The following is a 127,460-nucleotide window of genomic DNA, read 5'->3' on the forward strand; positions in this document are numbered from 1 at the left end:
ATTTATATACACATCAGCCCTATGATAGCAAAACCAAAACATTTTGAATGGTTTTGTAAATATTCTGTGGTTTTAAAGGTTTTAACCTGGATAAATGCCTAAGTTACAATGTTAAATGGAAAAAAAAGTAGGATATAAAAATGAATTAAAAAGTAATAATCATTTTGCTGTATTTCCATCTAATCATTTTGGCTTGCACATATAATCTTAAAAACATAAAAAGAAAACTGTCATTAGTTTAAAAAATACTTTTACATGTTCATAGTAATAACAAATCAGTGTAAATACAATAGTTGTGCTGTATGTACAGCATGTTACCCAGACGAAAAGCACAGCTGACAGGTGGGACAAACCATTCATATTGCTTCCACCAGTTCCTGGAACTCTTTCTTCTGCTGCCAATTCTCCAACACCACCACCATCAAAATCAGCCCTTCCATTTCTCTCATTGCCTTTCTCTCTTTCTTCCCAAAGTCATCTCAGGCCCTCCTCTCGGCACCTCTCGGAGTCACACACCAGAGGAGCAGAAAAGTAGAACAAACACTTTCCCATTTCACCTTTTCACTAAGACTCTCCTCCATGTGTCTGTGGAAAGACCCAGGGCACTGTCACTAGAGAAAAACTTGTTGCCCAGGAGTGCACAGTTCCCTCAGAAGATCACAGTCCCACCACGGCCGTTTCAGACAGGAGAGATCTGAATTTTGTGTAGTGATTGCCTACATCTGGCAAATGGACAAATAAATATATTTACTTTTAAAAACTATAATGTAAGGTGCTCTCAGACCTTTGGCATATATCCTGAAAGAATTTCTTATATCTCTGTCTGGTGTTGGTTTTCAGGATAGGACAAGGGACGCTGAGAATCCACCTGATATAACACTTGTCCCTCCAGACAGCTGGGTATTTCCATGGATGGACCATGGCATTTACTTGGAGGAGATACTTTAATATGTAGCAAGACAGCAGGTGGTTAAAACACAGTTCAGCCCTGACAGACAAAGAGACATTTCCAGTCACTCCATTTGTACTCAGAATGTAATCATGTCAGAGGACCACACCTACATAGCAACAGAAAAAAAGAGGATCAGGATAAGCCAATAACAAAGCCAGTCCATTGTGGCTTGGTATTTGAGAAGGAAATGTACAGAGGAGAGGTACAAGTTTCGATTAATTCCTTGATCAGTTTTCCATTGTTATATATTGCCACACTTGATTAATTGATTATTCTGTGTGTCTTTACGGGGAGGAAAGCTAAGAACAAAGGGCTAAAGAAAGGCTTAATAATTTCTCTCGCATATGATAACAATTTTCAAACATTAAAAGAACTGTCATATTCTGAGTCTTTAATGAAATCATTTAATAAACATTCATGCGAAAATGAAAAAAACCGCTCCATCTTCCAAAAATGATAAATTGCAAAAAGAACGTAGTTTTTGGTATCTTCTTGCTCCCCAACTTACCCTATGCATTTCTTAATGCCCCTATGCCTTTTTCCCCCCAAAAGTATGCCTACTAGCTGGCCTGTGTTAGGATAGAAGAAATATTCACATTTTGCCTTTTTCACATTGAATCCAGTATTCAATGTCACATGGTTGGTAGGTGGTGAGTTTGTAAAGTCAGATGCTCATGGTGATTACCAAAGATATCCCCTTAGTTCTAATGGATGGTATTAGCATGTAAAACTGAGAACCTGGTCATATGAATAGCATCCAAGACACTTCAGAAACAACTGCTTGGCCAGTTGTGTTAAGTAGAAACCTAATCTGGAGAGTTAAAAGAAGTAGCATATTCTCATGCTCTCTGTCTCTCTAGCAAATCATTCCTCCTTCCCCTGAGGGGTGGGGAGGGGAAGGAAGATGTTTCATGGATCATTGGTGTGAATGTCTGAATCTAACTTCTTGACACAGGGTAGAGACAAATCACACATTCAAACATAAAGTCTCCCCCCCACAGCAGGTTAGTATAGAATGTAAACTTCCAAATTTATCTGATTTTTTTGGTAGGTATAGTTCAAAAACTATTAAGGGCTTAAGCAAAAAGTTGGGCAGGAATCTTTGCGGTGAAGCTTAGAATAAGACTCAAACAGAAAGAGGGGGTTCCCATTTTACTCCCATAGAGTATTTTATAGATGTGGAAATACTAAATATGAAGATTAAAGTTTCCACAGAAATAACTATTTCAAAGCAGGTTTCTTCATAATATTTCCTATCCATATGTTTAGTATCTCATTTCTAAACATCATCTGTGGTTTACTAAATTTAGACAAATCATCTTAGCTACATAGCTGCAAATTACTGAAGAAAGCCAAGCTTATAGGCAGAAACATATATGTTGTTTTGGGGTTTTCTTATTTTCTCAGTTAACAGGTAAGTTTTGAACAAAGTAGTGAGAATAAGGAAAGCAGATAAAATCTTATATAAAAGCTTGCTATTTTTAGTAATTCCACACCTCTCATAAGAGGATATCTATGATGACTTCTTTCTAAAAATTATGTAGGTAACTCTACCAGAAAATAATGCTAGGATTTTACAAGATTTGTCTGACAGTCAGCTGTTACTACTAATGACATACAAGTTTTTCTGAAGCAAGGCCTGTGTCGTATTGTCTCTATGAACCTGCCCACAGCACCGAGTCCATACATAAGAACACGAAAGGGATATACTTCTTGTGCTGCTCATTTGCCTACTTGCCCTCAGATTCATCGCCATCCTTTTTTAGTTCTGCCTGTGTCTCAGGGTTTACATTTCCCAGGGGCCCTTGACAAGTAGCACTGGGGAGTTTCGGCAAACAGGCAGTGTGGCTGGATTACTTAGAAGAGGAGAAGAGAAGCAGCCAGGGTATTTTGCCTCGTCGCTGCTTTGGAGGCATTGCTGGCCATGGCTGTGTTTCCCCCACAGCGCCAATTCCCGTGGGAGAGCCATTCCCATGTATTTTGAACCTCACGAGATCGCCGCTCAGAGGCTCCAGCTCCTACTAGATGGCTTACCTCCTGAGCGCTGGCAACACTGTCCTCCCTCCACTTCATCCACCCAAATGGGGGTAGCAGGTTCCTGCTGCTTTTCCTAATTTCAGGATTGCCTCATTATCTTCTTAATTGACTTCCCAGTTCTTCCATTACCTTTATAACCAATCCCTTGCACTAAATTTTTCTGTTTGCAATACCCGAAGTGGTTTTTATTTTTCCAAATAGCAGGAATGGTCATAGAAAACTGCTATTCAACCTGGAACTCTGGGATTGGGCTGTAATCTGTTTGACCATGAATGCAGTGGAGGCTTCCTTACAAGACAGAAATGAGCACATTAGTAAGTGGCATGCAGTGGAATCATAATTACTTAAACTATAAGCTATGGTTTCTTGAGACATAAGGCGAAGACAAGGCTGTGATCAAGTAACTGATGCACCGGACCATTATGATAACAATTAGGGTTAACAAGAATTATTCCATGGTACGGGTGCTCCTAACTGTCCTGGAGACTGTACACAAAGACAAAGATAAACCTAAGGACTTGAAGTTCTGACCCAAAACCTTAAGCTACGTAGCCATATTCTACAGCCTTGTAGACATAGAGTAGACATGGCTAAGAATCAGGCCAAAGGCTTAATAAAATAAGCTGCAAAGTTGTAACATTATTTAAAAGTGTGGTCCAATCAGGTATTTTATGCTAATATAAGGACCTGGATGGAAAGGAGCATTTCACTGAGACATTGGATGGTGATATTTGGGCAGACAGAGATGAGGCTGTGAGCTCTGAACTTGACAACTCCCTGAACCTTCCTAGCTCGCAGGAGTGGTTTTCCGCCTGTCAATTTAACATCCCAAATGAGGCAACCAACCTTTACTTGCAGAAAAACCTTTACATATGACTTCATTTGTGGCAGTTGCCTGAGAAGAGGATGATTATTCCCTGCAGAATTCATTCAAACCACCCATTATTGTCTCTAATCTTGCAACAAGGGTTATATCTCAACATAGCCCTGATGGAAAAGTGCAGGGCTTGCTCCAATAAAAGGAAATACACCAAAGGAGCTGCATAATTCTGTCAGATATGTATTTTCTTAACTATCATTTCCAGTGCTCAGTGAGGATAGTTGTTAACATCCTGGGTAACACAGCATAGGCAAAGAAGTCTGGAGAATTTTAGAGATGGGATTTTTGACTGGATTCACAATGCACAAACTGCTCAGCCACTCCCATCCATACCAGAAGTAGCCCAAGAAAGCAAATGCTCAACATGGAGTTCCCAACCTGGGTCACTCTCTTGTCTTCCTATTGCTAGTTGATGACCCCAGTGTGCCTTAATGGTGGTGGATTGGAAGTACAGGGGGAAGGGAAGCTTTGGCATATGTGAGAAGAAGTAGCACTTAAACAGTATGGTGTAGTGGTAATAATAAGGATTTTGGGTTGTCTGGTTCTCAATACTGACTTTATACAACTTGTACAAAGAAAATGGCAGTCTCAGATCAGTCAACTACAATTCAGAACATGATGTGAAAGCCAGAAACATCCAGAGTAGTGTGTGATGACCGTTATTTCAGCAGCCATGCGACCAGTGCTACAGGTCAGGCCCAGGATTTGCAGAATAGTGGCAGAGCCACAACCATACAGGCATAGCCTTTAAGGTTGTGAACTCAAAGTGAGACTCTAAAACCTGGGGTGGGGCATTTGGTAGAAAAGCCAGAGAAGTTTGACCCCTCAGAGCCCTCTCCCTTGATAAAAGAAAAAAACCTTCCTTTGTTAAGATAACTTGCAAAGTTTTTGCCTATAGCAGGTGCCTCAAAAGACAATGCTTTTGCCCATTTCTTAATTGGGTTGTTTGTCTTCCTGGTGTGAGTTGTATTAATCTTTGTATGTTTTGGAGATTAAACCCTTATCAGATGTCTCTTTGGTGAAATGTTCTCCCATACAATAGGTTCCCTATTTGTCTTGCTTATGGTTCTTTTGGCTGTGCAGAAGTTTTTCAATTTGATGTAGTCCCATTTGTTTATTTTTCTCCTGTTTCCAGTGCCCTGGGGGATGTATTGGCAAAAATATTGCTATGTGCCTATCTGACATTTTACTATTTTTCTTCTAGGATTTCTATGATTTTGTGACTTATCTTTAAGTCTTTTATCCATTTTGAGTTTATTTTTGTGAATGGTGTAAGTTGGTGGTCTAGTTTCTTTCTTTCTTTTTTTCTTTTTCTTTCTGCACAAACTAGTTTTTCCCAACACCCTTTATTGAAGAGGCTGTCTTTGCTCCATTATATACTCTTCACGCCTTTGTCAAGTATCAATTGATCGTGAAGCTGTGGGTTTATTCCTGGGCTGTCTGATCTGTTTCACTGATCGATGCCTGTTCTTATGCCAGTACCAGGTTGCGTTTATTACAGTATTAGTAATAGTTTGATATCAGGAGTTGTGATACCTAACCTCAACAAGATATCACCTTATACCTGTCAGAATGGCTACCATCAATAAATCAAGAAACAATATGTGCTGGCAAGGGTGTGGAGGAAAGGGAACCCTAGTGCACTATTAGTGGGAATGCAGACTGGTGCAGCCACTGTGGAAAACAATATGCAGTATCCTCAAAAAATTAAAAATGGAACTGTCTTTTGACCCAGTGATTCCAGTCCCTGGAATATAGCCTGAGGATTACAAAACACCAATACAAAAAAATATATGCATCCCTATGTTTATAGCAGCATTATTCACAATAGCCAAGATTTGGAACCAGCCTAAGTTCCCCATCAATATATGAGTAAATAGAAAAGCTGTGGTACATTTACACAATGGAATACTATGCAGCAGTAAAAAAGATAAACTCTTACATTTTGCAACAACATGGATGGACCTGTAGAATATTATGCTAAGTGAACTAAGCCAGTAAGTAAAAGACAAATACCACATGGTATTTCTTATATGTGTGATCTAATGAACAAAATATTAGCAGAAGTTTAGACAGATGAAACAGACCACAGCTGCCAGAGGGGAGGGTGGAGAATAGAATGAAAGATGGTGATGGGATTAACCAAGGAACATTGATGCACAACCCATAGACATGGACAAGAAGATGGGGATTGACTTAGTAAAGGGAGAGGGTGCAGCTGGGTGGAGATGGGCAAAGGAAGAAAAAGCAGAAGCTGTAATAGTACGAACATTTAAAAAAAAAAAAAAGACAATGCTTATCCTCCTAAAGAGGAACCCATACCTCCTTTGAACTCAGGACTCAGTAACTACGGCAACAGCACAGCACAGCATGGGCAGAGGAACAGAGCTCCTACACCAGAAGAAAACAGCTTTCACAGCCAAAGGATTCTAAGACCTGGGCTAACATTATGACCAGGAACTAAAGAAACATGTGGCAGTGGATATTGAAAGTACTGGACCAGCAAGACTTGAATAAGCCTGTATAAAGAACAATTTATTGACACAGTAGCACTCTCTAGTGATTCAAGAATTAGAGTATTAGCAAGGAGTCCTGGAGGCAGTCCTTGAAACTTGCTGTAGCAAGTTGCGTTCCTTCGGAAGCACATTCTAAATGGAGATTAACATGCAGGAAATGTACTAGCGAGTGCTCTCAGAATTAAACACTGTAAAAGGAATCAGAAGTGAACTAACTGTGAACCAAGGACGTAGGTGGGTCAAAATGTGGTCTCAACAAGGGTACCCTGAGGAACTCTGAAGATGGGCTGGCCCTTCAGAGTTGCTGAGGTGGACCAAGACCAATCCCTTATACCCACACATTGCATAGGCATTGCATGTAGGCTGCCTCACTGGAAGGGGTCCATTGGGGCTCACAATGCTGGTGTACATGCAAAGATTCATCACATTGGTGTGAGAAGGTATGGTTGCAGCTACACAGTAGAAGGCAGGAAGCAGCATATCTGGAATCCAAGGGATTCAGTGGGCATCTCTTTGTTCTTTCATGCCGAGGAATGAGTGGGCAATTTCAGTAACCATAGCCTAAGAAACATAAAAATTCTGTTGGGTGAAGGTCTGAGTCATCCTTCCTTAGGGAAGCAACATAGGCCCACTGATGTGTTGGTGCAAAGCAGAGTAAAATTTGGAATGCATAATGGAAGAGGGAAGATGACACACAATAGCCGTAGCCTCAGAACCAGCCACAACAGTGGACTGTACCTCGTTCCAGTATTCCTGTATATTTTGTTGATATTATAGCCTCTCCCGACCTAGGAAGCTGTAATGAAATGGACTTAACAGTGGATCCGAACAGATCTCAGTGGCACAGGGGGGCACACTGCCCTGCCTCACGTGAATTCTCAACTCTCTCTCTCATACTGCCTTGGCAACCAGCTGCACACTAGTCTAACTTGTTAAATGGCACTTTGCCTCAGCCACACCAAATGTTTGTTTTCAGCACCCTGCCACACCATTTCTCCACTATTATTGTATGGGATGCCTGCAGGAACACACTTAGTGAATTTGACTGATGCACAAACATGGACAGGGAAAGGAATGAACACACCTAGAGTAACTCTTTCCTCATGGGAGCTGGAGCCTGTAAATAAATGCTTTCCTCTCCCATCCTTCATGAAAACATTCTGCTCTGCTTCTCAGGAGGTCTGTGGCAACTTTATGACCCACTTGCCCACAGAGGTGACCAGCTCAGTAATGCACCCTTGACTTGACTTTCTCTCCTCAATTTTTAGTTCTCTACACTGCTTTCATGGGATCACTTCTCCAAATAAACTACCTGCATTCAAACCCTTGTCTTGGTGTCTGTTTTTTGAGAGAACCATTTCATGAGATTTAGTTCCTTATATCCATTTTACCAATGAGGATGCATTTTGTCCATGGTCACATGATGAAATGCAAGGACACTTTGTGAATGTCATGCTGGCCCTATCTTAGGAGTCTCCTCTTTATAAGGCAGTATGCTAAAACTTGGTTCCTTCAAGATCCACTTCAGTGGTGAGTCATTCTACTTTTGGAGAACTTCCTAAGCGCTGGACAACATCAAGGCCTCTGTAAAGAGAAGGTCCTCGGCGTCAATGACAGACTCACATTGAATCCTGGGTTAAAAAAAACCCCCAAATCTGTAAGCATGGAGCTTTCAGCCTATAGATTTGTCGATGTTAGCAATCTCTTCCAAAATAAGCTGCCAATATCTTCTTTAAGCACTTAGTAAGCTGGACAGCAATTTTTTTTGCTGTTCCACTCCAAGAATAATCTGGCCTCTATCACACCCTATCTTAAAATCCCATTTCAACTGGATATCCCTACACACAGTTTTCAGGATTCTTAATTATTTTACTATACCTTTCCCTTCCTCCCTTCCAAGATTCTAAGATTTAACATACTTTTACTCTAAAACACTGCAGTATCTTCTCCTGTGTCAGAAGTGGGTTTGGAATATGAACTCTTGGAAGACAGGAAGCCAGTCCATCTATATTCCCCCAAACACCTTGTTCATAGTAGGTATTTGTTTGTTGAATGAACTTACTCTAGGTCTTGCCAGGTCCACCTGTCAATATTGGCAACTTAGCATTCTGTCTGAGGATGTCTAGCACTCAGGATGGGCTAGATTATGCCTTAGTAACAAACCTTTGTTGTATTAAGACACTATAATTTTAGCAGTTGTTTCTCATACATTATGCTTCCTCTGTGGGTCAGTATGGGAGCTCTGCTCACCAAAGTCACTCAAGGGTCTGGGATGAGAGGTTTGATCTCAACACATATCTATGGTCATCAAAGCAAGGAAAGGAAATATGGCAAATTGCACAGTGGTTTTCAAAACCCCACTCAGAACTGACAAACTTTCTTCTACTCAGATTTTGTCAGCCAAAGTAAGTTGTCATAACATGACTAACTTCTGAATTGATTCTAAACAAAGTATTGTTTGAGTAGTAATGTAGTTTTTACCAGAATAAAAAAATGTAGCATAAATTTGTAATTTTTTTGCCTGAATTACCTTGGTTCTCCTTACTTCACTTTGTAAGAGATATACTGGCCTAAACACAGACACTTACACTGCACATACAAAGAGTAAAAAACCAACACAAAGGTATGCAGTTGCAAAATGGCCATTTATTGCCTACAGGGGAAGAAAAGGGAGGGAGAGAAGGGGAAGTACACAGGTGCAAGGAAACAAGCATATATTTAGCCCTATACATCATGTGTGAGCAGTACCCAATCTCCAAAATGGAAAAAAAGTATTTTGTCATCTGACATAGTAGTTAAGGTTCTTAAGCACCTCCCTTCTGAGCTGCCACAGATTTAAAAGGCAGGACTGCTTTGTTTAGTCAATGTTCACATTAATGAAAAAATACTACCACCCAACTGTGTCCTTTTGCACGCACATTTTGTACAGTGTCTACTGTGAAAAACATCTCAGCTGAGCAGCATGGTCAAGATTCAGACCTCATCAACTGTTTCACCATAATAAATAGAAAAATAAATCAGCTGGTGATTTTGTCAGAGAGAATGTGTTCAAGAAGAGTAGAATCACTTTCTCCAGGGATGACAGACTGTTAAATGATTAGAATACTACAGAACCAATCTATTAAACATTAAACACTAGTAAGCTACAATTACATGGCACTTCATTAAATCTTTTAATTAAAAAAAAATCTTAGATTTTGAACTGATTATCAGAGCATAGTAACAAACTAATTTAGTGCTAGACTTTTTCTTAGGACAAAAGCAAAGTAAATACACAATGTAAAACAGATTTGTCTTGGAATAGTATCAATAGAAACTACCATGTATTCAGGGAAAAAATTACCAAAACAGCTTGCTCAGTTTTAAACTCATGTGCTTTGCTTTCCAACCATTAAATTAGCTACAAAAAACACTTTATAGGCCACAAAATGACTCAAATGTATGCAAAACAATGAATTTAATGCCAAGTACTGAAAATAAATGAACCCTTCCCAATTCAAATTGTAAAATGAGTAGAAGAGTAGGTCATCTCATGGACAATGAGTTGGCACTTGTTTTATATTTGAAATCACGATAGAAGATACAAATTAATTCATGGTGAATTTGACCAACACCCTGGCTCTTTTATAGAGAAAAGGTACATACACATTCTTTCTCTTAAAAAAAAAAAAAAAGAAGAAGAAAAAGAAAAGAAAAAAAACCCTCTGTTCATCCCACCCTACTGGAGATAACAAAAAGTTGTAATGTTCATCCTACTCAGGATATTCCAAGTACTCCAATAAATTCTATTCCTCAGTTTCTCCTAGATAAAAGAATTACTTGCATTTGGACAACTGTACGAATGCCCATAGTGCACTTCTCAGTGCTGCTGGTGTTTAAGAAATTTGCCACTCACAACACTGAACAATTCCCAATCCAGTGTGCGATAACACAGCCATCCAAACCCCTCCCTTCCCCCAAAGTTGGCAAAGCACCGCTCAGGAATTTCACAGGTAAGGGAATATATTTTTAGCAAGTTAAGCACAGAGAAAGGACAGTACAGTTTCTGCATACACACCCGGCTACTGTATCGCTTACTGCATTAAGAATGAAACAAGTAGCAGGAAACTAAGCCTGTTCAGTAAAGAGCAAAAGCCATTACTTGACACATCAACACGGAGCCAATTGTGTGAGTTAAGATAACTAATTAAACCAATGTGGTACATATAACCACTGAGAGCTTGAAAGAAAACACAGTAATATATCAGTAATTAGAAATTAACACAAAACTGAAATGAGCAAGGACCACTTCCAAGGGGGTCACCATGATTCTTATGCTTCAGAGTTAAAAGTAACAAACATACAAACAGGAAAGTTATCTAAATTCAGGGAGATTGTTATAACAAAAATTACTAATAGGCACCAAAGTATGCCTTCTGAAAGTTTCTGAAAGTTGAATGTACCAATGCCAAGAGTCATATCACTTGGCATTTGCATACCCTTTTCATATGTGATTAATTTCTGATGACACAACTTCTAATTTTAATACAATGCTGAGTTTATACTATGTGCCATAAAAAATTAACATTTCATAGGCAGAAATGACCTTATTTCATATGCTTTGAAAGTAAAAACCATTTTACTTAAAAACTCCCATTGCTTCAATGGCATCATGATTTGTTGAATAAAACCTCAACATGTTCGTTTTCCTTTGGTTCCAAGATTAACCTAAGTCTAACCAAATTTATGCCAAAAGAAATTACCAACAAGGTTAATAAAGCTTGCATTTCCTGGTATCTCCCTAGTTCTTCCTGTAGGACTTGTGATTTAACAGAAGGTATTTGGTTAAAACAAGAAACATGAATGCTCTCCCTTATTACCTTCTTAAAAAGAAATGTTTGGGTTTTTTCCCCCTTTCTTTCTGTGGATCTTGTCCAGAACATCCTGCAGTATACGTATAAAGTTTTCTTTCTTTTTTATTTTTACCTTTAAGCTTTAAAATGGCAGTTCTACAATAAAGATTTACATGTCATTCTGTAAAATGAAAGATGCTCCTGGCATCCTGTTCTTAAACAGAGTACAACTTTTGGTAAATAAGCCAAGTTATAGATGAACTAATTTATTTGTTTTAATTCAAATTAGATGATCAGTAAGCTATTGCAAAATTTCAAGCAACCACAGTATAAAATTTCTCATCTGTGTACAATTTCAAAACCTCAGTTGAAGTTCCTGGCTTAGAAAAATCTGATTTCCCTATCAGAGTTCTACAAACATGATCCAATTGAGAAGGAAAAGGTGAAGCATACCTTCTACACACGTTCAGAAGGGTGACTTTTTTAAAAGGGAAGAGTAGGTGGGAGAGAAAGAGATTACCCTACAAATGTGAAAATTCACATTCTGTCAAAATATAAGCATGGATGAGTGTGCTATTTTGAAAATGTGCCATAAAATCTTTGCTTCCTATAAACCATTATTCTTATGGTCTGCCAAAGGTATCAGAAACTGATGATGTTTTCTGGGACCGAAGCTACTGACCACCCAATGTGTTTTACAAAGCTATTAAATTTCCTCAGAAGCTCAGAATGTAAGACCTTATAGATAAGTAAGTATTGGGGCACAGTCAATTCTTATTGCTAGAAAATCTAGCTGTGGATTAGAAATGATGAACCATATGTCCTTGGTTCCATCAAAGAAGACATTTAACCTATTTTTTTCTTGTGCTTTCTCTATGCCTTGGCATTTGATTTGAAAGTATAGATGGCATTAGTGATCTTTAGAAACTCTTGGAAATTCAGATACAAACTTTTCACCCATTTAACTATACTTAGGAGAAACAATTTTAAAATGGAGCACAATATGTTTACCCATGTTCCAGTTTTAATGCACCACATCTTCAATTCTAATATCCCACCACAGAAAAAGTGATATGAGCCTTAGATATCTTTCCACTTTCTCCCTTGCTTCTCTGTGATTTAATATATGACTTTAAGACACCAAAGAAAAGGGACAAATTAGAAATGAAGCTTTATATTTCTGCAAACTACAACACTAAAACACAGTGGCTTCTTTAATACATTCACACAGGATGCTTATTAGTAAAATTAAATATTTGCCTATGAATATCAGAAAAGTAATTTGAAAACAAAGAACTTGGAACAAGGCAAATGGGAGGGGAAAGCTGGTCTCAGAACCCATTGTGCCATACCTGACTTTAACATGTGATATTCAAACAATCGTTCACACGCCTTACATCAAAGAAATGAAACAAAAATATTCAGCTACGTTGTACAAAAATTTTTTTTACATAAAACATCATAAATCTTGAACAGATTTACTATATCTGAATTCTAAAAAGTTGCCTATAGAATGGTGCTGGGATTCTGTTCTCTGCTTGCTTTTAGGCAGTGCTGTTGCTTAAAAGTTGACACCAGGCACAATATTTTAAAACAAAGTCAACAAGCAAGGAGCAGTAAGTGGATCTGAGCCTTTCCCAGATGTCAGTCCTGAGGATGCTGCGATATTCCCCATCACAAGGTGTAAAGCTATGAGGCGGAAACTGATGCCTGAGAGAGTGGGTGACGACATGCACTTGCATGACTGCTGTAATGGCAAACAGTGCAGTTTTCCCTTCCTCAAACAACACTGTTTTAGTAAATTTAAAGAACACTCCAGTTCTTAGATAAATATCAGAAATCATATTTAACAGTTAAAAAAACACATCACCACAATCTAAAAATGCCCAAATTTTATCTTCAGATAAAATATGTAGCAGCCCCATGGCATAAAGCTTATTAACTTATTCTGAGAACTAGAAAGTATATGAGCATAAATATTTTATTCTCACTGAATATATACCTTATGTCATTCACCTCTTCCTTTTGGCTTCTCACTGCCGAAGTTCCAAATGGCATGGTTTTTAACAAGACAATACTGAGGAGAGCAGCATTTCTGATCATCTGAATTGGCAGCTCAAAACAGATACCACTCCTTTTACAAAGGGAACAAAGGGTGAAGGGTGTGTGAAATTTGGGCAGTGGGCTAAAGGGAAACCGTGCACATGAAATTTGGGTCACCATGCCCCAAGTATGTGTGCCACCCAAAACATAACACAATTACCTACTTCAACAGAGCTACTGCCAACACTTACTAAAACCACATTAAAAATACACAGGATAATGAATGGTCTGAAAGAGTGCATTTGGAAGCAGAGAGAACCCAATTACACACCTTCCTGCAACAGAGTGCCTCGATCATACACAAAATAAACTTAAGCTGTTTACAATGTTTCCCAATTTTTTTTATTTTTCCCTCTACATTTAACTATTAAAAAAGTTTTTATTAATAAATGGGCTCCTCTGTGGTTCATATACAATCATAAGTGAACTTTAAATTCCATTTTATACAAACATCTCAAAAAATATTGGGAGTGAAGTATGGTAGGAAATATTGCTCACATTGCTAATTAACATGCGTATATGAAAGGAGGAAAATGTTTTGTTAGTGCATATACCTCCAGAGCAGAAAACCCACCCAAAACAAAAGATTTAAAATAAAACATACAGTAGCTGATTACAAAAAAAGGTAATGTCCACAAAATTAAGTTTTTCATGCTATTCTACTTTCCAGTACTATGCTTCAGGTAATCAATTTGCATGGCTAGATGTTGAATGCTTGAGGTATATAAGAAGGGATACCTGCACATTGAGGAAAATCTGTCATCTTAAGGGTTGTCTCTTTGTGTGTTTGCTTATTCTGGTACTTTAACTTTTTTAAAATAATATTTTATTTACATCAAACTTCACTCAACTACAATGACATTCCAATTATAATAGATGACAAACAATGCCTCATCACTAGGCACTTTTAAAAGGGAGTTTAGGCTTTACAGAAACCTTCTGATGCAATCCCATATAAGATACTACATCATCCCACCACCCTCATCCCAGTAAAATTACCCTCAGGGAAATATTATATTATATAGCCTGATTAATTTACTGTGGAAGAAATTAGTATAAAATGACCAAAGGAAAAGCATCATTTAAGACTACTAAAACAGCCTAAGATGTCAGGTTTGAAAGAGGAGACAAATTGTATATATTTAAAACTAATTAAATAATTTAAATTTGACTTGTACTTATATATTAGTGAGACACAAATATAGGCTATTTTCTTTTAAAATTTCATTCACATAATGGAAAATTTCTTGTTTATTAAAAATATCACATTTTGAGACTAGAAACAGTAAAGTGCATGAAAAGTTTAAAATATAAATTTCAGAAAACTCTTATAGCAGCAAAAAAGCAGAATAAAGAAAAACTTAAAAACACAGACACAACCTTTTCCTGTTACTGTGCCATAATTAACATCAAGTAGCCAACCAATTTTCCCCCCAGAAAAAGATATTACCATCACTGCCTCTTGAGTCACAGATTTTTCAACTGGCCCCTGGGGGCAAAAAAAAAAAAAAAAAAAAAAAAAAGATTCCAACATATCTAAAGAGCATCAACAGTTGGGAATAAACCAGTAGCTTCTTAATTCAACCCTGACAGACAATGAAAACAAAGATTTAAAGCATATAATGGCCATTTGGCAACTAGAGTCAGGAAAAATGATCCAAGGTTTTCAACTACTCCTTGTTCTTCTCTTCCCCAAATCCTTTCTATTGTCACCTCAAATAGCCAAAGCCAACAGTCACTTGACCTACTTTGGGAAACACATGGAATATTTGAATAGCTTTCCCTTCTAAAACTTTCATCAGGGCCTCTTCTTTCAGTAGTTGCTTTTTCTTTTTAACATTTGGCTGTAACAGCAAAAATGACATAGATCATATAGTGTGTTTTTCCAGCACAACCAGGCAGAAACAGGTAGTTGGGAATAATGAAAAATACTGGACTCTAATTTTGTGGGCCTCCTAAATATACCAAATTCTATTTGCAAGGTGTGTGACAGTAAAAATTACCTGCTGTTTCCCTATAAATAAACTGGAGAGAGAGGCTTAGAATATTTCCAATAAGGCGATAACAAACAGGAGAACAAAATTCAGAGTGATTCCTCAAAAAACACAACAAAACAAAAAACTAACAAGTGTTTGCCCAACAAAGTATCATGTGCTGTTAACTGCCTGATTCTAAAAGCATATTGTGCAACCATCTTTAATTTTTCAATTTTTCTTATATATGGCTAGAGGCTACATCATAGTTTGTGTACAGATTGAGTAAATTTAAGTGCTTCATTAATGTGCAAATAACTTTGGGAGCCCAAGATCAGTTTGTTATAATGGAAAACAGAAATTCAAGAAAGTTTTCCCTGTAAGGCATACCATCAAGTTTAAAATCTTACATAGTTTTTAAAAATTGCCTTTTACAAAAATGGTTGGCTCACTTGAAACCATTTAGAGGAAAATATTTGTTTTGGAAAAACAAAAACACTATAGTTGGGTCTAGAATTGGTGATTTATCAATTATGAATGCTGATTCCTAATATAATATGAAGAAAGACCAATTTAAAAACATGTTATAAATTAAAAATTTGGAAAGAGAGTAATACTTTGGTTCCAACCCTAGTGCCAAATGATACCAATATGCACAAAAATGTACAAAATCTTATAGCAAACATATAATGAAAGGAACCTGAAGAAGCAGCCATACTTCACTCCTACATACTTTGATTTACAACTGTACAGGTCCATAGCAACAGATCCCCGTCTTTGCGGGGCAGTACTCCACTACCTCCGATTAGGTAAGTGAACACCATTGACAAGAGGCAGGAGTGGAGGGTGGAGTTCAAGTTGTGTTAACAGTGAGAAGTGGTCTGAAGGGATGTGTGGGTGTGGACACCCAGTGATGTTGTTTTCAACCAGCCATTGAGGATCTAAAGGCCCCAGGACACCAAGCACGTTCATATGAGTCTTGGAATAGAAAATGTAGTCAATCACGCCCTGAAAAGAGATTGGGGGTTGGGGGGAAAAAAAAAAGAAAAATATATGCTTAGGAAAGAGAAAAACTCAAAATATATAAAGAACAATCCATAATTTACAAAAGCCAAATACCTGAGTGACCTGTACTTATTGTCTTGACAATGGGCAAAATAAGGTTCAAGTCTTCAATGGGTGTTACATGAAATAAAGGTGGCTCAATAGGAAAACACAGTGCCCTACTGGAATCATGAAGACTTGCACTTATATGTATGGTAAGCAAACTGAGAAGCTAAGCGTGTCAAATTACATCTAGGCATCTTTAGAATTTGCTTCCTTGGGTGGTGAAATCTAATATATCAGTGTAAGTATTACAGAAATTGCACTGACTTTAACAGTTACAATAAGTAGAAAATAAGAATATTTTTATAAATACATAAATAATAATAATAAGACTCAAATTAATTTCTTTAATAATTGGAAACATTTTTAATTGTTTGCACATCAAAATATCCAAACACATCTGAAAGAAGCCATGGTAAACATGTTTTCAGACTTGTTAATCCTAGTTCAGACTTCCTGTATTTTTTACATACATACAAAATGCTGCATACAGTTCATTGCTCTAATCCATTCTATAGTTTAGAAGATTCATTTTCACAAATCCTGGTATACTCTAAATTCTGGATTCCTTGCTGCATAACTTTACCTAAGTAAAAAATATTCAGCAGGAACCATATATATTATCAGCTGTGTGTCTCTCAAGAGTTTGATCAGTAAGTTTTAAAACTATTGTGCTTTTCTACCCCAGACTGTGTATGCAAGAATGAAGTCAAATTTTTTCCTTCCCACATGAATGAAGTCTGAGCCCAAGTATGGAGAATATATCTGGATCTGGAGGCACCTATTTACAAATATACATAATGAGTTCCAGCTAATATTTTATATGGTATTGCATATATGAAATGGGATACTTTATAAAAAAATAAAGAAAAATAAACTTTAATTTAAAAAATTATACTGTAAAATTCTGGAAACAATTACCTTAGTTTGCTGACTTTGACATTAACAAGACCAAAATAACAAAACAGTTCCTTAACCTAACTTAACCACAAATGAAACCTAAAGTGAAATAAGCCAGGCGGTGAAAGACAAATACCATATGATCTCACCTATAAGTGGGACCTAATCAGCAAAGCAAGCAGCCAAGGAAAATATGACCAGCAACATTGAAAGAAAGAAGAAACTGAGATGGATGGGAGTTAGGGAGGGAGGAAAGGTAGTGGGGAGGGGAAGGGGAAGGGGTCAGATCAAGGAACAGCTGTGAAGGACACATGGACACGGCCACGGTGGGGAAGGATTGAGGAGGGGAGGTAGGGGTGGGTGGGGCAGGGGAAAGTGGTGGCAGGTAAATGGAGACAAATGTATTTGAAAAATTAAAAAAAAAAAAAGGAAAGAAAGAAAAGAAAGAAACCAACTTGAATCCAGGGGCAAGCTTTCTGCAACTAATACTCCAAGTCCAAATAGTCAAGAAATATTAGTACAGGTATTATCCCTTCATTTGGTTACTGCCTACTTTTGCAGTGACATTTTAGGAAAATGGTTAACAAGGGTCAGGGTGGTCTTACTTTCCTTTATGAGACTATCCTTTTCTTTAGCTATAAAGTAAACAAAATAAAAGTGAAATATTCTCAATTACTTAAGTTGACTAAAACCTCCCATATCCTATCACTTTATTAGACTGTTATGTATATCAGTTGGAATCCTTTGCAAACACAGGCCCCGATGTTAGGCCTCCAGAAAGTAATGTTTTTAATTGGAAGCATCACTTGCAACTATTTTCTTGGTTTGAAATATCAGAGTAAAAGCTCTTATCAAAACACTTAGCAAGGTCATGTCTGTGAACCTGCCCAAATATTTGTATGTAACACATGTGCATTTGTCCACTGTATCATATTTGCAAAGGAGGTTATAGACTAAATGATCCTTAACCTTTTTTGAGTCAAACTATCTCTTTTTTAAAAAAGACTATATACTATGGGAAAGCAGTCTTTAAATAAGTAAAGACTATATTAAATCTATAGAATTATATTTAAGAAAAAAGTAAAAACAATGAAATAGTTTATTAGCTAACATCATGTTTTGTTTTGTAAAAAAAAAAAAGGGGGGGAGAATATTATGTACCATAAATTTTATAATTCAACAGAGAAAGATTTACTACTTGACATAATAGGAAAACTGTCCTTCCTCTTTCCATTAAATGCTTCAGGTACACCCTGAAATTTAGTCAGATTGGAGCAAGGAGAGCAGCAGCAAAAATTCTGTATTACGCTGTTTATTCAACTTATGGACTCAATGGCAGTGTATCCCCAAAATTCATTATGTTGAAAACCTAACTCCCAATGTGATAATTTTAGGAGGTAGGGCTTTGAGAGGTGATCAGGTCATGACAGGGGAGCCCTCATGAATAGGATCAGTGCTCTATAAAAGAGGTTTGAAAACACTCTCGCCCTCTCTACCATGTGAGGCTACAACAAGACACAGCTGTCTGCAACCCAAAAAGAGGGCCTTTATCACAACCTGACCATCCTGGTACCCTGATCTTGTATTTCCAGGCTCCAAAACTGTGAGCAATAAATTTCTGTTGTATAAGCCATACAGTCTATTGTATTCTGTTATAGCAGACCAAACTAAGGCATCTGGTCTGCAAGTAATTCTGCTAACTGCTTACCCTTTGGTTCCTTCCAAATCAGTTCTAGATTAGATAAATCTGAGTTCTAAATGCTCTTCTATATTTCTAACTTATTCAAAGTCCAAGAAAATAAACAAATGCCAAGCCAAGTGAATAAAACTTAACAATACTACACTGATGCAATAGCAAGATACTGCATGGGGATCTGTATTTAATGCTAATCGCAGGACATTTTTATATTTGATGTTACCTATCCTTTTTTACTGATTGCTTTCAATATTGGTATAGCACTGATTATTTCCTATACATGCCTCTTTCCCAAAGATTTTTATAGCTCTCTCCTTTTTCATCCTTTCCCATGTGTCCAAACAGCAAACACTCTCTGAGTCATGTATTTTTGGTTTTTTAACTACTTATTTGGGGATGTAAATGGTTCAATATGATTTTTGATTCAATTATTAACACATGTAAGGTCTTTTGTTGGAAAAATATCAACAAAGGATTTTAAAAGAATTCAGATGACTGAGGAAGATGACTTAAGGTAATATTCCAAATTTTGTTTCTCTAATTTTGACTTTGAGTAAGGCAAAAGTAACCTTTATAAAAGCCTTTATAACCTTTATATAGATGAGGTAGAAATGATATGGTCTTTTTACCTACATGTGCACATACCGAAACGATAATAAAAGTTGTAGAATTGTTGAACACATATTTTGGGGAACTTTATTTTAGGTTTACTGGGATTATGCCAGCAGAGATATATGACAAAAATGTATTATTTGCCACTGTGTTTGTTTAGTATATATCACTATAGTCACAAAAATAGAAATTAATCTATAGTAAACTATATATGATTAAACCTAGAGGTTTTCCTCTAAGTTTATCCACGAGTAATGGTGTGCTAGAGTTGGCTAGTATCTGCTTTCTCAGCACTTCATCCCACCTCTGTGTTCAATGGTATTATTTTGGGAGCTTGAAATCTACTACAGTGTGAGTACTTATACCACAGAAATTAGTAAAACTACAGATTAGGGATTCCTTTTCCCCAAAAGCTAGCTATTAAATATTTTCTAGCACATCATTGCGTATGAGTGATTTGAACAAAACCATTTATCTCTAGATAGTATTATCTAACAGCAAAAATATTTAAAAATCAGATTCAACTACTGAACAATTTTTTTTTCATTTCAGGATTACAAAAGCAGACTAATAATATCAGTATATGAATTTCCTTTCTTTTTCCTCTTAATTTGTTTTTTGGAAAGGGGCAAACAAGCACTGAAAATGGGAAAAGGTTATTGGAGATGTGTAAGAGCCCATTTCATAAATTTCCTTTGGTATTTTATTAAATTCCCTGTAGGCTTCTTACACCAAACTACTTTTTAACATCTGCATTTTTTTTTTTCCAGGACAATATAAGACTTTAGGATAGATGTCTGCAATGGTGGAAAATCAAGCAAAGGTACAACAGAAGAGCTGTAGGCAGGCAGAATGATCAGAAAATTAGCAACGGGAAAAGGGTTAATTATGGAAAACCATTACAGTCAATCTTTCTAAAGAACAACTGGTCTTGCACAATGGGCCCTCTAAAGAACTACCTTTTCTTTTATCAGGCTGGAATGTTCCACTGCCTGGGATTTTTGTATGACTACATGGAAGTAAAACAGATCCTAAGTACAACCGTCTCTAACCCCATCTCCCAAAGGAACCTGGAAAGGAATGGAAAATCCTAAGAGAATTTTGAGAGAATACTATATAAAGTCATTCGAGGTGAATTTAGCTATATCAGGTTGCTTATTATTTGGATCCTTACTGAAGTTAGACATGGTATGGACAATGAAATTTAATTATATTAAAAAATATAAGTGCTTCCAATGCCTGGCACATACTAAATATTTTGAGAGTTTTTGCTATTATCAATGTAATTTGAAATTTGAACAAATAACGGTTTAAGAAGAATCTGGAAGTTAACAATAAAAATCAGAAAACCTCCTTACATTTAGGTGTATACTTAGCCAAGACATTCTGAGAATCTAAAAATTCCTGAAGATTATGCAATTAAGCATAAATAATATAAACTTTTCTTATCACATTCATATTTAACGTAATTTCTACAGCAGCCCAGAGCAACCACTCACTTTGAAATCAAAGGTGTAATTGGTGTAAGGCATCAAGTTATTTTCATAAGCGCTCTTCAGTTGGAAGCCATGTGTGATTCTCCCTTCTGAGCTTCCATTCTTTCCATTGCAGCTGAAGTTCATAAGACACTCATTGTACCTTAGTTCCTTGAAGTCTTTATGGTTGTCAGCTACTCCTCCATTGCTTAAATATTCCACAACACCTAGCAGAATGAAGAAGAAAGAAATACCATTACAACTTAGACCCTATACAAAATTTTACGGCCAAAATCCATTGCCAGGTGAATATACCTGGTTCAAAGTGCTTTTTATTAGTTTTTTATTAGGTTAAACAATACGAAAGTGCCTTTTTGTTATTATTGTTGTTGTTGTTTAAAAAAATCCAGTTTCATCAATTCCATATGGTTGATTTGAACTGAAAGGTATTTGCCTATTTCAGAGCACAGGATCAGGATCACCCAGAAATATCCTGTTTTCTTAATGGTTCTTCAGGCTAAAGACGATTCCCAGGGCTTAGGATGGCATTCACGGGAAAGGTCTTGACCCTAGAGGATTCTGGGTGTTTTTTTTTTTTAAAGATTTTATTTATTTATTTTTAGAGAGAGGGGAAAGGAGGAAGGAAGAGAGGGAGAGAAACACTGATGTGAAAGAGAAAGATCAATCGGTTGCCTTTCCTATGCACCCTGACTGGGGACCTAACCCACAACTCAGGCATGTGCCCTGACTGGGAATTGAACTTGTAACCTTTTGCTTTGTGAGTTGACACCCAATTAACTGAGAACTGAGCCACACTGGTGGTCAGGACTTGACCCTAAATGCTTTTAGAATGTTACTCCAAATCACCATTTTGTTAGTATTTCACCCTCCTACGCAGTCAGTCAACAACTTTGGAATATATAAAATATGGCATAAATAATAATTAAAAAAAATAATTTATAACAGAAATAGATTTTGCATTTTCAACATCTGAACATCTAGTTTCGGCTATGCAACATTATTCTTTATTTTGCGCTACAGTGATTTTTTTCAGTCTGACATTATAAAGGACAAAAATAATAGGTGTGCCTAAAAAGCCAAAGAGAGTAGAAGCATTAAAAAAAGTACACTGCTGCTGCCCTGGCCAGGTGGCTTAGTTGGTTGGAGCATCATCCTATATGTCAAAAGGTTGCAGGTTCAGTTCCCAATCAGGGTACATCTTAGGTTGTGGGTTCAACTGTTGGTCAGGGCACGTACAAAGGGCAACTAATCAATGTTTCTCTCTCACATCAATGTTTCAATGTTTCTCTCTCTCCTCCTTTCTTACTCTCAAAATCAATAAACATATCCTTGGGTAAGCTTTAAAAGAAACAAAAAAAAGTGCACTGCTTCCACTGAATAAGTAAACATGAAGAAATTATCACAACCCTTCTTCTCATGATGATGATTAGTGAACAATGTTAGCTCTCTCTTTATTTGTGATCAGAAATGAGAGCAACATTTAAGTGTTGAGCATATTATCCACATTGTGAATAACTGAAAGGAGCTACCATTTATCTACTATTTACTACATGCCAGGCACTGGTCTAAGAGCTTTCACATTTAAACCTCACAAACAACTCATGAGGTAGATAAAATAATTACCCCCTTTTTATTAGATGAGGAACTTGGTCTTTGACTGCATAGCTCGTAAGTGGTAGAAACAGGATACAATCCTGACAGTCTGGCTTGAGAGTCAGCTCACTATGCCATGTTGCCAAATAACAGCTCATTGGCTTGAACAAATCAAATAAAGTGGGGAAAATACATACTTGAGAGCGAATGTAATTTTAAAAAATTAGGAAAGGAAGGCATGGTTAAGGTGCCAATGTGGCTGGGGTGTAAAGACAAACATCTGTGAAAGGATGAGCTCAGCATTTATTTGCTAAGTAGAAAAGTAAAGATGTTTTTCTGAATTGGTGACTTCTGTAAATAGTCCAAGCACAAGCACTTGGATTGTGTTATATTTATTGTAGAGTGATATGCTAAAAGAATTCTGATCATGCTTCTGTATATATTAAACAGTATTCAAATATCATTTAATGAATTCACTTAAAAGTTGCCAGCATTATTAAGCTAGACAGCTAACTGTGTTGCTACTTTCTGGCTGAGTCTTCAGATCATCTGTCTCCACTACACTGTGTCCCAACTGCATCAACTGTAAACCCCACCCACTCCCACAGCTTCTAGTTAGATCTGGTCAATGGAAGGCAGTGGTAGGAGAGCAGAGGACAGGATCACAGTAAGGTAGGGATACACAGTCCACTGGCTCCCTTTCTGTTGGTTTGCTGGGAACTGACCACATCACTTAGCTCAAATCCACTGCCCCTGTAACCTGGCCCTCCCCTTATGACTACTTTTTCCAAGTTCTGATAACAGCTCCTACCACTTTCCCCTCAGGCAGAGGGATGGTAAAGGGTCCCTAACGCCATTAGTGTTAGAGTACGGCATCATTCATTGTTTTGTTCCCCTTAATCCTACACACACCTTTGGAAATAGTTTCTTTGCTCAACTCTCTTCAATTACCCCATGTACCATCCCTAGGATTCTTACTGGTACACTCCCTAATTTAGAAGAGAAATTCTCTACTCAAAAGTTAAGAGCCAGCTGGCCTTTCAACCTGAAGTAAAAGCAAAACCGAAAGCAGTAAGAAAATGATGTTACAATACCTGAATCTGGCAATGAGTTAAGATCTGCACATAGCACCAGCGGGATGGAATTAGGATCTGCAGTTGGGCTGCCAGGCCTACTAGAGGCTTTCTCCAGAATGTTTTTAACCTCTGAGACAAACATCATGGTCTGGATGAGTTTCACATCAGAATACTCTGGGTCCCAATGCATGTGGGCATTTGCCACTATAAGCAGCTGTTTGTCTGCAGCATGAATAGGCTTCATACCTAAATTCAAACATCAGAAAAGAGGATAAAGTTATACTTTATGTATTAAAAACCATTTTCCCCCCAAACCCATAGCTACTGTTTACTCTTTTCCATTAATTTATACCTTCCACTTTATCTCATAAAGTAGTTCTTAGAAGCTGAAGTGCTGAGATTCTGGTAATCTGACATAGGAATTCTCTAGATTTGGGTTGACAAACCTCAGCCCATGGGTTAAATCTGGCCCACCGTTTTTGTGCAGCCTGTATGAGCAAAGGCTGGTTTTACATTTTTAAAGAGTTCTACCAAAAAAGTTTAAAAGGCTGCACTAAAGACTCTATGTTGCCCCGAGGGCCTAAAATACTACTGGGGCCTTTATAGAAAGTTTGCTGACTCCCGCTCTATATGCCTGAGTTAGGAATTATACCATGATGTAATCAATATTTGATTATAATACTTTGATTTGCTGCCTTCTTAGTATAAACAAACATTTTAAATATCTCTATCATTTAAATAACAATATAACCTAGTGAGGCAGGTTCTCAGTTATTTGAGTTACCTAAACCTTAATTTAAATTCTTCCTGCTGTCCAATACTCATTCACCTCCCATTTCCTGGGCACATCAGTGATAGGTTCCTAGTAAAAACAAATTCATACCATACATCCAAATAAGGTAATTTAAAAAATGAAAATAAGGGAATAGTGTGCTCTCAAACTCTAGACACTTGGATTTTATACCTGGCTTTGTTACTTAGTATTTTGTGTGGTCTTGAGCCAGTTATTTTTTGGTGCTTAGGTTCATTTGGACAATAAGATATTCAACTAGGAATCTCCAATGTTCTTTTTTCCTTAAAATTCTGTTATTTAATTTTGTTATATTAGATATTAACATAGTATTTTCAAAATGGCAGACAGGATAATTACATTAAAAATTGTGAAAATTAAGCTTAGTTAATATGTAAGGCATAAATCTCAATATGTATGTTATGATGCCATTTAAACAAAACTATACACACACACACGCACATATACTATATGTTAGTAATATGTAAAGAAATGAACAAGTACTCCTACAGAATATGAGTAAGAGGTCCTCTCACTTTTTATTTATATACTTCTGTTCAGTTGCAAAATTAGGGAACATACAAAATTAACTTTTCCTTTAAAATTTCTATAGAAATGTCTCAAAACTTTTATATTGAAAAAATAAATGCTGCAAAAAAGACCTAATTTTCTAACTCTACTATTTTTATAAAATTCCCATCTATCTTACCAAGCTATAATTATCTTTGATGTTGTGTAAACAAGTAACTGATGTATCTGTCATATGTGATGGAAACAGTCATTTTAAAAGCAATTTGATCACAGGGTAAAAACCTGCAGCTGAAATCCTCTAAGCTCTCTTCTTTTCCTAGAAGTTTTATAATGTCACTTTTGGCTGTAGATTAAATAAATATTCACTGCATTAAATATTAAAAACTTGCCCCTTCAAAGGAGTTGTAAAGAACCTTCTATAATATTAAACTCTTCTTCTAGGAGTACTAGAGTGACATAGTTTAGTACGTGAAAATGTCCGCTGTATGTATAATTTATAGTTACTCTTCTGCAAATTAAAAGAAAAGTAAAACTCCAAAAGAAATTCAATTTTCACATCGCCCTCTCCAAAATGTGCCAAACTTTTGAGAAGAATGAGACTGGAAAGGACATAAAAGTAGGTAAAAATGGAGAGGCTAAAAGAAGAAAATTTAAAATACCAAAGACTGACTGATTGTCTTTGATGATGGATAAACTGAATTAACAGTGAAAAAAGGAGGTCTGACAGATATGCATGGTCTAAATAAGTCAAATAAATATTCAAGGCAAAAGTATTTTCTTCGACAGCTAGCAAGTACAAAAATAATATAAATAAAAGCCCTGATGTGTTCTTATACCTTCTTCTTACTCTTGCCTAAAGTATAGTTAAATAAACAACAAAATGCTCAGAGGCAGGCAGTAGAAAGGTGGAAAAAAGATCTGGATATGCAAAGTACATAATGAGTTTCTGACTTTGATGGAAGCTATAAAAAAATCCAAAATACAAAAGAAAAGTAGCAGGTAGATAAAAGATCCAGCTCTTACCCTGACAATTACTGAGATATAACAAAGAAATTACAGAAAATGTGCCAAGTGTTTAAACTTAAAGGCAAAAGCTTTCACTCTCAAGAAGCTAAAAATATGGCTAAGAAGAGAAGCAACTCATCATAATTTCCAAATTCAGCCTGACTAAAACATTTCCTATTTCAAATGACCTTTTGGAATTAATGGCATATTAAAGACTTTCCTTCTTACAGGTTAACTGGTAATATCCCAAGAAATATATGATGCTTTACACAATTAGTGCTATTTTCTTGCCTATCGCCCTCAACTTTCCTCAAAAGTCAAGAAAATAACTGTGCAATAAATAACAGCAAGATTCTCTGAGCTTGTTGAGATGGGAAAACTTGGGATGGTGTTTATTTTTAGAAAGAATATTTTAAACTGCACTCACCTGCTCCAAATAGTTCTTTGTGGACCTCTAATACCACAGCAACACCAATATTATCCTTTGTCATCACTCTGTTCAGCATAGCTTCGGATCCATCTGAATTAGCCATTGCCACTTGGTTAAATTCCACTGTATGCTTCTGCACCAATGTAAATCTACAAGGTACAATGCATTATTGTTATGATATTAGGTACTTGGGACTATGGTAAAAGACATTAAATCAAGGGAGTACAAGATACAGACACTATTCACTGTCTCTCTAAACATTTTCTAGCCATGGGGGGCCATGTGATACAGTTCTGGACAATGAGATGTAAGAAGTCTGTCTGCCATAAAAACTCTCTTGGAAGCACCATCCAGTAATGACGGCATGTAAATCCTTCTGCCCTTTTACATCTTTGTGCATGTGGTGAGAAGCAGTAGGGCAAAAGCCAAACCACTATGGATGGGGGAAGCAGCTGAACCAGTTTTGAAACTGTCATTTGTGGACTTTTGTGAGAAAATTACCCTTCTCCCATTTCTTTAAGCTACTGTTAGGATTTCTGGTATTTACAGGTGAACAGAACCTTGACTGAGTCAGCAAGTTAATGAGAAAGAAGAGAATGAAATCTACCTACCCTGTTTGCAGTTTTATTCTCACAACTTCAAGAGATTTGTCAAGAAAATGCAGGGACACATCCTTATCCCAGCTAAGGAGAAGCCAATTTTTCCCTCTGTCTTTTACTAAAAAGCTGAAATTAGATATGTTTAAGCATTCAGAGAAACAGATTGTTTAAGATGAAGAATGGCTCTCCCTGTTATTTTAGCTTCTGCACTAACAATATTTTCTTTCCTCAGTGCCAAATTAAGTACTGTAGTGTTGCAGGGCTTAACAGAACTCAGTCTAGTACTGACATTTAACAGCCATATGACCTTGGTCAAGCTACTGAACCTCATTTAGCCTACTTTTATTAAGTTTGTGAAATATTTATAAATGACTAAAACCTACTAAATATACTGTTTACTTTTCACTAGGTGTCAAATGTAGAGAAGACCTTTTTGTTCTTATAAGAGGCTGCCACCATATCTTCCTCGTAGCTTTGAAATAGAAACATGTGTGTATCCCTTCGAAAATGTTGACTGAAATCTTACTCAACCACAAGACACAGTACTAGATGAAACGGTACTCCTTCTCCCTGCTTCAATTCTGAATGTCTCAGGTGGCTCTCAGAAGAATAGAAGGTTGGGTCATGTGCCTAATTCTACCCTAGAGTGATTAAAGGGAGTATAGTTTCTACCTTCTAAGGAGGTAACCTTTAAAAAGAAACATAAAGGATGAGGAACCACCTGGGTGAAAAATGGGATTAAAAGCACTCCAGGGAGAAGGCGGCCCTGGGCCAGCAAGACCTTTGTATGTTTACAAGTTGGAAAAAGATGAGAAGAAGAGGAACAAGGTTCTAAGCAAGGACATCATATTGGATTTATATTTAAGATCACTCCAGCTGCTTTGTGGATTACAGGAGTCCAGAGTGAAAACTGTGAGATCAATTAGAAAGTTTCTGCGGTTGTTTGGATGACAGTTGATGATGGCTTCAACTATGGCAACAGAAATAAAGAGAAAGGGGCAGATTCATAGGTTCCATAGGTAAAATTGACCATACTCTATATTGGACTTTTTCAAATGTCTTTAAGCAGTGGAATACCTTTTTCAAACGATTTCTGGTAAGATTCCCATATATAATAGATCACAGCATTATGTTTAAATAAGTCAATCACGAAAAACAATGAACCTGTTCTGAATATAAAAATATGAAATCAGGGCATATGATGGTAACTACAGTCTTAGTCTCAGTATCCAATTTATTTATGTATTTTGTTTTGATTACACGGTGTTAATAAAAATTCTGATTCACACAGACACACAGATACAGGTAGCAAATAACTGGCCTTGAACCCAAAAAACAAGCAAGCAGGCAAAAACTCAATTTGGAGGTCTGCAGCAAACAAGACAGCTAAGCAGTACAACAGAAATGTGTTATTGATTTCCAAAGTGTTAAAATTTGGATTTAAAATATGTGAGTAATCTTGTTATTTTTTAAATTAGTTCAATTATTTGTTTTTGATTTTTAAAATATCTTATATTTACAAAAATCTTCAGGCTTATTTATAGGAACCCAGGGTTCTGTGGGAAAGTTTGCAAATCCTTCTTAATGGTAATATTTTTAGCACTAAAATAGTTCACTTCTACTAAAATCTAGCCATTATTAGGCAAGGGGGGGTGTTATCTAATTATGAAAAATATCTCTCTTAACCAAAATTTGTTTTCCTGTATCTTTCTTCCATTATACCTAGATCTAGATCTTTTCTTTAAAGGAATATAAAATAAATCTAATTTCTCTGCCACCTGACATTATAATTGACCCTTGAAAAACATGAAGGTTAGAGGCATCAATCCCCAGCACAGGTGAAAATCCATGTATAACTTTTGACTCCCCAAATCTTTAGTTGTTCCTCAGTATCTGCAGGGAATTGGTTCCAGAATCCCCATTAGTAGCCAAATCCATGGATTCTCAAGTCCGTTATAAAAAAGCGTGTAGTTTCTCTGCATCTGCAGATTCAAACCTAAGTGGTATTATAGCCTACTGATTCTAGGCTACCAGCCTGTACAGCATGACACTGCATAAAAGGACATAAGATTAAATCAAGAAGAAGAGAAAATGATGTGATCAAGAGACATGGTAAACATGAGAAATGTGTAAAGCTGCTGCATATTGTTTTACGGCAAACTTTTTTATAAGTACAGAAAGTACACTCTAAAATAATGATAAAAAGTATAGTAACTACATAAACCAGTAGCAGTCATTTATTATCTAGTATTACATACTGTATGTAATTGTATGTGCTGTACTTTTAAACAACCAGCAGTGCAGTAGGCTTACTTACACCAGCATATACTTTATGACAGCTACAATGGCACTAGGTGATAGAGATTACTCAGCTCCCTTGTAATCTGTGGGACAGCTGTTGCATATGCAGCCCATTGTTTACAGAGAGCATCATTATGCAGTGCATGACTGTAATTGAACAACCAAAGAGATACTTGAGAACTAAGGAACCAAAGAATGTTCCTTCTTTCCAGTGAGAATTAAATGAGAACATAGCCATACTTCTTGAACCTGAAGAGGTTTTAAAGTACTCTGCTTATAGAAGATGAGACTTCTAACACTTGGACACATAGCTGTAATCTCTTACAACTTAACTGGTTTCTGAGTTTAATACTATATTTATCATAATACATTTATAATATAGCAAAAATATCCATATTCTATCTATACTACCTTAACAATTATTCCTACTTTCACCTTGAATACACAACCAAATGCAGGCCATTCTATTTCTACTTTCTAACAGATTCCTATACAGGTGATACTTTGACATATAGAGGTCTTCCTCCATTCTTTATGTTAGATGTTTCTTTTAAATAAGACATACTAGTTTATAGTTACTTTCTACTCATCAAGCCTTGGTAATATGTAAAATCTTAAACTTATCTATTTCAATTCATTTCATTTTTCCTACTCTGTAGCAAGTACACAGACACTGTAAGTATTATTCCTGATGCTATTTTTTATTTTAGTATAAGAATTCTTCTGTACCTTCATTTTTTAAAGATTGTATTTCACAGATGATTAAATGGATATGAGAGATCATTATAATGAAGATTGATATGACCAAAAAACAAAGAAAAAAGAAACCACCCTCCTTTTATGATTTGAGAAAGATTTTTAGGTTCAATGTTTCAAATACAGGAAAAACCTGTCCAAAACAGCCCTTTAAATAGAATGAAGAAATAGCTCAATTTCTTACTGTCTTGTGATGTGGAAGTAATTTTAGTGCTGTGATGTGATTAAATTAATTCCAGAGACAGGACAGTGAACACCAGCTACGAGCAAGCAAAATAATACTATATGATTTCTCTTATGTTGTGTGGAATCCAAACAAACTCATATATGAGGAGGGTACCCCCCCAAAAACCAGAATTATCTACTGGAGGGCAGTCCCCTTGTAGTAAAGGCTTCCCCAGCTAGGTGAATGATCTAGGAACCCGTCTGCATCAGTATACCAGCTGGTGATGTTGTGAGAGGCTGTGAGAGGCTGTGTTCGGCTTCAGTGAATTTTTTTTGAAGACTTTTTCAGTGTGTTTGTCCATTTCATGATGGGTGATTATTTACGAGTGCACCTGCCCAAACTGTGCTTAGTGTTCAGCAGTTTTTAATCAAAACCAAAGAGACAGAGTGGAGGGAGGGAGGGAGGGAGGGAGAGAGCGGGGCAAGGGAAAGTGGTGGGGGGTAGGGAGAGGCAAATGTATTTGAAAAAATAAATAAATTTAAAAAAATTAAAAAATAAAGAAATAGTAAATGCATGGATGTATATACAAACAAATAAAAATTATAAAAAGAAAAAAAAAAGGCATGATCCTCATGCTCCACCCTCCCTATTCGCCAGATCTCCCTGAGTGACTATTTTTTTGTTTCCCCCATGGAAAAATGTCCTCAAAGGGAAATGTTTCGCCAGTGTAGTAGAGGTGAAACAAAAAATGGCAGAAGCACTAAAAGGCATCCAAATCAACAAGTTCAAAAACTGTTTTGAGCAGTGGGAAAAAAGTCTCGATAGGCGTATTGCATGAAATGGTGAGTACTTTGAAGACAACTGAAGTTTAAACATGTATGCATAAATACACAATTCTTTATAAATAAATTCTGGGGTTTTTTTGGTCCCCCCTCATATGCAGAACAAACTGATGGTTGCCAGAAGGGTGGGGGTAGGGCGGGGACTGGGTAGGAAAAGGGAAGGGAAATGAGAAGTACAAACTTCTAGTTATAGGTCTCAGGAACATAATGCATAGCACAGGCAATACAGCCAATAATATTGTAATAACTATGTATGGTGACAAGCAGTTATTAGACTTATTTTGGTGATCATTTCATAAGGAATATAAATGTTGAATCATTATGTTATATACTTGAAACTAATATGATATGTTAACTATAATTAAGAAGAAAAGTCAAGTAACATTACTTCCCTGAATTCATTTATGAGCTAAAAGGAACAAGGTAGTGCATAAACAAGAAGAGCATAACCACACAAAAGTTAACTATGACCCATTCTGGATCATAACCCAGTATTCTTAAACCTAAACCAAACAGAAGTTTTTATTGTATATTCAGTATTATAAGATGGTAGAAAATGTGTTCTTGGGTCCCTTTAAATAATCATGGGAGTGCAAGAAAATAATTTACTAGGAAAGATAAGCTTAGATACCAGATAAATAGGAAAGAAAAGTGGCTATATACCACACTACCTATATTTGTACAACTCTTTTAACTACCGAAAGCACTTTCACTTTCTTGTTCATTTTAGCCCAATAAGAAACCTCTGAAGTTAGCTGGAACTGTTACTACTCTCCCTAATGGAAAGGTAAGGAAACTGTGCTACAAAGCAACAATTTTATGTTCAAGATGAAATTAATGGTAAAGTTAACATTAGAAACCAGATATCACAATCTATTTTTTAAAAAATCACGTTGACAAATTCTGTATGAAACTACGACATAAAATAGCGGAAATTAATAACAGAACTAGTGAGACAGGATTATCACAACAGGTCATTTTGGTATGGTACTATAACCTCTGTATGCCATTTTCTCAAGCACAAAACTACCTGTATTAATGTAGGAAGGAAAAGCAAAGACCTGGCCTTAGCTGGTACCTCTAAGACTGGAAGCAAGTTAGAAAGCAGAGGCAACACAGCAAGGACTAAGCACCATCACTGACTAGTTCCCAATCCTGTTGGAATACCCTGCCATTTCAAAGTGTCCTAAAACTGCTGTTCTCAACTGTCCCTCTCTTATTGATTTGAAACAGCAGGATCAGATCGGAACTGCTAACCTCAGGAACAAGTAGGTCTAGTTTAGGCCTGGTGTCATCTCCATTTAGGATTTCTGCAAATTGTATATCTGGATGTAAGACTGCACCACTACTAACTGTTATGTTTACTCTATAGGACAAAACATGCAAAAAGAAATTTAAATTTCTGAGTGCAGGAAAACACATCTATAATATCAGTCTCTACACACACACACACACACACACACACACACACACACACACACACACGTGTGCATGTATTTTATAAAATGCTTTACACTAAAGATAATACTTGTTTAGGTAAAGAACAAAGCAAAAGCATTTTTATCAATCCAAACTTATTTGCTGTATCTCTATGCATCTACCAAAAAAATAATGTTTATAATGACCAAAAGGTACTGCCAAACCTTGAAGTGCCCCCTAAATCCCCAAAGATTAAACTAGAATGAGTCAAAAAATATTTTATTGTATTCTAATTCCCCAAATATTGTTAATTTATGTCCTAGCCTTTACTAGCCCATATTCTACCCTTTCATCATAATAGATGAGATTTTTCTTATAGCACTTTGCCATAATAGTAATTATTATAGTTTCCATTTTGTTACCTCCTCTGTATCACTGTTTTCAATGAAGGGACACAACTGGCATCAGCAAAGATTAGGAATTATCAGGTTCTCTGGTTTGAGAAGAACAAGACTTCGAGAATGAGTATGGACAGTAAATCCCTTCTACAGTTAATGTCTGACTTTGTTAGTTTTGTTCATTATTTGTTAACTATATAAAGAATTACCTTACAAGGTAATATACAAATATGTACAAATGAAGAAATAAGCCCTGAAAGAGTAAGGGAATCATTCAAGGTCACACATCTGACTTCAAGTGAACAATGTGACTTCAAAACCATCTTTCTTTGCACAGTATTCTCTCTTCAGTCTGACAAAATAATAGAATAAAGGTAAAGTAGTACACTTTGTGTTGAATTCCAAATAGTATGGCATGGCTTAGCTAATATGGATGACATCAATAAGTATTTGGTACTGTTCAAAAGAGGCAGAATGTAATAATGTATCACACCCAAAATCTTTATCTGTTGCTGGATCTATGTTACTAAAAAGATTTGAGGAAGCAAAGAAATCCAAATGACGCATCTTAGCGTTACCTATGTATTCATCTCTTAATTAATAGTATTTTTAAAAATTCAAGCATCAATTTTCAAATAATCAGTTGTTTAAAGTTTCCTAGATAACAGATTTGTTAGTTCAAAATCTTAACTACCTGGTAAAATCAAAACATTTTAGATTTTTCTCTCAAAACCATGAAGGGAATGATAAAAATTTTCTGTATTATCTTCCTCCAGAAACAAACAATGGCAAATGGTAAAAGAGCCTGACACAGACATTTCAATGCTATCACTACTTTTTTATTATGGTGTTTCAAGAAAATTTGTATATGAATATAGGTAACAAATATAAAAGTCAAGGCAGTTTTCCAAATGAGGTAACCTTGTAAGAGGTACAAGTAATACCAGAAGCTCAAATAAGAAGCCTAAAGATTCAATTTTTAGTACATTGGTTAAAAGCACTGACAATGAAGCCAGTGCTTTCAGTACCTTGTTTTTCTCATCTATAAAAATAGGAAATACTGGTACTTCCATTCCCACCTCTGAGGGTTGATTTAAAAATTAAAGATAATCCATATAAATAAAGGCCTGACAAGTAAACACTATGACATATCTACTTTAGGATATCTACTGTTTTTCTAAAATACATAAAAACTCCCCTAGAAGAATTTAGTATATTCTGACCTCAGGTATTATAGGGCTGTGTACTAATTATTAACTAAAATGGGAATGTCTCTATTTCACAGAAAAAACAGGAAAGTAGGTTCAAATTAATGAAAAGTAGGCCAAATATCTTTCAAATTCACTTAATTTGTTTACTTAAAATAACATGCTGGTAATGTGCCTATATCAATAAAAACATTTAACTGGCTTTGTAATAATAGGTATTAAACAGGAAAATAGTCATAAGCATGTATGTGCTTATCCTATAAGTAGATGATTCTCTAACTAATGAATCAAATCCAAATTATTATTCATGAGATTCAACCTCTATCAAACTTCACATATTTCAGTCTTTTACTGAAGGTCCCCCTTCAAATTTTCCAGTCTAAAATTGGCAGCCTTCATGAGGCAAAAATACTCTTCTCTCTCTCCTCATAGTGATAACCAAAAGAATCTGCCTCTAACCATTTAGTCACTCACCCAACACTCAAAGGATACCTTCTGAGTGTGTGACAGCTCTGTACTCCTAAGTAGGAAACACAGTTCTAAATCTAGTGCACACAACATAATAAACCCAATAAGAGAGAAATAATAAAACTACAAAGGACTACAGAAACAGGAAAAATATGGTAACAAAAACATGTCCAGGACACTCAACAGTTTACACAGTACCTACCCCCTCATTACCTCATTTAATTCTTGTAACCACCTCTGAAGTAAGCAGGCTGAATACTGTTTTCCATTTTAAACTGAAGACTATTAAAAGCACAGAGGCCTCTACAAGATCATTTATGTATTTTAATATGCAGACTCATAATATTCTCATTTTGACTGTATGGTAATCAACTATATTAACAGTCCCCCCAAAAAAGCCACAGGTCAATGCTTTTTTAATATCTGATAATGAATGCTTTCCACTATGTCTCAATCAGTCTTTTAACTTCCCACCTCCATAAGCTCTGTGCCTCTCTTCTGCCTTATCTATCTTAATACCTTTTTCTATCTTATAAGCCATATTATCTTGTGATTTTTTTTATATGCCTACCTCTTCCTACTAGATTAGACCTATAAGTGGGATTAGTAACTGTCTTGTCTATCTTTGACTAGTACAATACTTGTCGCAAAGCAAATGCTTAGGAATCATTTAGTGAATAAATGATTAAGTAAATGTATGAAATGGTTAATTGAAAAAGATGAAAAGGTTGATAAAATGAATAATTCTGAAAAAGGACAAATATAAAAAAAAATCACAGAAAAAAATCTCAAAACTTATTTCTAACATTACATAGTACTATTTTCTTTTTTCACACCAAAACTAATATTTTACTTCATGAAGATTTATTAGGACATGATTATGATACCATTGTCAAGTGTATGAATTTACTTAAAATGCGATTTTTATACCACTTGTTTTCTAGCTTTTTGTTTATTTTAAAGGGTCAAACCAAAGGCAATTTCAAACATGTAGGAATTAAAGGAATAAGTTTACACTATTTTGCTTTGTTTCCTTAACTCACTTTTCTGTTTTGAAGAATATTGCACAACCATCCACATGCTTTCTCTCCTGCTCAGACATGATTTTGGCACGTGACTTTGGAGAAAAAAATCCATCATATCCACGCTCCTTCAATGCTGGCAGAAAGAGAGTGAAGTATTGCTCTGTTTCCACTTCCTGCGATGAAAGAAAAGTTATCAACAACATGACAGAGGAAAATGCTAATAAAGATATAAAAATGTTAAGCATTATGAGTAAGATGTAACTAAGTTCAAATAATTCACATAACAGATATTATCTATCTTACCTTACTGTTAACAGCTGCCACTTCACAATGGCAGCTTTTTAAACCTGGAAGAACCAGGTATTACATGATTTTTTCATGCTCAAACAGCTGGTGGGACTCAAGCCTCTTGACTCCCAATATAGGGTTCATTCCACTATACTTCACTTCCTCACAACTGGTAATTAATCAAAGAAAATTGGTCATATTACAGATTAATTTTATATATAAAAAGGTAATTTAAATTTTTTTCTTTCTCAACTGTGATAAAAAGGAATGATATCCAAGAATGAGAAGCTTAAGATCAATCAACAAAAAATTCTACTTTAAAGAATTTTTAGGTGCCTGAATCCAATGGTCTCTGTTATTTTAGTAATTATTAGGTTAGACTATTTTATTTTTGACTCACAAAATGTTTTTAACAAATCCTTCCAAATGAAAAAATCGGGTGTGAAGATAATGATTTATATATGGTAATGCTCCTAACAACATGATTTTATAACATACCTAAATGTCCAACAATAGGGAAAATGATAAATCACTTAATATATATTCATATAATTAATTTTGAAAAATTTTAGTAATACATTAAGTGTAATAAACAAGAAAGAAAATATGTCAATAATGTGATGTTGACTTTATTTTTAAAATGTATCTGCAAATAAATAAGTGTATAAAAATGTACACGGCACACTCCAGAAGTTTTAACACAGCAACTATCTTTGGGATATGAGATTAGGTATTTTCTTCCATCATTCTTTGTATTTTTTCAAAATGTTCAACTTGTCTAGAATTAACACTTCATAAAGTAGTATTACTTTTATAATAGGAAGCATTTTTGGTATATAATTGTAGATGACCTACATTTGAAAAATTAATTCTTATTAACACATTCAGCCAAGTATACTCCTCAGAGTAGATTTTAGAATAATTTTAATTTTTTAAGTTGCACTTCTGATAATATAACATTTTTTGCTTTAAAAAATTTTTTTAAATCAAATTTACTGGGGTGACATTGGCAAGAAAATTTTTTATTATGGTGTTTTTATCCTTCAAATTATACTTTTACTTAGAAGAGTATGAGGCTGTTCTTACTACAAATACTAAATCAAAACAGAGACAATTAAGTAATAATAATAAGCCTAATTTTGTTTGTTTCCTCCTCTCCCCAGTTCTGTGTCAGTCCTCAGTGTTGAGAAGAAAATTTAATTTTTGAAGGTTTTTATTTTTTATTATCTCCCAGGAAGTCATATAAACCATGGACAACATAAAAATAAATTATCAAGCTGTACTACAAAAAATATTTTAAAAGTAGTAATTTCTTCTCAGGCTATGATGAAAAGATTTTATATGCTTTGAAAATTGCTAAGAAAAAAGTTACTAAAAATTACTTTAACACTTTCTTGGCTATTCATTAGCTGAGTGTTGAACAGAAACATGTATTTCAATGGAAAGGTGCTTCTTCAGTTAAATTTATTATAACAAAGAGTTATAAAACAGAAGAACCTGGCAGAGGAGGTCAAAGGAGAAAAACTGAGACAACTGTAAAAAAACATGGTTTTAAAAAAATAAAAAAAATAAAAATAAAACCTGCAGTGAAATAAACAAAACAAAACAGAAGAACCTAATTTTCAAGGTGGGTTTCAAAATAAGGCAAAATTGCATGATTTATATTGCAATATTTTTAAATGTTTAAAATGTTTATAATTAAGGAACAACAGTGGGAAAAATATTTTTTTTTACAAATTAAAAGTTAAATTCATATGTGTGAGAAAAACAATCTTCTGCAGTTTTTTTGTTTTGGCAATACCAGTAATTTGTGGATGAGATGAACTGTTAACAGGAATAAAGCGTAAGATAATTTTCACTTAAGAAAATAGTAAATAAGTATAAATGGATGGCTGTACTTAGCAAAACAGTTTCACTGTGGAAACTTCTTATGTGCTTCTTAAAATTATCCATTTTTTAAAAACTTGTGGTATGGCTAAATTATAAATTGTATGTTAATATTTCTTTTTCGGGAGTTAAACTCATTAATTTGATATATCAATGGACTTGTAAAAGTCTGTTAAATTTGACAGATGATAAACAACTGTAAAATCTTTCAATAAAACATATTTCCAAAAATGAAATAAAATAAAATTGTCCATTTTTTAAGAGGAGAGAAATCAATTCCGTTTGAATTTCGTTTTCAGCCCAGGATCATTCCCAGATGATCTTTTATTCTTAAGTTCACCTTTAACTTAAAGACAATTCAATTTCTATTGTGTTACCTGAAGACTAATGATATCTGCGTCACAGTTAACAATTTCTTCCATAATTCCCTTTTTCCTGTATTCCCAGTTTAATGCCCAGGATGGGCAATAGCCATATAGCTGCCGGGTAGCGTATTTATCACATAACACATTGTAACACATAACCGTGAATGATGCTAAGAAGTGGGAGAAAGAAACAACAGACAAAAGGGAGAAAATTAATTAACTTTTTCTAAAACCATGATCATGTGCACAAGCACACAGTGCACACAAATATACTCAAAATATCATCATTGTGAAATGCCTCAGGCAAGAATGTATTAAATGATATCCCAAGAAAGCTACTGGAGTCCATCACACCAAAGTAATTTTACTAGAATTAAACTAACAGTTTACATTTGAGGTTTTTAGGAAATTTATTTTAATAAAAATGCAAATTTTAAATAAAAACATTAATTCTGCACATAATTTTTTGAGCAAAGCTTATCAATATAACTGAAACAAAAGTAAATTTTAGTTTTTGTTCTCATTAAAAGATTCTAATTTCATTAATTCTTATTAATAAAATGTCCACACAATACTTTCTTGGACGTCTTATTGCTCTCACTGTTCTGAGCCAGAAGAATATGGACTAACCAAGATAAGTTATAAGAGAATCCTTCCTGCCAAATCAAATTGTTCATTTCTGAAATTAAATTCTCATTTTAAAATGCCCTTGACCTATAAAAAGACTGTGAGCAAACTAATAGTTGGGAAAACCTAGTCTGTTCTCTCAACACAAAAGTGTGCTCTAAGGACCAGACATCAGTTATCTTACAAATGAAGAATTTTTGGTCCCACAAAAACCTATTGAATCAGAACCTGCAATTTAACAAAATTATCAGGTGATTCACATAACATGCATATTAGTGTGAAAAGTCATGATCTTAACTAGTAATTCTTTGTCATAGCTGCCTATTAGAATCAGTTCATAGAGCTTTAAAAACAAACCAAAAAAGCTGATACCCAGGGTCCTACTCCAGACAAATTAAGTCCATATATTGGGATATGGGTATTTATATTTATAAAATAAAGTATCTCAGATGATTAAAATGAGCAGACACAGTTAAGAATCACACAGTTAAATAAAAGGTTAGAAATCCAAGTAATAAAGTAATACAATTAAAGTTGGTTCAGATTCAGATGATGATAAAAGAATTAAGAGAAACTAGGTTCAGTGGTCCCTTGGGGATCTGACTGGTGGCAATTTTGTATACTGGAAACTTTTTCACGATTTGGTACTTATTCTTACATAGTTTTATAATTATAATTTGGTGGCTATAGATCACCCTTAACCATCATTAGTTATTATCCACATCTCCCTATGCACCAAAAGTAAAAGGCATTTTTAGTATCTTTTTGTAGCACTCAGATTCTTCTCAGGGAAGAACCATACATCTCAAGAAAAATCCACACTCATTTTTTAATAAGAAAAATCCACGAACACATTACTCTGAGAATTCAACAACTAATGAACAATTGTTTCTATTGTTTCTTTTCCTAATGGAAATGTAGGTATGCAATATTAGGAAAGATTTTTTCAAAAGTATGTTCATTAGTTTTCAAAAAGGGATTGTTCTGAATAACTAGAAAATGGTGTTTTTAATACCAGAAAGGAACTAATTAATTACACATTAGGGAAGGCTAAACATAAAAATAAATCCACCCAACTTAAGGCTTTGTAGAAAACCTTAGGTATTGTTTTTTGACCATCACTGTATATCCTGATAACAGAAATGTTATTTGTGATAGCAATGACACAGTGTCTCTGAATACAGGCTGACACTGTGGATCTAGAGTTTAGTGGTTTTAAAATTACTACTTCTGGAAGACAGAAATGTATTGTGAATGATAATATTTCTCAGTATTATTAAAATACAAAGAGAGCCATGAAGATGTTATTTCCCAATACTAAAGCAAATAATTTTTTTATGAATCCTCTCACTTCATAACATAAAAAAAATCTCACAAACAGAACAGCTTAAAAAGTATACAATAAACTCTGTGATTTACCCATTAGAATTTATTAAAGTATCAGTATTCAGTGATTGGTTTAATCTTCATATTAGAACAGTAAAATTTTTATTTCTGAATTTTATAATGAAATTGGATACCAAGAAAACTATTACTTCTGTGATTAAAAATAATGTAACTGGAGAAATATCAACTTATAACAATTTTTTTGTAGAATTCCCAATCATAAAATGTCTAATAAGCAGTAAAAAGCCCTATAAATGATACCAAATCATTATTGGTCTCCACAAAGTAATAAAGGTTTATATTTTCTGTATTATTGCAGTTCTAGAAGTGCAAAATAATATCCTTAAATTGCTCAAATGCTCACCCTGTACCATTTCTACACCACTGGCCTGGTATAATATTTTGTTTCCAATATAGCAAATACAGATTCAGTCTAAATCATTCTTTCATAAGTGTTATAAGTCTACCTGCTCAAGAAAAATTGTCTAAGTAGTTTAAAATTTTTCAGAGGATTCATTATTACTTTTTTTTCTATCTCCCAATACCCTGTGTGAAGATGTTAACTGGAATCATTTTAAAACCAAGAGTCCCATCACTGTGAAAGACAGGAGATTCTTGTACATAAGTCATCACTAAAATGAAGGCCTTTTATTGTATCACAATGCCCAAATGGCATTTCAAGCATTTCTTTAAAAAGTCAAGGAAAAATAAAAACTATTTACCTGATGGCAGAATTTGGTCTCGTTCTTTTAATGTAATCCATGGCCTCGGAGGAAGCTGCTCTGGATGAACTAAAAAAATAAAAATTTAAGTTAATTTCATGGTTTTAAAATCAGTATTATTTACTTTATAGGGTCAAATCAACTTGTTTTCTCTTCAGCTGTAATGACCCACAAACTGATTTAAAAATATAATGAAATATAATGAAAATTTATAAGCCAAAGGAAGAAGTTAAGAAGAGCTATGCAGAAAACATAAAAAATATACAAAAAAAAAAAATTAGGAAACTCAGTGGCACTCCACTTACATAGTATTTATGAAAAGTTACCTATTTAAAACCTTAATCAGGTTCTTACGTCTTAATTACACATTGACTTAGCCTTGTTCCCTGCTGGGAAATCAAAGCTATGTTAAGTTCCAATGTATTAATGGACTAAAATACTCAAATATCTTTTTTTCAAAAAAATCCTCACCCAAGGATGTGTGTTTATTGGTTTTGGTAGGGGGGAAGAGAAAGAGAAACTTCATGTTAGAGAGAAACAATGATCAGCTGCCACAACCTTTTGGTGTACTGGTGTACAGGGATGACATTCCAACTAACTCTGGTAAGGTCAAATAACTCAAATTTCTTTAAAAGAGAAAACAACACATATGAATACATAGTAAAAATTAATGTATTTTCTAATGGGGCTTTGATTTCCTAATTTAAATCTTTCTCTCTTTCATAACGTCCATGCAAAAAAAGAGATTAGAACTAGATTGTACAGAAAATGGCACTGGGTAAACATTAACTGCTCAGATATGGTTATCAATATCATGGAACTAAATACTACCCAACTATCAGATGAAAAAAAATTCACTAGGTTAAGATTTAACCACCCCCTTTCCTTCTTTCTCGGAAAAACATTTTCAGTTACAGAACATTCTGAAGGAAATTCACAGATTTCCCTGGGGTATTGGTGGCTGAGAAATGTATTTCTTTAAAACAAAAACAGGCCATCTTCATCCAACCCTGGAAATTTTCACAAAAGTATCTACAATTTTAAAGTATCACTTGAGTAACCATTCTTGTGTCAAAAGTCTAATTAAAGGATGCCTGTTTTAGCACCTATACTTTTCATAATGCCTGCACCAACATATAGTCCCATCACAATGCCTAAGGGTTCCCTTTTCTGCATACCCTCACAGCACCTGTTTGTCTTTTTTATAAAACCATTCTAACAGGTGTGAGGTGATATTCATTATGGTTTTGATTTGCATTTCCCTGATAATTAATGGTGTTGAGCATCTTTTTATGTACAGCCACATAACTATCTTCTTTGGAAAAATGTCCATTTAGATCTTCTGCCATTTTTTAATTGATTGTTTGGTTTTTTGCTAGTGAGGAGTTTTTTGTATATTTTTTGGATATTAGTCTTTTATCAGATATATGATTTGCAAATATTTTCTCCCATTCAGTAGTTACCTTTTCATTTTCTTGATGATTTCCTTTGCTGTGCAGAAGCTTTTCGGTATGACGTAGTATTCATTAAAAAAGTCATTAGCAAAACCTATGTCAAGGAGCTCACCATCTATGTGTCCTTCTAATTGTATGGTTTCAGGTCTTATGTTCAAGTCTTTAATCCATTTAGAGTTCATTTGTGTGTATGCTTTAAAACAATGGTTGAGTTTCACTCTTTTACATGCAGCTGCAGTCTTCCCAACCCCATTTATTAAAGAGCCTGTCCTTTCCCATTGTATTGACTATATTTTTGTCTCTTGTTGTAAATAAATTGACCACATATGTGTGAATTGATTTCTGTGCTTTTTATCCTGTTCCATTGATCCATGTGTCTGTTTTTATGCCAGTACCATACTGTTTTAATTACTATGGCTTTGTAATATAAGTTTAAAATCAAAGGGCATGATACTTGCAGCTTTGTTCTTTTTCAAGCCTGCTTTAGCTCTTTGGGGGGGTGTGTGTGTGTGTGTGTGTGTGTGTGTGTGTGTGTTTTCCCATACAAGTAATATGATTATTTGTTCTAGTTCTTTGAAAAATACCATTTGTAATTTTGATAGGGTTTGCACTGAATCTATAGATGGCTTTGGGTAGTATGGAAATTTTAACAATATTGATTCTTTCAATCCATGAACACAAAATATATTTCCACTTACTTTTGTCTTCTTCAATTTCTTTAATTCATATCTTATTTTCGATATACATGTCTTTCACCCTGGGTTCAATTTATTCCTAGGCATTTTATTCTTTCTGATACAACTGTAAATGGGATGGTTTTATTTTTCTTTCTGATACTTCATTATTGGTGTATAGAAATGCAACATTTTTGTGTATTGATTTTGTATCCTTCAGCTTTATTGAATTCATTTATTCTAACAGTTTTGCTTTTGTTTTTTCTTAGGAAGTCTTTACGGCTTTCTAATATAATATTATTTCATCTGCAAATAGTGACAGTTTTTCTTCTTCCTTTATAATTTGGATGTGTTTTATTTCTTTTCCTTTCTTAAATGTTCTGGCTCAGACTTCCAATATTATGTTGCATAGAAGTGGAGAGATTGGGTATCCTTGTGATGTTGCTGCTTAGAGGAAATGCTTTTAGATTTTCACCACTGAGTATGATGTTAGCTGTGGCTTGTCATTTATGGCCTTTATTTTGAGGTACATTACCTCAATAACCAATTTGTTGAGAGTTTTTATCGTAAAATACACGTTGAACTTGTCAAATGCTTTCCTGCATCTATTGAATGATCATTTGACTTTTATCCTTCATTTTGTTTTTTTTTTTTTTGGAAAATTTAAAACTTTATTTTTTTTTTAATTTTAATTAATTTATTTACTTTTTAAATACATTTGTCTCTGCCTTCCCCCCACCTCTTTCCCTTGCCCCCTCCCACCTTCCCTCCCTCAGCTCTTCCCCTTTGGTTTTGTCCATGAGTCCTTGCTATATGTTCCTTGACTTTCCCCTTCCCTTCCCTTTCCCTGCCCCCCCCCCCTTCCCTCTTGTCTCTGTTGATTTCTTTTCCTTTCAATGTTGCTGGTCATATTTTCCTTGCTTCTTTGCATTGTTGGTTAGGTTCCGCTTATAGGTGAGATCATATGGTATTTGTCTTTCGCCCCCTGGCTTATTTCGCTTAGCATGATGCTCTCCAGTTCCATCCATGCTGTCGCAAAGTTTAGTACTTCTTTTTTTCTTTCTGCTGCGTAGTATTCCATTGTGTACATGTACCATAATTTTTTGATCTAGTCATCTACTGATGGGCATTTAGGTTGCTTCCAACACTTGGCTATTGTAAATTGTGCTGCTATGAACATTGGGGTGCATAGGTTCTTTTGTATTGGTGTTTTGGTGTTCTCAGGGTATAGTCCCAGCAGGGGAATCGCTGGATCAAAAGGCAGTTCCATTTTCAGCTTTCTGAGGAAATTCCACACTGCTTTCCATAGTGGCTGCACCAGTCTGCATTCCCACCAACAGTGGACTAGGGTTCCCTTTTCTCCACAGCCTCGCCAGCACCTGTTGTTTGTGGATCTGTTTATGATGGCCATTCTGACCGGTGTGAGGTGGTACCTCATGGTGGTTTTGATCTGCATTTCTCTGATGGCTAGTGATGCAGAGCATCCTTTCAAATGCCTCTGGGCCCTCTGTATCTCCTCCTTGGAAAAGCGTCTGCCCAGGTCCTTTGCCCATTTTTTGATTGGATCGTTTGTCTTCTTGGAGTAAAGTCGAGTGAGTTCTTTGTATATCTTGGAGATCAAACCTCTATCTGATGTATCATTAGCAAATATATTTTCCCAAATGGCTGGCTCCCTTTTCATTTTGCTGATGTTTTCTTTAGCCGTGCAGAAGCTTCTTATTTTGATGAGGTCCCACTTGTTTATTCTTTCCTTTATGTCCCTTGCTTTAGGAGACATTATCAGTGAAAAAATTGCTGTGTGGGATATCTGAGAGTTTCCTGCCAATGTTCTCCTCTAGGACTTTGATGGTGTTGCGACTTATATTTAAGTCTTTTATCCATCTTGAGTTTATTTTTGTGTATGGTGTCAGCTGATGATCCAATTTCAATTTTTTGCATGTAGCCATCCAGCTCTCCCAACACCATTTGTTGAAGAGGCTGTTATTGCTCCATTTTATGCTTCTGCCCCCTTTGTCGAATATTAGATGTCCATAGAGACCTGGGCTTATTTCTGGGCTTTCTATTCTGTTCCACTGGTCTATGGGTCTGTTCTTGTGCCAGTACCAGACTGTTTTGAGTATAGTGGCTTTGTAGTAGAGTTTGATGTCCGGTATTGTGATCCCTCCTACTTTGTGTTTCTTTCTCAAAATTGCTGCGGCTATTCGAGGTCGTTTATGGTTCCATATAAATTTTTGAAATGTCTGTTCTATTTCTGTGAAATACGTCATTGGTATCTTAATAGGGATTGCGTTGAATCTATAAATTGCTTTTGGTAGTATGGACATTTTAAGGATATTAATTCTTCCAATCCATGTGCACGGTATATGCTTCCATTTATTTGTGTCTTCCTTAATTTCTTTTTTCAATGTTGCATAGTTTTCTGCATACAGGTCTTTTGTGTCTTTGGTTAAATTTATCCCTAGGTACTTTATCTTTTTTCGTGTTATATCGAATGGTATATTTTTCCTGATTTCTTCTTCTTCTATTGCATTGCTGGTGTACAAAAACGCCTTTGATTTCTGAATGTTGACTTTGTATCCTGCTGTTTTGCCAAATTCACTTATTAGGTTGAGGAGTTTTTTGGTAGAGTCTACAGGGTTCTCTATGTACACTATCATGTCATCTGCAAACAATGATAGTTTTACTTCCTCCTTTCCTATTTGGATGCCTTTTATCTCTTTCTCTTGTCTGACCGCTGTGGCTAGGACTTCCAATACGATGTTGAAAAGAAGCGATGAGAGTGGACATCCTTGTCGTGTTCCCGATCTTAGTGGGAAAGCTTTCAGTTTTTGCCCGTTGAGTATGATATTGGCTGTAGGTTTTTCATATATGGCCTTTATCACGTTGAGGAATATCCTTCATTTTGTTAATGTAGATGGTGAACTATCTTTACATACCTGGGATAAATCCCACTTGATCGTGCTGTATTAAATGTAGTGTTGAATTCCATTTAGGTGAGGATTTTTTGCATTTCTGTTCATTGAGGATATTGGCCTATAATTCTGTCTTCTTGGGGCATTCTTGTCTGGTTTTGGTATTAGGGTAATGCTGACATAATAAAATAAATTTGGAAGAGTTCTCTCTTCTTCTATTATTTGGGAGAGTTTGAGAAAGATTGGTATTGGCCTCTTTTGAATATTTGGCAGAATTCAACAGTGACACCATCTTGTCCTAGACTTTTGTTTTTTGGGAGGTTTTTGATTACTAGGTATCAGTCTGTTCAGATTTTCTATCTCATCAAAATTCAATCTTGATAGGTTTTATGTTTCTGGAAATTCATCTGTTTCTTTTAGGTTATCCAATTTGTTGGCATATAATTGTTTGTAGTAGTTTCTTATGATCCTTTAATGTAATTATTGTTAGGCATGTACTTATTGCAATTTTGTTAATTGTTTACCAGCTGTTCTTGTAGTTCCTCTCTGTTCCTTTCTTTTTTGACAATGTGGGTATTCAATATTGCTGATGGCAGCCACTCTAGCAGAGCCCAAGAGAGCTAACTCATCCCACACCTCACAGTGGTCAGCAGCACTGGGCATGGTTTGCCCACAGTAAGGGTATCACATGAGACTGAAAAGGCTGACAAACCCTATATGGTAAAATTAAACAGGGCAACTGCCTGCTAACACTGAGATTTAAAAAGCAACAAGGGTCTCCTAATATAATATTCCAAATATCCATGGTACAACTGAAAATTTGGTCACACCAAAGATCAGGAAAATCAACACTTACATAAGACTCCAACAAACACAAAGATAATCTAGATGTTGAAATTACCTGACAGAGATTTTAGAGCAGCCATGGCAAAGCTGCTTCTGGAAATAATTATAAATTCTCTTGAAACAAATAAAAATAAAGAAAGCCCTAGCAAAGAAGTGTAAGTTACATGTTTTTAAAAGGACCAAACTGAGCACTCAGAAACCATGTGATGACAAGGGCAGAGATCGAGGCAATGCAGCCACAAACCAATGAAAGCCAAGAAAAAAGACAATGAAAGCCAATGTCCCCAAAAAGGTCAGAGGGAAGCCCACAACAGATTCTTCCCTGAGACTCTGAGAATGAACCAACCCTGTTCTGTCTGGCAACCCTGCCAACACCTTGATCCCAATATGAGGTCCCCAGAACCGTGAGAATTTTAAGTGTTATTTATATAAAAGAAACGGTGCTTTGGCCTTAAGCCTGGACGTCTGGGACATTGGTTTCCCTCACTAAAACCAGAGTGTTTTCAGCTGACTGCATCTTGAGCAGCCAGAGCAGCCACCTGAATGGGGAGAGGTGTTCTCTCTGTGGCCAAGGATGGAGGCCACATCTGTGCCCAGTACGAGAAACGATGTACCCCATATGCTATGCCCCCGATTCACAACCCTTCCAAGATCCTAGGTATCTTAATGTCTTTCTTTACTCCTATTCACCTGAAAATTAAAAGGTCTTTCAAAGTGAAAAATAAATATATAAAAAATAAAAAGGACCAAAATGAAATTACTGAATTAAAAATAAAATAAAAAACTCAGAGAAGAGAAACAAAATAAAGATTTAAAAAGATAAAATGACTGAATTTAAGAACCAATAGAATTTATTTAATATGAATAAAAGAAAATAAACTAAAAAAAAAGTAAATGAAGTTTAGGGTCTGGGGGACTTTAACAAAACCTCTAAAATTCACCTAATCGGAGACCAGAAGAAGGGGAGAAAGGAGGTAGATTTAAACACTATTCTTAAGAGACTATAACTAAAATTCCCAAATTTAGTAAATGGCATATACCTACAAATTTAAGAAGGTAAACAAACTTCAAATAGAATAAACCCAAACGAATCCACACCAAGACACATTATAATTAAATTGAAAATTAAACACAAGGACCCTCAAGAACATCCGAGAGAAATGACACATTACCTTACCTATAAGGGAACAACAGGTTTTTTTCCTGAAAAGATGGTGGCCAGAGAATTTGGTACACCGTTTTTTAAGTGCTGAAAGAAAAGTATCAACCACAAATTCTGTATTCAATAAAATTATCCTTCAGAAATCAAAGGGAAATAAAGATGTTATCAAAAGAAAACTAAGAGACTTTGTTGCTAGCAGATCTGCCCTTGAGAAATGAATGGCTAAAGGAACCTCTGTTAGAAGAAAGAATAACAGAAGAATTGGAAGATCAAACAGAAAAAAAACATGGAACAAGTGAAAAATAAGGGGTTAATAGATTATCCTTCTCCACATGAGCTTCTTAAATCATATCTGATGGCTGAAGCAAAAATCACATCTGTGTGGCCCTCAGAACATGGAGTGAAAACACTAAAGACAACTGGGTGATCCCCAAAATACCAGAATTATCTCCTGGAAGGTGGGTCCCTTTTAGTACAGGCTTTTCCCTGCAAGGTGAGTGTTCAAGGAACCCATTTGTACCATGTACCAGCTAGCGTTGCTGTGAGAGGATGAATTTGGCTTCAGTTAATTTTTTTTGAAGGCTTTTTCAATGCATTTGCCCGTTTCACGATGGGTGATTTATGAGGGCACCTCCCCACACTGCACTGAGTGTTCAGCAGCTTTTGACCAAAAAATAGCATGAACCCCATGCCCCACCCTCCCTGTTCACTAGATCTCGCCCCAAGCAATTTTTTTTGTTTGTTTCCCCCAATGAAAAAGTCCACAAAGGGAAATGTTTTGTCAATGCGATGAAACAAAAAAAAGTCAGAAGCACTAAAAGGCAGCCAAATCAACAGGTTCAAATTAAGAAGTACAAATTGGTAGTTACAGAATTGCCATGCGGATGTATTGTAAAGTACAATATAGGAAATGAAGTAACCAAAGAATTCATACACATGACCAGTGGACATCAACAAAGGTGTGGGCTGCCTGAGGGAGTGGCAGGTGCTAAGCAGAAGGGGGCATAGAAGGAAAAATTGGGACAACGGTAATAACATAATCAATAAAACATAACTTAAAAAATTGTTTTTGAGCAGTGGAAAAAAACATCTCAATAGGTGTAATGCATCAGATGGAGAATACTTTGAAGGTGAATGACGTTTAAATATGTAAGAATAAAGACACAATTTTTTATAAATAAATTCCATTTTGGGGGGGGTCCCCCTTGTATATTTAAAAGTGGGAAGGTTGAAGTAACATAAATGGAAATAAGGCATCAATAATTCATTTAAGTGATAAAAGAGAATTATCAGTAGACTGTGTTAAGTATGGATGTTGTAATATTTAAAGCAAACACCAAGAAAACGATAAAGATAATGTACTCAAAAACAGCAAAAATAAAACAAGATGGAATCCTAAAATATGTTTAAGTAATCCACAGGAAAAGAAGAAGAGATAAACAAGAAGCAAAAAGAGAAGAAACAATCAGAAAACAAGTACTAAAATGGCAGACTTAAATTCTGCATATTTACAATTAATCTATATGTAAATAGTTTCAATACATAAATTATAAGAGTTGAGTCTTGATGGAATAGATAAAAAAACATGACATATGACTCAACCATATGCTGTATACAAGTATAAGGATGGAAAAAGACTATCCTCACTCTAAACAGAGTCAGGTTATATTATTATCAGATACAGTATACTTAAGAGCAAAGTAAATATTAGAAACAAAGGTCATTATATAATGATAGAAAGATCAAGCCACCAAGAAAATGTAGCAATCCTAATATGTATCTACCAAACACAGCTTCAAAATACAAGCCTCAGCAAATTAGGATCAAACAATCATTAAAAAAACCCAGAAAATTAAACAACACATTTGTAAATAATCCATGAAAAGTCTCAAAGAAAATTTTTTAAAAATACATTAAACAGAATGGAAATAAAAAATACAACATATCAAAATTTGTGGAATGCAACTAAAATAGTTGCAAAATAAATGCAAGGTAAATGTATAATAATGCTACATGCTTGCATTAATAAAAAAGGAAAGATCTCAAAGCAACAATCTAAGTTTTTACACTGAGTAAGAAAGAGAACAAAATAAACTTAAAACAAGAAAACGGAAGGAAACACTAACATATAGGGAAGCAGAAAGGTTAAACACGAAAGAACAGAAAAAAATAAAGTGTAAATTCTAACCAAAAGAGGAGTGATATCCTGGGTTCACAGCTGTCATTAACTAGCTGGGTTTAGTTGGGTAAATTGCTTTACTCTCTAAATCTCAGAATTTGCCTGTACAATACCAGTAAAAATTCCTACCTCCTGGGTTCTTAGAAAGATTAAAGGAGATAATGTAACTAAAACTCCTTACATATTGCTTGGTTAATAAAAAAAAGCACTCAGTGTAAGAAAAGAAGAATGCTCCACTACTCCAGGAAATACTAATGGCAGGAATTCCATACCTATAGGCACTTATAAAAATGGTTATATGCTCCTAAGTAAAATGTGACATATTAATTAATAGTAACATCTGTAGAATTTATTGCTTTGTTATTAATAGTTACCTGCAAGATTGTCAAGCATAAAGTTCAGTAGCTTTCGGGTTCCATCTGGGTCCTGGTATAAATTGAGAATATCCTGTGATAAAGGATTGCCTAAAGCAGAAGACAAAAATGCAACATGTAAGACTTACAATAGTAAGACCAGACAAAATATAATAATTTATCTTGTGACTTTTATTATATTTAATTTAAACATAAATTTAAAGAAATTATGTGAATTTAAAGAAATTCTTCGTTAAGATATTCATAAAGAAAAACTTCAAGGGTTATTTTTTCCCACATGTCACTATTTGTATTATATACTTATAATTTATGCTTATGAAAATCACATGTACACATACACATAAGCATATAAATATTAATCTTGGTCTATTCTGAAGTAATATCACAACCTGGCATTTGAAATAACCATTATAGGTTCTACCTTTATCTGTGAGGACAATATTTTAACTGAAAAACAAAAAGCCCTGTATGAGAAAGAATAAATGATATAAAACTGAGGGAGAGTTGTCCTAGCTGGAATATTTATACTACATATGAGAAAAGGAAGATATTTCAAGTGAAAAAGAAAACCTGTTACCAAAATGAGTTAGTAAAATGTGAAATGAAAGAATTTTTAATGAAACTGATTAAGGATATCTGAGTACTCAGAGTACAGATTTATCTTACTCTTATCAAAAGACAAGATATTGTTAACAGTCTATATACTCCCTTAAGAAATAAAGGTGGTATTTGTTAAGACAAGCACACAACAATCTGGCAAAGAGATTTGAAAAAACAAAAACCATGGAAATTCCAGAAATGAAGGTTCTAACTAGTAAACAAACAAAATCTTCAAAGCAACACTCAGCCACCCAAATGGGTAAAATTAAAAAGTATTAACCACCAAAGTGTTAGAAAGAAAAGTATAGTACTTGAAACTCTCAGAAATTGCTGGTAGGAGTGTAAAATTGTACAGTTATGGTGAAAATCTAGCTAGCAGTTTCCAACAACCTTGAAAGTAAGAAAAGGAACTATTCTAGGGTGACAAAATGTTCTGTATCTTAAGTAAGGCAGTGGTTATATGTGTGTATACTCTTATTAAAATTGGTTAAGCTACATATTTAAGTATACTCAATAAAGTACGGGGAAAACATATGATGAATGAGTTAGACAGCAGATTATATACAGCTGAAAACAATATTAGTAAAAAGAAAAAACAGCAAAGAAGCTACCCAAAAGGCATCATTAAGAATCAAAAAGATGTAAAACGAGATAGTAAAAGAGGAGAATTAGAATAAAAAATCTTAATATGTATTAGTTGGAGCTTTAGACATAAAGAACAGAAATTTGGTTTATGGTCCAGCATCTAAAGAGCCTGGAAGCTGTCGCTCCCATCCTAACAATTGAGGTCATAAGGCAAAAACTGCCACCCTGAACACAAACAGCAGATACAGAGATCACACCCTAGTGGGAACAGAAGCCCAAATGCAGAAGCACAGAACTGGAATTAGTATTAATTTGAATACTCTATCTAATAATTGACAAATTGCTGAAGTCTCAGAAAAAACTAGCTTGAGAGTTAAAAACTCAAGGGGACCCAGTCTGAGGGGACTCATACTTTCTTGACTCCTACCTCCAGGAGCCCCACTGGGTTCTCACTATAAAGATTGGGGAAAAGTTGCCTCTTCTTGCAGGGAGAGATGGAATGTAATGTTCTCTTAACAAGCATTACTCACAAAGAAAATATTTTACCTGCATTTGATAATTTAGGGTTTTACCAAAGCCTAACCAACCTGTGGTAAAAGAAATACCCGCCCCCACACTAGGCCCCTATAGCCTAATGTGGGTAAGGGTGAAACCAGCTCAGGCTCACTAAAGGACTGAGATATAATCACACAGGACTACAGGACTCTATCTCTCCTTCTAAACCTTACTAAGGTATCAACAGAGCTCCTGTATAAGAGGATTACAGTTAAAAGAATTGCAAGCTTTGGACCCTATTTAAAGGTCCCTGGGAAAAACCAAGACCACAGGGGAATAAAAACAAAGACACCAGAGAAAATTTTAGATTCTAACACAATAGCTACTACAGTAAATAGCAAACACAGCCTATCTCCTTGAAAGAAAGAAAGATTAGAGAGAGTTGAATTGAAAAGAGGCAATATTTGGGTGGGGAAGAGGCTGCAAAGTTTCAAAAGCTCATTTAAAAAAAAAGAATAAACTCATACATGAAGCACCATGTATACGAAGTTTATGAAAAGATTTCATTTTATATCATACTGCAACTAGAGAAGGCCAAGAGCAAGCAGAAGTCCTGAACACCACAGAGGGAAAAAGGACAAATTACTTCAAAGAAAGGACATGAGAATGATAACAAATTCATTAGTACAATGGAAGCTAGAATATAGAGAGTAATATCTCCAAAGATTGCAAGATGGTATTTGAGACTTTAACATTCCTCTATGGCTGGGTTGTCGACAGAAAAAGTAAACCCAAAAATCAGTAAAGATGAAGACCAGAATGATACTGTCAACCAAATTGATCTGACAGTTACATAATACTCTCCTCAAAAACAGAATACACATTCAAGTACACAAGAACATTCACCAAGGGAGATCAAATTCTGGGCCATAAAACAATCTGTCATATGTTTAAAAGAAATATGCCCTAACTGGTGGGTTGAGTGCCAGCCTGGGAACCAAAAGGTCACTGGTTCAATTCCCAGCCAGGGCACATGCCTGGGTTGTGGGCCAGGTCCCTGGTTAGGTGCATGCGAGAGGCACGTTTCTTTCGCACATCGATGTTTCTCTCCCTCTTTCACTCTCCCTTCCCCTCTCTCTAAAAATAAATAAATAAAATCTTTAAAAAGAAGTAAGTTTAAAAAAATAAAATAATACAAAGCATACTATCTGAACATACCAAAATAAAACTAAAAATCAATGACAGACATTTGGAAAATCTCTAAGTATTATGAAATTAAGTATTGCACTTTGAAATTATCCATGAGTCAAAGAAGTCACACAGGAACTTAAAATGTTTTAACTGAATTAAAATAAAAACACATTATCAAAATTTGTACGATGCAGCTAAATTGGCATTTAGCATGAAATTTATAGTAGTAATGGTTATAAAAAAAGATCTAAAATCAATTATCTAATTTCCATACTAAGAATCTAAAACAATAAGAGCAAATGAACCCAAAAGAAACCAAAAGGAACTAATAAAGAGAAAAAAAATCAATAAAATTTAAAACAGAAAAACAAGACATTACTACTGAACCCAAAACATGTTACTCTTAAAAAGAGGCAATAAATTGATAAACCTACCTTTGACCAGGAAAAAAAGATACAACCTATCAATATTAAGAATCAAAGAGGGAACTGCTCATTAGAAATTAGAAGAATAAGGAATATTAAAAAATATGCCCATAAATTCAACCTAGAAGAAATTTATAAATTCTTTGAAAGAAAGAAATTACCATAGCTCCCTCAAAAAGAAATGGATAAAAAACTTAGAAAAAATGTCAAAGAAAGAACCTCCAAAAATTTGTCCCTCCATAAAAGCAGTAACAACAACTAGCAAAAATTGTCAGAATCAACTACTTCAGAACTCTGAAAATTAATCAAATGATTGAAGCAGTCCACAGAGTATTTACTCAGGAAAGAAGACCACTATGGGTAAAAATAGTTATCTGTGGAGTTTTAACTTTCCCTGGTCCCTTCAATGCCAAGGCCGCCTGGTAACCACTAGAGCAACCAAAACTGAGCTGGAGACTTTCAAAGCTTCATTTTCAAAGACTGGCCATTATCTGACCTGGGTCCTGGTTCCTTGACTCTCGCCTAATGCCTGAAGACTTCTATCTACAAGAGAGGGAACGGTTTTGGGAGCATGTTTGAGGAAACCATTACTGGAAAATGTTTTAACTTTGTGGCTACCTGAGATCCTGGAAACAACTGAAACAAACGACAGACTACCCAAAAAACTTTAAAAGCTTGGAAATAAGATGCCAATAGGGGTTCTGAAAAGCTCTTACATATTGTGGGGAACTGAGAAGGCCATATGTATATGGAGCACTATGCACCTACTTAGGAAAAAAACTAAAAACAGACAAGCTTTCACCCCTGTATGACCTTCAGGCTATGACCTAAGCCTGTATGACCTGTATGACCTAAGGCAGACTTACAAACTTCCTGGCTGAGTGCTGAAGGTGTACTCGGGCGTCCCAAAAACACATACAGAGCCAGTTGGCCAATAGTGGAAGATTTATTGGTTCCAGGCATTTAAGGAAATCTCTGCCCACCAAATTAAATAAAGGGCTTGCCCTGACTGGTATGGCTCAGTTGGTTGGGTGTTGTCCCATAAAACAAAAGGTCACTCGTTTGATTTCTAGCGAGGGCACAAGCCTGGGTTGCGGGTTCAGTTCTCGGATGGGGGGAGAGGCAATCAAGTGATGTTTCTCTCTCATATCAGTGTTTATCTTCCTCGCTTCCCATCTCTCTAAAAATTAATAAAATCTTTTAAAATAAATAAATAAAGGGCTCAATGGCTATACATTATAAAGAATACAAACTTCAAAGAATCAGTTATAAGGTCAATAAAGCAACAAACTACAAAGTAGAAACAACAAACAACAATGGGCAAGAGAAAGATTCTGCTATTAGAGTTGCCACATTACTTAAAATGTCTAGTTCTTAATTAAAAAAATAATGAAGCATGCAAAGGAACAAGAGAGTATATCTCATACACAGAGGGGGAAAATGCAATCAATATACATTGTCCCCATGGACAATAAAAACCACAGCAAGGGCTTAAGGGCTCGAGAGCAGCACTACACAGGAACGAGAAAGGATCTGTGAACTTTAAGACTGAGGTTATACAGTCTGAGGAAGAGAAAGAAAAAAGAGTGTAGAAAAAGCAAACAGAGCTCAGAGATCTATCAGACAACACATCAAATGTACCAACATAAGCAATGTGGAAGTTCCAGAAAAGGAAGCAAGAAAAATACAGAAAAAAATTTTTTGTGTAAATAGTGGCAAAAAGCATTCTAAATTTGATGAACAAATACACAGCCAAAAAACTGAACAAACTCCAAGTAAATTAAAATGAAAGAGATCCACACCTAGACAAACTACAGTAAGACTGTGGGAAGTCAAAGACAAAGAGAATTTTGAAAATTATGCAAAAGGAGTGACTCATCATGTACAGATCCTCAATAAGATTAATAGCTTATTTCTCATCAAAAACCAGAGGCCAAAAGACAGTAGGATGACATATTCGAAGTGTTGAAAGAAAAAAAGAACTGCCCAGCAAGAATTCTGTATCTAGCAAAAATAGCCTTCAAAAATAAAGAAGAAATTAAGACATTCTCAGATAAACAAAAATTGAGTGAATATATCACTAGCAGACTAGTCCTACAAGAAATACTAAAGGGATTCCTTCCAACTGAAATAAAAGTACATTGACAGTAACTTGAATCCATACATAAAAATATAAAGAGTACTAGTAAGGGTCACTACATAGGTACATATAAAAGACAATTTAAATGTAATTTTGGTTTTTACTCTTTTTAAACATATAAGAGACAGCTGCATATAACAATAATTACAAATCTGTATTGATGGGCACACAATGTATAGACAATGATATTTGTGAAATAACATAAATGAAAGTGAATGAAATTTTAGGTGCAAATATATATATTTTAATCTCCACCTGAGGATATGTTTATTGATTAATAGAGGAAATGAGAGAGAGAGAGAGAGAGAGAGAGAGAGAGAGAGAGAGAGAGACGTTAACATGAGAAACACTGGTTGTTTGCCTCCTGTACATGCCCCAACTGGGGATTGAACCTGCAGCCTAGGTATGTGCCCTGATGGGGATCAAACCCTCAACCTTTTGATGTACAGGACAAAGCTCCAATAAGCTCAGGTACCCAGCCAGGGCCTTTTTTTTTATATTATTGATGTTAAGTTGATATTAATCCAAATTAGATTTCCATAAATTAAGATGTAATTATAATCTTCAGGGTAACCACTGAAAAAATAACTTAATATACCAACAGGAACAAGGGAATTAAATTGGTTCATTGAAAAGTATCCATTTAGGAATACTACGCAGCAGAAAGAAAAAAAGAAGTACTAAACTTTGCGACAGCATGGATGGAACTGGAGAGCATCATGCTAAGCGAAATAAGCCAGAGGGCGAAAGACAAATACCATATGATCTCACCTATAAGCGGAACCTAACCAACAATGCAAAGAAGCAAGGAAAATATGACCAGCAACACTGAAAGGAAAAGAAATCAACAGAGACAAGAGGGAAGGGGGGGGCAGGGGAAGGGAAGGGAAGGGAAGGGGAAAGTCAAGGAACATATAGCAAGGACTCATGGACAAAACCAAAGGGGAAGAGCTGAGGGAGGGAAGGTGGGAGGGGGCAAGGGAAAGAGGTGGGGGGAAGGCAGAGACAAATGTATTTAAAAAGTAAATAAATTAATTAAAAAAAAAAGACTCAAAAAAAAAAAGAAAAGTATCCATTTAATAAACAGAAGTCATTAATTGAGGAACAAAGAAAAAGGACATTAAGACATAAAAAAAAATAGCAAAATTTCAGACATAAATCCTACCTTATCAGCAAATACATTAAAAGTAGATTAAACTCTGATTAAAAAGCAGAGGTTAGCAGAATAAATAATAAAACAATTCATTATATGCTGTCCACAAGAGACACACTATAGATTCAAAAGCACAAAGAGGATGAAAGTAAAGGTATGCCATGCAAACAATAACCAAAAGCAAGCTGGAGTGACTGTATTAAGAAAGGGATAACCTCAATGTCTTGTATCAGTGAAAAAAGTTGAATTAGTAGTTAAAAACATTTCAACAAAAATAATTCCAGACTTGTATGGTTTTAGTGGAAAATTCAACTGAACATTTAAAAATACTGTAATACAAATGCATGAAAACTCTTCCAGAAAATAGAAGTGTTAATGACACTTTCCAACTCATTTTAAGAAGTCAGCAGTATCCTGAAATCAAACCAAAGACATTGTAAGAAAAACATCAGAAAACAATATGTATTATGATCATAAATCAAATCCAACAAGATATTAAAGAGAGAATATGCAATCACCAAGTAGTATTTAAAGTGGAAACAGGGATTAACTGAGGAACATTAATGCACAACCCATGGACACGAACAATATGGGGACTGGCTTGGGGAAGGAAGAAGGTAGGGTTGGGAGAAGGTAGAGAAAGGGAGAAAAATCGGGGACAACTGTAACAGCATAAACAACAGTAAAATTAAAAATAAAGTGGGAATAAGGGTAATAAAAAAATATAACAAAAAAGGAAAAAATAAAATGGGAATAGAAGGTTGGTTTAATTTGAAAATCCATCAATGTAATTCAGCATATAAACTGACTAAAGGAGAAAAGTCATCACAACATCTCATCCCAACTGCATATGTGTGTCAACATTCACCAAATGGGTGAATTGCACCAAATATAAATTATAGCTCAGCAAAAAATGTTGCTAAAATTTTTTACTTTCAAAAATATATTCACGGTAAAGTTTCAAAATTCATCACTTAAGAGTTTAGAAATAAAATGTACAAATTCCAAACCAACAGAAGAAAGTATATAGATTTAGAAAAAAACAAGTGGAAAAAAACCCCTATTTTTAGGAAGGCAAAAAAGGAGAAAAAACAACACAAGGAGTAGAATCAAAAGGTAAGATAGTAACAACACAAAAATATCAATAATTACAATATAGGTAAGGCAACTTGACTGAAGCCACATGTTAAAAACAAAATAAAGTCAGACTGGATTAAAAACAAAGTCCAGTTATATAGTAGTATTTGTAAGAGATATACCTAAGCATAAGTACACAGAAAGCTGAAACTAAACAGATGAGTAAAAGATATATTAGCTAAACATTTACCAAAAGAAAACTTACATAGCTGTACTATTCATATAGACTATAAGATGAAAAGCCTAACAAGAGAAAAAGAGGCTCACTACCTAATATCAGGTTTAATTCACCAGAAGGTAAAGCAATATACAGCAAGATATAGGTATAGTTGGTACACTTAATAAAAAATAAAATAATCTCAAAGGATACAAAGCAAAAGCTGACTGAATTACATAGGGAAATGAATAAATCCACTATTTTAATAGAAACTTTGGCATAAACATCTTAATTATTACAACAACGAGTCACTGAAAAAAAACATCTGACAAATCCCTGAGGAGATAAATCAGAAAAAAAAATGCACATAAATAATTTTAAAAATGAAGAGGGGGTGATAGAGTTATAATTAGAACAGAACTGAAAGGTATATTTTAAAAAATCATCAACATTTGTATGCAAATAAGTTTGAAAACTTAAAAGTCTGACAAAACCCAGGAGTACAGATATGGTCCAATAAAATGGACACAGTAACTATTAGAAATAGTTCTTACAACTACAAATCCTATTAAATGAGAATAATAGAATCATCTCAGTAGATGGATTAAAGCATTTAATAAAATTCAGCACTTGAAAAAGAATTAGGAAAGCAGGGATAAAACTTCTAGAAACTAAAAAAATATCAATAATACAGAGCAAATATCATTCTTAATAGAAAAACATCAAAAGTATTTCCTTTAAAATTGAGCATAGAAGAATGCTGAGTAGTAAGGTTTCTATTTAATACTGTACTAAACACCCTACTAAATACATCAAAATCAGAAAAGAATTTAAATAGGTACGAATTTGAAAGGAAAAAAACAAAACTGTCACTATTAGCAGATGAAATTATTATCTGCATACAAAACCCAAAAGAACTTGCAGACAAATTTTTAGAAAGAATGAGAATATAGCCAAGAAGGCTTATTATAAAGTCAATTTAAAAAAAAATTGTACAATGTTTTTATACCACAAGAGCAAATAAGCAGAAACGGCAGCTTTTAAATAAAAAAAGTTATGGTTTATAGTTGGAAAATATAACTTATAAAGTGCCTAAAAACAAATCCAACAAAAGATGTACCTGACCAGTGTACAGGAAGTTACAAAATTTTATTCAAAGACATTAATAAGATGTAAATAAGTAGAGAAAGTGCACAAATTCAAGGATAGGGAGACTCAATAAAATTAAGATGTAAATTCTTCCTAAATTGATCCAGACATTCAATGCAATGCAATTCCAAAGTCTCAACAGCTTTTATGAAAGGTAACAAGCTGTTCTTATGTATGAGGAAGATCCAAGACACCCAAACAGTCAGGTCAATGCAGAAGGATAAATAAGGAGAATTCCCAAACCAGACATTAAGTCTTAATATAAAGCCATAATAATAATTATGATAATGTAGTAATTAGTAAAGTTAGACAAATTGATTATTAGATATATGGAAGATCTTAGAAACAGACCTAGACATAGCTGATATGAGAGCTTACTTTGCTGATTAGTGAGAAAAGGGAAAACTCTTCACTAAATGGTGCTTAGACAATTGGTTATACAGATTGAAACACATTAGATCCTTTCCAAAATTAGATCCCTCATATCATATTAAAAACCAATTCAAATGAATGGAAAAATTAACTATGAAGAGCAAAACTTTACAGAACTTTTAGGGAGTAATATAGGAAAATATATTTCTGACCCAGGGAATAGCAGGATTTGTTTAATAAGACATTCTGTGTACTAACTAAGAAAGGTTTTAAAATTCAACTACAATAAAAATATCAAATATACCCATTAAAAGACACTAGTAAAGAAAAGAAAAATAAAAGCTACAGAGTGGGAGAAGACATTCACAATACAAAAGAGTACAAAAGTGCCCTGGCTGTGTTGCTCAGTGGATTGAGTGCCGGTCTGCGAACCAAAGGGTGGCCAGTTTGATTCCCAGTCAGGGCTCATGCCTGGTTTGCAGGCCAGGTCCCCAGCAGGCAACCACACAATGATGTTTCTCTCCCTCCCCTCCCCTAAAAATAAATGATTAAAATCTTTAAAAGACAAAATAGACAAAAGTTAAGAACTCCTGTAAATCAGTAAGAAATATTCCAAATGAAAATAAGCAAAAGACATCAACAGTAATTTCACAGAATATAGTCAATAAATATGAAAAGATGCTCAATCTTATTAGCAACTAGGAAAATGTAAATTAAAAGGACAACTAGAAACTATTTCATACTCAATAATGGGCATAATTTTATAAGTCTGACAATATTAAGTGTTGAAAAAAGAAAAATGAAAACTGTATTACTTTTGGGAGTGTATTTTAGTATAACTACTTTGTAAAACACTGTGGCATTACCTAATAAAGCTAAGGATGTACAGACCTCCACAACCCAACAACTATACTCTTAGGACCTCTACAGGAAACAGGCATAAGAATGTTCACAGCCAAAAAGGGGGAGGGGCAGAGTGGGGAGCGTGGGCTAAGTATCTACAGTAGAATAAATTATAGCATATTATTTATCAGAATACAACACAGCAATGAAACAAATAGACTACAATTGCATGCATAAAACATGGATGAATCATAAAAACATAAAGCTGAAAAGAAGTCATAGAAAATTACAGTCAGTACAATTCCATTTATATAAAGGTTAAAACACCTATAACAGATACATACATAACCCCAGAATCTGGCACATAATAGGTGCTCATCAACATCTGTTGAATAAAAGAAAAGTAAAGGAAGAGCTAACACACATTCAGGACAATAATAACCTTTGAGAGAAGGGATGAAGATGTTATGAAAAGGCACAAAGGAAACTTAAAATGTACAGAAAATCTATAATGAGATGTGATTGTGCCTAACTCCCAATAATCTCACCAACTGTTATTTGATAAAATTTTTGGAATTCTTCCAAACTGATAGGTGAAAACTACGTAGTTTCAATTTGCATTATTATTTTGCCTAAGGTTATCAACTCTATATTTTATAGCTATTTGTGTATCCTCTTATATGAATTATTAATATGCTGTATTCTTTTTCTCTGATTTCCAAAGTGCATATTTAAAAAAAGGTACTGAGAATGTTAGGTAATGAGTGTATAGTTATTCACTTTATTATTTCATTTAAAATGCATGTAGTTATTCTTGCCTATATTTCATGAATAAAAAATTTTACAAGTAAAAGAATCTGATATTCCCACAGTCCATTTTATTTTAAGGCAGATAAGTAATTCTTGGAAGAAATCCGGGAATTTTCATAATTATTGAAGTTCTAAATTTTTTATGAACTGGGACATCAATGCCTGAAAAAAAAGTACTGCTTAACCCATTAGGACATAAATTCTAAATTATTTAAAATAACTGTGTAAGAACTGCTCTTACACCTTTTTGTCCATAAATTTAATACACTTCAGATTTTTCTATTAAGTGACTTAAGAGAATACTTTCAATTGCGTGGACTAGCCATTGTGTAGTTTTTAAATTGGCCTTTTTATCCTAACTCTTCAAATACCTACCCTTCACACATATTCCTTAAATAACAAAATAGGATTTCTAAAAATTATCTTGTTGGGCCAAAATAATCAAAATCATTATCAAAACTTCAGTATCTGTATTTCAGAGGTAGCCAAGAAAATAGGGGGGAAAAAAGCATTCCTTTTTTCAATTTTAAGACAAAATGGATCTCAGAGGCAGTTCATTCGCATTGTTTCTTTCATATATATCACAGTGCTAATTTAAATATTTCATTCCATTCCCTCCCCTTTTTTGTACAAAAAGTACAACTATGTGGCTATTAAAACTGATTAAAAATTATTTTAAGTTTCACCTTCCTAAGAATATAAAGCTACCATTCAAAAAGGAACATTTTATTCCTGAAACTGCTTTGTAAAACCAATCCTGTTTTTACCCTCTTTAACTTTTGAAAGAAGGCAGAAAGGGCCCTGATTTTCTTTCATTTCTAAAAGGTCCTTGCTCTTCTGTACTGGATCACCTAAAGAGAAAGTGGCACTGCCAGAAAAACAGACTCTCATAGAAGAAAAAAGGGCTGTATATAGGTATTTACCATAAAACAAACTAAAGTTTAATGAAAAGGCATTTATCCACAGGCATGACCAAAGTGGAGCTAATGCTGGAGAGGCAGAGCTAGTGCCTCATCTAAAAGACTAGAGGTCTAAGAAGAGATTTTAACAACTGTAAGTCAGTAGACAAAAGGGCACTAGGATCAAAGTCCAGACAAAGACAGTACAATGGTCTCCGCCTTATTACAGCTTCAGTGACATGCTGGTAAACTGAGGTCCAAAAATATGAAACGGAAAATTCTAGAAATAAACAATTCATAAGTTTTAGATTGCATATCAGCTAAGTAGCATGATGGTATCTCGTGCCATCTCATCCTGATCATGAATCATCCCTTTGTCCAGTGTATCCACAGTGCATACGCTGCCTGCCTGTTAGTAGCTGTCTCAGTTATCACATCAGCTGTTGAGGTATCATAGTGTTTGTGTTCAAGAAACTCTTGTTTTACTTACAAATGGCCCCAATACACAAGAGTAGTGCTCCTTAAAACGTGGATATGCCCGAGAGAAGCCATAAAGTGCTTCCATTAAGTGAAAAGGTAAGTACAACACAATAAAGCATTTTGAGAGAGACTACATTCATATATCTTTTATTGCAGTATTTTTAGAATTGTTCTATTTTATTGTTAGTCGTTAATCTCTTACTGTGCCTAATTTGGAAAGTAAACTTTATCACAGGAAAGTATGTATAGGAAAAACTATATATAAAGGTTAATATTATCATTGGTTTCAAGCTTCCAAAGGCTACCGTAGTTGAGAAGACTAACATTTTAACCAGTAAAACAGAATGAAGGACTAAGAAGATAATAGATATTCAGAATGATGCATTCAGTTGATACTTAATATAAGTTTTCTGGGAACATGTCCATATATAAGATAGAATGGAATAGAGTTATGAAATGGTAATATAATACATGCTTTTTCAAGAATGTTAAACACAGTACAAAAGGTCAGTCCACTGGGTTCAAGAGTAAATTATTCATCTATCACTGATGTGTTCTCTATCAATATTAAAAGGAGGAAAATGGCTGTTCTGATTGATGTTAGAAGAAACAATGGTTATTCTTGGAGATAAAAATAATTTATTATAATCAGTAAAAAGTATGACTTTTATACTTCATAAATCTAAGATTTAAAAAGTTACAACATTTTCATAATTATTTTTAGAGAAGATCAGACCTGTTTCTACTCCAACTCTAGCTGGAGGGCTGTTTCAACAACATAAAAATAAGATATAGCATATACAGAATTAGGTAAAATATCCCAGCAGTTAAATTTCACATGCCTTGGGTTAATTCTCAAGAAAATATTTTTCCACTTCATACATAACTTAAACAATCCTACAGAGAAACTGAGAAAACGACAACCATTGATATAATTATCCCATTTACAAAGGGTTAACTATATAAGGAAGCCTAATACCATTTCTGTCATTTCAACCAATTAATGTCAGCATTCTTTCCACTCTTATTCAAGTTAATTTCTAATGCTCCATTACATGAATAAGCAAGAACAAACAAAACATGTTCATGGACACTCAATCTTTGAAGGAGGAAAATACATAAAAAGTGTATACTCTATATGGCTTTGATTAATGTTCATTCCTCACATGCATATAATGAAATGTTTCACGAATACTGCTGTCATTGGGAAGGGGAGAGGGGAGACTGGATGAAAGAAGGTGAAGGTGTTAGCCAAAGAGCATTTATGAGTGTCCCATGGACATGGACTATGGTACGGGGATTGCCTGAGGGAGGCAGGCGGCCGAGTAGATGCGGGCAAAAGGGAAAAAAGTGGGTACAACTATAATAGAAAAAACAATAAAATACAATTTTAAAGACAGAAAAATTTTAACCAATACAGTACATCTATATTTAGTCCTCTGATTTTAAAATAAACCCTTTTATGCTATGAGAAAATTATACAAATTTCAGTATTTATGTCACTATAAATGGAGTATGACTTTTACCCCAGACTAATTGATGTTAAGATTATCAGAGGAGTGAGCATGCATTTTGAACTAAAACATTTTATTTAGAATAATTATACTTCCTGGGTATAGTTCATTTTTACTGTTATAATGTTTTCTCTCATAAGATCATATATTTAATTTGTCAATGCTATTTTATCTACTCTATCAGGACCTGACATGAGCTATTCTAACTAAGGTTAAGGTTTACTTTATTATGTCGTTCTTTAAAAAAAAAAAAGGACAACAGAAAAACTAGCGTTAATTTGAAATGCCTCTTTTAAGACATTTTAGCGTTATAGAGAAAGTTAAAGGTAAAATATAAAAACAAAACAAAACATTTCCCCATAAAAGTTTGTTAAAACAATGGCAGCACGCTGAAATCCTGAAGCTCAATTCAATATCAAAGAACCACTTTTCTTTCAAGAGACAGTATAATCACATTTTCAAAACTACACTAAAACCTGACCTATACTGTAATTTAAATCATCTTTAAAAGACTCAGAATATCTCAATACTAAATGTTAGTGCTACATTTTTAAAATATCACTCACCTTTCAAACCTAGAGTTTGTAGCTGGAAGAGCCGACCAAGTTCATAAGGCAAAACCCGTAACAGATTGTTATTTAAAAGCAATTCCCTGTTTTAAAAAAAAAAAAAATTGCTTTAGTTGCATTTATCAAATTTTATTAATATCAACAATTTTCTTAACCTTCCCTCTAACATACCTTGAGTGATGTTTACATTCAAAGCACATTTCTATATGCTTATCTAAAACTGTTATGTAATATTAAAGTGCTACAAAATGTGTAACTGACACAACTGTTAACAGTGTTTCTATAATTTACTCTCATTGTCAAGCACAGATTATTAATGGTGTAGGAATTGTGTTATCATTTTCAGGGTAAATCTACCCTTCCTCTCTTATCCAAATGCCTATCACATCAGAGTGACAGATATTCTTAGGGTCCAAAAACTACAGATGTCCTTGAACCTAGGCTAAATAATATAAAAAAGTAAATTTTTTAAAGTTCAGAATTTAACTATAATTATTAGCCAATCACCTGTATCAATTTTTACAACTGAATACAAATATATTACATCAAGATACTATGATGAACAATCACTGACATAGAACATAAACATGAAAAATAAAACATAAGATAGTATAGCCCTGGCTGGTATTGCTCAGTAGGTTGGAGCATTGTCCCATAGACTGAAAGGTTGCAGGTTTGATTCCTCATCAGGGCACATACCCAGGTTTTCAGGTTTGATACTCAGTCTGGACTGGTACAAGAAGGCAACCAAACAATAATCTCTCTTTACAATAATCTCTCTTTCTCTCCCCACCCTAACCCTTCTTCTCTCTCTAAAAAAATGAAAAAAAGTGTCCTCAGGTGAAAATTAAAAAAAAAAAAAAAAACTAAAAAAACATACAAATAATAAGACAGCATAGATAAGGTATGAGCTTATGATTGTAAAATTTTGCTCAGACTAGAAAAAATAAACAGCTTTCTTATTAGATGACTAAAAAGTATCAATAAAAAGAAAAATAACAAAAACATACAGTAAAGAGATGAGAAATAAGATTCTAAAACAGTATGTTTTAGAAGTTTAATTTTAAACATGACAAAAAATTTTTAAAATTATTACTCAGCATATAAACAATATAGAAAAGCAATCTTGTTTGTATTGGAAACATTTATAAAAGGTCTTAAGATTGTCACAAAAACTTCTCCTATGAAGAAACTCTTAAAGAACCCTGAAGGACTAGAAATAAATCCACTTACAAGGTTTTAAGATTTCCTTAAGAAGTTACATATAAGTATTATATAAAACAGAGAAATGTTCCTAAAAGTCTTGCTAATAAGCATATTATATTTTCCTAATCATTGCTGATTAGTCTTATGATCATACAGTTGAGTCTGAAGTCAGACTTAGTATTTTACACTAGTTCCACCCCACCGCAAGTCTATCAAAAGTACTTGGTAATACAAGCACACTTCTACCACAAACCTCCAAATTTAAAAGAAGAAAAAGAAATGTCAAGGGAGGCCAACTCAAACACTATGCCTAGACAATTTATATCACCTGATCTTGGAAACACATATGGAGACCCTACTGTAAGATGAGTAACATCTCGTAATTTTTTTATTTGGTAAATTTAGAATTTCATGTAAGTTATATCTACATTTCCTCACCTGAGAGACACCATGTTTCCTAGTTCTGCTGGTAAACTTCTGAGTTTATTGGATGACAGATCCAGGTAAACCAGATTATGAAGCTTGGCAATATCAGGTGGAATGCGACTAAGGTAATTGTCATTTAGGTGCAGCGCTGTCAAGTGTGTCAATGACCAAAGTGAAGTACTTAAGCTCCGCACTCTACCTAAAAGGCAAAATATCGAAGCATTAAACTCTAGGCCCAAGACAAAGACTGGAACTACAAGAACTAAAAAGTGGTAGAAGAGCTTGCAAATATATACAGATATTGTATCTTTGGTATTTTAGTTTTGTATTTAATACCATTTGACTGCTTCCAACACACCTGGCCCTTCTTCAATTTCAGGCCACTTTCACCTGACAACCATTCTTTCTCACAGACTCTTCGTGTATTAAATAAGATATGGCATAATTAAAAGAATCAAGGTTATCATATGTCTCGGGGAGAAAGCATGGGCTAAATTGAGCTTTTGTGGTAGGACATCATGAATTTACTTTGAGTCATAGTCCTAACAAAAGTATTTTTTATACACTCCATAAAAATTAACAGTGCAAGATTTATCCACCATCTAGGGCCTAGATTAGCCTACAAACTTAATAGGCAAGAGTAATTACTACGATACAGAACCAACCTTAGATTAGCCACCAGGAAAACCATTTTACCCCCAAAATAGACATCTTCCCCAGCTATCTGATGTTACAATTATACATTAACTCTGGCTTAGTATTTTCCATTAAGTAAACATACTGAAGGAAATAGTCACACATTAAGTTTTACAAATCAGCTATAGTGGAACACATACTAAAAAGTCAGAAGACATGGTTCAGAGTCCTGATTTTTACCATGTATTAGCTATGCAAGCCTAGGCAAATCACTGAGCCTCGGCTTCTATAAAATGTGATATTATCTTAATAACGTACATAAAAATTATTTTATAAACTTTATTTTTTCTCTAAGTTTTTTAAATTGTTGACTATAAATAAAAAATAAAATGAAGTAAAAAATAAAAAGTCAGAGATCTTACAAAGACTATACCATGAGATTACTTTAAATGCTTAATGCAGTTTCTACACTCTTAAGAGATTTGAATTCAAGTCGCAGTTTCACCATATACTACCTGACTGAGAGTGTGAGTTACTTAAACACTCTAACCTATGGTTTCCTCACTTGTAAATGTCAATAATAATTATCATTATACCTATATCCATTGGATTGTTTCAAGAAACATTAAAATAATGCAAGTAAAATGCTTAACCCATCAAAAAATATTATTTCGCAAACTTTACAATAGTAAAATGGTATTTTAATTACATATCACTTCAAACAATTGATTCTGATTTAAAAGCAGTAGAAGGTAGAGAGGGTACAAAATTTCAAAAGGGAAGTGTTACTTTTCACGTAGTTCTTGAGCAATAAATTCAAACTTAGATCTTCTGTCCAGGGTTCTTTCTACCACAGGTTCCTTCATGCTATCTACAATATAATTAAGCTTAAAATGCCAACTAGGATTTTGCACTTTAATAGGAAAACAAAGTTTTCAAGAGAAACTTATTCCAGTTTTACCCAGGGTTTAAGTGAGTGGTTCTCAACCATGAGCAGTTTTGCTCCCCAAGGGACTCTGGCAATCTGGACACATTTTAGGTTGTCAAACTGGAGGTGTACTACTGGCATCTAGTGGGTAGAGGCCAGAAATGCTGCTAAACATCCTACAGTGCACAGCAACAGCCCACAGCTACAAAGGATTGTCTGGCCCTAAGTAGAGTACCAACTTGAGAAACCCTAGGCTAATCTAACATTTATATTTATTCTTTTGATTATCCATCACCTAACCACCCAGTTACCTTTTTAGCTAACTGTACAGGTAATTCTTGCTATTGACAATATAATGTGGGTTTAACTCTTCCAAATGAAAGCCTACTGGGGAAAAAACTACTTTCTCTATATATAATTGTATTGTATCAATTCACAAAAGATAAACAGCATTCATATTTTATTTTTAATATTCTACTAATATTCTATGATACTAACAGAATAAGTATCATATTCTACTTTTAACTTTGTAATCATTTTAGATATGTGGAAAAGTTAACCAAGATAAGAGAGTCCCTGTATACCCCTCATCCAATTTCTCCTAATATTAATATCTTATATTACCATGGTACATTTGTCAAAACTAGAACTAACACTGGTAAATTACCATTAACTAATTTAATTTGGATTTCACCCATTTTTACAATTTCATGTTCCAAGATTCAATTTAAAATAACATTTTGCATTTAGTTGTTCTGTATCCTTAGTCTGGTCTATGACAGTTTCTTGGTCTTTCCTTGTTTTTCTGACATTGAGTATTTTGAGGACTACTAATTAGGTATTTTGCAGAGTGTCCATGAGTTGAGTTTGTCTTATGTTTCTCACTATTAGGCTGTTATGAGTTTTTAGAAATCATATTCAATTTTACCAAATCCTAAATATGTAAGGTCATATAACAGTTATCACATTTGTTGGAATAAACAGATAGCCTCTAACTTTCCTACTCCACCAACAGAGTGATGATAGAGGGGCAATAAAGGTTTCAACTTACAAAAACAATTACTCTGCAATAGCCAAAGCAAAATCTACTAGGTCAAAAAACCTGATTTTAGCCCTGACCAGTGTAGCTCAGTTGGTTGGAAGTTATCCTGCAAAGCAAAAGGTCACTGGTTTGATTCCCAGTCCGGGCACATGCCTGGGTTGTGAGCCCAGTCTCTAGTCAGGGCATGAGTGAGAGGCCACCGATTGATGTTTCTCTTTCACATCTCCCTCACATCAGTGTTTCTCTTCCTCTCTTTCTCTCTCCCTTCCTCTAGCTCTAAGAATAAACAAATAAAAACCTAAAAAAATTTTTTTTTTTACTTAGAAAATGAACTCCCAATGTCTTCAATTCCAGATGCCAACTCCGGATCAAGGTATTATTCCCAAAAGAATATGAACAAATATACTTAGTTATAGATAAAACAGATAAACATTAATATTTCAGTATATTCTCTTGAGTGTTTCATCTAATTAAAAATGAACAAAATAATAAATATAACAATACATTTGTTCATTATACCCTGAATTAAATGCTTCAGATTCCACTCACCCGAGATTTCTAATTCTGCCCAGTGAGATTTTTTCCCATTGGCTACCTCCTCTGCTGACATGATGGTATAAATTTTGCGAGGATCTGGAGGATCATATTTTTCCTTTGGCATCCCTATTAGTCTGTGGGGAAAAAAAAAATCATTAGAGTCTTATCGGAAAAAAAGGGGGAAATGGGATAGTAAGTTTTCTTTTTTTGTCTCCCCCCTGCCAGGCTATTAAGTCATTTTATATCACAAATTCTCACTAAAAGAAGAACACATCTGCAGTATGCTGTGTTCTTGCAAAAAATCAGTAAAAGATTCGCAGGGGAAAATTCAAACAAGAAATGACACTAGACTTCACAATGAACATTGGGGTTGCTTCCCAAACATTCATTCCACCCATCACCTTCCATTTAGCTGCCTTGCTTTCCAAGACAGACTGGCCCTACACCAGTTTTCTGAATGGGCTCCAACTAGTATAAGAGAATAGGGTAACCCTATCTTTCTTGTCTCAGTGATATTCAGATATCCCACATCCAAGCCAACCAGCACATGACATTCCCCTAGTCACATAAATTAATTCAGAAGTATCTAACAATCACGAGGCTTAAAACTATTCTGTGTTTATGGGAGAGGCAGGTCCCTCTCTCCTGCTGATCACAAATGAAGGAGAATATAGCCCAAATTGCTGTTGGCAGCCATCCAACAACTGTAAGGGAAACCAGCCATAAAGTCAGAGTATAGAAAATACAGGAAGAAAGCCAGATTCCTCATCAATCCAGGGCTGTAATACTCCCAAACACTGGGGTTTTTTGCATATGGAAGCCAATACATTTTGCTTATTGTTTGTACTAGCTTGAGTTGTGTTTTCTGTTACTTGCAATCAAAAGCTTACTAATTAGGATGATCATATATCTTGATTTGAATGGCCAGGCTTGGTTTGTATCTGTTGTTCTTAGATAATTATTAATATCAGCCCTTTTCAGTCATCAAAGTGTTAGATTTGGATGATGAGTTACATGGCCACCGTCATTGAAACTAATATCATACAGTCTTTGTGTAACTAACAAAATAATCACTGCACAATCAAAAGTGATGACCAACTAGGCATAAAACTCCTCTAGTGTGCATGTGTGAAACAGATAACAAATGGCTCTTAAAGTAAGCATTAAAGGGGTCCAATATAAGAATTACCAATTGATGACTGGTAGAAAATAAAACCCATTCCAGAGCTAACAAGGATAGTGACAAAATCCTGAACCGAATTAAACTCCTATAAGCTATCAGTACATTGCCTCATAGTATTTATAGTTGATTCTTTGCTCATATTTTAACATACACACACAAACACATATACACCAAACCAAGTGTCTAAATCTGGGAGTGTTTCTAAGTAGAGTTCAGAATTTATATCTCAGTGGAAGAGTTGCTTTCAGGTGGTCTGAAATTTGTTACGCACAGAGAAAAAAATTACAGATATTCTATCATGTTTCAAGAAAGCAAAGCTAGTATATAAGAGTACAATTAAAGTGTCCCATACCATAATTTGCTCCCTTACTTCTGTAGTTAAAATAGTCATTCTTTTCCTCTTACTAAAAGGAGCAAAGAGAAAGTTTTCCAGATTCATTCATCTTTTACAGTAATTACTTCCAAATTCCCAGGTTAAACCTTTCAGCTTTAATTTTATCATACAACTTGGGTGACGCTAAATCATATTTTATATTTTATTTATTTCATTTCATTTCATTTCATTTTATTTTATAACTATCCCAGATCTTCAAACAGCACAAAGAATACAACTGTTTTCCACATGGCAAAAACTTGATTTCTACCACATTCAGCCTATGTAAAATACCTCTGAAAATAAAATTTTTAGATAACAAGGTTTTCAGAATTTCTACTGTACACCATAAAGCATGTGTCTCTCTGGGGGTACTTCTGCATACTAATAAAGAGACTACAAAAATACAGGATCAAAGCCATGATCAAAGCTAAATCAAACCGATCCAAATTCAAAGACACGCTATATAAATCCATTACCTACAATGAGGATGAGTAAAAAACAATTACTACAAAATTTGCAAAAAAACATATATTTCATTAATTTTAGATCCTTCTTATAAAGCATAGGTTTAGAGGTCAATTTAATTTGGCTGTTTTTTCATGGGCTCTCCATACATGATATGTTTCTTAAGGTGACTGTGAGTTATTTCTGTGTGGAGGCATATCTTTTTTATATCTCTATATAGTTCCTTCTACACAGTAGGCATTTAATATGTATTTATGGAATGATCATGTCTTACAATCCTAAAATATACCACCTTCCACCCACCCTTCCCAATTAACAGTCAATGCTTTTCTAAAAATTAACATCAAGAAATGATAGTAAATCCACATGTTCAATTCCCCCTAAGTATTTTAAAAATCTCTTCTGGCCCTCTAATTCTAATCTTCCAACAGCTCCTATATAAAAGCACATTTTTAAAAAAAAAATTTCAAAGTTTCCATCTTTGTAAGTCCATTAAAATCTATGCAATGTTTCTACAAGATAGATCTATAAAATGTTTACCAATATCTATAATATGTAAAAACCAAAGTAATGTTAACATTGTCAAAAAAGGGGGTCAAAGGTCTCTTTTGGATTTGATTAGGAAGCCAATAAAAATACAAGTTACTTAATTATTCAAAATGAATCTAGATTTGGATTGGCTGATTGAAGCTAAAGCATTTATCACTTGGGTCAATTAAGTAATTTAGTAGAATCTATAGTTCCAGCAATCACTACTGTGCCAAACATTTGGTTTCCAAAATGCTACTAACAACTTGGGGGACTCAAATTTAGAAAACTGGTATTATTGACTCCTCCTATTCAGTTTTATTTTCCCTCTCAGTTCCTCAGCATCAACCCCCTTGGAGACGTATCACAAAAACCTATTTTAAAATAACTTAAAATATAAAATAAGCAAAGCTAATTTAAATCTCTAAATGTGACACTGATAATATGGTTTCTCATATATAGGTCATCCAAGGCTTAAATACTGAGTGATAGATCCACTTTTTTATCCAAGAAATTGAAATGTTTTATTTTGGAAAGCATTAACAGTTACTTCCTTTCCTATCTTCTTTTTCAAACTTATGAAAAATAAACAAGGTTTTTTCTTTACCATTTACGAAATACTTATTTAATATTGGATAAAAATATAATGCCTTACCTTTGATAAAAATAACTAAATAACTAGGAGGACATCAAAGCATTTCTTTTCTTCTCTGCTTTCCAGAATGAGATATATTTTTCTTTTCTTATTTATTTCAATTACAGTTTACATTCAATAATATTTTGTACTAGTTTCAGATATACACATAGGGTTAGACTATCATATTCTTTAAAAAGTGGTGCCCAATATTCCAAATACCCACTTGCCACTGTACATAGTTATTACAATATTATTGACTATGTCCCCTATGCTGTACTTTACATCCCTGTGACTATTTTGTAACTACCAATTTATACTTCTTCACCCCTTCACCTTTTACACCCAGCCTCCCAAAACCCTCTCCCCTTGGCAACCCCTGTCTGATATTTGTAACCATGAGTCTGAGTTTGTTTATTCATTTATTTGAAAGAAGCAGGGTTTTTAATTAGTTTTTCTAAGTTTCTAATTTCTACATCTTTCATCAGTTAACAAAGGGTCCTTCCATTACATCAACCTAATCTATACTGGGGATCCTGATCATATAAGAATATAATCTAAGAGCCTCTTCTCAACACAACCTTTTGAACTTCCCAGTCTTTGACCCTATTTCAACACTGTAAAAAGTACTCCTCACAGCCCCCTAAATACCACATAATCTTTGAATCTACTCCCCTTCATTCCTTGGACTTCCTAGAGTCTAGCACAAAATTTCTGGGAGTAATCATCACTCCTGAAAAAAACCTGATCATCTCCTACTTCTTAGTTCTTACACAAACTATTCTGAAAATAAACAAGTTTTAATCTCCATCGTTGAAGAAGCCCTGGAAAAATTTAAATTGGGAGTTTTCAAAACCAAAATAAAAGATAACTACATAACATGCTGTTTCAATGAATGGCATATTAAAAAATATATATGAAATACAGCCCAATATACTATTGAGAAAAAATCCTGAATCTCAGGTTTTATATCTGGAGCTAGGAAAATAATGCATCATAACTACCTCCCTCCACCATAAAAAATATAATAATAACCTTAGCCAAATCAGACCAAACTGTTAAAGGCTAGAACTAGATTCTCGATATTGGTCATCTGAAGCAGTTCATTTAAGAAAAAAACAGCAGGCTCTACAGTGCATATAAAGACAGAAGTTCTTATGGTGTTACACCACAGTTTCCCTCTCAGCACCCTGTCTATTTTCAGCACAATTCAAATTATTTCATTTTTAATTACTTTTACTAATTACTGTCTACAATTAACATCATTTTGTTATTAGTTTCAGGTATATAGTATAGTGGCTAGACAACCATATACTTTGCAAAGTGTTTCCCCCAATATTTCCAGTACCCACCATCCAAAGTTTTTACAATATGGGCTATATTCCTTCTGCTGTACTGTACATCCCCAAGACTATTTTGTAACTACCAAATTGTATTTCATAGTTCCTTCACCTATTTCACCCAGTCCTCCAAACCCGCCCCTCTGGCAACCATGAGCTCTGTTCTCTGTTTCTACAAGTCTGTTCTATTTTGTTTGTTTATGCTGTTCTTTAGATTTCACATATAAGTAAAATCACTTGGTATTTGTCTTTCTCTGACTTATTTCACTCAGCATAACACCCTCTAGGTCTGTCCAAACTGTCCAAATGGTAAGATTTCATACTTTTTTACAAATGATACTATTCCATTGTCTATATACCACAACATTTTTATCCATTTGTCTATTGATGGGCACTTCGGTTGCTTCCATATCTTGGCTATTGTAAATAATACTGCAATGAACATAGGGGTATGTGTATTACTTCATTTTAAATTCACACTAATAAAGAGAGGATGCTAAAATCAAAGAGTGATTCATTATGAATCAGAAACTTCCAACTCAATAAATCTAACCCTAAAGAACAAATCATTAGACATAGACTTATTTCCATAGAAATATTAAGTGACCATCTCACCAGCAGTTTGCAATCTTAAGCAGAGATGCCAATGCTGCCAGAGTTCCCCAAATTGGAAGACAAAATTAAGCCTAAAGTAGAAATTTCTACTTACATTTTAGAGCAAAAGGTCAATGAAATTACAACTTTACACATTCTCAGATAAATCTGTCTTCCATTCACATTTATTCCCAAAAGTGACGGAACCCATTATTTTTTCATTTATTAAATGTCCACCTTTACTAACATCCATCATTCCCATTTAGTCTTAACTGTTAAAACCATTTTCCTCTCTGAGAAAATATATCTAAGATTACCTCCTTTACTAAAACAAAATAACCCTGCACTGCAGCATTTCTGAAGTTTCTATTTCCTCATCAATATCTACTTTTAACTATACAAAACTATTAATCATCGTAAGTGTCATATAAAATTTTTTACTTTCCATGAACTGGCTCACCAGCTGATAATTAAAAAACAGCACATAGCAAATCACACTGCATATAGTAAATCATATTGATAAAAATAAAGACTGGTGGCAATCAAAGCTTAGAAGACACCTTGAGTTAAATAACAATTTCACTAGTATTCCCACTCTACTTCTGTACTAAGGGTTTCTAGATGGCATTTGTCTTCAATGACATATTCAACTAAAGTCCATAAATGAAAACGATTCAAACATTCAGAAAGAACCACAAAGTTTTCATGTTATCTCCTGATCTGTCACCACTCTAAACAAAGTCAAACCCCATCTTTTATGATGATAAATTTATACACCATTGTGAAAAAAATACTGTAATATTCAGAATTTTGGAATTCCACGTTCCTGATCGGTTTAATATTTACTCAACAAACACTGATTGCAGACACACTATTATGTATTATATCAAAGAGTAGGACTTCAACAGTGAACAAGGTGAACAACCTCCTTGCTCTTCGTGTAGTTTACACCCAGTAATCATGTAATACCTAGGACTGACAAGGATGCCACATACAACCCCCAAACATCCTTGTGTGAATGTTTACACACTCACATACATACACATACTCATACTTTGCTGCTGGTAAAGCAAAATGGTACCATTACTTTGGAAACACAGTCTGGTAGTTTCTCATAAAGTTACAAATAACACACATGCAAGCTTAGCAATCTCATTTTCAGATAGTTCCCTAGCAAAATACCTTATGTTCACACACAAACCTGTACACAAATGTATGCAGCAACTTTATTCATAGCCACCCAAAACTGGAAACAACTTAAATGTCTTCCAACTGATGACTAGATAAACTATGGTACAGCCATACAATGAACTACTACTCAGCAATAAAAAGGACTGAACTACTGATATGCACAACATGGATAAACGTGAAATGCATTAAGCTAAATCAAAGGACATCTAGGTCGCTTCCAAGATTTGGCAATTATGAATAAAGCTGCTATAAACACCCATGTGCAAGTTTTGGTGTGACATGTGTTTTCAGTTCATTTGAGTAAATACAAAGGAGCATGACTGATGGTTGGATCATATGGTAAAGACTGTTAAGTTTTATAAGAAATCGCCAGAGAGTCTCCCAGAGTCGCTGTACCATTCTGCATTCCCACCAGTAATGAAAGAGTTCCTGCTCTGGCAGATGTGGCTCAGATGGTTAGGCATCATCGTGCAAACAGAAAGGTCATGGGTTTGATTCCCAGTCAGGGCACATGCCTAGGTTGTGGGTTCAGTCCTGGTAGGAGCACATAAGAAAGGAAACAGATTGATGTTTCTCTCTCATATTGATGTTTCTCTCCCTCTCTCTCTCCCTCTTCCCCTCTCTCTAAAAGAATGAATGAATGAATGAATAAAAATTAAAATATTTTTTAAAAATTTAAAAAGAAAACAGTTCCTGCTGCTCCACATCCTCATCAGCATTTGGTATTTTCAATGTTTTGGATTTTTGGCCCTCCTAATAGATGTGTAATATTTTGTTACTATTCTACAATTAAAGCTTTAATTTTAAATTAAAAATTGTAAAGGCATTTGACATATATTTGAAGATATGGACATATGTTTTACATTTTAAAAAATAATCTTTGCCATATTTGATAATAACCTAATGTACTATCAATACTGAGAAAGGTATATTTACTTACAGACATCTGAAAATTACCAAGATAAATAACAATCTTGTACTATAAAAAATGAAAAGATTAATAAAATGATAAATAGAATTCTGCGAATAAAGGTAATTTGAAAATACTTAGATTCACAAAATTAATGAGTTACAGAAAGAGCTCAGTGTCCATTTAAATATTCATATTTTCTTTGATCAAAGGGAATATATTTAAGCCTTTTTGTGAAACATTTAGTTATTATAGGCTTAAGACCACATAAGTGTACTAACTTCTCTAAGGTTTATTCATCTGTTGCATCCATATTTTTCTTAAGTTTTTTTTTTCCATATTCTGATTAAGGAAATTAAACTGATTTTGCTTGGGTATTAATTTAAGCTATAAATGTAGGATATTTTCTTTTATAAGTCACTCATTTACACAGAATTCTTTAAAAATTATTTGGTATTATAAAAACATTATGATAAGGCAAACCATGTCTAAAGGAAACAGGTATTTTTAACTTATGGATTAAAAACCATATTCTTCCCAGAAAATATACATATACACACATACATTTGAAGCATAAAGATTATATTCAAAAGCATGTTTTAAGAACTTACTACAACGTAACACTTTATACTGTATTTGTTCTTTAGTTTTTCAATAATTTTAATTAAAATAAAATACCCTGTGTTACTATTTCTTTTTTTTCCTGAAGAGTCTAAAGTTTACTTATTACTGCCTAAGAACAGCAAACTACCTCCAAGCAATGATTTCCTTTCTTGGCATAGGAAATAATTTGTTTTCCCAACCACTTCTGAACATAAGTGAAATCAGTAAAATATGTGATTCTGTCTCTTCTTTTTGAAACGAAAGTGCAAAGACATACAAAAATGTTTAGGTCTGGGTGTTATCCATTGAAAACTTCCCCAGATGCCTAAACTCATGGCCTCTATACAGGCAAAAAAGGATTTTTTTAAAGCTATCAGTTTGAGCAGTGACCAATAAAAGATGCTCTATTGACCAATTCCAGTAGTAGCAATTAAATCAAATGGCTGTACTAAAGTGAAAATATGAGAAAGAGCTACTGAACACAACTAATGGCAATCTTTAAAAACGTATACTGATTAATAAAACTGTCATGTCTTAGTCAAAGAAATGCTAAAATAACAAATCACAGTCTTCTACCACAGCACACACTAAAGTCCCCTCTAAAATTATAGCTCTCAACCAGGTATGATTTTGACCCTCAGGACATTTGGCAATGTCTAGACCTTTTTAGTTGTCACAACTTGAGGGAATGGTGCTAACTGCATCTATTAAGTAGAAGTCATGGATGCTGCTAAACATCCTACAGGGCTCCTGACAGGCCCTCACAAGAAATATCTTGCTCAAAATGTCAACAGTACCAAGGTTGAGAATTCCTGCACAAAAATGACATAAGCATGAGTCCAGGGTATATGCTAAATGAGTGCTTAGAAAGGCAAGTAGTACTTGGAAAAATTATATGATAGAGGGAAAGGGGAAAAAGTATGAATTCTGTATATCCACAAGTTCTTGATCAAAGAAGATATCCTGGCCAATTAAAATTGTCTCTAGGTGCTAAGAGAAGCAGACAGGTATTCCACCAAAGGCTGGGCATCTCAGTAATTTCTAAGTAGAGACAAATAACAGGTTCTAACTACCATTCGATTAGCACCAACCATATTAAAGCATTATCCATAGTGTTTTACATGAACTAATTAACAGTAATCACAACTACTGTAAGCTGTATGTATGTTAATTATCTGTATTTTAGAAAAGTACAAGGAACTTATCTTTGGTTCCATGGCTAGAGGCTGGCTGAACTGAGATTTAACCTAGGTAGTGTGACTTTATAGTCCCAGTCTTTTCCAATATACCAACTGCCTCACATGTTGGATGTGGAAAAGTCTGAGGACAGAGCAGGAAAAAAAAAAAGAAAAAAAAACAAACTTCACAGAAACTCTGGGTCTTTTCCTGAGTACTAAGTAGCAGCCATAAATTACTAGGTGTTGGGTAGCGGAACTGAGAAAGACACAGCTAGTATAACTAACTAGAGAAACTGCTTGGTATCAGAAGACAGATAAGCTCCCTGATGGGGAAGAGTATGTGGGGAGTGTGTATGTGTGATTAATTATCAATTTCACTAAAATAAAATGTGTACCACAAAATTAACAAACAATAATAAGCTATACATTATCTATTCTTGTAAGTTCCATATAGCTAACAGACTCTCACAGAATGTTTTAGTTAATTTGTTGCTGAACTCTTGTTTCTGTAGCCAATTTATGGCTCCAACTAACAAATGAATGCATTACCAACATTAATGATGGTTGATAATTTATTTCATTTACATTAAAAAGATAAAAGTGAAACAACAAAGTCTTATGTCAGAACTTCACTTGTTTGTCAATGACATGAGTAATTGCTGATAATGGTTGTCAATACAAGAAAAATGTTTCCTTAATTTTTTGTGTTATTCACAAAAGACTTAGAACATATTAAAGTTTAAACTGGATTATTACTATTTCCTCTTTCACTTTCTTAGAGTAGTCAATCAACAAATTAGGCTCAATCTGTAGTATTTGCCTATTTCTGTGGTACAAATACTCCCACCTGCATTTGTGGTAGTCTCCCATATGAACAGCAGATTTCAAGAAATCAACAGGATACCTACTAACACAATATTATATTGTATTTCAAACATAAATAACCTCAACAGCAAAGGTAGCAGTAAAATAATTAGGATGTGATGTGTTTGAGTATTTCTTTGTTTCTAATAAGATTTAATTTTATGTTATATAATTTAATTTTAATAGGCTGTATTTATTAACTGGCTTGCAAAATTCCTGAAAAATTAACACCTGGCACTCTCAATTCAGCATAAGCCAACTCCAACATGCCACAGTAAGTATATGAAATCTTGCCTTCTCCTTTACTATAGATCCTTGGCTTCTTGGAGTCAATTCCACTTCACTGAAACATTCAAATCAAATAGCAAAACATTAATTTTTCCCACTCCACCTCACTCATTAAGTAATAAAACAAATAAGTTGTTCTTCATTTGTAAGAATGTACACATCCTATCATATGAGAACATAAATAAAATTTTAGAAACAGAAGGACACAAAGATCATATATAGCACAATCATTCTCAACCTTGGTTAGCCTTTAAGGAAGAAAGAATACAAATTCTAAACAAATTCTTCCACAAAGTTGAAGTAAACTAATACCAAAACCAGACAAAGACAGAACATGAAATGTTTTGTAAAATTTTAACAAATCGAATCTAGTTATATATTAAAAAAAGATGATACATCATACCAAGTGGTGGTTATCCCAGGAATGCACAGTTGCTTAACATTCAAAACAATCAATATAATCCACCTACATATATCCAAACTAAAAATATATGCATGATCATCTCAACAGATACATAAAAAGCATCTGAAAAAACCCAACAACCATTCTTATTTAAAAAGAAAAAACTCTCACTTAATGCAATTATAAACCAGAAGGAGATACCACCAGTCAGAATACCTATTATCAAAAACTTAACAAATACCATATTTTGCCATGTATAATATGGTCCTGAGTATAATGTGCACCCATGTTTTTGTGTGCATTATACATGAGATTATTATACCCATGGTATGTAATCATTATACCCATGCATAATATGTCTTCTTATTTTTCCCTCAAATATTTGGACAAAAAAGTGCACATTATATACATGGTTAAAATATGGTTAAAGGTGTTAGTGAGGATGTAGAGAAGAGGGAACCTTTGTACAGTGTTGGTGGGACTGCAAACTGGTGCAGCCCCTATAGAAAACAGTATGGAGATTCCTCAAAAAATTAAAAATAGATATAACATACAACCCAGCAATTCTACTTCTGGGTATTTATCCAAAGAAAATGAGAACACTAATTTGAAAAGATACATGCACCCCTATGTTCATAGCAGCAACATTATTTGCAATAGGCAAGATACGGAAGCAACCTAGGTGTCCACTGATAAGAGGAATGGATAAAAAATGTCATGTATATACAAGATGGTGTATATACAGAAAACAAGACTGTGTTTATATAGAAAGTCCTACAGAATCTACAAAAGCTACTAGAATAAATATTTATAGAATAAATAAGGTTGCAAAATAAAGATAAATATACCCCAAAAATCTATTATATTCCCATATACAAGCAACAAGCTATCAGAAACTGAAATTTTTAAAATGTCACACACACACACACACACACACACACACACACACACACACACAGAGGAGTATTATGCAGCAATAAAAAAATAATGAAATCTTGCCATTTGTGAAAACATGTATGGATCAGAGGGTATTATGCTAAGGGAAATAAGTCAGGCAGAGAAAGACAAATACCATATGGTTTCACTTACATAGGGAACCTAAAACCAAAGCAAATAAACAAACAAAAAAACAAGCTCACAGAACAGAGACCAAAGGGATAATTACCAGATGAGAGAGGGCTGGGGGATGGGTGAAAAGAAGGGGAATATAGTCAACAGCATTGTGATAAGTTTACACAGTGAAAAATGATCACTAGAATTAGTGATGATGTTGTAAGGTATAAAAATGTCAAATCACTATATTGGGCACCTGAAATTAATTTAACCAATATAAGATTATATAGCAACTATATTTAAATTAAAAATAAACTTAATAAATATAATGATATAAATAAATAAGAGGAAATACACTTAGCCAGAAAACTGGTATCTATAAAAAAATCTATACCTAACATGATACTTAACAATGAAATTCTGAATGCTTTCCTGCTAAGATCAGGAACAAGGCAAGGATGTTTGCTCTTCTATTCAACTTTGTACTCAAGATTCTAGCCCATGAAATCTAACAAGAAAAATATATAAAAGGCATTAGGACCGGAAGAAAGAATTAAACCTATCTTTATTCCCAACCAACAAGACTGAGTATACATAGAAAACAGCAAGATTGTGTATATGTATAGAAAATAAGTATAGCAAGGTTGCAAAATAAAGATAAATATACCCCCAAAATCTACTGTATTTCCCTATACAAGCAACAAGCAATTGGAAACTGAAACTGTTAAAATGCCATTTACAACAGCATCAAAACTTATACAATACTTAGGAGTTAATATGAAAAAAAGATGTGCAAGACCTGTGTACTGAAAATTATAACACACTGCTGATAGAAATTAAAGAGCTAAATAGAGACATACATCATAGTCACAGAAGACTCAACACCGTAAAGATGTTAATTCTCCCCAAATTGACCTGTAGATTCTATGTAATTCCAATCAAATCCCAGCAGGTAGTTTCTATAGAAATTGACATGCTTATTCTAAAATTTGTGTGGAAATACAAAGGACCTAAACCAGCCAAAATAACTTCGAGAAGGAAAAAAATTAGAAGACTTACAGCTTGATTCAAAGAGTTATTAAGCTACAATACCACAGAAATGAGACATTAGCATAAGGATAAACAAATAGATCAAGAGAACAGAACAGAGAGTCTAGAAGTAAATTCACACACATACAGGAGTGGGCAAAGTTGGTTTACAGTTGTAAATTCTCTTGAGTCAGTGAAACTATTGTAATTATCATAACCTGCATGTCTTTTTCCATAGAAACAACTGTGGACCTACTTTTGCCCATCCCTGTATATGGTCAATTACTTTTCAACAGAGGTGCCAAGGTAGTTCAATAGCTTAAGGTAATCTTTAACAAGTAGTGCTGTAGCAAGTAGACTGTCATATTCAAACAAATGAGCCTCAACCTTTACCTCACACAATATATAAAAATTAACTCAAAACCAGTAATGTGTTAATTTACATGTATTAATAACTGACTTAGTAATCACAATACTCTAAATTGTAGGTGCTTTCATTACCTCTATTTTAGAGAGGCAAAGGGAACTGCAAATATGAAAGCTAAAATAAACTTCTAGAAGAATACACAGAAGAAAATGTTAGTGATTATGAGTTTGGCAAAGATCTAAAATAACAGAACAAAGGCATGACCCATAAAACAAAAAATTAATTTGTTGAATATCATCAAAACCAAGAACTTTGTTTTCTGAAAGACATTATTAAGAAAAAGAAAAAATCCACAGATTGGGATGAAATATTTGCAAATTACACAATAAAAATATGTATGCAGCATAAATGACTCTCAATAAGGAACCCTGAGTGGTGTGGCTCAATGGGTTGGGCACTGTCCTGCAAACTGAAAGGCTGAAGGTTCAGTTTCAAATCAGGGCACATGCATGGTTGGGGGCATGCAGGAGGAAACTGATCAATGTTTCTCTTGTACATCAATGTTATCTCCCTCTCTTTCTCCCTCCCTCCCCGTTCTCTAAAAATAAATAAAATCTTTTTGAAAACCTCAATAAGAATTTCTTAATGAAACATTTTAACATATACTTCACCCAAAATGATATATGCAAATAAGCACATAAGAGTCTCAATATCATTAGTCATTAGGAAAATGAAAATTAAACCTATTAGAATTGCTAAAATTTAAGACGGATCAAGTGAGAATGTAGAATAACTGGAATTGCAGATAAGAATGAAAAATAGTTCAACTTTGAAAAACAGTTTCGAGTTTCTTAAAGAGTTAAATATATAACTATGATATGACCTAAACATCCTACTTGCAGACATTCCCCCCCCCAAAATGAAAACATATGGCCACTCAAAAACTCAACTGATCCCAAATATTCTTAATTTTATCTGTAACAGCCAAAAACTAGAAACAACCCAAATGTTTATCAACAGGCTAATAGATAAAAATGTAGTAAATACAAACAATGAAATATTATTCAGCAACAAAAAGAAATGACCTACTGATACACAAGACAACATAAATTTCAAAATAATTTTGCTGAGTAAAAGAGAACTATTTTGATAATTTCAGCAAACTGATTCTAGGGCAAATTGATTTTTAAGAAAGTTACCTAGAAGTAGGGGAGTTGAGGAGCACAAGGTCCATAGAGGTCTTGATTTTAAAACAACCCAAGTCCTATATATTAATGAGTTGGTAATACAATTCTCATTTTTCATCAAATGTTTTAGGAAACCTTTAGGAGACAAGTACAACCCTACCTAGCAGGATACATAAATAGTTTGTCTATAGAGACCCAGGAATACTCAAATCCTAGTATTATACCCTTAATACCCTGAATCCACGTAACCTGAATGGTGATTCAGAACAGTTCATTTTTATGACCCAGGAACAGCAAATGTAATCCCCATTACAATGCAGATTACTATTCAACAAACTTAGAGATAACAGAGGGAACAACATTCCCATTTCTTTAAAGAATTTTCACACCAGCAGTTCCTCTCTCCATTTCCTAATTCAGTCACTAACACAGGCACTGACAAAGTAAGAAAAATAGTTTGGATGTTTCTATTTGTACTCTCATCCTCCAAATTCTCTGTCACCCTAATCCAACAGAGTTCACATCCCTCTGAAAAGGATGGTTATAAAATACCCAGGTAAGCAAGAAAAAAGCCACAGATGAGAACAAAGTTTCTACCCTGTTATGTACTCAAGATGCTGTTATGAGGTTAAGAAGAAATCCATCCAGTCCATCTGGCATGTATTCAAGGATAAGCATGCAGTCATTTGTCTATTCTCCAGCACTCTCCCTGACATAAAGACCATCAAAGATTGCTCTGATTGCTGCAAATTCTCCTTAAATTTCTCTTTCCTGCTACAATTAACCTATTAGAGGTCACTGGAAGGGGAAAAGACAAAAAGCAAGGATGCCTAAATTTAAGATCACTGCAAGTTTTCTCCCAAAACTGCTAATTAATGACAAGTACTGTCCAAAGAAAAGTATTCTCCTAAATGAATTGGTTTTTCAATCTGAAAGACGAATAAACAAGAATTCACAACAGTCTTTCTTCAAACCCACCAGAAATGTAAACATCTCTGCTGCAATAAATTCAAGAGTAAATTCAAACTGAGACAAGTTACAAGGGCAGCTGTAAAAGGGTCACAGATCATCTAGATAAAAATACAGTGTTAAAAAGTAAGCATATCAAGAGTACAAGAATTCCTATCATTAGAAAAACTGCATTCAGTCCAACATGCTTAAGTGTGAAAAAAACTGAAGTTATAGTCTAACACTTCATACGAAGTAAAATACTTCCATCTTTTTTACTTCTCCTACCTTCCAATTTCAGGCTCTGCCTCCCTGGTGGTATATAAAAATAAAAAAATTGAGTAATATTCACAAACATAATTTCTTAAGTTTGTTTATGTAAGCAAAATATCATCTGTGTATAAACTAAAAATGTTGTATTGCCTCAAGAAAATATAAACACTAATTCAAGAAATCATTTGGTTTCTGTTACTAGAAAAGTAAACTCAATAATATCAAAAACTAAGGATTTAATTAATGAATCATTTTCAAAATGAATAGCTTTTCTAATTATTTTAACTTTTCTATTTTTCTTGGAAAGTAACTGCATTAAATCTTTAATACAAAATTGACTGATTATGAAAGTCTGAGGGTAACCATAGCTGTCCCATACTTTTGACCTGAACCAAATAATACAATTCTTCACACAGCAAAATATACACAAAACGGTGTTAAAACTAGTTTTACTTTATCTGAGAACCAAGGTTTAGAATTTGGAAAGGCCATATCTAAACCTGTAAGGCTCCATTAAGAAAAGTGGCGTAAAACAGAAAAACCTTAGTAACCAAACTCTGGGACAAAACTTGATAAGGCGCAAAGAAAAGCTCCATCCAGGAAAGGGTTCTAAGGTGCCAGCAACTTAATTATGAAAAAATTTAAAAGGCAGGGCCAATGCTGATTCACATTGATCCAAAGCAGATAGCACTGAACAATAGTTAACTTTTTGGCATGAATAAATGCCTAATGAGAGTACCCACAATACTCATACAAATGACAGCCAAAAAGGTGGTGCTTTGTAGTGAGCGGAAAAGGTTTGAAGGGAAGGGGTGTCAGCTTTAAAATAGTTCCTAAAATAGTTGCTTACAAGGATAAAGAATAAGAGAACTTACAAAGGCTTTGAATCAAGCTTGGTTCCAGGAAAAGGATACTTTGGCCCCATGTGAAAGCAAAAACCAGCCATTGTAAAATACAGATACCCAGATTTCGTCAGCAGAAGGAAGAGTATTGTTCATCATTTCCCACAAAGGTAGCAAAGCCTTTAACTCGGATTCCTATTTTTTTCCTGGCAGGTAGATACTCTGCAAAAGCAACAAAGCAAACTAAATAAAAAACTCTTCTGAATTTCAATCCTACAGTCAAACTGCCAACTTCACAAACTCATCAAAGGTCATAGAGGAACAAATGTCCTGTTTTGTTACTTAAACTCATTACCTTCTTCCTGAGCTAACCAATACAGAATTTCCTTCTTGTTTTGAGGCTGACAAAATGAGGACAGTATACTTACAACATACTAGGAACAACAAGCAGTTACCCAGAGTCAAGGAATAGAATTTGATATGATTTTCTAAAACCAAGCTGCACATAATCAATGTTTATTATGCTAAACATTTTTCATTAACAATATTTAAAAACTTTATATTGAGGTTGTTTTACAAAAAGAGAGAAATAAATGTAATGCTTTGTAAGCATTTATCAAAAATCCATTATTCTTAATTTTTAGAACTGTGTTCCCTGTCCTGAACCTTTAGAGTTTAAGATGAGAAAAATGTAAACAATGATCATTTACTGTAAATATTTATGTATTTCCCATTTCTTTCGAAAATGTACTTAAAAGTTGCTTTCCACAAAGTATATATAACAGTACTTACAAATAATTGTAATTTAATAAAGAAATGTGTGTTAATTCTATAAAAGAGCTACTGAGAAGAATAAAACTCAATTGAAGCAGTTCTTGACTAGGTTAATGATTAACTGTAAGATGTGCTTTAAGTACTGTAATTCATAACTAATAATAGTATAATGACCTAAGTTTGTGTACAATTTATACACAAAATATAAAATATACTATGTATGTGTTATTATTGCTACCCTACCCTCTTACTAGCATTCTAACAATAAGAGAAAAAGGAAAACAGTAACAACTATTTCTCGAAGATATTGTAATGATCAATACATGATGCATATATACATATTATTCTTCCTGTATGTTATATGGCTTTATTTAGTCCTTATCCTGTTAAAATAAGCTCCCTCTTATCACTCCAATGAAAAATGTTCTCATTAAACATAAATGACTTCTAATTACTAAATCAATTTTCAATCTTCTTTTCAGTTTGTATGGCTTCTCTGGATTTGAAAACAGTACTATCTTCTGTTTCTTGAAACTTTCCCTTCCCTTATGGTCTAAAGCAGAATTTAAGTCAGCTGAAGCATGAGAAAGTTTGTGACTGGAAGAGAGAAAGAACCATGCACCGAATGCCCAATTGCGTCCAGATACTGTGATAGATTATTTGCATGCATTATCACATTGCATTTCACTAAAATTATAAACTACTTGTTATTAATTGCCATTTTACTGATAAGGAAGTTGAAGTACAAAGAAGTTATGAAACATCCAACACTCATAGCTAACAAGTGACTGGCACGAAATTTGAACATGGGTTAAGTCTAGCCACAAAATCGGTTTCTTCTACCAAACCATGACAAATTTAATTTTATATACTGCTAGAAGAAAATGCAGAATAATTATCTCATGGTGGTGGAAGGTAGAAAATTTTTCTAAGCAAGATAATGATCTAAATAAAAGGAATGACAGATTAAACAATATAAAAAAATTTTAATGTTTTTAAGGAAAGAATGAAGTCACAAAGCCAGTAAGTAAAAAGGAAACTAAAGCAAAAAGTCTCTGTAATACTTACAATAGACAATAAAGTAATGTTTCTAAAATATAAACAGCTCTTACAAACCAACAAAAGAAATGTAAACACCCTAATAGAAGAATTAGGGGTAAAGGTCATGATGAGGCATATCACAATAAAGTGATAAAAAAGTGTGAAAAAATATAACTCCACTATTAAATAATTGCAAATTTAAATATATATTTTTCTTTATTATGAGAATGGTAAAAATTAATGTGCATAATAGTTTAAGGAAATAGGCATCCACTACAGAACTGGTGGGAATATAATTTTACACAATACTTCAAATGTGCAATCATTTTAATCCAGCAAGTCTATTTCTATAAATTTATCTTTTAAAAAAGTGTGCTAAGGTATATGTGTATTAGTGTTGATAACTGACAAAACTAAGGAAATCAATTGTCAATCAATAGAGCACTGAATTATAGCACATCAATAAAATGAATTACAGTTCAGCATATTAAAAAGTATATAGTGTGGAAATGTAAAATGATGCAGCTGCTGTGGAAAAGTCTGTCAATTTCTCAAAGTTAAATATGAAATTACCACATAATCAAGTAATTTTACACTAGTTATATAACCAAGAAGTGAAAACATATGTCCACACCAAAAACTTGTTTATGAATGTTTGTAGCAGAATTATTTATAATAGCCAAAACAGTAAAAACAACTCAAATATCCATCAGTTGATGAGGAAGTGAACAAAATATGGTATATTCACACATGGCATATTATTCAGCCACAAAAAGGAATAAGGTAGTGTTATATGCTACAACATGGAATAATTTTGAAAACATTGCAGTAAGTGAAAGAAGCCAGACCCAAAAGGTCACAGACTGTATGATTCCATTTATATGAAATGTCCAAAGTAGGCAAATCCAAGGAGACAAAATGTAGACTGGTGGTTGCCAACAGATAGCAGAATAGGTAAACTGGAATTGTTTATAGGTATGAGGTATCTTTTGAGGGTAACAGAAATACTCTGTAATTCGATAGCAGTATTCACAATATAGCAAAAATACATTTAAATGGGGAATTTTGTATTATGTAATATATATCAACTTTAATGCTATAAAATTTTTAGGAAGGAGACTAATTTGGGGTGGTGAACACTATGATGTATTACAGAACTGTACAACTGAAACACATAAATAAATAAAGGTTATTTTTGTAATCTTCACCTGAGGACATGCTTATTGATTTTAGAGAGAGGAGGAGGGAAAGAGAGAGACCTAGGGAAACACCAATGTGAGAGAGAAACATTGATCAATTGTCTCCAGTACATGCCTCAACCAGGGGCCAAACCTGCAATCCACGCACGTGCCCTGATGGAGAATCAAATCTGCAAACTTTGAGTTTTCAGGATGACATTCCAACCAACTGAGCCACACTGTCCAGGGCTAAAGCATGAGGTATACCTACTGATTTTAGAAATGGCCACAATAATGTTGTTAAATAAAAAAGTTTAAAAAACAGCAAACATGATTCCATTTATGTGTTTATGTAAACAGCTATTTAAATACGTATGTATTGCCCAGAAACAGATAATGGTACTATACTCGTATATGTGATACTACTAGCAGTCTTGATATCAACCAGAAAATTATGCTCTTCAGTATCATTTTGTCTTGACAAAAAATACATATTTTTTTCCAAAAACAGGCAAAAATATTACCATCTGCAAAGAGGAGTAGAATACTATGACAAAAATACACAGAATAGATTGAACTCAGGAGACCATACAAGCAAAAATTTTAAACCTGGGGTCCATAAACCTCAGAAAATTTGTAAATTTGTATAGAAAAGTATTGTATCACTATTTTCACTAACCTCTAATTAAAATGTAGTACTTCTTTCAAATAAACCTATAAACCTAATAATAGTAATTGTGATTTTTGTCACTAACACAAATTATATCTTCATAATCTGTTATGGTTGTCTCAAAATACCATCTATAGCACTACTTCAATATATATCACTATATCTGCATCTATATATGTCACTACTTCAAAATCATGGTAGCTATTAAGATTCACTGCTTGATCTTATTTAAGTGTATTGATAAAGATGTATATTGATGTATCACAAATTTGCTTTTTATATTTTCTAGTATTTCAATATAACATCTTATTTCCTTTCATTCACTCAACATCATTATTCTAAAAAGGTTTTACAGCCACCTCCAGACCACTAGACAGTCCATATCAAGATCCACTCATATCCATCCATGCATTAGAGGTAAGAAGGGAAACCAATCATGAGGATATTCCAGTTATTCAGGCATAAAATAATCAGGGGCCAAATTCATACAAAAATAGAATCATTCCAAGTTTAATCAATTTATCTAATATAAAATCCTTCATTTTCTTTCCCAAATTGTCTCCTTTTGATTTCTCAATCATATCTGATTTCTTCCTTCACATCAATCACCAATGTCAGTTAAAAGTTTTCTCTTCTATCCCAACTGACACAAATCTATTTCTTATCATTTCATGTTTAATTTAACTTTTTAAACAAGAGCCTCCCTCCTCCCATTCTGATCTCCTCAACTCATTCTGCAGACTTCAACCCAATTAACCTTAAATAATTGTTTCCAACTATCAACCTGCTCAAAAATCACTCAATGTCCCCAATGTCTTTAAAAGTAGTATCAATAATTGTATGATTCTAGAGACATGTTTACAGTCACTATTAATCAAAACTATCATGAGTATGCCCTACAATATATCATCTAAAACATCATAACATAAACTCAAGTATTAACAAAACCTCAATTTATAGATGTAAAAAGACACTGCTCTAGAGTTGAACCTAGTAAGAAACTTTATTCCTTGCACAGGTATTCAAACCTCTCCATAATAATCATGCCCAAATATGCCTTATCAGCCTCATTCCCACTGAAGTTCTGGAAGTTAACCAGAAGATAACTCAATTTCCTTCTCATCCTTCAATCTAGATTCATGCCTTTCTGCTACTACATAATAGTTGATGTAACTTCTACTGCCTGCAATGCCATTTGATTATTCATTTATTTAGTAAACATTTATTATGCCTACAATATATATTATACCAAGTACTTAGTAGGGGTTATATCAAGCACTTGAGCTATAAAGGTGAGGTATCTCTGCCCTTAAACACTCACAGTCTAATGGAAAAATGAAAGTATAAATCAGGTAACACAAGACAATGTGGTAAATGGTATGGAACAGGAATGCACAGGATGCTGGGGCAGCACAAAGAAAGAACATAAAGCAAAGATTGGGAAGTGTCAGCACTGTTTCCCACAGTAGGGAGAACCTGAGGTGAATTATCAAAGAAGTCAGTGAGGCCATAAAATATAAGGTATTATAAGCACAAATAAAGTATAATCCAGGCTATAAGTCACTCAGTGTAGGTAGGCCTAGGGAATATGTTGCATAGAGATGAGTAATAAATGATAAAACTGGAGAGGTACTCAAGGACAAGATCAAGAGGGGCCTTACATATAAGGCTGTGAATTCTCCATTTTATTCTAAAAGCAATAAACAGGAACAAGATATCTTGGAAAGTACACAGGTTTAGGAACTCCAATAACCTAAATCTGAACTTGAGCTCTGACATTTACTTGCTATATATATGACTTTCAACAAATCTGCCTAAGCTTCACTTTCCTCAACTATGAAACAGGAATTAATTTTGCCAGAATTCTAAGAAGTTAATTCATGTAAATCTCGGAGCACAAGGGTCAGCAAACTACAGCTTGGTTTGCCAGCAATGAATGGTTTTACATCCTTAAAGAACTGTTAAAAGAAAAAAAAAAAAACTACAACAAAAACATAAAGGAGATTTTATGTAGAGAATTTATGCAACATCCAATGACTTTTATAGACTTCTTTGGTGACAATGAATACAAAGGAAAATTAAAAGAGCAATAATGGATGCTGGGAGATAAGAAGGAGGATGATGCAATAATCCACTAATTGATCTTTTTCTTCCTTCTTCTAAGGGTAAAAGTAAGATCAACTTCTACATCTCCTCTCTTTATACATCCCTTATTATAAGCCCATATGTATTCTCTATGTTATAACATTTAATGTTCTTTGTTACTTACCATATTCTGCCTTTACTTGTTTGCTATTTAACCAGGGTTATCCTCTAACTGCTAAGTAGTGTTAAGAGTATTTTGGAGTCAAATGTCTTGTTTTAAATATTCACTTTACCAACATTTATGACTTGTTATTTAACTTTATGTCTCCTAATAATAAGAAACAGTAACAGCTAACATACATAGTGTTTTAGTTTAGTTTTGTTTTTTACTACAGATGTGCCACATATTATTCTAAGCACTTTATAGGTATTATTTCATTTAATCCTCACAACAATCCTATAAGATAAAAATGATTATCTACTCATTTCAAATGAGGAAACTTAAGAATGGAGGAGTTAAATTAGTCTCCCAAGAGCTAGAGGGTAAAGGATCCAAAGCTCACATTCTTAACCGGATACAGAACAAGAATCACACTGTCTAAATTACAGGATTTTCATAAAGATGAATTTAGATTACATATTTAAAGGGAAGGGTATGGCTCTTCACAGTCCTTAGTATTCAGTAGCCTAATAAATATTAGTTCCATATCCTGGCAGAAAAGACCATATTCTGAACAACTTTTTAGTTCCCAGAACCCTGAATACAATAGCTTATAGCTAGTTAACACTTAATAAACATTTATCAATATGATAGATAAATTTTTGGTAATTAAAATTCTTGTAGTGTTTGAAGGTTATCATTCTGTACGTAATTCACATTGTTTTATAAATTTATATAGAGATGCTGCAGAAGACTGTACTAAATATGAACCTATAGCAAACATATCCTGTCAGTTTTCTGGTTTTGTTTTGTTTAAATATAAACATTAAGACCAAAAAGCAATGAATACATATGTAAAAATCCCAATAAAGTCTTTGCGCAGACAGTAAAGTTGGTATATACTAAGTGTAGTCCTACTCTCTTAGTAGTATTTTTAACTGGTATTATATAACTCTGATCTATGTTATTCATTTAGGGAATCTAAGTTATCTGGGAAGAGAAAAATAAGATTCTAAAATATAAGATTAACAGAGAGAGGTTTTCTCTTCAAAAGACAAATATAAATAAGTGTCATCGGTTTCTATTGTTAATAAATGAATACCCCAAATTACCTCGTATCTAATCAGTATAAATGAGTCTCTCATACAGCAAAGTGAACTAATTTCTTCAAAAAAGTTAGAAATAAATCTTTATCTGTAATGAGATTTTTTAAATGACCAAAAAAAAAATTAATGAGAAGTAATAACCCTGCTACACAAGAGAATACAAAACAAAATTCTATTACCACTCTCCAACTCTGCCTTAAGAGGACATACATAGATAAACTCAAAGTTATTTAACTTCTGAGACTTATAACATGAAGGACAAGAATATAAATTTTTAAAAATATTTAATCAGAATGTAGCTACATGGAAAAACAAAGTTTCAAAAATTAAACAAAGGGTAATAACCACATCAAGTGAAACATACACACCCTTACCTTGTAGAGCAAAATTTCCAAAGAAGAAAGCCATTAATTTTTTTTTAGAAAACTAATACAAACAAAACCATGGATGCTGAAATGTTTGGGGAAAAAAGTCAGATGACAGCCAGGTTCAAAATACACATGGAATTCTTCATTAGCCATACCCTCAATATCACAAAGGTTTGTTCCTTTCTTTTAAATTCTGCGATTAGTGGTTCATTTTTGATTTAGTAATCTCCAGGCTTCTTGTGTTTCCTCCTCCAAGCAAGCTATCAAACTAATCAGAACAAAATTCTCCACACTGTTTCTGTTAAGGTTTTTCAAAATAACCAATATTCTCCATTGCTCAAGAAATCTGAATTATTCAGAAAATCTTCAGTAAAGGATTAAGGGCCCACCATATGTGTGTATGGATCAGTGGAAAGACAATTAGAACATGAAAGGAGGAGGGAAGAGAGGAAGAACCTGAGAGGGTAAAAGAGGGGAGGGGAAGCTAGTCCTTCTCTTCCAAACAAGTTAAGCATTATTACTCCCACTCATCAATGGGCATAGTCTTCACTTTTCCAATCCATATTTCACACTTTCATCAAAACTAAACCCTAACACCCATTCATGAAAAAACACTAAACAAACTAGAAAGAGAAGGGAACTTCTCAACATTAAGAGACACCTATGGAAATTCCACAGCTAACATCATACCTAACAGTCAAAGGCTAAAGGCTTTCCCCCTAGGATCAGGAATAAGACAAAGATATCTGCTCTTGGCACTTCTTCCAACAATGTACTAGAGGTTTTAACTAGGGAAATTAGGCAAGAATATGAAATAAAATGATTCCAGATTAGAAACAGTAAAGCTGTATTTATTTACAGGTGACATGATCCTTGGTATACAGAAAGTCCTACAGAATCCACTAAAAATTCTCTGGAACAAGTAAACAAGCTCAATAAGGATGCAAAATACAAACATCTATACATACATATTTTTATACACTTGCAATGAGCAACACGAAAATGAAATTAAGAAAGCAATTCCATTTACAATAGCATCCAAAAGAATAAAATACTTAGGAATAAATGCAACAAGAGAATTATAAAACATGATATGAAAACTATACAATATTGCTGAAATAAAGATCTAAATAAATGGAAAGATCCCATGTTCATGAATAGGAAGGCTTACTATTAAGATGGCAATGCTTCCCAAATTGATCTACAGATCAACGCAATTCCTTTCAAAATCCCAGCTGGCTTCTTTACAAAAATTAACAAGCTAATTCTAAAATTCATATAAAATTAGAGCAGACATAAAACAGCCAAAACAATCTTGAAAGAAAAAAAAGTTGAAGCACTCACACTTCTCAATTAAAAATCTACAGTAGTCAAGACAGTACTTACTGGCATAAGGAAAATCCTACAGATCAGTGGAATAACACTGAAAGTCCAGAAATAGACTCTCACAATTATGGTTAACTGATTTCAACAAGAGTGACAAGACAATGCTATAGGAAAAGAAGAGTCTTTTCAACAAATGGTACTGGGACAAGTGGGTTCCACATGCAAAAAAATGTTAGACTCTCTACATCAGATCACATAGAAATTAACAGATCTTAGTACAAGAGCTAAAACTATAAAACAAAGGACAAAACAGAAGGGTAAACCATTGTAACTTTATAATTAGTATAGGATTTCTTAAATATGACACCAAAAGCACAAACAACAGAAGAAAAAATAAATTAGACTTGATCAAAATTTAAAACTTTTGTTCTTCAAAGGACACCATCAAGAAAGTGAAAAGACAAGTCACTGAATGGAGAGAAATATTTGCAAATCATATATGTGATAAAGGATTTGCATCTATTAATACACAAAGGACTCTTACAACTCAATAATAAAAAGATAAAAAAAATTGTTTTAAATGGTAAAGAGAGCTGAATACACATCTCTCAAACAAAGATACACAAATGGCCAATAAGAAAATGAAAAGACACTCAGCATCATTAGGGAAAGGCAAATCAAAATCACAATGAGCTACTACTTAACACTCACTAGGAGAGCTACATCAAAAAGACAGATAACAAATGTTGGCAAGGATGTAGAGAAACTGGGGCCCGTACATATACTGTTGGTGGAGATGTGAAATGATGAGACTGCTGTGGAAAACAGTCTGAAAGTTCATCAAGAGTTTAAACATCACGGCGCCATATGATCCAGCATATCCCCAAAGAGAACTGAAAAGTCTACACGCTCAAAAACTTACACATGAATGTTCACTGCAGATTTTTTTACAGTAGCCAAAAAGTGGAAACCCAAATATGTATCAGTTGATAAAATGTGGTATATCCATATAATGGCATATTATACAGCCATAAAAAGAATGAAGTATATAACACGAACACTGAAAACAGAGTAATTGAAAAAAGCCTGGATAAAAGACTACCTATTTTATTAAGATTCCATTTGTATGAAATGTCCAGAAGAGGTAAATATATAGTCAGGGGGGAAAAATTAAACAAAACAGTGATTGCCTGGAAGTAAAGGTGGGGAAGAATGAGGGTTAATGCTTAAAGAATACAGGATTTATAGTTCAGGTGATTAAAATGTTTTTAAATTGTGGTGATAGCTGCACAAATGAATATACTATACACTAGTGAGTTATATATTTTAAATGCACTACTTCTATGGTAAATGAATTATATCTCAAAAAACGTTTTCTTTAAGTAGTCCGTGATCCATTCATAATTCCATTTTGTTACTCCCTTTCAGAAGGTCTGTAAACAGCTTGTACTATAGTGACTTGCACTTGTTTATTGTTCTGAAATAAATTGTTTTACCTGCCTTACTCACAAGCTCTAAGCTTCACAAGGGTTTCTTCTACTTCTTTCATATTTCTCTTTAGAATTGAGTATAATAATAGGAAGAAAATCAGCCGTCAAATAAGGTTTTTAATTCTCAAAATGCAAAATATTAAAAATATTTACCATGAAGTTACCCAGACTACTCAAAAATCTTCCTGTGGGTAAATATATACATACATACATACATACATACATACATACCAAACGCTACATACCAAACTCTTCAGAATAAAATTAAGCATAAGTGGACCACAGAACTGAGGTTTCACTTTACAATAATCCTAGGAAGTGAAAGAATAAGTTGTGATTTAATTAAAAATAAACTTTTCCAGAAATAAAATGCATTTACTGTATTAGAGGTTCAATGTTAGTACAGTTAAAGAAAGTTGTAGTATTTTCACCATGAGACATGAGCACAAGTTAATAATTAAGCCTTTGTTGTTTACTTGATGATTTTGTTGTTCCTTCTGGGTTAAGGCTCATGTATCTTAATTACAATGACTTTAGAATTGCAAAAACAGCAAACAATAAAACATAGTAAGGTCCACCTAAATGATATCTCTTAAAGTATAAAGTAATAATAATAATAATAATGCTCTATCTCAAAAGAAAAGTAAAATTTAAAAAATTTGTTTCGCGTGAAACTATACCCCAGAAACTAAAATTCAAAGTCAACTGATTTCAAAGTACAAAAACAAACAACTCAGTAAGCCAGAATCCACTATACCACAATGGCAATCAATAACTGGATAGCAAAGAAGAAACCCACTAAAGGTTATTAAATACAACTGTAATGTTCTCTCAGCTATTTCTATCTTCAAATAGCTGAAATTCATTTGTCATTCAAAATCATAGAAGAAAGCTCCTGTTCCCTCCTCTTTCAGCTTTACTCTTCTTTTCTCTTCCCCTCTCCCCACAATTTTACTCTTTGAAAATAGAAAGCAATTTTTAAGCATTATAATTCATTTTTAGACATAATTTCTTAAATATATGCTATCATATAAACTAACATCATGAAAAGCCCCAAGCTGTTTACTATCTAGAGATTACATCCCCATCCCCCCTCGCATTCAAATAAGACTCTGTGACAAATTCTCAGCAATGAAATGTGGGCAGATGTTTGTCACTTTAAGTCTGGGGATTCTTGAAAAATGGCCTGTGGGAAATAGCAGGGCTCAGAGGCCTTAGGGAATAATGGAGCTATAAGATATAAGGAGTCTGGGTCCCTCAATTACCACATGCAAGAAAGCCACAAGCCTGCTAACTAGACGCACCTGCACTGGACTGTTATGTGAGCAAAATATAAACATGTATGTATTAAGCCACTGAAACTCTGGAGTGTATTTATTACCCTAATTAGCATTACCCACAATACATGCAGAAATTCTTAAGTATTTCAATTCCCTCTAATTAAAGACATTTATAAGGGATATTTTGGAAAGATTGTTTAAAAGCCCAGTTAAGTAACGTTACATTTTAAAACCGAAACAATTTGCCACTTCGATTTTGATATAACATAATTCCTTTAGTTTAAACAATGATAGCATAAGCAGTTCCACTGTTAATAATTTTTCACTATCCACATATCTTAATACATTAGTTCAGTATCCCCTATATTCATATTAGAGAATTTTTTTCCTCAACTTTCCCAAATTAAAAAAGTATAAAGCATTTTTTAAATATTGTAATTCACATTTAGTGAAAACTACCAAATATCTAGTTAACAGCAAAATTCTATTTTATTATTTTTAAAGTATTAAAAATTCTCACTTATAATTTTTAAGAATTCTTCCTTTAAATATAACTATATAGCAGATAATTTTATTTGTTGTAAATGTACACATACCCATAATACACTCACTTTAACAAAACCATGCATTTTACATTCTAATAAAGTTGTCCCTATTTATCCTTCACAAAAACTCCCTCACAAATTTGTTGAAATTTTAATGCTTTACTGAATTTTTTTAAAAAGCTGAACATTGCTGATGTAAGTAATAGTGATATGAAGCCTAACTGGGAAACTTGGCATTACTAAATAAAGATACTGCAAACTTAGACCAATGAAACTTCTCCCATAGTCTCTTCACCTTGCCTTCACTAAAATAAATAAATAAAATAAAATCATTTATTTAACCTCTGTTGCCTTTTTCTTTAATTCCATGTCACTGTTTTTACCACAATACAATTAGTATTAAATGGACAGCACATTTATTGTACTACTTCACATTGAGTAATAAAAATGGAAAATTATTCAAAGTTGATAAAAGATGTTTTGCTTACATTCAGGAAAATATTTCAAGAGGTTTTGTTCACCAGAACCAGTCAACATAAACTAAACAAATGACACAGAAATTTTTGTGGCACTTAAACATTGTGGACTTATATAGATAAAGTAAACTCTAGTTCTTTGATCCTTTTTAATGCTTGATTGCATTGGAACATGTATGTGGTACATAAAGCTTTATTTTTTTTCCAGCACTACATAACAAGAACTCATAAAAAGAATAACAAAACTGAGAGACAGTCCATTTGAAAATACGAAAAAAAATTGTGACTATAGTCTTTATATACTAGTACACTAGGTATTTTAATGAGTCTTATTCCTAGAAAAAAAGAATTCTAAAAGTACAGTTTTAAAAGTTGTTTATATATACCTTATGTATATCAAAGGACTGTTAAATGTTTTATTGCCTTGATTTTTAACTTAGTTACATAATATTGCTCTCAGTAATTAAATGAGCATTTGTACTTGTTTTTCAATGCCCAATCACTACAGGAGGAGGAACTAATATTTATCTAAGCATCTACTTACTATGTGCCAAACATATGTTTCCTCATTCTATCCTCACCCAACTTTACTCTAAGTGCATTACCCTTCAAGCAGATGAGAAAACAGAGGCTTAAGTAAGTACCTTGCCTAAGGTGAAATGGCTAAGAAAAATGGCGCTGGCAGAATCCTGAGGGCTGTAAAACAAATCGTTGTTCCATTCAACAATGTGGGTTGTTTTTCCAGTAGTGGTCACAGAGAGCAGCTCTCCACCCCCTCCCCATGCCACCCCGATTTTTACCCCCACTTCGTAGTGAACAGCATGGAGTATTTCTTCAAAACTGGATTCGGAAAGGACCAATCTCTGGCCATTATAAAGAGCATGGCCTGCAAGGGTCGAATCTATATCCTGACTTTACCCGGAGGGTTTTAGCTAGATGAGCTAACTGCATGCAAATAGAAAGAGGGTGTTGTGGATAAATAAATCAGCAAATTGACCCGATACGAATTATATTTAATTCTGAAATGCACTGTATACCTATTGACAGATTTCTCTGAAGAGTTGCGTTTTACTTAGACTACTCTCAAAATAGCTTTTCGGGAGGTACTCCGAGTAGACAATAGAAGCTGCTTGATCTAGGTTTTGAAGTCGGAGGGAAAGTGTGTGCACATCTGGACGGACAATTAAGATAACTAGAGGTAATGAGGTAGTAGCTCCTAAAAGGTAGTGCCGCGCTTCCGACGTGTACAACAGAGCTCCGCTGAAGCGCCAGCACACAAATCCACCTAAAGAGCCTAACCGAAACAGTCGGCGGAGTTCGGGAGGATGACAGCTCCAGGAACTTCCCCTTCCTCACAGACCTCCTTAACTCGGCGAATACACGCCTTTCCCCCTAGGAGGCAGGATAAAACAATTCCGAATGCACAAAATTGATCCCATCTCACCAACACCGCAGGACCGGGAGGCCAGCTTCCATTTCTTCCGTCGCCCCTCCAAAAAAATTTTTTTTATCTTAAAACAATGCATACATGCTACCAACTATAAAGTATTCGCAACGAAAAACGGAAATCTGTACTTAGTCCGTCCACACAGCCTTAAGAAAAGAATGAAAAGGGATCTGGACACCGCGTATTCCCGAGATTTACTGCTCTGATTCACTTTCCCTCAGGTCCCACCGCGGGCTTGTGGGCGGACCTTGCAGTTTCGACGTGAAAATATCCCTTCGCCTCTCCTGAGAAGACGCGGAGGCGGCGGAGGCGACATCAATCAGTACGTCCCGCCTCCGACCTCACCTGCCCAGGCCCGAGACAGCGCCTTGGGCCCGCGCGGCCAGGAGTCCCGGGAGGCAGGGAGGCAGGCGAGCGGGCGGACGCTGAGGCGGTTAGGCCGCGCTGCAGGCCGGCGCGCTTCCTGCCGCGGCCGCGAGAACAGAGGCGCGGCCCCGACCCGCAGCTCCCCGGGCCCGGCTGCTCTGAGTGTGCCGCACACACACACTTACCCTCCCCGGCCCGGATCCCGAGGAGCAGCCCTCAACTGCGAGGCTCCGGAGTCTCGGCCACAAAGGGGGAGGGACACGCCACTTGGGGGTCCCGAACACACGGATCCCCAGAGTCGCGGGCCCTGAGCGCGGGCCCCCCCACCCCCCCGCCAACACACACACTCGTAACCTTTGACAGAGACCCGGGTCAGCTCGCACCCGACACACACCCACTAGCTGTGGCTCCTCACGGCCGCCTCCCCGCCCGCCAAAGTCCCAACTCGCAACCCACTCACATATTAGTCCTTCTCCCACCCCATTTCCCCGGGGACGCGCTCCTCTTCCCAACACTCTCGGTCCTACTCCGAGGCACAAAAACATTCTACCTCATTCTCTTCCTCTGGCCCAGAAGGAGCAACAGCAGCCATTTCCCCGCGGCAGGGGAAACACACACACAAACACGCGCGCGCGCGCGCACCAGGCCCCCACAGATGCTTCCCCTCCAGAGCCGCGGCCGCAGACGCAAACGCAAACACAAACACCCACGGGCGGGCCTCGCTCCCTCCCGCCCCGAAAGGAAGCAGCCGCGGCCGGCAGGGTCCGGACCTCGGCTCGCAGAGCGCAGGGGCCTGGGATCCCGGAGGCCCTGCGCCCCCTCCTCACCTGCATTCAGCGCGCCGGGGTCCGGGCGGCGACGGCGGCGGCGGCGGCGGGGCGGCTGGTGCTTGTGCTGCGGCGGCGGGGGAGGCGGTGGCGGCGGTGGCGGCGGGGCTGAGGGCAGCAAAGACATGCAGGCAGCCCGCCGGGGGAAAGAGGCACCGGCCGGAGGGGACGCGGGGCGGGCGGGCCGGGCCGAGCCGCCTGAAGAACGGCAGAGGCAGTTGTGAGGAGGGCTGCTGAAGGGAGCTAGAAGGAGACGGACGGGGGCGGGGAGGGAGACGAGGGCCGAGCTGCCGGGCTTCGGGGACGGTGACCCTGGACGCGCAGGAAAGGTCCCGCGGCTGCCGAAGAGAAGGCCCCCGCCGGAGGAAGCTGCGCCCCCGCAGCCGCCGGAGCCGCGGCTACTACTACGAGAGCCGCGCAAAGCCTGGCCTTGGCCTTGGCCTCCTGGCGCTGAGGCTGCCGCCGCTGCGGGGGTTGCTGCTTCTCTTGCTGCTGCTGGGGCCGAGACTGCTACACAGAAACGCCAGCTTTCGGTGTCTGCTCTCACACACGTTCACACCCCCGAGGGCCGGGGGAGAGGCGTCCGCGCGATATCCGTATTGAGATTAATAACAAGGTGCAGAGAGTGAGAGAGGAAGGGTTGATTGACGTGGAGGGCCTGGCGGGAGTCAGTCACTCCCCTGAGCGGAGGGGTGGGATGAGGGGAAGAAGGCGGAGCTCCATCGCCCCGCCTTGGCCACGCCCCCCGGGCGTCGTATCGGGTCTGGTGCGCTTGCGCGCGTGGCGGCCTGGAGTCCACTATTTTCTCCTTTACTCTTGCTGTTTCCTGTCTTTTCTTTGCTTGAGTGTTGAGTAGAGCTAGGAAGGCTGGTAGCATATTAAAAACCCACACCCACAAATGCACGGTGTGGGGAGAGAGAAACTGGCGTACCGCCTCACCCCGTGTTCGTGCGTGGAGTCGGCGCTGTTTACTGCACGTTCGCCAGAGGCTGACAGCGAAATTGAGCACTGGTCTGGGTGACTGAGATGCCAGGTGAGGTGAAGTGACCGAAAGAATTGTTTCCTGACATCCTCAGTGGGGGTTTTTTAACGTGTAATATCTGTAGGTTGTACAGCGAAAGGTAAATAAAAGAACCTGTGACGCTCTGCGATAATCACGTCCTATTTATTTTGTCTTGCTCCCATCTCGCGATATAATCACATTTCTTTGGCTGCAGAATGAAAACATCAAAATGTAAACTAGAAATATTAACGTTTACTTGATGAATATGGCCTTGGCATTTTAAGTTTCTGGGGCTTAATTTTGTTTCTGTGGGTCAGTTCCATTCAGCTGTTAACATTAGCAGTCCAAAAACAAATCATGCCAGTTCTAGAGGCAGAATATTGCTGGTGCAATTTTGTACAATCTCTTCCTCAGTGCATGCCCCAGGCTTGTGTGCTTACCAATGTTGGTCACGGGTATCTTAGCAGTGTTCAGTATTTTTTTTTTCCTAGAGGGGTGTTTAGCACACTAAGCACGTTGTGTTGGTTGCAATTAATCTTAGGCCCTCTTATTGAATGCAAAAGGTCTTAATCTCCTGGGGAAAATGGTGCGGTAAGAATGCAAATCACCATTTAGCCAAAACTGATCAGCTATTAAAAGTCCATCGTTGCACAGGAATAATTTCACCACTTTCATCTTTGTTACCAGGAAGTGTGAGTGAATGAGCGAAGAAGCCCCTTAAGAGTTTAGAAGGCCTGAAGCTGTTTTGTTTTCCACCTCTGTTAGTTTCCATCTCTCTCCCTAGCAACACCACTCCCATACTAGCTTCTGTAATAGGCATCAAAATGATCTTAAACCTGGAAGAAGTCCCATTTGTTCTCAACTATCTTGAGTCTAAGCTGACATTTAATGAATGATTGTATTTGCCTTTGTAAGCAACAAGGCCAAACAAGTCACTTCAGGAACTCAGAATAGTAAACCTGCCTCAATGGCATCTTGCCACAGCATTTCTCCATGGCACACATTCTTTCTAAAGGAGAAATACTACCAAATGTTGAAAAAAAGAGGGAAATAAACACCTGGAAAATAAATATCAGATGATGGGATGTTCTCACAGATTTAAGCTTCTTGTAATACCTATTGCTATATAGATGCCTAGCTATTCATTCATATACAACATTTATAGACATTTATAGAGGGCGTATTATGTTCCAGACATGTACTTAACATCAGAGATACAAAGATAAGCATAAGTAGTCCCTATTCTTAAGTAGCTCACAGTCATAGGGGAAGCAGACACATAAACAGGAAATTCTCACAGAACAAACCAGAATTGAAAGTATGAAAAGTAACACAAAATTAATAGTCAACAGTGCCCAAGAGGATAAGGCTGATGGCACTGACATGTTCACAGGCTGCCTTGCAGTAGTGAGGAAAGAGGAAAAAGGGGAGAACCTTTGCAGATGTTAAAAAACCACTAATTAAAGGGCCAGATTTGCAGGTCCTGAAGCTCAGATTTATGTAGGGGATGTTCATTGTTGGCCTTTAAGTTTCAAATGCTAGTTGAGTTACAATCCATTGAATAATTGTAATGTGACATTCAGAGTTAAGCATAGAGGATTTTATTATAAAAAGGTCAATTGAATGTAGGTTAAAGTTAATCTCTCAGGGATGTTCTCTATGCAATACATAGCAAATGAATTGACTCACTAAGCACAAAAGGAAAGCAATACTTCTACATATTATATCATCCAAAAATAGGTTTTTGTTTTACCCATTTGCAATGAGATTGAGAATTAAGAAATAATAATTTTAAAATAGCTTTTGATGCTGTGAAAATGCTGAGAAATTAAACCTTCACTGATGTAAAAACAAAAACCTCTCTCCTAAGACTACAATTGAAAAGACATACCAGCTAAAGAGTAATGTTATTCCTCATCCACTGTCTATATCCCCATTACTTAAGCCATTTTAAAAAACAGTTTTATAGTAGATCAATGTTTACAACACTTTAACCTGCTTTTCATATTTCATAGGAATTTTTCATGTTTGTCAAGTATTGCAATTTTTAATTAAGATTAAAAGAATGCAATAAAGAAATATCTCTTTAAAGAAGTGATTTATCCAAGTGAATACTTCTGGCCTAAGTAAGACCTTTTTGACCAAACTGTTTAATAGCACCACCATATAGGTACAGTTTTTTCTGAAACGACAGTTACGTTTATTTGTATTATTACAAAATTGGTTGATTCCTTCTGAATTAAAAAAAATACTTCATGTTCTAACGACCTGTGTCTTTTCCAAATTAGCAATTAATATTTGCTCTGAGTAAATCTGATCTCTGTTGTTTCTGTAGGTAGCACAGGGAGCTGGATCTATAATATACCTTATAATTATCTTCCTTTGATTGTTTTCTGAAATTCCTTTGAAAAACTTGCTCAAAAAGCAAGGATTTTTAAAAAAGTTAAGAACATTATTACTACTTGATAAAGAATTAAATGATTTTACTGATTTCAATATACATTTTATATTAATAGCTATATAACTTTTTTAAAAAGTGTCACATTTAAATTATTTGGTAAGGTATAATTAGTAAAATAGTCAAATGTAATTTATATAACCTTCATTAGTACAACTTTTAAACAAGTATTAATCAAAATGATCTTGAATTTTTATGTCCCCGTCTCCTGACAGGGCTATATATTCTACCTTTTACTGAACTACACTCTTCTTTCTTATATTTTATTCATCTTATTCCTCTTCCTCTCTCTCTCTCTATATCCCCATTATTTTATTTCTTATATTTTTGAGGTACCATCTACCATGGGTATATTGTCCAAGAAAAGTGGCTTCACTCATTGCCTCTGTCCCTTTGCAGGTCCATTACTCTCTTTCCATCAGCTTCCCCTTTGTTCCTTTCTCTAGAGTGATTGTGGATGACACCAAGGGCCATCCCAGTATCTTAGTCAAATTTGAACATTTTCTGCCATTATTAATAGTGTGCTATATGATATGTTAGTCTTAGAGAAAATGGCTAGGTAGGCAAAGTTCATCTTGATGCCCTCCTGCCTACTCTCTCTATACTCTCTTTCTCAAGTCTCTTGATCCCTGAATATTTAGAATCTCCACTCCAACTCCATCAACATCAGCACCACTCTTTCTAGTCCTTTCTTATATTTCAGGAATTTTCTACTAGGTAGACACACCACCACCATCAGTAAATATCTAGTGCTTTCATTTGTCAAGGACTTGCAGGCACCTGGCATGCTAACCAATCATTAGAATCAATTACTTTAGTGGTATATTCCAAAGGTCCTGGTGAGATCTTCAAAGGTATTCTTCAGAAGCCACCTAGGATACACAAAGGGGACCGTATAGGTGAGACATAAATGGAAAAGCCTCTGTTTTAGCTGTTATACGTATTGACCATCGGTCTGTCTGGTAACTTTCATTTTCCTGTGAACAACACTCCTTTTCTTTGGGGAAACTATTTTTGCTTGTACTATAAACATGTGATTCTAGTGCCAGTGACAGCTCAAGAGAGTCCCTCAACTTCTTGGCTGCAGGGTGGGCAATATGACTCAAGCCAAAGCAAGAAGAGTTTTTTTCCCAGAATGTTTTCAGGGAAGACAGGGGAAAAGGTTATTCCATCATAGTGGTAGCCTGAGACAAGAGGGAAGGAAAAAGAAAGTCTTGAGAGTGGCCAGTGACCATATAATACTTTGTGTAGAATGGAGACATCACACATTGGTGAGAAGTAGAGAGCAAATCCTGGTGATGCACCAGTCTCGGGTTCCAGCCATCCATGGGGTCCAGCTGCATCTTTTCACATAGTATATATTAACTAGTAAATTTCCTTCTACATTGAAACTAACTTGATTTAGACCTCAGCAACCAAAACATCCTAACACACTGTTTTTGCATGAAAGTTCTTTCAAAGAACACTAACTGCTGCCGAGTACATTTGAAAAATCACTGAACTAAACTACAGTAAAATAATATCATTGGTTGAATCGCAGTCTACCAAACATTGAAGGTCACTGGTCTGTCTTCCTCATTTTTTACAGGAGGAATCTAAGGCAACATCATGCTGAACATCATGCAGGCAGTCAATGGCTAAGTCAGTGGTATAAATTGATGTCTAGCTCAGTTTTTCTCTTCATTAAACTACTCTGTTGACTATTTAATTTCTCCCAAAGGTATTTTTAAGAGACAATTACTTAGAGATACAACCTTAACCTAAAGAAATTAATCACAACAATGGCAATATCAGACACTGACTGCCTAGTGGGAAGATATTTGGCAACATGAAGGCCTTAATAGACCTCTTCCTTTTTGGGCCTCTCACGTTTTTTCATACCCATCCCAAACACATTCTTTGAGTCTTAGATGGTCAGTGTACAAATTTTAACCATAGGCTTACCTCATTTGATTGCTCTCCACTTTATTGCACTTCATAGATGTTGTATTTTTTACAAATTGAAGGAAAGACCCTCCACCAGCAAAAAAAAAAAAAAAAGAAAAAAAAAAACAAGATTGCAATTTGTTTTATTGCAATACTCACTTTATTGAAGTCTTTTGGAATTGAATTTGCAATATCTCCAAGGTATGCTTGTACTATCTTTACACTTATTACTCCCAAATCTACACCTCCAATTCAGCGTTCTTGCCACACATTCAGACCTATATTGTCAATTTCCTCCTGGATATGTCCACTAGACAGTCTGCACATATTGCACCTATTTCAAGATCAGTATATCATAAACTGTGCTGATTGTCTGTTCCTGACCTTGAGAGACCCTCTCTCATTAAAAATTGTACCACCATGCTAATGGTCCTACAACCATATGAATGATCACCCAATGTAGAATCCTAGGATTCTCTCTTCCTCTCATCCTCACCACAATCTAACAATTTGACCTACTAAATATTTTCATTAATTGATTCTCTGTATTTCAATGTACTGCTCCCTTAAGCCAGCCTGTCACCTTTTGCATGAGCTCTTGTATTTTGTCTATTAATGTATCCATATAAAGTATAATCCCAACATCTTTCTAAAATATATGCCATTCATATTACTCTGCTCTTTAAAATCTTTCAATGACTCCCTATAATTTGTAAAATAAAACCTAATTTCACAAGCATGTATGTCTCCTAATAAGCTGTCTCAATTACCACCCCCACCTGTAGCCACTTAATGATCAGCCTTTCTCTCTACTTCTCATTTCTGAAACAGGAGACGTTCCCTCTTACATATCTTTGCATATGCTATTTCCTCAGCATAGTATGCTGTTTTTCATTTTGTCCACTTCTTGAAATCATCCTTCAAGATTTAGCTCAAGCATCACTTCCTTTGTGAAGTCTTCCCTAAGAGCCCTACTGTGTATTTCCTTAGCCCACTGTGCTAACCCCTATTATAATATATATACATAAATTAACTAGTAAATTCTTTTCTTCACCTGAACTAATTTGAGTTAGTCCACTAAAACCAAAACATTCAGACTAATACATTGTTTCCTCATGAGAGTTCTTTCAAAGAAGGCTAGCTTCTCCTAAAATAAGTTTGGAAATTACTTACCTAAGCAACAATAAGGCATTATTATTAGATGAATCTTAGTCTTTAAAAAGGGGCATCCATTTATGGTGATATGCTAGAAAGGTATCCCCCTCTGGTGAATGAACTCTGTTAAAGCACAGGCCCTACTCAGGTCTTAACCACATATCTTTGTGCAATAGGCAAACTGAACAACCATATTACAGTATACTGTAATTATCTATGGAAGTACACATGTGTCTTTCACATCCTAGATTATAAACTCGGTCTTTATTCTTGGCATATCATAGAGAATCTGATACATAATGCTGTATCATTTTGTTCCTAAATAAAGGAACATTTGTTTAATTAAGTGATTAATAGTAGCACTTCTCAAAACGTGCCATGTGTTCTTAATTTACTAGCAATTAGTTACTAGTGAAAGAAATCAGAAATAACAGTGACAAACAAAATTTTTTTTTTCTCATGGAAGAGAAGTCTGAAAGTAGCCCATTCAGGGCTGATAGAGCACATCCATGGTCAACAGAGACCCATCTCCTTCTCTCTTTAGCTTTGCTATCTTTAGAACATGCCTTTCTTTTCTGCCTCATAGTCCAGTATGGCTGTCAGGGCCACCTCAAATGGTTTTGCAGTTTGTTTACTGCAAAGGCACCAGACCAAGTAATGAGTGGGGTCTGTATAGTATGATATATTGCATCTACACAGAGGAAGAACTTTTTCTAATTCATCCGCAAGGATGAGTGTTTTTCCTATTCTGTTCAAAGGTACCAAAGAGGTTAACATATATTATGGCCATTGGGATTCCAGCTATCACATCCATTTTCCTGGCAGGACAAAAATCACCCCTACCACTAAACACTTTCCTGGAAGGCTCATGCAAAAAAATTTTTGATTAGATTTCATTGGCTCAAACTTAATGACAGGACACAGCCAGCTGAGAGGGAAGCTGGGAAATAATGTTTTAGTTAAACACACTGCCACAATAAATAAACTAGTGAGCAGCTTCAGTATAGGTACAGCGTGGATACAATCCAATACTTCAACATTAGGTGGCTGGCTGATGAGTCTCATAGCTGAGTTTCATAACTAAAAGTTTTACCCTAACAAAGCAAACATATTTATCTAAGTTAAAGCAAGACACTTTTCAGTAAAACTTTCATGGCCTGTTTTTAGAAACCAGTATTTAATATCACTTTATATTTGTCTATCTATCATCTATCTATCTATCTTAATGAAAAGTCAGTAGAGTTTGTTTTTGATATCCCACACATCATCTACATTTAAATTTTGAGCTGTCAAGTAGAAGGGTTTCCTTACTTTTCATAAATTAAAGGAGGAAAAAGCTCCTCTTAAGAGAATCATTCTCCTTACCCAGATACCACTGAAACTTTAGGAGTGTGTATTATATCCATACCTCTATTTCTAGGCCAGTGGTAGTTAGTAAAGGCTCTCACTGCCTTTTGTTCAATGATCTTTATAACCTCAAACACCTTGCTAATGTAGCACATTTCTTTTTCATTCACCTAGGTTCCATCCAAACTTGTTCTCTACATATACTGACCTTTCCCTCTTTGTACATTTGTTCACATTGTTCTTGGTTTCCACTTCTCAACCTTCCATTCCCACATGATCAAAACAAGCACATTTTCAAGCACTAGCTCAAATGCTCATTCTTTCATAAAGCCTAACTTGATCCCCCCTCCACCAGATATATCTTTCTCCTCATCTGAGCACTCACAGCACTTTGAGAAAAAGACATGTAAACTTGGTGGAGTAGAAATCCTGTGGCTTTTGGAGTAAGAAAGATCTGGATACAAATTCTGGCTCTGCCAGTAACTATATGACCCCAGACAAATTGCTTCATTTCTTCTGAAACATAAGTATAATATGTATGTACTTGCAGGGTTGGCATGAAAACAAATGAAATACTAAATGTTAAGTCTGACAACAGGCGACAATGTTTCTTGTCTAAATTAATAAATATAGTGTACAGGTTTGTGCTGATTTATATTAACATTATAAAATTTTCAAATCTACCTTCAAAGAGCAGCTACTGTGCTTTTTTCTGAAAGATTTTATCAGAAGTAAAAAAAAATCATGAAAACAAAATCCATTGACATAAGGAAAAGACATAACCAGAAAATACACAAAGCATGTGTTTAGTTCCAATAATCTCTTTACAAATAATCTCTAGGGTAACCTAGCTTTAAAAATTGTGGAAATACACAGATCTGTTCTTACTGGATGAGGATGCAGGAATGATGTGTTCTATGACCAATTCTGTCATTAAATAGGTTTGCTGCCTTTGGCGATTTGCCAGGATCTTCATTTATCAGCTTCCAAACAGGATATTATATACCCTAAACAACATCAAGATGAACATAATAATCAAGTGAAAATATTATGGAAAATAATAACAAAACTTGTTATATATTAGTTTAAGTTTTATAATTATGACAATAAAATAGATGATCAAAAGTATATCTCTTTTGGCTCTCTACCTGTAATGAATTTCTTCATTATCAGATACAATGCCTTGTTTTCTAATGGCACAATCTAATCTATTTCCCAGAACTAATCTAGCCACCTGCCTCTCTTTTTTTCTTCCTTCCTTTATACTGCAGGATTTATAATTGCCTGGTAAATTAATGTTTTTGCCTGACCAATCCTTTTGGTGGATAGAAGAAGACTATATGCTAATGCACAGGTTGACACATGTAACTGATTTACCAAAAATACCAAACGTCACTGTGTTCTCATGCTAAAAGCATTGAGGAAGGATGTGCTTTTGTTTTTCTGGTCCTTGTTTCTCAGGGCAAGTTGCAAATCTGTGTAGCAAGAATGAGCTAGAGATTGTGAACCTGTTAGTAAGGTTATGGTTAATTGCTATGGGGATGATTTTTCAGATAAGAAATTTCCATGAAATTCCAAATTTGCAAAATATATAAATGTTCAACATTTGGATATATTTTGTTTTTATTTTTATTATATGCTTTTTAATTAAAATATCAACACATTCAATAGAGAAGTAGAAGGAGTGCCTAAAGAAGCAAAGAGATGGAAATACATAATACCTTTTATCAAGATTTCACTACCTGGTAAGTTATTCTAAAAGCATGTATTATACCCTAATTTTTGTAAAGTTTTATGAGGAATTGATATTTCATGTGCTCTAAATTTTCTATTTGAAGAATTTTTATATTTCTTTCAGAAACCAAGTACATCTTTTTGGGATTTTTCCCTGTCAACAAAGGACATTTAGTATATAGCCTCTAAAAATGTGTCCACGCACTGTTGAAGAGACTGTTGAACTAGCTACACTTTTAAGCTGAGGCCAAAGAGAGGAATTCTTTCCCACAGAAATGAACATGGCTGTTGACTGACTTACCCCATCGCATGTGAGGAGTTTAAACAGCAAGAGAGAGAATGGCGGACAGGCAGCTACAGGTGAAATAGAGAGCGGATGGCAGGCGCTGTCCTCATGGTGGGAGGCACTAGTGAGGTTCTGCTAACATATTGGATACCCAGCTAACATATTGGAGTGACACGCAGTCTACTCCATCTGGTGCAGGGAAAAAAGTGCAGCATTGCACTTCAGACCCAGCCACCTACCCATCAGTAAACTGTGCTTCAGTAAATGACAAGCCATAGAACCCATCAGGTTGGCTACTCCTCCTTCCTGGGGCGCTAGCGAGCAAGGGGCCCAGCAGAGAAAGAGTTCCATCCAACACCTCCTAGAGTAGAAACGGAAGTTGAAGTCTTTTTTTCTGTTTCAGGAGACAAGAAGTACTTACCCTTAAGTTGCGAAAGACTCCCAGAAATATGTGACTGATGGAGAAGGAGGGAGGATAGAGGTGTCATGGGGTGGAAGCCTTTTGCAGGAGGCTGGAGGTTCAGTATACACTCGTAGAATCAAGACCTAGCAAAACGTGGGTTTTGTCATATAACCTTGTTAATAGGCAACCTGGTAAGTTACAGGAACACTGTCATTTCCTTGAAGGCCATATATTTTGTTGTTGTAGTTCTTAATAGCCCTTTCTTACTGAATTTACATTGTAGAAAAAACAGGAAAGCAAAAATAAAAACATTATGTATCCACTAAATTTAACACCTAGTGGTGTAATTTTTCTGGTTCTCTGTGTATTTTTTTAAACTACATAAACTCACACCATATATGCTGTCTTGTAATCTGCTATTTATCAGCTGATGATGTCTACCTATTTATTTTAGTAAACATTTGTTTTACGTAACACAGAATATAGTTTTAAAAATTCCTGAGTGACACAAAAATGTCCTCTAATGCTGGTTTGTCTCAGCCAGTCTCCCATTCAGGACCACACATTGCATCCAGTTAATATGGACAAGACTCTCTTCATCTAGCACTATGCTTATTTTTATGACCCAGACTTGCTGAAGAAACCAGAACAATTGTTCTAGAGAATGTCATACTTTCTGGTTTGTTTAATTGCTTCCTTGTGTTATCATTTAGTTTGTTCCATGATTCCCTGTGTTTTCTGTAAACTGGATGTTATATCCAAAGGTTTGTTGGATTCTAATTAAGCATTTTGGGCTAGAATACATCATGAGTACATTCTACATGTCATGTTGCCTCCTATCAGAAGATATATAATATTGGGCTGATTCACAATAAATGGTACTGAATTTGGACCCTGGATTAGAGTGATAACAGTTTTCACTCCAGAAATCTAGCTTTGTAAGTTGTGTGTGTAAGGACTTAATAAATGTTTAGTAAAATATTGACTTTGGTATTGTTTATGACTTTAAGGACTTTGTATGTTTGTTAAGCCTTAACATAGTTTAGAATCCATTATCTGACTATTTAGTTTAGTTTTTATTTTGGTAGTAGATTAAGTTTTACTTGGTATGTTATTAAAATTAGTTTTCATAAACCATCCTGTGCAGGAAACTGGTCCAGAAACACACAATATGGCAGAGCAAATAAACTAGATGTCAAAATTTTCCAACAGATATTCCACTCATTAAATAATTTACATTTTGAAATGTGAGTCTTATATAATCTAAAATAACTTTTTAAATGTCAAACATTTAGTTTTTTTTACAACTAATACCAACTGCTGACACACCCACACAAAACAAATTTAGTGAACTTCCACCAACTGACCTTTAAAATAATCATTAAAGAAATTATGCTCTTTTCTGCAATAGGAATAATGTTATTTGTGTTCTTTCTAGAATTATATTCCACTTTTTTCATTTAGCTCATCTGTATTGGTGGCCAAATCTCCCCAAATAATGAGGAAAACATAATATGCCTAATATTTCAATTGTCTAACTTCTTCCTATTTGTTTTCCATATGTAACATTGCATTCCTCCTGTATCTACCCTGTGCTGTTTTTCTAGGGAGACAGAGGTGGAAGCATTTTGCAGGAGACTGGAGGTTCAGCATTCAGTGGTAAAATCAAGACCCAGCAACGCTTGGCTTTTGTCACATACCTTTGCTCATATGCGGCCTGTTAAATCACAGGGAAACTCTCACTTCCTTAAAAGTCATATATTTTGTTGTTGCTGTTCTTAAAAGCCATTTATTAATGAATTTGCAGTGTAAAAAAAAAAAGAGGCAAAAAATAAAAACACCTTTCAGAATTAATTGTTTTAATTGAATAGACCAACCAGACATGGGGTTTTTTGGGACAGTATTTTTTAAACAGAGCAATCTTTTGCTATGAAAAGAACCTCTCTTTCACTCTATAGTTCTAAAATGACTCATGCTCATTACACATTTTAATTTGTGTTCTTTTGTTAACCATTCAGTTCCTTCTTTCTGTCAACCTGAACTTAAGAGTTAGGATTCCACCATATGATGTGATTTAAGAAAATCACTACACAGAACTATTTTCCCCATTGCTTGTTATAATGCCTGAAAATTAACCAAGGGGATTCAGTCCTTTGAAAATATAAGGTTTTCTAAAACACTGTATTAAATGTGTATCATCTTAAATTAGTGTGTCCCAGCATCTGCTATGCAGAAAGCTATGTCTATGGGATTTTCAGGTTATAGGGAGAGGGAAGAGACCTTGGTCAAATATACACACACACACACACACACACACACACACAAAAATGCTATCCACTGTAGTTCTTTCTTTTGAAAATTCACAGTATTCTTAAGCTTATCAAGGAAGTTGAAATGTCTTACCTAAAGAAACATGTTTAACTTGATTTAACCCAGTTTTTTTTCTCAGATACATTGATCACAGAACCCTATTCTGTTAACACCCATAAATGTCTTAATCCAGGGTGTCCAATCCTTTTGGCACCAGGGTTCAGGGGCAGCTCGCCTGCTGTGGATAGATGATGGGGGGTACAGGGAGACAGGAGGCAGAGCTCAGGTGAGTTTCATTCCAGGCCTGGTTCCTAATGGCCTCTGACCAGTACCTTTCCATAGGCAGGGTTTGGGGACCCATGCCCTAACCTATCAGTGCTCTGTGAAGCAGACTTTGGAGAGCATTGCCTGAACCTATAGTTAGCATAGTCTTGCAGAGAACCAGAAAGCTGTAAATCTTGTTTTAATGCTTCAGCCTCATGTTTTTCAGATGAATAGACCAATAAAAATAAAGTGACTTGCCTTAAATAATAACTCCAAAATTAGAATTCATATTTCATTTCTCATCTGATTCCTGGGAACTCAAACAATGTACTTCTATAATTCTCCAACTGAAATAAAACACACAAATTCTTTGATCAAAATGCTACAGACCTATGGGGAACACACATTCTTTTATGTGCAGGACTTTCCTGAGAATTCTAGAATATCTAGCATCCCCAATCCCTGTCCACTAATGTCAAATATTACCTCCCACTCCAACTGGAATGACTGTGATGTCCAAAAACCTTCCCTGCAAACTCTCAAAATGCACCCCCCGCAATCCATGAATGGGGACTCACTAGTTAAGAACCACCATTGTAAAATATATTTTAAAGACTGTTTAGCCTTTTATTAAATTAATATGGCACTATTGGAATACTAACTATTCATTGAATTCACGGGCACAGTTTCCTTAAATCACTTAATAATCATAATAGGAGTTACTTATTAAGAGCTCCCAATGTCCCATTGACATATTATTTGTAATTTCTTACTTAACTTTTACAATCACCATACAAAGATAAGTAATAGTATTATTTTCCCCCATTTTATAAATAAGAAACCTGAAAATCAAAGATGTCAAATAACTTTCTTCGAGGGAATCAGGATCGAAATCCAGGTCTTACTGATGTTTAAGTCCATGTGGTCATTTACTTTCTGTTTCATTCTTTTCCTGTCTTCTGGTGCAGCTTCCCCTCATAATTGTCTTTTCTTTCTAATCTTTCTGAAACAATTCTCTTCTGGAAATAAGAAGCTGTTCCCCACTCCTGCCTCCCCCTGTCTTTTAAAGTGGAGATCTGTGTCAGATTTGGATCTGCTACAATTGGTTCTAATTAATGTCCCAGCCCTCAGGCTGTCTCTGAATGAATGACTCAATATAACTGAGCAAATTCAATTTTTAAAGAGCTTGAGAATTTTTAACCTGAACCAACATGTTCAGGGAGTATACTATTACATGTTTATTACTTCTTTGTCTTCACCAGACATTCAGTTTTTAAACCACTGAATGATTGCCTTTACCCTAGTATTGTCATCTGAAAATATTATATCAATGGATGTGAATGATGTCCTCATTAGTGCGCTGTTTTTTAATCCGTTACTAGACTAGAAGTAATTTGTTTCCTCTGTGATATACTGTAATGCTTATACATAGTAAATTCACTGTAAATATCTATTGAGTGACTACATTAAGCTGAGTTCAAACCAATTCAGCACAATAATTACAAGCTAAACATGAATTGACTCCCTCACTTAGATCCTTTGTGTTTGTCTCCACATCTATAAAATGAGCTGAATTCATAGGTTGTTTTGAAGACCCAATGAGATATTTGTGCCATGTTGCTAGAACTATACTAGGGCATAGGAGACATTTTAAAAGAGTAGTTTCCCTTTCTACTCTATCTCCCCACCCCCACAGTCTTTCCCTTCACAGAGTGCCTTGGGCCAAATTTTGAGCTTGTGTATGTACGGGTGTATTTCCCCCTCTCTGATATGAATATGGAACTTGGTGGGTTTGCTAGATGCAATTAAAAAACTTTGTTTTATGTTATTCTTATTATAATAGATACAGAGCTCATTAAGAAATTAAAGAAGAAACTGGAGGGTATAGTACTCTCATGGTATAGACTCACTTTCTCACCTATTTGGTTACTGTATGTGTGTATGTCTTGAGAGAATTTTCAGCTCATGAAGTCTGGAGCACTAGGTCTTTCTTGTTGAGAATTGCCAAGGAAAGAGGCTAGATCTCAGACAGGAAAGTTTTACTGAGTGGGTGGGCCCAAAGTAGATATAAAATGAGATTGGATCTCCAAAGTTCAGGTCAGAATGTTTGAAAATGTACTTTTGAATAATGACTATTTAAAAATGACTAGATGACTCCCATGATCCACCATATGGTACGGGGAGGCAAGAAAGAAGGATATATCTAAGATCTCTTTGGGGTTTTTTAAATAGTTTATTTTTATTGTATTTTTTCATTACCATTTATCCCACTTACACTCTCTTCCACCTCCACCCCTTTGGTTTATAATTTTATTCCCCCAACCCCCAACCCCCAGCACATGAGCTTTAGAGGCAAGGTATAATTTCAACCCAGATTACCCAACTGCTTGCTATTATTTAGATTTATTTACCTTTTGTTATATCCCAATCTTAAATAAACTATTTTAGCAGTATTACAGGAAGCAGGGACAGTGCCAAAAGGAGGATCTACACCTCCTCCAGTCCCCTGACCCCAGTATGGTTGTCTCAGTGTCAATCAGCTTAAATTTAAATATCCCAAAGGCTAGGGAAAGCCAAGGGGAAAAGGCAAGGACATGTGGTCCAACTACCTCCTGATAATCAAGAAATTTTTCTAATGCTAAACTTGGAAGATGTGGGTCATATTTTTGTACAGAAAAGCAGAATCCTAACATATGATTCATTGCTCTCTCCTCAGAGCTTTCCCAGCACACGGTGCTCACTAAGAATTTGTAGAGTGAATAAATAAACTATCATATATTTATTGAGATTTGTCTTATTTCATTCCTAGCTCTGTGTTTCATAGCCTGCTGGTATAGTACAGGTAACTTTTATTGAAGTTCAACTCAATACCCATTGAGTACCTTCTATGACCAAGGAACTTAGCTAGTTGCCTAAGATACACAAGCATGAATAAGATATAGCATCTTGCTTTAAGGAGCTAAAAATCTAGTGGCAGAGATAGACATGAACATAAATATCTCTTTCTTTAACATGTAACCTTAGGGATGTCAGAAGCCTCCTAGCTCATTAGCTTTCTCTCTTTTTGTAAGCATTTTTCAATTTCTCTCTCCCTTAAGAACACTTGTGCTTTATCTTCCTTGGCTGATTTACTCCCTTGATGCCATTCTTATAATCTTTCATATCAACAATTCTTATTGTTCTAATAGCTCTTTCCTCTCTCTTTTAAGCAAGGTCTGAGTATGTCCTTCTTGACTGGATGGAGAAAAGACTTCCCTGAAGGATTTTCTTTGACTATCTTTCAAGTTTGGTTTCTTTTAATTTTTTTTAAAAGTTTTTCTATACTTGAGGATGGCCATCCTGAATTTTGGTAGAATATCCCTCTCTATATTTTCCTTAGCAGGGATTTAGTAAATGTTTTATTAGTAGAGTGAAAAATCTGTATCTAGTGTGCTTTTTCCCACACCTCCACCTTAATACGTACTAAGAAGCTGATAAAAAATTGTTTTTTTAAATCCTTACCTGAGGACATTTTTTAAAATTGCTTTTTACAGAGAGAGGATGGGAGAGAGGAAGGGAGAGAGAGAGACATCAATGTGAGGGAGAAATATTGTTTGCCTCCTGTATGCACCCATGAGCAAGGTATGCACCCTGACTGAAAATTGAACCCACAACTTTTTGGTAACAGGATGACACTCCAACCAACTGAGACACACTGGTCAGGGCTGATTAAAATTCTTAATGGGGTGGACATATGCATGCTATCCTATAAACAATATAGTCTTATGAACCAGAACCCAGACGAGACAATTAATATAGTTATCTGAAATCTGAGTTGTGTATCAAAGTTTCAATAATATAAATTAAGGCAAAAATATATATATATAATGTCATTATAAACCTCTCCAGTTTAGTTTGGATGAAACAAAGAAAATGAAATATTACTTTGCAACTTTTTGCAAATATCTTAATACTATATTTCTGATTTTGTATAGAGCTTTACAAAAGTTTTGGATGTGTAATCAGCCCATTTGATCTTTACAACAACATTGTTTTGAAGAAATCAGAGTAATAACTATTATTTTCAGCAGATTAAAAAAAACCTCAGAGATGCCAAGAGATATCCCCAAATTCACAAGATCTGTTTATGGGTGGCAGATAAAGGACTCAAATTCAGGCAATATTACCTTTAGGATGTAATCTTTCTGCCTGTTCATTATGTACATTATTTCATTGGGCTATCGTTTATATTTACATTTAAATGTGGTTCTAATTATCTTGAAATTTCTAAACCAAAACCTTTATTGTAGAACTATTATTCACTAAACCTTTATGTAGAAAATTAGTATGGATTATTTATGTGGTTATCTAGTAGGACTAAACTTTTCACCATATAGGAGTCAGACATAACAAAATCTAATGCAGATTGTGCTGCTTGAAGGAGCTGGAGAAACCCAGGAGATGAACTCTATAGTTCTGAATAATTTCATTGAATCCAAAGACAGTTCTCTAATGAATCCTATTTCAAAGACTGCATTAGAGTAAGAACATTCACCCAATTGTCTGTCAGTGAATTAATACCAGTTATCAAAATATTGTAGAGTTAAGGGGCTATATTTTTAAATAAATGTAACAATGGCTACTTTATTCAAAGGAAATTTTGTAATATTCATCTCAGTGAAACAACATGGGATAGCTACACTTTCTTGAAGTCAAGGTAAACAAATAGAAATCATTAGAGTTTTTTAATTATATAATTTGCATGTAACATTATGTTAGTTTTAGGTATACAACATAACAATTATACGTATATTCTTTATATATATGGATAATAACCACAGTAAGACTAGTTAAGATTCATCACTACACAGTTATATATTTTTCTTTTTCTTGTGATAAGAACTTTTAAAATATTCTCTCTTAGCAACTTTTAAATATATGATACAGTATTATTAACTGTAGTCACCATATTGTATGTTATATCCCAGGATTTATTTTATAATTAAAAGTTTGTACCATCTTTACCCATTTAACCACCTTTACCCACTTTGCTCTCCTTAGGCCTCTGTCTCTGACACCCAGTAGTTTGTTCTCTATGAGCGTAGGTTTTTTTTCTTCTTAGATTTCACATATAAGTGAGATCATATGGCATTTGTCTTTCTCTGCCTGACTTATTTCATTTAGTATAATGCCTTCAAGGTCCATCCATGTTGTCATAAGTGGTAAGATTTACTTTGTTTTTATGGCTAATATCTCATTGTCTACTCTATATATGTACTACCACTTCTTTATCCATTCATCCATTGATGAACACATAGGTTGTCTCTACATCTTGGATATTTTAAATAGTGCTGCAACAACATGGCTGTACATGTATCTTTTCAGGCTACTGTTTTCATTTCTTTCAGATAAGTACCTAAAAGTGGAATTGCTGCATCATGTGGTAGTTCTATTTTTAGTATTTTGAGGAATCTCCATATTGTTCCCTATAGAGGCTGCACCAATTTACATTCCCACTAACACTGCACAAGGGTTTTCTTTTCTCCACATCCTCACCAACACTTATTATTTCTCATCCGTTGGGTAATAGCCATTCTAATGGATGTGGGGTGATACCTCATTGTGTATGATTTGCATTTCCCTGATAAGTAGTGATGTTGAGCCACTTTCCGTGTACCTGTTGTGTTTTCTGTTGTGTGGCTGTCTGTTGTGTTTTCTTTGGGGAAAAAAAATATCTATTCAAACCCTCTGCCCACTTTTAAATTGAATTGTTAAATTTTTTTTCTTTTGAGTTGTATGAGTTCTTTCTATATTTTAGATATTAACCCCTTATCAGGGAGAGTTTTCTAATAGAAGGATTAGATGGAAATGACAAACTAAAAATGAAGAAAAAACTAAAGGCTTATATTGCATTTCCTTCAAAGGTCTTTACTAGTCTTGCATACCAGTATGTTTAAATCACATAAGACTAAGTCTTGTAAATCTCATAAATACGTAAGTCTCATAAGCCTACCTAATTGAAAGGCAAACTGAAAATCAGAAGAATTTTAGCGGAGGGGGGAGGGGGTTGAGGGAGGAAAGAAGGGGAAGGGTCTAGTTAAAGAACAAGCGTAAATGATCGGTGGACATGGACAACAAGGTGGGGATTGACTGTGGGAGTGGGGGTGGCAGGGGAGAGCAACAGGGAAAATTGGAACGACTGTAATGAAACAATAATTTAAAAAAAGAAATTTAAAAACTCTTCTTGATGCCTTTCACATAAGACGAGACCCCAAGTAACAAAAAAAAAATTTGCTTTCCAAAAGTTTATTTTTAAAATATTATGGTTTTCTAAGAGTCTATTTTATATCTTGAGTATTTGCGAATTGGATATTTGTCACTCGGAGAGTACAACAATGTCAAAACCAGGTAAGGAAATTCAGTAAGGTCATTCAAGAGTTGGATTAAAATCTCTAGCAGCTCTCCTTCTATTATTTTTTTATCCCTAAGATTATGCATTTGCAGACTACAATGTGCCATAAAGAGAGCATTAGAATAGAAATATGTCAGCATCAATTTAATCCTTTATATAATTTAGAAGAGAGCCTGATCCAAGACGCTTAATAAATGCCGCAGGCCCTTCATGTACTCCTAGAATTTTGCACTGGGTTTTGTTCTACCTGTTGGAAAGTCCTTTGATCTGAAACATCTTATGAGCAGTTTACATGAGCATATAGACTGTTTTACTCAGAAAGGAGACTAAGTTGTTAATCTTGTCTTTGATGTTTCTTATATGTATGTTGCTCTATTTTTCTGTCCTCAGTAGTAATTTCTTGGAAGTCATAAAGGATTGTTAAATACCTAATCATGCTACATTTTGTATATTTATCTTAAAATGTTATCTTTTGTTCTGTTTCCTTGGGGAGCTTACATCTCCTAGAAGCTTCCTTCCCTACTGTAGTCCCCTAACCTGGATACAGACACAGGTCCGGAATTGACTCTTCTTAACCAACTGGCCTTGTAAGTTTGGAAAAATCTCTTCACCTCCTGGACCTTAATTTTCTTATCTATAAAATGAGAATTTTGGCCTTGATGTCCTCTCAGTGTATTACTTCTGAAATGTTCATTGACATAAAGCAGGTATTAAAAAATACTCATTGAAGAAATAAATATTAACCTGTTTTTTACATGCATGTTTGGCCAGAATCATGAGGGTCTCTTGAACATCAATAGAATGAGAGTACTGGCAGGGAAATGGGGCATGTTAAAGGCCTCCCTGCTGGTAATACCCAACAGGTGGAGTCGTGAAGTTCAAGTCTAGGAATCATTAATAAGGTGTGCAAAAGCCTTGTGAAGAGTGGTTTCACTAAATTTTGATGCGGCGGTTTGAAGTTTTCACCTCTGACTTTTATGTACATTAAAAGGACTAGGAAGGGGTTGACTAGAATGTCCTCTGTTCTCTGTACCAAGCTACTCATACACTACTGTGGCAAAGAAGCACAGCAGACCACTGATAACTGAGAGAGGCATGCGATATTGGCAGTACACTGTTGGCAACCTTTGGGTAACTGAAGATTCTCTTGGACTCTCATCATTTATAGAAGAGGTTTCACTGCCAAATTTCCCAGTACTTCGGAAATTTCTATTTTCTTGGTTTACCTATTATAATTTAGTGCATAGGGAAAAAATCTGGATGAATAAACATGTTAATAATGGTTACTCCAAAGGAATGAGACTACTGGAGAGAGGCTTCCATTTTTACTTTACACTCTGGAGTTATTTGTATTACTTTTGTTATTAAAAAGAACTTTAAGATATTATATTAACAATCCAAAACTGAAAATATGCTTGTTATCCAGAGATTTTAGTAAACGGGTGTGATTATCAAGCTGAAAAAAATTACTCTATTTTCTAAAGGAAATTTTATCAATATGGTTTATGTTTATGGGCATTTGGCAGAGAATTATTTTCATTCACTTCTCTCCCTTCAACAGCATTTCATTATTTTATTGTATCCAGAGTATAATATATGCCTAATTTTTCAAGGGATAGACTATATTCTTGGCACATAGTAAGTGATTTTTAAATATTTGCTGAGTGAATATATTAAATAAATCTTAGTCCTAGTCTATTTGAAATCAGAATAACTTTTAAAATAGGATACCGGTTTGGGTTCTAAAACAGTTTTTTCCCCAGTGACCTAAAAGATTTTACAATATATCTAAGAGGTTTTTCTTTTTAATTCCCTAGTTATTTTCAGGGAATAGTTTATATAATCAAAAATATGATTTAACAAATTGTAGAAGATAGTCCATTGTCTAAAGGAATTGTTAAATAAAGCATTTTAGGTTGGCAAAGCTCTTTCATGTTATTGTTAGCTCTTCCTTACTGCTACTGTGGTGTCCCTTTTGAGTTCAACAGGTGTGATTAAATGAATGAATGAATGTATAAATAAACATTTGCTTAAGATCCCAAAGGCAAGGAATGGCAAAAACAGATTAGTGTTCAATGATCCTGTCTCCCCAAACTACTATTTGGTTCCCTGAGCCCTGTTGTCTCCCCAGAACAAAAAAGTTTTGCAATGCTTTTTTTCCTATGGCAGTGAATAAGTGAGTCATTTGTTATAGTAAATGCTTGACAGGAAATGAAGCAAGACTAAGCCAGATAAGAAATGCCTGCTTACTACAGGTATAGTTTAGCATCTTGGTTTATAAGCAATCTAGAGTAAATGTTATGATCATCATTAACAAGACTCTGTGTGGTTTTTTAAATGTGCAATCTCACATTTTTTTGTCCAGTGACCAAAGATAATTTCCCTTTGTTACATTCTTGGGGGGAGGGGAGGAGAGAGAGAGAGGAGAAAAAATAAACAAATTGTAAACAGACCTGCAAAACTGAGATGTCTTTGCTATATTTTATTGAATTTCAATTCTAAATTGAAAAAAGTGGTTCTCATTTTAAAAAAATTGCTACTTATAGATATGCTTTGAAAAAAGAAAGGGAAATTTAAGTTTTGGGCAGTAGGCTTGCTTTTACTAAATCTGTTTTCCTTTCCCTATTACAATTTTATTGAGTCTTTTCCATAGTTTTTTGGAATTAAGCTAGTTGCTATAGAAACTTATTTGCATGTAGAAACGAGGTTTTCATTCCCATTTCATCTGATGTTCACTTGAATTTTTATTACATTTGGGGGGAGGGGCTTTGGATATTTACCTCTCTTCATCTTTTGTGTTCTGAACAGTAGTTTCCCTTCCACCTATTGTTCATGTGAATTAGGTATTCACAGTTGCATTTACAAACTGCTGTGGAATTTAAAAATTTCCCATTGTGGTATTCAACTCTTAGAACACACTCAACCCTTGGTGGGTTCCAGTTATGCCTGGAACCTCTTCCAGTCTAAGCACCAGTACAGGTGGTTGGCTGACACCCAATTCTTAATTACAGCTTCTGATTAGTAGGTACAAAATCTCTCATTTCATAGTTCCATTTACAACATGAATGTTCCTTAAATGGTTTCCAGTTTATTTTTTCTATTCCAAATTTGTTCTTGGCTTTATCTGCCTCTTTAAAATATTTACCAGCATTATGTCTCAGTATAATCCCTGAGAAATGTATATTATTATTATGCTGGCTCTAATTCTCTACTAAAACTTAAATATTTTACAATGTTCTTTTGATTCTTAATATGGAACAAATCCTGCTGGATAACATTACACTAAATAGCAAAGTAAACCTGAGTAATGAAAATTCCTACCCCTTGGGCTTATGCATTATTTTAAATGTCAAATTCTACCTTAAAAAAATCAACTATATTTACCTCCTAGGTAGTTAGTTATGACCAGAAATGAAAAAGAAATTGAAATGCTTTTATTTAAATATTGTTATACCATTAAATAAATTGGTCTTGAGTTTGCAATATAAAATGTCTCATAAAAGTCCCTCTGTACCAAAGATGCAGACCACTTCCTGACTTTTGTTTTGGAAAAAGATCATTTAGAAATAATTGCTTTTAATACTATTGCATTATTGACTTCTATTTTTTTATTTTTTGAAAGAGTGAGGCAGGTATCACTAACTTTTATGAGTGTCGAAGGAGCTTTGTGATGAAATTATTAGAGTTTCTCCCTTGTCTTTATTAAAATTCTGCAATCCCCAAGGACTACAGTTAGGTCAAGCTCCTTAGCCTCCCAGGCAAGGGTTGTTTCTTTTGCTGGGTCCACTACAAGTCTTCTCTAGTTCCCAAACATCCTAAACCACTTGCTTTCCCAGAACCCTCTCTGACAGTCCCTGTTTTGGAAATGCCAAACCCCGTCCAGAATTCCCTTCCCCTTGGGCTTCCATTTCAAAATCCTTCCATTACAAACTCAGCTGTGAAGGTCTCCCAAATATCAATATCCTTCTCAGTTAGTTTGTGATTCCTCTAGGGCAGTGGTTTTCTAAATGTGGTCTCCCTCAGGTAGCATCAGCACCACCTCACCACCTGGGAGCTTGTTAGAAATAGAAATTCTTGAGTACACCTTAGACTTAGTGAATTAGAAAGTCTGGGAGTGAGGCCTATTGTGTGTTTTAACGAGTTCTGGTGATTCTGACCCATAGCCCTTGAGCAGAGATTAACTTATGTCCATCTCAAGATCCTCAGACTCTTACTTGTTTTTGTAGTAGGTACTCAATAGGCTTTTATATTAAACCAGTCCTTCTAAACAAACAAATAAAAACAAAAACAGCCACCTAAAATTGATCAACTAAAATAAATTAGCCTGAAACCAATTTTTCCAAAGCTTACTTACTTAATGATCAGGGCCAGTAATGACCAATTTACCTAAAATTTATCCTCTTTTGAGTGTTTTTTTTACATCCTCATCAGTTTTCACACTTAGAAATTCTTCAAGCCACTTTGATTTGAAACCTGAGGTTTTTCCCATCAGGGTTAAGTTGTTCTCTTATTTGTTCCCAAAGTGAATTAGATGCAGGTTTCTCCCATAAAATTATGAATTTCTTGTAAGGAAAACTCTCTCATTTTTCTTATGTCTTATACAATGCCTAGTGTATAGTAGACATTTCAAGATTGCTTATTGATTTCAATGACGGTATGGTGTAAAATTTGAGAGTATAGACTGGAGCCAAACCATTTATGCAAAAGCCACCTCTTTACTTACTTGCTAGCTGTGTGACTTTAGGCAAGTATTTTTCAGAACTACTCTATGTCTCAATCTCCTTATCTATAAAATGTACATAATATAATAGTACAGGGTTTTCAAAGACTAAATGAGTTTAGATATGTGAAGTGCCTAGTATAGTGCCAGGCATGTAGTAAGTTTTATAGAAGGATTAGTTATTATTTCTTTAGTTTCCAAATCCTATTTCTGCTATTATTCAATTACCTGTTTATGTGACTTTATTTCCTTTTCAGTGTTCTTTGTTCTTACTCTACTTTGCCTCTTTTGGATTTAATAGAATAATTCTAACACAAACAAAATAAAATATCACCACTTTTTAAAAGTTAAGATGCCTGCTATAAATATTGGGTTGGCCAAAATTTTCATTTGTTTTTTTCTGTAAATTAAAAGATGCATTTTTCATTTTCACCAGTAACTTTATTGATTTGGATACTTTGAGTATGTCTGCTATCTCCCGTGTGGTAAAATGTTGACTGTTCTCAATTAACGTCTCAGTTTGATTGCTATCAACTTCAACTGCTGTACTCAACCATGGAGCATTGTCCAGCAAGAAATCTCCAGCATGAAACTTCGCAAATGACTTTTGACACATTGGATCAGTCACAGCATCTTCTCCAGACCCTGCACAAATTTTTGTATGTGTGTGTTTCAGTTGTGTTTTTACCCTTCTTGAAATACTAAAACATAATATGGCAAAAATGTTGTTTATTTTCTTCCATCTTCAATATTAAAATGACTGCACAAAAATTCATCAGTTTTGACAAGTTTTTTTAAGTGAAAGCTGATATGACAGTTGTCACAATACAACCTAATGAAATTTTATCAAATGAAGTGAAAGATAGCTAAGCAGTGCTAGAGCCATCTTAGAGAAAACAAACTTTTTGGCCAACCCATATTTATATTCTCTGGCCTAGGAATTGTCCTTCTAGAACATTATCTTATATTTTTAATGGTCAAAACCTTACCAAAAATTTATGGACACATATTCATGTTGACATTATTAATAATAGTAATAATTAATTATTGTTAATAATGTTCTTTACATATTTCATATATGTCTTTTATCAGATAAGTGGCTTAAAAATATTTTTTTCCAGTCTGTGTGGCTTGTCTTCTTATTCTAGCAATGTCTTTCACAGAACAAATGTTTAATTTTAATCAAGTTCACTTTATCAGTTTTTCTTTCATGGATTGTGCCTTTGGCCAAACACAAGGTCACCAAGATTTTCTCCTATGTTTTCTTCTAGAAGTTTCTTCTAGTTTTGTGTTTTATAATTAGGTCTATGATCCATTTTGAGGTAATTTGTGTAAGGTGTAAGGTATGTGTCAAGGTTCATTTTTTCTGCATATAGATGTTCAATTGTCCCCGCATCATTTCTTGAAAAGACTGTTGTGTTGTTTTTAATGTCAAATTTTATTTTTTCTCTTATGAGAAAACACTCTTTCTATAGTGATTCAATGTTTTACCTCTTTTGATAAGATAAAGTTTCTTTTATAATCAATTGGATTCAGTGGCCAGTTAATCATATAAAATGATAACTATATACCTTAAACATTTTTTATTTAAAATGTGTATAACTCATTGATTTACTAAACTCTTCTTTGAATATGGATCTGATGATTGTTTTTTTAATTATCTTTTTTGAATATAATGCATATATAATGCAAGGCCTATATTATCCATTGTCTTTAGCTAGAAGTCAGACTTCTTTGGTTTAAAACTGGGCTCCAAAATGTAATTATTTAGAACATCTTAGCTTCTCTGAACTTTAATGAAATGAGAGTTATAATAGTACCCACCTATAAGACAGTGAAATGAGTTAATATATGTTTATTACTTAGAACAGTTGTCTGTTACATAGCAAGCATAATATAGGTATTTGCATTAAAGTAGAAAAAGAACTAGAGCAAGAGCCAACTGGAGGAAGAATCTTTTTTTATTTTTATCTTTTCCATATTTTTACATTTGGCTTGTTACCCCAAACTTGGCAGCAATGGATTTTATCAGCATGCCTTTACCAAGTCTTCCCAAAACACTCAGATTAACTTTCATATTGAAAAAACTCTTTTCTTTTCTTTTACATATAGTTCATTAGCAAACATAAACAATGAACTCTTGAGTGTAAAGCTCTACTGGTGGGAGAAATAGATTACTAGCCAAGA

The 127,460-nt window shown here is 34.9% G+C and overlaps 1 protein-coding gene across 2 annotated transcripts; it reads right to left on the minus strand.

The window, feature by feature from the left end:
- Positions 1-15,020: 15,020 nt before the first annotated feature.
- On the minus strand, positions 15,021-101,635 carry CNOT6L (CCR4-NOT transcription complex subunit 6 like). Of its 2 annotated transcripts, none has more exons than XM_054591893.1 (12): positions 101,277-101,635; positions 69,894-70,015; positions 66,751-66,937; positions 65,104-65,189; positions 50,588-50,677; positions 40,987-41,055; positions 38,264-38,421; positions 35,730-35,884; positions 26,527-26,678; positions 23,792-24,019; positions 21,108-21,310; positions 15,021-16,301 (listed from the first exon to the last, which is right to left on the minus strand). In XM_054591893.1, exons 2-12 carry the CDS (start codon positions 70,003-70,005, stop codon positions 16,089-16,091), a joined length of 1,653 nt encoding a protein of 550 aa, XP_054447868.1. In that variant the 5' UTR covers positions 70,006-70,015; positions 101,277-101,635; the 3' UTR covers positions 15,021-16,088. The 2 variants fall into 2 exon arrangements, with proteins under 2 accessions (XP_054447868.1, XP_054447858.1); XM_054591883.1 differs by lacking the exon at positions 101,277-101,635 and adding an exon at positions 101,000-101,088.
- Between the last annotated feature and the right edge of the window lie 25,825 nt (positions 101,636-127,460).

Source organism: Pteronotus mesoamericanus, unplaced genomic scaffold (genome assembly GCF_021234165.1).
Source record: "Pteronotus mesoamericanus isolate MK-2021 breed Mesoamerican mustached bat unplaced genomic scaffold, CSHL_Meso_final contig_130, whole genome shotgun sequence".
Lineage (NCBI taxonomy): Eukaryota > Metazoa > Chordata > Mammalia > Chiroptera > Mormoopidae > Pteronotus > Pteronotus mesoamericanus.

Bases quoted from the DNA above. Each gene is read 5' to 3' on its own strand.
- CNOT6L (XM_054591883.1), bottom strand. The intron at 50,678-65,103 runs GTGAGTGATATT...CTTCTGCTTTAG, and splicing joins ACAAACTCTAGGTTTGAAAG to GCAATCCTTTATCACAGGAT. The intron at 24,020-26,526 runs GTGAGTGCAGTT...GTTTGAATTTAG, and splicing joins CAAAGAACTATTTGGAGCAG to GTATGAAGCCTATTCATGCT.